The sequence below is a fragment of the Oncorhynchus clarkii genome, chromosome 1 (genome assembly GCF_045791955.1).
Source record: "Oncorhynchus clarkii lewisi isolate Uvic-CL-2024 chromosome 1, UVic_Ocla_1.0, whole genome shotgun sequence".
Lineage (NCBI taxonomy): Eukaryota > Metazoa > Chordata > Actinopteri > Salmoniformes > Salmonidae > Oncorhynchus > Oncorhynchus clarkii.
In genome coordinates, this window is record NC_092147.1 from 18,737,468 (window position 1) to 18,881,646 (window position 144,179).

Genomic DNA, 144,179 nt, shown 5'->3' on the forward strand with positions numbered 1-144,179 from the left:
GGCTTGTGGCAAACTTTAAACTACACTTTTTATGGATATCTTTAAGAAATGGCTTTCTTCTTGCCACTCTTCCATAAAGGCCAGATTTGTGCAATATACGACTGATTGTTGTCCTATGGACAGAGTCTCCCACCTCAGCTGGAGATCTCTGCAGTTCATCCAGAGTGATCATGGGCCTCTTGGCTGCATCTCTGATCAGTCTTCTCCTTGTATGAGCTGAAAGTTTAGAGGGACGGCGAGATCTTGGTAGATTTGCAGTGTTCTGATACTCCTTCCATTTCAATATTATCGCTTGCACAGTGCTCCTTGGGATGTTTAAAGCTTGGGAAATCTTTTTGTACCCAAATCCGGCTTTAAACTTCTTCACAACAGTATCTCGGACCTGCCTGGTGTGTTCCTTGTTCTTCATGATGCTCTCTGCGCTTTTAACGGACCTCTGAGACTATCACACTGCAGGTGCATTTATAAGGAGACTTGATTACACACAGGTGGATTGTATTTATCATCATTAGTCATTTAGGTCAACATTGTATCATTCAGAGATCCTCACTGAACTTCTGGAGAGAGTTTGCTGCACTGAAAGTAAAGGGGCTGAATAATTATGCACGCCCAATTTTTCAGTTTTTGATTTGTTAAAAAAGTTTGAAATATCCAATAAACGTCGTTCCACTTCATGATTGTGTCCCACTTGTTGTTGATTCTTCACAAAAAAATACAGTTTTATATCTTTATGTTTGAAGCCTGAAATGTGGCAAAAGGTCGCAAAGTTCAAGGGGGCCGAATACTTTCGCAAGGCACTGTACATAGCATTGATATGATGCTCTGCCTTCAAATGGAGCTTAAACCCAGAATCTTTAAACAGCACCATTTTCCAGTTACAAAAACCTGACTATGAAGTGAAGACAGATTCAGGTGCATTGGGCAGAGAAACATGCCTACAGGCAAAACAATAAGTCAAATCTTTACTTACAGAAATTTCAAGCCATGAATTGTCCTTATACCAGGAGCTGTTGAAAGCCCTTTTCCTAGTACCATGCTGAGTTCTGGGAAATGTTTTCAAACACGGCTGTACAGGACCCTCTTCTCTGGATCTTGAAATGTCTGAAATACACGTTAAATAATGTGTCATATCTCTATGGAAATGTATAATTAAGGGATCCACAAGATTGGATACTAACAGCTGCTAACTAAAATGTGTAGTTTAAAGTATAGTCCTGGCCTACCATTGGGTGTAGTTTAAAGTATAGTCCTGGCCTACCATTGGGTCCTTCTGGAACAGCATATCTGGTGCTTGATACAGTAGGGAGGGGCTCGATGACATCTCCTGGCAGCTCTGGCTCACTGTCTTGTTCAGAGCCAGAGGTCTCGGTCATCCCTTGATACATCTATTACATTAAAATAACACAAGAAGCATTAGTGTATAATCACAATAAAAATTCCACAGCCATCAAAACAAGAACACACATGAAGACTGGGTCCTTCTGAAGTCTGACCACACTGACTCTGACTAGCCTCTGGTAGGGAGCTGCTCTGACCTGGTGGTAGACTGGGTCCTTCTGAAGTCTGACCACACTGACTCTGACTAGCCTCTGGTAGGGAGCTGCTCTGACCTGGTGGTAGACTGGGTCCTTCTGAAGTCTGACCACACTGACTCTGACTAGCCTCTGGTAGGAAGCTGCTCTGACCTGGTGGTAGACTGGGTCCTTCTGAAGTCTGACCACACTGACTCTGACTAGCCTCTGGTAGGGAGCTGCTCTGACCTGGTGGTAGACTGGGTCCTTCTGAAGTCTGACCACACTGACTCTGACTAGCCTCTGGTAGGGAGCTGCTCTGGGGTCCGGTGGTGATGCAAGTGCTCTCCATTTCTTTTCATGTTTAATTGACCCTATGCAAATAATAAGACAGTCTATGGTTACATCTAAGCATCCAATTACCCACATTTTAGTCCAAACTCAATCTTAATTACAAATCTCCATTATCATAACTGTACCTTAAAATCAACTACCAGCCTTAGTTATTAGTCAGATCATGGCTAGCCCTCTCTGCAGTAAGTAACTTAGCTAGCTAGCTATACTGTCTTACACCTTCACAATAGCAAACAGACTATCTGCAAATTGTGGTAATGTTAACAGATTGACAATAACAATTGTTCGTTTTGAGTTCAAGTACGAAACTCTAACTAAGTTAATGGCTTTCAAATTGCTGAATGTTAACTTGCTGAACACTGACAGCTGTAGCCTACTAGTTACCCAACATTAGCTAAACATTCATATACTGTAACTTAAGACACTGCACTGTTTATGCATGTATTACTAGCACAGATGTAAACAATGTTAGTCTAAACTGGGAACCGATCTCTCTTATCTGATTAACTGTCTGTTAATGGAGCCAAAGGTCTAACAATAACTTACACAGAGACTCAACCTACGTATAAGTTGTTCAGGAAACCTAAACCCGATGCTAAACATTAAAACTTACTTCATATATGATGCTTTCGCCAATCGCGAAAGGAGCTTGTGGAGCTGTGGAAATACTGACTTTTCTTCTTCTCTATATTCTTCTTATTCGTCTTTTTCTGTATCTCGCAACCAACGTTAATATTGTAGAGGAACCGTGTTGGTCTTGACCCCAAGCAGCAGGAACGGTTGTGGCAGTTGCTGTTTGAGTTCAGAGACAGCTTCGCGCTGAGTGAGGAAGAGGTGGGTCAGACTCATCTGGTGCAGCATGAGATCGACACGGGTGAGGCTCGACCCATCAAGATGCATCCTGCCGTATCCCGCTGGCACGCCAGGAGGCGGCAGACAAGGCTGTGTTGGAGATGCAGCGGGCAGACTTCATCGAGCCCTCAGACGGCGCCAGTCGTCATGGTTCCTAAGAAGGGGGGCAAGCTGAGGTTCTGTGCGGACTACAGGCGGCTGAATGAGGTAACCAGGAAGGACTCACCCCATACCACGTATTGATGAGTCGCTGGACCTAGTTAGGGGGTCCTCCTGGTTCTCCTCACTAGACCTCCGCAGTGGCTACTGGCAGGTGTCCCTCTCCCCAGAGGCCAGAGCCAAAACTGCCTTCTCCACTAACAGAGGACACTGGCAGTTCAAGGTCCTGTGCTTCGGCCTGTGCACGGCCTGGAGGACAAGAAGGGGGCTGTCCGAGACTGGCCCACCCCCACGACCAGCATCAGCTGAAGAGCTTTCTGGGCCTGGCCTCGTACTACAGGAGGTTTGTACGGGGCTTCTCACGCATCACTGCTCCCCTGAACCGATTGCTGCCGAAGGCCTTTACTTGGACCGTGGAGTGTGAGGAGGCCTTCAACACCCTCAAACGTGCACTGATCGAGGCCCCCATGCTCACCCTCCCCCTGACTTCACCTTGCCCTGGACACAGACGCGAGCAATGTGGGCATGGGTGGGGTGCTGGCCCAGGTGGGGCCAGAGGGGGAGAGAGTGGTGGCGTACTTCAGCAAAACATTTGACAAACATGAGCGCCGCTACTGTGTCACCTGGCGGGAGCTCTTGGCTGTTGTGGCTTCCACTTTAACAGTGGTGCACAGGGCAGGGGCACACCACTCCAACGCCGATGCCATGTCCCATCGGCCCTGTACTGCAGACGGCTGCCGCCGCTGTGGGAGGAGAGAGGGACGGGAGAGAGAGCTGTGTGCAGAGGAGGGGGTCTGTGCCACAGTGTGTCGGGCGAGCGGGCCTGTCTGCTGTGAGCTGCAGACTGTCGATGTGGCTGAATGGGGGCAGCAGCAGGGACGGGACACAGACCTACAGCCAGTGCTACAGTGGGTAGAGGCGCAGGTGAGGTCACCATGGGAAGAGGTGACAGCGCTCTGATTCGCAACCAAAGTGTTGTGGTCAAAGTTTGAGAGACTGCGGCTGGCTGATGGCGTGCTACAGCGGGCATGGAAGGAGTCAGCTACAGGAGAGGAGAGGTGGCAGGTGATGGTCCCAAAAGCATTGCGGGAGGCTGTGCTCCAGAGTACTCATGGGGGGGTGTGGACTGGACACTTTGAGGTCACAAAAACACTCCGCCGCCTCCGTCAGGGCTTTTACTGGGGGCAGCACAAGAGGGATGTGGAGGACTTTTTCGCTGTGACAACTGCACAGTGAGAAAGGGCCCCCCAGGCCGTTCTCATGCTCATCTCCAACAGTTCCCAGTGGGGGCTCCCATGGAGAGGGTGGGAGTGGATGTAGTTCCCCACCACAGACAGTGGAAACCGCTGGGTGCTCACGGCCATGGACTATTTCACAAAATGGCCCGAGGCCTATGCTCTGCCTGACCAGGAGGCAGAGACCATTGTTGACGCCCTGACAGCGGGGATGTTCAGCAGGTTTGGAGCTGCAGAGTCCATCCACAGCGACCAAGGCAGAAACTTTAAACCCCGTGTGTTCGCCACCATGTGTGAGAGGCTAGATATGCACAAGACCCCCACTACTCCTCTCCATCCTCAAAGTGATTGTGGAGCGCTTCAACAAAATGCTTGGACAGCAGCTGGCCATCATCTCTGCCAAACACCAGCGTGACTGGGACAAGCACCTGCCCATGGTCCTCATGGCATGCCGCTCCGCTGTCCAAGACTCCACCTCCTGCATGCCTGCCCTTTTCATGCTGGAGAGAGCGATCCACACCCCTGCAGAGATGGCGTTTGGTCGGCCCCTGGATAGCCCTCATGTCCATGTAGAGAGTATAGGGATATTGTTATCCACATCGGCACCAACAATGTTGGGATGAAACAGTCAGAAACGTGTAAATCAGCTAGAAAGATGTCGGCATCGAGTAATTGTCTCTGGCCCCCTCCCAGTTAGGGGGAGTGACGAGCTCTACAGCAGTCTCACAACTCAATCGCTGGTTGAAAACAGTTTTCTGCCCCTCCCAAAAGATAGAATTTGTAGATAATTGGCCCTCTTTCTGGGACTCACCCACGAACAGGACCAAGCCTGGCCTGTTGAGGAGTGACAGACTCCATCCTAGCTGGAGGGGTGCTCTCATTTTATCTACAAACATAGACAGGGCTCTAACTCCCCTAGCTCCACAATGAAATAGAGTGCAGGCCAGGCAGCAGGCTGTTAGCCAGCCTGCCAGCTTAGTGGAGTCTGCCACTAGCACAGTCAGTGTAGTCAGCTCAGCTATCCCCATTGAGACCGTGTCTGTGCCTCTACCTAGGTTGGGCAAAACTAAACATGGTGGTGTTCGCTTTAGTAATCTCACTAGAATAAAGACCTCCTCTATTCCTGCCATTATTGAAAGAGATTGTGATACCTCACAGTTATAGTCAATGAACTAATCACTGATCATAATCTTGATGTGATTGGCCTGACTGAAACATGGCTTAAACCTGATGAATTTACTGTGTTAAATGAGGCCTCACCTCCTGGTTACCCTAGTGACCATATCCCCCACTCATCACGCAAAGGCGGAGGTGTTGCTAACATTTACGATAGCAAATTTCAATTTACAGAAAAAAACGACGGTTTCGTCTTTTGAGCTTCTAGAAATCTATGCAGCCTACTCAATCACTTTTTGATTACAGGCCTCCATGGCCATATACAGCGTTCCTCGCTGAGTTCCCTGAATTCCTATCAGATCTTGTAGTCATAGCAGATAATATTCAAATTTTTGGTGTCTTTAATATTCACATGGAAATGTCCACAGACCCACTCCAAAAGGCTTTCGGAGCCATCATCGGCTCAGTGGGTTTTGTCCAACATGTCTCCGGACCTACTCACTGCCACAGTCACACTCTGGACCTAGTGTCACGCCCTGACCATAGTTTACTTTGTATTTTCTATGTTTTGGTTGGTCAGGGTGTGATCTGAGTGGGCATTCTATGTTACATGTCTAGTTTGTCCAGTTCTATGTTCGGCCTGATATGGTTCTCAATCAGAGGCAGGTGTTCGTCATTGTCTCTGATTGGGAACCATATTTAGGTAGCCTGGGTTTCACTGTGTGTTTGTGGGTGATTGTTCCTGTCTATGTGTTTTTCACCAGATAGGCTGTTTTAGGTTTTCGTTACGTTCATCACGTTCTTTATTTTGTAGTGTTTGCATTGATTCGTGTTTTACGTTTGTTCATTAAAACATGGATCGCAATCTACATGCTGCATTTTGGTCCGACTCTCCTTCACATACAGAAAACCGTTACAGAATCACCCACCTCAAAAGGACCAAGCAGCGTGTCAACAGGCAGGAGCAGCGCGAGGAGACGCGCAATAAGGATTTCTGGACATGGGAGGAAATCCTCGACGGGAGAGGACCCTGGGCTAAACCAGGGGAGTGTAGCCGCCCAAAGGTGCAGCAGGAGAAGAGGCAACAGGAGCAGCCCAAAGAGGAGGTATGGACATGGGAGGACGAATTAGAAGGAAGAGGACCCTGGGCTCAGCCAGGAGAATATCGCCGCCCCAAAGAAGAACTGGAGGCGGCGAAAGCTGAGAGGCGCAGATATGAGGAGGCAGCACGGCGACGCGGATGGAAGCCTGAGAGCCAGCCCCAAAAATTTCTTGGGGGGGGGCTAACAGGGAGTATGGCTACGCCAGGTAGGAGACCTGTGCAGACTCCCTGTGCTTACCGGGGGGCTAGAGAGACCGGACAGGCACCGTGTTATGCAGTGGTGCGCACGGTGTCTCCAGTGCGGGTGCATAGCCCGGTGCGGTATATTCCAGCTCCGCGTGTCTGCCGGGCTAGATTGAGCGTCGAGCCTAATGCCATGAAGCCGGCTCTACGCAGCTGGTCCCCAGTGCGTCTCCTTGGGCCGGCTTACATGGCACCAGCCTTGCGCTCGGTGTCTCCGGTTCGCCTGCATAGCCCAGTGCGGGCTATTCCACCTCGCCGCACTGGCAGGGCGACCGTGAGCATTCAACCAGGTAAGGTTGGGCAGGCTCGGTGCTCAAGAGCTCCAGTGCGCCTGCACGGTCCGGTTTTTCCAGTACCACCTCCACACCCCAGCCCTCCGGTAGCAGCTCCCCGCACCAGGCTTCCTGTGCGTGTCCTTGGCCCAGTACCACCAGTGCCAGTACCACGCATCAGGCCTACAGTGCGCCTCGCCTGTCCAGCGCTGTCGGAGCCCTCCTCCTCTCCAGCGCTGTCGGAGTCTCCCGCCTGTTCAGAACTGCCAGTTAGCATAGAGCTGCCAGTTAGCATAGAGCTGCCAGTTAGCTTAGAGCTGCCAGTTAGCAAGGAGCTGCCAGTCTGCAAGGAGCTGCCAGTCTGCAAGGAGCTGCCAGTCTGCATGGAACTGCCAGTCTGCATAGAGCTGCCAGTCTGCATGGAGCTGCCAGTCTGCAAGGAGCCGCCAGAGCTGCCTGTCTGCAGGATGCCGCCAAAGCTGCCAGTCTGCAAGGAGCCGCCAGAGCTGCCAGTCTGCAAGGAGCCGCCAGAGCTGCCAGTCTGCAAGGAGCCGCCAGAGCTGCCAGTCAGCATGGAGCAGCCAGGGCCGCCAGTTAGCATGGAGCAGCCAGGGCCGCCAGTCAGCATGGAGCAGCCAGGGCCGCCAGTCAGCATGGAGCAGCCAGGGCCGCCAGTCAGCATGGAGCAGCCAGGGCCGCCAGTCAGCATGGAGCAGCCAGTCAGCATGGAGCAGCCAGAGCAGCCAGTCAGCATGGAGCAGCCAGAGCAGCCAGTCAGCATGGAGCAGCCAGAGCTGCCAGTCAGCATGGAGCAGCCAGTCAGCATGGAGCAGCCAGAGCTGCCAGTCAGCATGGAGCAGCCAGTCAGCATGGAGCAGACAGAGCTGCCAGTCGACCAGACTCTTCCAGATCTGCCAGTCGACCAGACTCTTCCAGATCTGCCAGTCGTCCAGACTCTTCCAGATCTGCCAGTCGTCTAGACTCTCTCAGATCTGCCAGTCGTCCAGATTCTCCCAGATCTGCCAGTCGACCAGATTCTCCCAGATCTGCCAGTCGACCAGATTCTCCCAGATCTGCCAGTCGACCAGATTCTCCTAGATCCGCCAGTCGACCAGATTCTCCCAGATCCGCCAGTCGACCAGATTCTCACAGATCCGCCAGTCGACCAGATTCTCCCAGATCCGCCAGTCGACCAGATTCTCCCAGATCCGCCAGTCGACCAGATTCTCCCAGATCCGCCAGTCGACCAGATTCTCCCAGATCCGCCAGTCGACCAGATTCTCCCAGATCCGCCAGTCGACCAGATTCTCCCAGATCTGCTAGTCGACCAGGATCTGCTGAAACCGCCAGCCAGCCAGGTTCTGGTAGTTTCTACTACCTGCCTGGGCTTCCTCTCAGTGCTGAGCTTCTTCTCAGTGCTGAGCTTCCTCTCAGTGCTGAGCTACCTATCTGTCCCGAGTTACCTCTGTCCCGAGCTGTCCCTCTGTCCCATGTTATCATTGTGGTGGGTAACCTATTTAGGGACGTTTAGGAGGGGGATTAAAACTGTCATGGAGTGGGGTCCACGTCCAGCGCCAGAGCCGCCACCGCGGACAGATGCCCACCCAGACCCTCCCCTATAGGTTCAGGTTTTGCGGCCGGAGTCCGCACCTTGGGGGGGGGGTACTGTCACGCCCTGACCATAGTTTACTTTGTATTTTCTATGTTTTGGTTGGTCAGGGTGTGATCTGAGTGGGCATTCTATGTTACATGTCTAGTTTGTCCAGTTCTATGTTCGGCCTGATATGGTTCTCAATCAGAGGCAGGTGTTCGTCATTGTCTCTGATTGGGAACCATATTTAGGTAGCCTGGGTTTCACTGTGTGTTTGTGGGTGATTGTTCCTGTCTATGTGTTTTTCACCAGATAGGCTGTTTTAGGTTTTCGTTACGTTCATCACGTTCTTTATTTTGTAGTGTTTGCATTGATTCGTGTTTTACGTTTGTTCATTAAAACATGGATCGCAATCTACATGCTGCATTTTGGTCCGACTCTCCTTCACATACAGAAAACCGTTACACCTAGTTAAATGTTGTGGATCTTAATGTTTTTACTCAAAATCCTGGACTATCGGACCACCATTTTATTATGTTTGCAATCGCAACAAATAATCTGCTCAGACCCCAATCAAGGAGCATCAAAAGTCGTGCTACAAATTCTCAGACAACCCAAAGATTCCTTGATGCCCTTCCAGACTACCTCTGCCTACCCAAGGACGTCAGAGGACAAAAAACAGTTAACCACCTAACTGAGGAACTCAATTTAACCTTGCACAGTACCCTAGATGCAGTTGCACCTCTAAAAACTAAAAACAATTGTCATAAGAAACTAGCACCCTGGTATACAAAAAATACCGGAGCTCTTAAGCAAGCTCTTTGGTCAATGCCATAGTGGAGTTTGGAGTGTGACTGTTTGAGGTTGTGGACAGGTGTCTTTTATACTGATAACAAGTTCAAACAGGTGCCATTAATACAGGTAACGAGTGGAGGACAGAGGAGCCTCTTAAAGAAGAAGTTACAGGTCTGTGAGAGTCAGAAATCACGGTAATCCATTCTGCTTGTTTATGTTTTATCTGTCGGCCCCAGCCGCACTTAGGCTCTGTGTGTAGTTAATCCGACCCTCTCTGCCTAATCAATCGCCATTCTACCTGCTGTTGTTGTGCTAGCTGATTAGCTGTTGTTGTCTCACCTACTGTTTTAGCTAGCTCTCCCAATTCAACACCTGTGATTACTGTATGCCTCGCTGTATGTCTCTCTCAAATGTCAATATGCCTTGTATACTGTTGTGCAGGTTAGTTATCATTGTTTTAGTTTACAATGGAGCCCCTAGTTCCACTCTTTATACCCCTGATACCTCCTTTGTCCCACCCCCCACACATGCGGTGACCTCACCCATTACAACCAGCATGTCCAGAGATACAACCTCTCTCATCATCACCCAGTGTCTGGGCTTACCTCCGCTGTACCCGCACCCCACCATACCCCTGTTTGCGCATTATGCCCTGAATATATTCTACCATGCCGAGAAACCTGCTCCTCTTATTCTCTGTCCCCAACGCCCTAGGCGACCAGTTTTGATAGCCTTCAGCCGCACCCTCATACTACTCCTTCTCTGTTCCGCGGGTGATGTGGAGGTAAACCCAGGCCCTGCATGTCCCCAAGGAACCCTCATTTGTTGACTTCTGTGATCGAAAAAGCCTTGGTTTCATGCATGTCAACATCAGAAGCCTCCTCCCTAAGTTTGTCTTACTCACTGCTCTAGCACACTCTGCTAACCCTGATGTCCTTGCCGTGTCTGAATCCTGGCTCAGGAAGGCCACCAAAAATTCTGAGATTTCCATACCCAACTATAACATCTTCCGTCAAGATAGAACTGCCAAAGGGGGAGGAGTTGCAGTCTACTGCAGAGATAGCCTGCAAAGTAATGTCATACTTTCCAGGTCCATACCCAAACAGTTCGAACTACTAATTTTGAAAATTACTCTCTCCAGAAATAAGTCTCTCACTGTTGCCACCTGCTACCGACCCCCCTCAGCTCCCAGCTGTGCCCTGGACACCATTTGTGAATTGATCGCCCCCCATCTAGCTTCAGAGTTTGTTCTGTTAGGTGACCTAAACTGGGATATGCTTAACACCCCGGCAGTCCTACAATCTAAGCTAGATGCCCTCAATCTCACTCAAATCATCAAGGAACCCACCAGGTACAACCCTAACTCTGTAAACAAGGGCACCCTCATTGACATCATCCTGACCAACTGGCCCTCCAAATACACCTACGCTGTCTTCAACCAGGATCTCAGCGATCACTGCCTCATTGCCTGTATCCGCTACGGAGCCGCAGTCAAACGACCACCCCTCATCACTGTCAAACGCTCCCTAAAACACTTCTGTGAGCAGGCCTTTCTAATCGACCTGGCCCGGGTATCCTGGAAGGACATTGACCTCATCCCGTCAGTTGAGGATGCCTGGTCTTTCTTTAAAAGTAACTTCCTCACCATTTTAGATAAGCATGCTCCGTTCAAAAAATGCAGAACTAAGAACAGATATAGCCCCTGGTTCACTCCAGACCTGACTGCCCTCGACCAGCACAAAAACATCCTGTGGCGGACTGCACTAACATCGAATAGTCCCCGCGATATGCAACTGTTCAGGGAAGTCAGGAACCAATACACACAGTCAGTCAGGAAAGCTAAAGCCAACTTCTTCAGGCAGAAGTTTGCATCCTGTAGCTCCAACTCCAAAAAGTTCTGGGACACTGTGAAGTCCATGGAGAACAAGAGCACCTCCTCCCAGCTGCCCACTGCACTGAGGCTAGGTAACACGGTCACCACCGATAAATCCATGATTATCGAAAACTTCAACAAGCATTTCTCAACGGCTGGCCATGCCTTCCGCCTGGCTACTCCAACCTCGGCCAACAGCTCCCCCCCCCCCCCCCGCAGCTACTCGCCCAAGCCTCTCCAGGTTCTCCTTTACCCAAATCCAGATAGCAGATGTTCTGAAAGAGCTGCAAAACCTGGACCCGTACAAATCAGCTGGGCTTGACAATCTGGACCCTCTATTCCTGAAACTATCCGCCGCCATTGTCGCAACCCCTATTACCAGCCTGTTCAACCTCTCTTTCATATCGTCTGAGATCCCCAAGGATTGGAAAGCTGCCGCAGTCATCCCCCTCTTCAAAGGGGGCGACACCCTGGACCCAAACTGTTACAGACCTATATCCATCCTGCCCTGCCTATCTAAGGTCTTTGAAAGCCAAGTCAACAAACAGGTCACAGACCATCTTGAATCCCACCGTACCTTCTCCGCTGTGCAATCTGGTTTCCGAGCCGGTCACGGGTGTACCTCAGCCACGCTCAAGGTACTAAACGATATCATAACCGCCATCGATAAAAGACAGTACTGTGCAGCCGTCTTCATAGACCTTGCCAAGGCTTTCGACTCTGTCAATCACCGTATTCTTATCGGCAGACTCAGTAGCCTCGGTTTTTCGGATGACTGCCTTGCCTGGTTCACCAATTACTTTGCAGACAGAGTTCAGTGTGTCAAATCGGAGGGCATGCTGTCCGGTCCTCTGGCAGTCTCTATGGGGGTGCCACAGGGTTCAATTCTCGGGCCGACTCTTTTCTCTGTATATATCAATGATGTTTCTCATGCTGCGGGCGATTCCCTGATCCACCTCTACGCAGACGACACCATTCTATATACTTCCGGCCCGTCCTTGGACACTGTGCTATCTAACCTCCAAACGAGCTTCAATGCCATACAGCACTCCTTCCGTGGCCTCCAACTGCTCTTAAACGCTAGTAAAACCAAATGCATGCTTTTCAACCGTTCGCTGCCTGCACCCGCACGCCTGACCAGCATCACCACCCTGGATGGTTCCGACCTTGAATATGTGGACATCTATAAGTACCTAGGTGTCTGGCTAGACTCTAAACTCTCCTTCCAGACCCATATCAAACATCTCCAATCGAAAATCAAATCAAGAGTCGGCTTTCTATTCCGCAACAAAGCCTCCTTCACTCACGCCGCCAAACTTACCCTAGTAAAACTGACTATCCTACCGATCCTCGACTTCGGCGATGTCATCTACAAAATTGCTTCCAACACTCTACTCAGCAAACTGGATGCAGTTTATCACAGTGCCATCCGTTTTGCCACTAAAGCACCTTATACCACCCACCACTGCGACTTGTATGCTCTAGTCGGCTGGCCCTCGCTACATATTCGTCGCCAGACCCACTGGCTCCAGGTCATCTACAAGTCCATGCTAGGTAAAGCTCCGCCTTATCTCAGTTCACTGGTTACGATGGCAACACCCATCCGTAGCACGCGCTCCAGCAGGTGTATCTCACTGATCATCCCTAAAGCCAACACCTCATTTGGCCGCCTTTCGTTCCAGTTCTCTGCTGCCTGTGACTGGAACGAATTGCAAAAATCGCTGAAGTTGGAGACTTTTATCTCCCTCACCAACTTCAAACATCTGCTATCTGAGCAGCTAACCGATCGCTGCAGCTGTACATGGTCTATTGGTAAATAGCCCACCCATTTTCACCTACCTCATCCCCATACTGTTTTTATTTATTTATTTTTCTGCTCTTTTGCACACCAATATCTCTACCTGTACATAACCATCTGATCATTTATCACTCCAGTGTTAATCTGCATAATTGTAATTATTTGCCTACCTTCTCATGCCTTTTGCACACAATGTATATATAGACTCCCCTTTTTTCTACTGTGTTATTGACTTGTTAATTGTTTACTCCATGTGTAACTCTGTGTTGTCTGTTCACACTGCTATGCCTTATCTTGGCCAGGTCGCAGTTGCAAATGAGAACTTGTTCTCAACTAGCCTACCTGGTTAAATAAAGGTGAAATAAAAAAAATAATAAAAAAATAATAAAATTGTTTGTAGGTGACCAAATACTTATTTTCCACCATAATTTGCAAATAAATTCATAAAAAATCCTATAATGTGATTTTCTGGATTTTTTTCTCTAATTTTGTCTGTCATAGTTGAAGTGTACCTATGATGAACATTACAGGCCTCTCTCATATTTTTAAGTGGGAGAACAATTGGTGGCTGACTAAATACTTTTTTGCCCCACTGTATCTCTTGACACAATGATGAAAATAATCATCGACTCTAAACCTTCACGCTGCATTCTGGACCCTATTCCAACTAAACTACTGAAAGAGCTGCTTCCTGTGCTTGGCCCTCCTATGTTGAACATAGTAAATGACTCTCTATCCACCGGATGTGTACCAAACTCACTAAAAGTGGCAGTAATAAAGCCTGTCTTGAAAAAGCCAAACCTTGACCCAGAAAATGTAAAAAAACTATCGGCCAATATCGAATCTCCCATTCCTCTCAATTTTTTTTGAAAAAGCTGTTGCGCAGCATCATAGCACTGAGACTGCACTTGTGAAGGTGGTAAATTACCTTTTAATGGCGTCAGACCGAGGCTCTGCATCTGTTCTCGTGCTCCTAGACCTTAGTGCTGCTTTTGATACCATTTGATACAATCTCTCCATTCTTTTGGAGAGATTTGAAACCCAAATTGGTCTACACGGACAAGTTCTGGCTTGGTTTAGATCTTATCTGTCGGAAAGATATCAGTTTGTCTCTGTGAATGGTTTGTCCTCTGACAAACTGTAAATTTCGGTGTTCCTCAAGGTTCCGTTTTAGGACCACTGTTGTTTTCACTATATATTTTACCTCTTGGGGATGTCATTCGAAAACATAATGTTAACTTTCACTGCTATGCGGATGACACACAGCTGTACATTTCAATGAAACATGGTGAAGCCCCAAAATTGCCCTCGCAGGAAACCTGTGTTTCAGACATAAGGAAGTGGATGGTTGCAAACTTTCTACTTTTAAACTCGGACAAAACAGAGATGCTTGTTCTAGGTCCCAAGAAACAAAAGATATCTTCTGTTGAATCTGACAATTAATCTTGATGGTTGTACATTCTTCTAAAAAAGGACCTCGGTGTTACTCTGGACCCTGATCTCTCTTTTGACAAACATATCAAGACTGTTTCAAGGACAGCTTTTTTCCATTTACGTAACATTGCAAAAAATCAGCCATTTTCTGTCCAAAAATGATGCAGAAAAATTAATCCATGCTTTTGTTACTTCTAGGTTAGACTACTGCAATGCTCTACTTTCCGGCTACCCGGATAAAGCACTAAATAAACTTAGTGCTAAATACAGCTGCTAGAATCCTGACTAGAACAAAACAAATCATATTACTCCAGTGCTAGCCTCCCTACACTGGCGACCTGTCAAGGCAGGGGCTGATTTCAAGGTTTTACTGCTAACCTACAAAAGCATTACATGGGCTTGCTCCTACCTATCTTTCCGATTTGGTCCTGCCGTACATACCTACACGTACGCTATGGTCACAAGACGCAGGCCTCCTAATTGTCCCTTGAATTTCTCTTGATAAGTGTGTGAATTGGACCATTAATCTCCCAAAATGTAACGAGTACTTTAATCAGGAAAAATGTATGGAAAAAGTACATTATTTTATTTTGGAATGTAGTGGAGTAAATGTTGTCAAAACTATAAATTATTAAGTACAGATATATATTTAAAAAACGTAAGTAGTACATTAAAGTATTTTTTACTTAAGTACTTTACACCACTGTTTAAGTTGACACACACACACACAATCTTCAATTGCTGTTGATTGGTGCAAATTGTCTGGGAAGATAGCCAATGTTTCCACCATGTGGCTAAAGCAGGGAGGTGCAGGATACAGACTGTCATAGACACTCTTTTACACAAGTTTATTCAAGGAATATTTAATATACAATATACATGTCAATATATAGTCTCCCCCTTGGGCTGTTTACATCCTGGGTGGTCCAGCTAATCTCCAGCCCTCCATCTTGCCCACCTTAGTGAACATGGCCAGTGTCCCCAGCCCAATACATGCCGTCGTGCCTGTCATTGCACTGTGAGCTGTGTATCATAAAGAAAAAAATACATGTTATTAGTGGAAAAGAAAGAGGATAATCTCTGATGCCCCTCTGTATCTCAAACAAACATCATCTGGCAATGAGAAGATGTTCACTGCCCTACAAAGTTCTTATAGCGCTTGATAGATGACAGCAATATGATGGTAACTATGTGGGATGTTAACAAGGGCAGAAGGGAAAATACCTCTTTTTATAATTAAACCCTGGAAGAAAATGCTTTGAAACGGAGGAGGTTCCACCCAAACTTATCCAATAAGAATGCTCATTTTATTTATCCGTTTCAAAACGTTTGTTCCCATTTGTTCCTACTGCATGTAACCCAAATCTTCAGCATACTATTTAATATAGACTACTCACTACGAGCTCCAAGAAAGACTCCTGATGCACAGCCTCCGAGGAAATAGTTCACCGGATCATCAGGAGCATCCCGGGCCTGTGCAGCTAGACAAGTGGTCATTCCAAAGATCGCCCCCAAGGCAGCTGTCATGAAAGGAAAGATAATTGGTTTTAAGGCCTGGATTCAATCAGATCAAGCATTAGGCCTAACCATCGATAGTTGACACCCGCATAACTGATGTTTTGGCAGTGTAACTGCGTTGGAGCTGTCAAATCGGTGAGCAGCTGCACTTGATCATTTTCACAAAGTCACACCTGTCCCGTTCAGAACAAGAAAGTGTAGGCTATATAAAATGTAATGACTCTCAAATTGAAAATCATTAAATAATGAGGATTTCTATCAGCCTAATCGAGGTGTAAATTACATCTCACATTCCACTGTTCTAATGTGTAAACAAGGCAGCATGGGATCTCTCGCAATGCAACTCCATGCAGCTAATAGCAACGTTCGCTTTAGGTATAATGACAGGTGTCGTTTGTGGATTTGACAGCTCTAACACAATTACACTGCCAAAACAACCGCTATGTTGGCTGAAGTGAATATGATTGAATAGAGCCCTAAATTAACACATACTGGCATAAACCCACCTTAACTGTGTTTGTTTACAACTCCTTATGACAAACATCTGATCACCCCCCCCAAAAAAATCTGATCACCATTGAAACACTAAGATCAAACAGACACTTTCACCATCACTCAAACGAGGCAGCTGTAGAGACTGTGTTTATTAGGTACATTTCAGCATTGTGACCTGGGCCCATATCCACAAAGCTGAATGCTGATCTAGGATCAGTTTTGCATTATACGGACAGACCCTAGATCAGCAGTCCAACAGATGCTTTGTGGATACGGCCCTTGGACTAAATCTTCTTGACAAATGTAGTGTACTGATCTGAGATAACATTCTAGCCTGAACACTGTTGGCTACTGGTCTAGGTGTAGCTAGGTATTTAAGTGTAAGATTGGATACCTTCATGGCAGCAAGCCAGGTGATTATTATCAGTGTATGAGATTAGAGACATGCATACCCATGGTTACTGTGCCATTTGTGGCTCTCTGAACAGCTTGGATTGCGGAATCAGGCTGGAATGCCACAATGTGATAGGCTGAACCCACCAACCCTGTGTGTAAAAAAAAAACATTTAAAAAAATAGGCTGTTAGATTACTGTGCATTGGGTTAACTAGCTAGCTACCTACTTGACAAGTAATTTTGTCTTTCAAAGTCACAAGAATGTTAGCTATGATTAGCTTGCTAGCTAACTGGTAAACATCATTCAAAATCCATAGTTTAATTTACTGCCTTAGCTGTACTGCCTGACAGCAACTGCTGGCTAAACAACTAGCTAACCGAACAACGTTACATTTGTTGAAAACAACACATTGCTTACTAGTACAGTACGCTAGCAGTAGTTAGTTAGAATGACAGTTAACTATGCTATGGCAAGTTAGCTCGGCAGCTAGCTAACGTTAACCGGTTATGGAGTCTAGTGTTACTTTACTGTTCTTTACCTCCAGCTAGCTAATTTCCACAATGTATTTCTTTGTGTTAGATTTAGATACCTAGAGCTGTGCCCAATTTAGTGGTGATCCATGTTTTCTCGATACAATCTTTCCCCTCTTGCAGATCCCAATAACCCATTTTGGATTTCACATGAAGGACACAGACACTGAGGAAATATCGCGAGATGGGGGGGAAAGAAGACGACACTTGAAATATCGGAAAACTTTATTGATAAACATGTATTAGCTAAACAAACAACTTGTGAAAAGTATTCTGTTTACTTTAAAAAAAAGTTTAAAATACAATTACTTTTTAAATGTGTTATTAGCTACATATAAAACAACATAACACACTGACAATTTTTCTACATTGTATGTAAAGCTGTCAACACTACTGTTTCCGGGGCGGAGTTTAATCCACAGGTTACAAAGAGAATCAGTTTCAAAGTTCATTCAAGTTATCCAGCTTTTTTAAAATTTCAAAACAGTGCAGATAACGAACGAGTATATAGCTCGAGGCATGTTGTTCGTAATGAATCAATTAAATTATATATTGATGCATTTCTTATGAGTTTTGGAGCTTAGAATCTCGTAGGATGACGTGTCGGTAGCGGTAGCTGGTTAGCATAACATAATCAATACTTTTTTTCTGGACACGGAACAATATTTTTTGGTTCAGTTGTTTAACGAGGAACAAACACTGAAGAGGGTGCAGGCATGGCAGGAAGAGTAAACACCAGCCCTCCGGTGAAATGCTTGTTCACGAGATTTCAAGTGATCATTCATTGCTCTCTTATTTGATCGTTAATCAATCTTCTACGGTGTGCTATTGTAACTTGACTTTAGGTCGTACCATATTCCTCATGTGACATGTCCTCGCCATCACCAGTCCAAATTCGGGAGGCGAACGCACACCTGGTCGCTGTGCACAGGCGGGTAGCAGAGCTGGAACAGTGGCTCGAGGCAGCAGAGAACACCGTGAGGGAGCAAGCAGAGAGTCTCATCAGGAAGGACGAGCAACTGAGGGCTGCTACCCAGGAGATCGCCGAGGCCAAGGATAAGTAAGTGATTGAGGTCTTGTCTCTTCGGGGCAATACCAAAGCTCCCGTTTAATATCCCCAACCATTGTTATTTAATATGTAAAAGGTTATCAATCATGTCTCATTTCTTTTCTCTAGAGAGATTCACTACCTCCACGAGAAGCTGTGCAAGTCAGAAGAGACCATCCAGAGGTTTCAGAACATGGTCAAGGAGAAGGATGCTATGATAGGACAGTTGCAACATCGCTGCCAGCTCCTGGACAACATCTGCAAGAGCAGGCCTTTACTAGACAGTATGCTGTCCCATATGGCTGAGGCAGAAAGACTTGGGCCGGTTGTGGGGATGGGTGAACCCACTGCCAATACGTCCCTCACAGACGGGGAGTCAAACTGCAGTCCCAACCGCATCTCTAACCACAAAGACTTCTCCCTCAGTGAGGATGACATGGATGACCAGGAGCTGGATGAGATAGTGTTTGGAACAACGGTATAGTAAAAGGCCCCTGAGAAGAGTTACATAGGTTAGAGGTGAAAAGGTTCTAGAAGAGGATAGTACTTGAAGTAGAGGCATGAGTAATTTCAAAACATCATGCATGTCGTTTTTTTTTTAATGTTCAAGTAGTTCTGTATGTTAAGCAGATGACTTACAACTTAACATCTTACATGAATGTGGGGGAACTGCTTGACACGTTATGAAGCCTTTGATGTAACCAAATGGAGAGAAACTAATCTGCCTTGATTCCATGTCTTAACCAGATGTGAAATGTATAGACATCTGGTTATCGTCTGTTACTGTTTGAACTGCTATATTTTTATACTGTAATATCAAATATTTGGAAATAGTGTAAACAGGACCTCTATGGTCAAAGTTCAGAAAGTACATCTGCAGCACCTGCAAGGCTAGGTTCCAATCCATCCCATGCTTTGTATATGTAGTGTATACTTTTTAATCTTTTTTTTGTGACAATTCAGTTGTGTTTTTTCAGGGATTGTAGTTACTCCCTTGTAAACATGACACATTTAATGGTGAATATAAGACATACAGTAGCCTCTTACTGGCATCAATATTTGCTTCAGTGAAGCAAGTCTATGCAACATTAGCTGCTACATAGATGTCACATTCCAGTAGGGTCAGAATCAAAGTGGTTATTTTTTTCATAATGGAAGGAAAGTTCCTATGATGGCCTTCAAGGTTATTATAGGTGGTGGTAGGAAGGTGGATGGTTGTCAAACTGTTGCTGAAAAACAGCAAGTATGAGAGCAAGGGTAAATTGACAAATACATCCCAAGATTTAGACCCATTGGTTGAGAGAAAGGTGGTAAGCGTGAGCCCATAGGTTAAATGGCAAGCGTGAGGAATGTGCATTATTGTGCCACGCTTATAGGCTATAAGGTAAATCGGTGAATGGCATTCCACACTTGGCTAATGGGAAGAGATGAAACAAGATGCTATGCTGTTTTTCTATTCTACGGGCATAGAATACAAAGTGAATTGTTTAAACAAGCATTCAGATCAGCCTTCCTGATTGAACCTTGTATTAAATCTACAAATGTAGTTTGACGTCACAGCCATGCCTTGTACTCTTTATATTGTATGGTTTTGCTTAATCATTATAGAAGCAATATAGTGTTGGCTTAAATCAGGTGTCTAAAAGTTTGTCTGCTTTTTCTTTCAGTACAACTGCATGATTGGGCTGCTTAAATTGTTCCGTTTGTGATCACTGTACCTTTAGCATGGGGACAGTTGCATATTGCCTCTGAACTGTAAAATGTGTGTTGCTCACTCTGTTCATGTTACGGTCATAGTCAATGAAGAAATGAGAATAGGTATTTCTGTTCAATGAGGAATGCTTTTAAAAGGGCAGTCTGCTACATGAATAAATTATTCATACACCATTTATTTGGAAAAATAACTTGGCAGTGTGAGAGAACAAAAAAACAATACTATCTTTGTAGAACATAGCCCACTAGAAGACATGCAGGCACAGGGAATGGTGCCTGACACAGACTATAGTGGCCATTGCCCCTGTGGGACTTGACACATTGAGAACATTATCCTGGTGGAGGCGCATACATTAAGTTATGCTAGGGAAGTTCAGATAACCATATATGCGTGTGTCTTTAGCAGTTGAGGCAGGAATGAAACCATGTTTCACCCCAGAATAGTAATGTACTGAGATATCATTGCATAGTCGGAATAATTTTAGTCCATACTGGGCATAAAGGGAAATAACATAAGAACTGTTGAAAGTACATCGTAATCTTTATTAATCAATACAAAATAACATTTTCATAAGTTTGACCAATGTGACCCCCCCCCCCCCCCCATTTCATTTAGATAAACATTGAGACAATCAAAAGTAATTGTAAACACTATATGGTGGTTACATTAAGATCAAATCATTCCTTGCTTTGGGCAGAGGTAATTTTCGCCAGGCTTTATCATTGCTGCACTACCAGCTTCCCCCTGCCAATGCAGTTGTAGAAGCCTTTAGTGCCATCAGGGCCAAGCGGCTGGCGCAGCACATCCACCACGCCCAGTGGCCTCTTGGGCAGGCCAGGCGAGAGGGGCCCACCTTTGTCAGGAAAAAATGTCTGGGCGGCAGTCTTCCGACGCTGGACCCAGGGGCTCCCCACAAAGCCCAAACTTTCCTGGGAATAGTCCCCGGAGCACTTGCTCCTGCTGCCAAAGCTTCCATTGCCACTGGATACAGGGCTGCTGCTGATCTCTGGAGCGGCCAGCGGGGACGGAGTGTGGCCACTGGGGAACAGCTTACGGGGCAGGAGGGGGCTCCCCACAGGGCTACAAACTGGGTTCTTGTAGGGGTCTGAGCGGAAGGAGGACACCCGGGGGATGGCCAGGGGGCTGCCGTACAGAGCCTGAGGTCGTGTGACCCTGCGGTTGGGCCTGGGCGAGGCGGGGGCGAAGTCTGACTCAGATGAGCTGTAGAGGGCAGAGTCCTCCAGGGAGTAGCCCGGGTAGCGTCTGCCCTTGCGGTTGGGCTTCCTCGAGCACACACTCTCGATGCCGTCCTCAGACTCTTCCTCTGTGCGGTCCTGGCTGCCCCTTGGCTTCCTGGTGCCCCTGCTGCCTAGGAGTACCACACGTACAGCCCTGTTCCCCTGTAGCTGCTCTTCAGCCTGCAGGGCCTCATAGGCCCGCCGTGCCCCCTCCAGGTACTCATACTCCACCACGGCACACACCTTACGCCCCAGCTCCATGTGTTTCTTTGCATACCTCTTGAGCTCGGCAGGGATCTCCTTCCCTGGGCGCAGGATGCGGAGGGACGTGATGGTGCCGTGGCAGCCAAATAGTCTCATAGCTGTCTCCATCAGGCTCTGCTGCTCCACCCCCAGGGCTACACTCTCCTCATCGTTGTCCTCTCCTCCCAGGAGGTTCCAGGCCAGCAGCAGCTTGCTGGTGGGGACACACAGTAGCCAGTCGGGCACTGGGTCCCTCCGTCGCACCTTGGTTCCCTCCTCGTTGACTTCCAGCTGCTGCGTGGTGCGAGCCGCAGCCAGAGTGGTTCGCCAGTCACGTGTGAGCTCCCTGATCTATGACACAGAATGTTTAGGTTAGTAATTTTCAAAGGTTATACTTGTTATCAAAAGACATGTCAGTGCAGGCCAAAGCAGTGAACAGGGTAGTTTTCAATAACAAAGTAATCTATAAATCCTACCTTTTTGAATGAAGTTAGTAACTTCACACTGACGTAGCCCTTCTTGTTCCTCTGAACATGTTTCAGTAAAAAGGCATCTTCAGACAGGCTCTCATTGGTAAGATAGTTTTCTAGCCGAGCTGCAATTTTCTGTTTCAGGTCTACAACAGGGGTACTCCAGCCTTCATCCTGAATACAGTCCTCTTCTTCAAACACATCAGTCAACTCTGTGGAACTTCTGCAGAACCATTGATATCAACATTCAAAAGTTGATAAACATTTAGTGTTTTTTGACATTGAATAAACCTCAATTGAGGTGAATGCACATGTTCCACCTGAACAAGAACATTACAGCCTATATTTCCTGATCATGTTTTTGTAATGACCAATCTGGTCCCTGTAAGTCTGAACAATTAATTTTAAAACATGACATTTAAATGTATTATCAGATATTACAGTAATCATCTGTAACAAGGGCTCTTACCCATCCAAACTATCATATGTTCTGTCCTCTGTGTATGACCCAAGCCGCTTTGAATCTGGGGACAGCTGATACATTTGCAAGCCACATCGGAAGACGTCTGCAGTTGGTGAAGACATGTTGTGAGACTGAAACGAATTTTTATATCGATAAACTCAGATGATTTGTATTCTACATGTATGTGTGTTGAGCATGTTTGTAGTTTACTTTATATTGTAACCATTACCTGAAGTTACAAAGCAAAAGTATTAAATTAGCCTACCTGATATCCTCTTTGCCCGACGTTTCCCCGGTCTCCACCGCACATGTTGACATGGAATATTTTTAGAAATTCTAATTTCTGGTGTCCCTTACGTCACAATTGAGAGAACTTGACCATTGGATAATGACATGTCTGATGTATGCAATCAAGGAAAATCAGGTGTTTACATTTCGCATTCTACACTACCATTGCTTATACCGTTGTGTGAGCAGTTTTCCCTTGTTTTTGAAGGCCACACATTCAGGCCTAAATCGAATCTTCATATAAATGTTGTTCACCGTACTTTATCTGTGTGACTGTTAAGACAGGCAGCCCAATTTTGATATTTTTTCCGCTATTTGGTCTTTTGACCAATCACATCAGTTATTTTTCAAAGCTGATCTAATTGGTATGGAGCCCCTTAGGCGTCATTGTGGAGAGGAAAAAACTGCCATACTAACCCGTTCCTTGGTTGTTGGTTTTTTATCCATTCCCCTTGATTAAAAAAAAATCCATTGCAATTATATATATTTTATATATTTTTTTATCAGTTCCCTCATATTTTGTATTAATTCACTCAGGTTTTTAATCCACTCAATTTTAATAATCCTTGGAATATGCGTGTTTTTCCATTCATTTGTGTCTGCACCCCTTTGCCAGAAATTATGCTGCTGATGGAACCATAGTCTGAGATCAATTAGAACAGGTAAACGATTTATAATTGCTTATGTAGCTAGCTGGCAGTAACGCTTCGATCACACCGACAGTGTTTTGCATTTTGGTACACCACAATTACATTCAATTCCAATGAAACGCAGCGTTTGCCTTACATCATTGCGTTTGATGCGGTGCATCAATTGGATTTATCAAATTTATGCGGCTTGACAGAAATGGTAGCAGGAGGTGACGCTTCGAACACACTGACAGCATATTTGCGCAGCATCATCTGGATATGTGTGCAACAACAGTTCAACATTTACCTTCTGCTACCATTTCTGTCAAGCCGTCTACACATACAGTTTGACGCATACATTCGATAAATCTAATGTATGCACCACACCGACCACACATGCATGACAAACAACGCAAACTCAACCAAACAATGGTGGAATTAGGAAGTAGGCTACAAGAAGTTCTAGCCATGGGGAGTTGAGCCAGCAGCCGACATTCAGTAATGCTGAATGGACAGCGCTTTGCGTGCGCAGTGACTCCGCTAATTGGACAAGTACAAGGCAGGTTTCCCAAACTCGGTCCTGGGTGCACGTTTTAGTTTTTTGCCCTAGCACTACACAGCTGATGAAGATATTAAACTCATCATGCTTTGATTATTTGAATCAGCTGTGAAGTGCTAGGACAAAAAACAAAATGTGCACTCAGGGGGGGGCCCAGGACCGAATTCTGGAAACCCTGGTTATAGCAGAACAACTCAGTGCTGCTGCCTAGCCAGATGTATATCATTCTCCCATTTGTGGGCAGTGGGATAGTTGGGGCACAGTTTGTCTCACACATCGCTGTGTTTGTGACATTCATTTTTGGACTTATAGATTAATGAGAGATATATTGATTCTTCAAGAATATAACTTATAAATGCCTCATGAGCTTAGTTCAACTGTCGCATCCTATCAGAACCCCAAATATAAGCTTGTTTTAATTTTGATATCAGGGATGGTCAGTCCTTGCATCCATAGCTCTGTGTATGAATTTGAGTGGTTACATTTCTCCAGGCCCATTCCTCAGCTTTTTATTACTTCAGTTATGGATTCTTGCTTTAATTGAGCTATATATCTATTACATCTTAATTTATTCATCCATCCACTATAACCATCCATCAAATATAGTTACTTGCTCAAAGCTGTAGGAAATCAGCACAGGGGACATTACCATCCGCCGCAAAGAAAGCCTGGAATCAGAGGAAATTGACACAGGACAATCCCATCGGTCTTCAAGCTTACCACTCCCTCCACTCACCTGGCCAGGAAGAACAAAAACATTTGCATCTGCTATAACAGACAGGAGGCTCTTGATACCCCCTCACAACCAATGGTTGAAATATCAGGTTTGAGTGACAAAATACTGGGTGTATCAATGTCAATGGACAAAGAAATTCAAGTGGGATATGCTTTTCTAACTGATGAGTGCTTTGCTTGATGATGCTCTTCCAATTGACGCTATGTTATTTTCAACGCCGAGGCCCACCCCCACCCCGCAAAGGATACCCAGAATCAACATTTGTAGAGGAAATGTGTTCCAAGACCTGAATGCTGCCATTCAAGATGTAGGTGTTTCTGAAGAAGACACCATTTTAGAGAGAGAAATTATTCTACCCAGTGGCACCACAGAGAAAGGTGAGGCCCATGGTGGAGTGCTGAGGGACGCCTTAAGTGAATACTGGGAAACATTCATGAGGAAGTGCACAAGTGGGACCATGAAAATTCCCATGACATGAAGGACTCGTGGGAAACTGTTGCAAAAGTGATGATCCTTGGATACAACATGGTAGGCTACTTCCCTTTAGCGTTGGCCAAGCCATTTCTGCAACACTGTCTTGGAGAACAGATCAAATCTGAAAACTTCTTGGCAACATTTTTGGAGTCTATACCAAGTGAGGAAAAGGTCATCGTCAAACAGTCAATCCAAGATTGCTCGTCAGTTGCTGGGAGCACATGATGTCAAGATTCTGATCAATGAGATGAACTGGCAGAAGATGCTACTTGAAGTCACCCACAAAGAAATCATATCCTGCCTGCATTGCTGAGTCCTGGAACAGCGTACTGAAAAGGTTGAAACTGCATCTTGGGGATTTTGACTAGGTTCTCGGGAGCCTCACACCAACATTCAAGAGTTGCTGCAGCTGTTAAACATGATACCTTACTCAAGAGGGAACAAACGATCATGGACTTTTTAAAAAAGTACATCCATAACTGCTCAACCAACTGCCTAAGAAATTTCTCAGATTTTGCACAGGTAATTTCAATGTTGAACAATGATAATTAAGTAGCTCACCAGCTAGCGTGTGTTTTGTTTGATATTGCTTCTATGGACGTTAAATGCAAATGTAATTTACTGTTTCTCTGTTCTGTCTTACTTTCTTATACAGGTGCAGATGTACTTGTGTCTTCAGCCATTCACGTCTACTTTGTTGAGCCCAAGAGTGACTTTGTGAGAAGCCCCAATCACACACCCGCAGATGTGTTTTGGAGATCCCCCAATCACACACCCGCAGATGTGTTTTGGAGATCCCCCAACACCTACACATCATACCTTGAGATGCCAGAGGAATTCACCCAGGTCCTGGATTCCAAAGTGTGGGTGATGGACATCATTTAAATGTAAGTGAGACCTTTTCTCACACACACACAATGAACTTTCTCAAATCAATCATGTAGCATTAGTAGATGAATTGTCAAAAGTTACCAGGGAGGATGCTAGTTGCGTTAGAGCGGAGCAGTATAAATGTATCTGTCTTGTTCCACCAGGCTACCTGACCCAATTATGTTGACAACACATTCAACCACTACATTTACAATGTTATGTTTTACCCTGTCTTACTTTCTTCAACTGGCGCACATGTCCTTGTGTTGAAACTAAGAGTAACTTTGGAAGAAGCCCCCAAGACTACTGAAGAACACACACATGTTGTACACAGTGCCATTGTCCCCATCCTTGACTTTTCTTTAAAACACACTGACATTGTTACAATTTCTAAATCACAAAACACAATAATTTGTATTTATTATGGATCCCCAAGACAGCAGCTACTTTTCCTGGTGTCCGGCAAAATTAAGGCAGAATTTGTTATAAGCAGTTTTTGGGAGTATGTTTTCTTCCTCCCTGCCCCTTCATCCAACAAGTTGCTTGTCCATCAAAAGTACACCTAAACAATATCAAAACTATTTTCAATAATAATAATAAATATATTAAATTGAGAATACTTTGATGGGTGACTTATCGATTGTGACTGAAAAGGCTGAAGATCAGCGAGTTATTTCGGTCTACATGGAGCATCTTCTGTTTTAGTTTTCTTTAAAAAAAATGAAACTTATTTCAGATCATAATTTCAAATTGCATACAGCCCAGATGTTTTGATTTTATAGACCGTCTGAAAGAAGAGACTCATCTATGTTTGCCAAACAACTACCAATAATTAGCGTATGGGTTCGGTTTTCACTTTTTTTTTATTTTTTACAGCCGCGGTTCCTCAGTGCGCACTCGCCCCACTCAGGAGTAGCCTACTTTGTAAAAACTTCATGTGTTTGAGTCCAAAGTTTGTTCATGTGTTTACATGTTCATGAAATAAAAGGATCATTGATAACAAAAGTAAACACTGCTTATATTTTGTCTGAAAATAAATGTAAAAGTATACTGTTACTTAAAGGCACAATTCCATCCATTGATTCTCAAATAATATGACTGGTAAATAGCTAGTATATTTTTGTGGAGCGATGGGTAACGAGGCTTCGAGGGGTGACTGTTGTTGATGTGTGCAGAGGGTCCCTGGTTTGCGCCCGGGTATGGGCGAGGGGACGGTCTAAAGTTATACTGTTACATTGATGCTGTTGACCCGAATCACTGGTGGCTGCGGAAAAGGAGGAAGGTCAAAAGGGGGGTGAGTGTAACGGATGTGAAACGGCTAGCTTAGTTAGCGGTGCGCGCTAAATAGCGTTTCAATCGGTGACGTCACTTGCTCTGAGACTTTGAAGTAGTAGTTCCCCTTGCTCTGCAAGGGCCGCGGCTTTTGTGGAGCGATGGGTGACTGTTGTCGATGTGTGCAGAGGGTTCCTGGTTCGCCCCCGGGTATGGGCGAGGGGACGGTCTAAAGTTATACTGTTACATATGCATCTGCAGGAACAGCTAGATTGTTCTCTGCCATGATGCAGGAGCACAAGGTATACACATCCTCACCACAAGCTATGTCAGTCATGACGGTGGACACGATGGTCCTCACAGCTGGTTATGTCCTCTTGTGACACCACACAGTGTGTGTCATACAACTCTGGAACTGTGTACGTGACATCAGGCCGAAAATGGGGGGACATTCTCATTCTTTGACGGGTGGATCAGGTGTTCCAGGTCTCCTTTGTAGTGTCCAATTCATCCTATAGAGGTGGAAATATTGTTGTTGTTGTTATTAAGGTATCATGAACATAACAAGCCCTACAAGTGCCAAAATAAGGGAAAAATATAGGTATTTTACCATAATTTGTGACTACCTATATGTTTTTCAAAGCCCTTGTCGAATTTGGGGCTCAGAAGTTTGTATTAGGCTTAGTGGCCTGCCATGGGAGAAGCCCCATGAACTCCAAGATGTGCCCATTAAAACAGCAGACATGTATTGATTCAGGACCATGAACAGTGGCACAAATCAGCACCAAATAAACATAAGAGCGATACCTCTGAGATTTCAGCACCACCAGTTGCTGGACAGCAACGCTAAAAAATATAATTTTAATGGTTGTGTACACATAATTGCAAATGTTATCGCAGGTGCAGAAAAAAGCATGTTTCTAGCTCCAATGGCGCAGTAATGCATAGCAATACACACATCCTAAAAATAAATAAATTAAAGGGGCACCAGGGGCAACACGGCCGCTCAACTCAGAGCTCATGACAAAATTCAAAACCTGTGGCTCGTTGGGATTGGCATTGCTAGTGTGTTGGTAGGTGAAAGGCCTCATAGGAGAGAGACTGCTATGTTTACAATGACATTGTTCCGATTCCACTGAACTTTAGAATTGTAAAATAGTGAATACACGTAAAGATTATTGCAACTAATGCTCCAGATCTTTTGGTTTCCACTACAGGCCATAGAGAATACACTGATCGTCTGGCCCAGGAGTGTGAAGGTGAACGGAAAGGTTCTGGAGCAACGAACCGCCCTTGCTGTCTCTGCCTGGCCGGTTCCCCTCTCTCCACTGGGATTCTCTGCCTCTAACCCTATTACAGGGGCTGAGTCACTGGCTTACTGGTGCTCTTCCATGCCGTCCCTAGGAGGGGTGCGTCACTTGAGTGGGTTGAGTCACTGATGTGATCTTCCTGTCTGGGTTGGCGCCTCCCCTCCCTTGGGTTGTGCCGTGGCGGAGATCTTTGTGGGCTATACTCGGCCTTGTCTCAGGATGGTAAGTTGGTGGTTGAAGATATCCCTCTAGTGGTGTGGGGGCTGTGCTTTGGCAAAGTGGGTGGGGTTATATCCTGCCTGTTTGGCCATGTCTGGGGTATGATCGGATGGGGCCACAGTGTCTCCTGACCCCTCCTGTCTCAGCCTCCAGTATTTATGCTGCAGTAGTTTATGTGTCGGGGGCTAGGGTCAGTCTGTTATATCTGGAGTACTTCGCCTGTCTTATCCGGTGTCCTGTGTGAATTTAAGTATGCTCTCTCTAATTCTCTCTTTTTCTTTCTTTCTCTCGGAGGACCTGAGCCCTAGGACCATGCCTCAGGACTACCTGGCATGATGACTCCTTGCTGTCCCCAGTCCACCTGGCCGTGCTGCTACTCCAGTTTCAACTGTTCTGCCTGCGGCTATGGAATCCTGACCTGTTCACCGGACGTGCTACCTGTCCCAGACCTTCTGTTTTCAACTCTCTAGAGACAGCAGGAGCAGTAGCGATACTCTTAATGATTGGCTATGAAAAGCCAACTGTCATTTACTCCTGAGGTGCTGACTTGTTGCACCCTCGACAACTACTGTGGTTATTATTATTTGACCATGCTGGTCATTTATGAACATTTGAACATCTTGGCCATGTTCTGTTACAGCTTTCTCCACCCGGGGGACTAGCCACCCCTCATAGCCTGGTTCCTCTCTAGGTTTCTTCCTAGGATTCTAGGGAGTTTTTCCAGGCCACCGTGCTTCTACACCTGCATTGCTTGCTGTTTGAGGTTTTAGGCTGGATTTCTGTACAGCACTTTGAGATATCAGCTGATGTAGGGGGGGGGGGGGGGGTCTATTGATTGAAGTTGGACGCTTGTCTGCTCCTAACAGCATGCAATTCACTTGCAATTAGATATGAAATCATAGGGAAATAAAACATATTAATAGTTTCATTCTGTCCTTGTTTTCGGAAACACTACAAAATATGCTTGTAATTGCATTATTGGCGAGGTACATGGATAAGGAAGAAGAACGTTTATAGGTAAGTGCAGTACAGTGTGGCAGGTAAGCCCATTAAGCAGAACAGCATATTAAGGTTCTTGTCCAAGAAGTCTGTCGAAATCACCTGAATCTTTCAGTCTATGTGGGTGCTCAAGCCAAAAATCAACATACTTTAGGCAGAAACCCCCACCAGCTTTCGATTCTCTGATTGCTGGTGGTTCAACCGTATAAGAAGCTTCTCTCGCCCCCAATGGCATCATCATTCTGTCGTAGGTACCATTGCATGTCCCAGACACGACTGTTCTCCGTCCCCATGTCTGCTTCTACAATGCGGGCACAGCCCCCCACTTCCCCAACCGTATCAAGGAAATGGCCACCAATAACTTTTGGGTCGCTCCTGGTGTTGTATGCATTGAGCCAGAGTATTTTTATTGAACACGTCGATGGCACCATTACTGCAGATCCCAAATGGCTTCAATTAATAATAGGAATCGGGCATTACACAGGAAGTTGGGCCCCTTGGCAACAACGTATGCTTGCCTTGTAAGTCTTCTGCTCCTTCAAATCTCTGTGTTAGTTGGGAGGAGAGAAAGAGTTCAAGGATGAGGAAAGGGGCATAATCAGGAGATGCTTGATCAGGTGCTGTGGCTAGTTCTTCTTGTCACTTGTCCTCGACAGGCAACCAGTTCAATAACATGGGCCTGGGTTAGTTGGAAGCCCTCTAACCATGTCAAGGTACAGGCCGAGAGAAGGATTTTTAACCCCCTACTCTATCTTTGTAGTGCTTGACCTGATGGGGCTTGGATAGGTGTAGCAATATGGTGCTGACTCAACCCTGCTGTGTAATGGACTCCAGGACACTTCTGCCATATTACATACACAAATCTAGAACCTCCAGATATGCAAACACTAACTAGAAACCAATGTCCAATTCCATACCAACCCTGGCCTAAAATTTGATTTGGAATTGGACACACATGACTAATGACTAGGGAGAAAGGGTTAAGGACCAGTAAGTCTGTAACTGGGCAACTGAACAGTCAATTGAAAATTTTACTTGCACTACATTTAATGTGCAAATCTATACATTTACAGCCAATTCGAGCAAGCTTCAAATATTTACCAGAAAACAAATGGAAAAATATACAAATATTTAAATGCTTGTAAACGTTACTTGGAATACAAGACAGATACATATGCTATATACTTACAAAACAACTTAACTTCACAGCCAATGTCTGCTTTTCTTTCAAAAACAAGGACATTTCTAAGTGACCCCAAACTTTTGAAAGATAGTGTATGTGTTGGAATATAGCACACCACACACTCATGTGTCCCAAAAACATTAAAATGGACTAAAACACAATTCAGGCAGATTATGTTAAAGGTTTTTATTTCAATGAATGAATCAAGACAAAATGTTTGCACTTGATATACAACTTTTAGGGCCGGTTTCACAGACAACGCTTAAGCCTACTCCATGAGTAAAATGCCTGTTTTGTGCTATCTTAATTCTAGTCTGTACAAGTCGCTTTATCTTAAAATAGTCTTAGATTTATCCTGTTCTGGATTAAACAAAGCCGATTTCAAGAGAGAGGATTAGAGCTACTCTAGGACTAAATTTAAGCTTAAATTAATCTTTCAAAGAGGCAGGTTTAACCTCTGCTTAGTACTGTTTGTGGGGGAGCATGGACTAGTTGGAATATCTAAATGAAGACCAACATGCACTACAGAGGCCAGCCAGATGAGTACTTGTGGATAGGAGTAATCCATTAAACTACTTTGATAAAAATGGCTTTGAGACCGCTTTCGTATGTACAAAGAAAATGCATTGAAGATAATCTTTGCCTAGACTTTCCTCTCTGTCTCAAAGAGGAAGGCCTTTAACCAATTATCTCCAAGTTCTGATCACTTTGAGGTTTTTGGCATCTGGAAACTTTCATCGTGAAACAGGGCCATTTTTGAACTGAGGTCTTTTACATCAAGTTTCCTGATGCTGCTGGCCAAGCCAACTATAAAGTGCAATTCTATGAATATAGGCACTTCCCAGGAGTGATTGGCTGTTTGGATGGATGTCATATTACCATCAAGTGTACAGGAACCGTAAGAAATGGTTTTCCATCAATGTTCAGGGTGTATGCACTCCTAATTTTGAGTTTTCAAACATTGTTGCCCACTGGAAAGGTGCAACTCACGATTCAAGGATTTTTCAACTCTTCATTGTGTGCTCAGTTTCAGAGAGGACAACAACGTGGACTACTAACTGACAGTGGATATGGTCCGAATAACTTTCTATTCATTCCATACATAAATCCCACAACAGCTGAGCAGCAAAGATACTACAACCAAGCTCATACCCGCACGAGAGGGATGGTCGAGTGTATGTGTGGAGTATGGAAAATCAATTCCAGTGTTTACGCAATACACTTAGTTTCAAGCCAAGAAGATGCAGCAAGGTGATCATTGCTACAGCTGTGCTGCACAACTACCTCCTCCAATGGAAGATCAGGATCAAGATAATATGCCCAAGGCTGAGGCAGGCAATGACCAACGAGGACTTGCATACAGAGAGTTGCTTTCACATTGCAGCACTTCAACTAGATGAGATGCATTTAAATATGGAATGTATTCATTATGGCTTATTTTTGCTTTGATAATGTTTGTTCTGTACAAAATTCAAATAGTGTGCAGCAAAATGAAGTGACTAAACCAAGGCTGGTTTAAAATGTAGTTTGTGGTGATTAAAATACTCATGAATATCCAAATGACAACATTTAAATGTTTTATATATATTGTTCACCATGGCTGGTTATCACAATTGTCTCATCATTATATTTTTTGGATCATACTTCTCTCTTCCAACTCCATATCCAATCCAACCTGTAGAATTGTAATTTCATGTTCTTCATTCAGATATTTCCTTTCATGCTCATGAAATTCTCTGGCTAACTTTTCATGCATGGTCATCTTTTTTGTTCTCTGCTGAAAGGTGGTGGCAGCATCTTCTCTCAGGGATGCTATAGCAGATGTAGAGGGTACACACTCACTGTGCACTGGCTCTTCCAACCTGTTCACATTCCTTTCCTCTGAAAAAAATAACATTGTTAGAAGCACAAATAAACTCATATGGTCCTTAGAATGAAAGAAGAGTAAAGATTGACTCAGAGAGTGGAATATATTTACCAAAGGAAGTAACTAATTAACTTTTTTGGGTATATGTACCATTTGTGCTCAGTTCTTTATCTGAAATGTCCAAATGGTCATCGTCTGGTATACCATCCAGAGGTTGGTCATTGTCTGGTATACCATCCAGAGGTTGCTGGTGCTCTATTATTACAGACTGCAAGTCACTCAATTCATCAATCTTGCCTGTTACTACACCAGTAGTAAATCGCTCTCTTCTGATCTCGGCATTCTCTTTGTAAAGCCAGTTTAAGGTTCTTCCACAGAGTCTATAAAGGCAGATATCATTCAATATAAGTGATGTCACAAATATGAAAGAGAAATGTAAAATACTGATAATATAATAATGAAGATATCTCACTTGAAGTTGTACTCTTCTTGTGGTTACAAATGTATTGATTTCACTTCAAGTTGCAGCCCAACCACTCTTTCTTTTGCTCAGTAGCAGTAGTGTTGTTTTTACTTTCAATAACTGGATGATTTGACTCACAAATGATTTTAGCCTCTGCCATTGTCTTTGTCTCGAGATTCACACCAGTAATGGTGTTTTCTATTCCATTTCGGGTTTTTATGAGCACCATTAGACCAACAGCATGTGCTCATACTTAACCTAATCAGGCATAAAACCTCTTGAGTGTAGGGGTCAGTATTTTGATGTTTGGATGAAAAACGTACCCAAATGAAACTGCCTATTTCTCAGGCCCAGAATCTAGAATATGCATGTAATTGTCCGATTAGGATAGAAAACACTCTAAAGTTTCCAAAACTGTCAAAATATTGTCTGTGAGTATAACAGAACGGATTTTGTAGGCGAAAAACCTGAGGAAAATCCAAAGAGGAAGTGCCTTCTATTTTGAAAGCTCCCTGTTCCATTGCATGCCTTCCCTCCATTTAAAGGGATATCAACCATATTCCTTTCCCTATGGCTTCCACATGGTCTGAACAGTCTTTAGACATAGTTTCAGCCTTTTATTCTGAAAAATGAGCGAGAAAGATCACATTGCGTCAGTGGATGGCTGGGTGCCAGCAGTTTTGCATGTGCGAGCAGCTTGAAGCATACATTTTCTCTCTCTCTCGTATTGAAAAAGCTTCGGTCCTGTTGAAATATTATCGATTATTTATTGAAAAAACAACCTGAGGATTGATTATAAAAAATGCTTGACATGTTTCTATGAACTTTACGGATACTATTCGGAATTTTCGTCTGCCCTGTCGTGACCGCTCGAGCCTGTGGATTTCTGAACATAACACGCCAACCAAATGGAGGTATTTTGGATATAAAAATAATCTTTATGGAACAAAAGGAACATTTATTGTGTAACTGGGAGTCTCGTGAGTGCAAACATCCGAAGATCATCAAAGGTAAGCGATTCATTTTATTGCTTTTCTGACTTTCATGACCAATCTACTTTGCTGCTAGCTGTTTGTAATGTTTTGTCTGCTGAGAGAGATGTCCTTACATAAACACTTGGTTTGCTTTCGCCGAAAAACTTTTTTGAAATCTGACACGCCAGGTGGATTAACAACAAGCTAAGCTGTGTTTAGCTATATTGCACTTGTGCAATATTTTTAGTAATTTAATTTGAATTCGGCGCTCTGCAATTCAGCGGATGTTGACGAAAATGATCCCGCTAAAGGGATCGGTGCGCCAAGAAGTGTTAACACAGGCGTTCTCATTTCGACTTACTTAACTTACTCCAGGACTTGCTGTCCAAAAACTTAGACACACCCTATCCCCTCAGCCCTCAAATTAAGTGGACACTTCTGATGATGTCTGACGAGTATACACTTGCAGGGCGAGGGAGGAAGGAAAGATTTTTAAATTCATAAATTCATCGCCCGTTGATCCCGAGATGATTGTTTTTTCAACTACCGGTATGAGCGACAGTCAATTATGATTGCATGTCTACTTAATATTAAATATATCATTATTAATATTGGCCTACTGTAAGATGGCTAGCAAATTAATTAGCTAACGTTAGCATACCTAGCTGGAACGTATGAAGAAGGAAAATGTTTTATTTCTACAATTCCCAAAAGATAACCAAACAAAAACATATTTACTTTTTACGAAACGTTTGTGCATTAGTAGCACACTTTCTAACTTATTTGCATTCGTTTGTACTGACACTTGAATGTTGACTTCTCCACTGATGTTGTTTTTAAGTTATTGTGGACTTTTCTTAGCGGATGTACTATCGTCGCAAATTGAATTATGGAGAGTTTCAGGCACGGGAGTAAACACAATTGTACACTTGCAAAGCCGACTAAAAACGAGGGCCTTACGTTGCAAACTTCCCTTGCTTAGCTAATCATTTGGACCACCCACCAAGATGGCAGCGGGGATTCCCCCAAGGGCATAAGGCGAGGAGGGTAAGTGGACGAGGGTGTGTTTTTTAAGTGTTTGGACCGAAGCCCAGGACTCCATAGTCTCCGACTAACTAAAGCCACGTTCAAGAAAGCTACTTAAATGTCATAGTTTAACTAGTACAGTCATGGCCAAAAGTTTTGAGAATGACACAAATATTAATTTTCACAAAGTCTGCTGCCTCAGTTTGTATGATGGCAATTTGAATATACTCCGGAATGTTATGAAGAGTGATCAGATGAATTGCAATTAATTGCAAAGTCCCTCTTTGCCATGCAAATGAACTGAATCCCCCAAAAACATTTCCACTGCATTTCAGCCCTGCCACAAAATACCAGCTGACATCATGTCAGTGATTCTCTCGTTAACACAGGTGTGAGTGTTGACGAGGACAAGGCTGGAGATCAATCTGTCATGCTGATTGAGTTTGAATATCAGACTGGAAGCTTCAAAAGGAGGGTGGTGCTTGGAATCATTGTTCTTCCACTGTCAACCATGGTTACCTGCAAGGAAACACTTGCTGTCATCATTGCTTTGCACAAAAAGGGCTTTACAGGCAAGGATATTGCTGCCAGTAAGATTGCACCTAAATCAACCATTTATCGGAACATCAAGAACTTCAAGGAGAGCGGTTCAATTGTTGTGAAGAAGGCTTCAGGGTGCCCAAGAAAGTCCAGCAAGTGCCACGACCGTCTCCTAAAGTTGATTCAGCTGCGGGATCGGGGCACCACCAGTACAGAGCTTGCTCAGGAATGGCAGTAGGCAGGTGTGAGTGCATCTGCACGCACAGTGAGGCAAAGACTTTTGTAGGATGGCCTGGTGTCAAGAAGGGCAGCAAAGAATCCACTTCTCTACAGAAAAAACATCAGGGACAGACTGATATTCTGCAAAAGACTGCCTTAGACTGGGGTAAAGTCATTTTCTCTGATGAATCCCCTTTCCGATTGTTTGGGGCATCCGGAAAAAAGCTTGCCCGGAGAAGACGAGGTGAGCGCTACCATCAGTCCTGTGTCATGTCAACAGTAAAGCATCCTGAGACCATTCATGTGTGGGGTTGCTTCTCAGCCAAAGAAGTGGGCTCACTCACAATTTTGCTAAAGAACACAGCCATGAATAAAGAATGGTACCAACACATCCTCCGAGAGCAACTTCTCCCAACCATCCAGGAACAGTTTGGTGACGAACAATGCCTTCAATGCAGTCAGGATGTGGCCCAGACGTTAATTGACAGCATGCCAGGGCGGATTGCAGAGGTCTTGAAAAAGGATCAACACTGCAAATATTGACTCTTTGCATCAACTTCATGTAATTGTCAATAAAAGCCTTTGACACTTATGAAATGCTTGTAATTATACTCATTATTCCATAGTAACATCTGACAAAAATATCTAAAGACACTGAGGCAGCAGACTTTGTGAAAATTAATGTGTCATTCTCAATTTTTTGCCACGATTGTACACATTAAATCCTACTCCTGGATTAATCTAAACTCTGTCTGTGAAACAGGCCCTTAGTGAACTGAACTGGCTAGGAAACTGAAAACTACATCTCCCATGTTGGAAACACAATTACAGGAAGTCACGTGATCGAATTATCTTGTTTCAAGGGCAACTTGTCGAAGTGGTTGCAAGAGCTACACGTGTCGTTAGGTAGATACAGTTTAATTTCTTAAAGTTTTAATATTAGCTATCACAATTAGTTATGGACGGATTTGGTTCCGACTTTTCATCAGGTGCTGGGTCCGGTAAAATGGACACCGGGACAATCATGGAGCAAGTGAAGGTCCAGATTGCGGTGGCTAATGCGCAAGAGCTCTTGCAGGTAATTTGCTATACTAGGTAACTAGACACCGGACAGCTAGTTGACAGGTTAACTAATTGTTGCGTAGCAAGTTGAAAAAGCTGATGTGAAAGCAATAAGTTACTACCACCTTACAACTATTTAGTAAGCTACGAATACAATAGGCCTACAAGCTGGCTAACGTTAGTTAGCTAACTAGCTACCTTAGCCTGTCGAATGAATGAATGAATGAATGCTTGCTGTTTGTTAGCAAGCCATGTAAATATTTTATTACATGTATATAATTAACTACAAACGGCATATTTGGTCTGTAGGCCAGGCCTACTCTCAATGTAACGTTAGTTAAATTGCCTGTCAGGTCGTGGAGCCTGAGGTGAGTGATGGTGGGTTAAATCTTATCTTTCTCCTTTGTTGTAGAGGATGACAGACAAATGCTTCAAGAAATGCATAGGCAAACCAGGAGGCACGTTGGATAACTATGAACAGGTATGCCAGTGTATTTATTTGCAGATTATTATGAGAGGATATGGATGTGAAGTGGTTGATTTGTGACCCCTAACTTGAGTCAGTGAATTGTCATTTGAGACATGTTGGACATCATAAGATGCAAATATTATGCAGTGGTAATGTTGACTGATATTTTTGTTTATTGCAGAAATGCATCGCTATGTGCATGGATCGATATATGGATGCATGGAATACTGTGTCCCGTGCCTACAATTCCAGACTACAGAGGGAAAGGGCTCGTATATGAACATTATCCAACTCTGTCAGCCCCACCTTAGCAAAGCCTAAACATATGGCAGGGAAGGTGTTAACGGTAGTGGCTGAGGCTGGCACGATGCCACACAAACTTCTGTGACAACACCTCACGGACAGGTTTGGTTTGCCAACTTTGTGAACAGCAGCCATATTTGTGGACATTCTCCTTTCACTAAAGGATAGTTTAACAAATGGATATCTTCTATAATGTTTATTTTTTATTACAAAAGTCATGAATTCATTTTCATGAAAAAAGACTTTCTGTCACTTTTCAATCACTCTCTGAACCAGTCTACTCTCTGTAACCGTCCCCTTAAATTCAGTGCCAGGTACCCAATTCTTCAGTTTGTCACAGGCTATGGCTATGTGTTTGTGTGGGTGAAACAGTTCCCTGAAGAGGTTAGGTAAGGTTTATTTTACCACCACTTTCATCTGTAAACCTAGTTTCTCTCATGGGGAAGAATTGAGGAACAAGTTTTTGTTTTCATAACTGTGAACCCGGCCAAGCCAAAGAATCCTATATCAGAATACGTGTTGAGAACAAAACAGTATTGTCAAGACTTTCGTTCCAGTTGTCACTCTATCTGCCCACCACAGTAGTGGGTCTGTTTTAACAAGGTCTGCTGTGGTGCAGACTTTGTGTTGAACCCAGCTGGCTTTGTGTGCTTGGTTTGTCAGATTTCTGGGAACAGCTCCACTTCATTCAGCCCTTTGACTTGTGTAGAGAAGTAAAAAGAAATGGCCTGTGAATGCTGAACGGTGGGTGCTGCTCAGTTTGTGACTGACTGGAATGGCCTTTTTCACTTGTCAGAAATAAATAAATCCAGATTAAATTGTCAAATTGCTGTTTTTGTCCTTTGAAAATGAATAAATGTTCTGTTGCTTGAGGAACCAGAGTGGCTATCATTTTTCATGTAGTGCCTGAACAGCTTCTAGAAGCTATGTAGATTTAGCCACGTAAAGATGCTTTCATGCAAGACTTCCTGACAAGAATCTGCTATAGCTGTGCACATAATTGTCAAACATTTTAGTTTTGGTTGGTCTATTGAACTTGCATCAAAATGGTGATTGGCTAAATAAGACAAATGACAGTTGGGTAAATGCCAATAAAATGAAATATATTTTTGGACCCACAAAGACTAAAATAAATACACTTCCCCATTTAATAATGTATGTTGTAGTAAAATGTCCATGGACCAGTTATCCACATCTATTGTCCAAGATTAAACTTTCAGCTGGACTCTCCAGGCAGTTTACTGGTGGCATATCTTCCTTTACCAGTAACACACATGCCAGTGGTGGCTGCAATGTAGAAAACCAATTTTGTGTCCTCAAGTATTGTATGATGTCTCTGTCAGTCTCAATTCCTTCTCTCTTCCATAGCCTCAGAAGTTTAGATAGTTGGATATCCATTCCCTGATGGCAGTGACCCGCATATAGACTCCTGGGAAAGCAGTCCGTCCGCAGCCATGTCCCCAGCTAGTTACCCCGGCAACAAACCACTGGCCAGAGAATTCACGACATGTCAAGGGGCCACCAGAATCTCCCTGCGTTTCAGAAACGGAGACCTCGGTTGACAACTTTGTTAGAGAATTGAAAATACAAGGCCATAAGTACATCCCAAATGTGCATTGGTCCTGGGAAGATGGCTTTAGAGCATAAGAACAAAAATAAGTCACCTGATTTAAATGTTTGTCACCATAAATGTACTTTTGAGAACTGACTGCGTGTGGCATTATTTTTGTTCTTTTGCTGAGTAGAGTGCTATTTGGCTAGCTAGCCTGAACCCAGGAATGCAAATCGGCTGACTTGGTTACATAAGCAGCTTAAGAGGAGACTGACTGCAGTTTTAAGGAGAAAAAATGTAAAGATAAGCATCACTTAAGTACAGCAGTGTCTTAGGATAAACAACCACTCGAAAGAGTACAGAAACATTTTAACTTGAGTTTAAATGTTTTAAAAGACTTCAGTTGCATCTAACACGGAGATAGTGTGCACTGCATTTCATGTCATTTGAGCTCTTACCAGGCATGTGTCTTTGCCCCCCTCCATGTAGCCGGCACACATCATGTTTGGGGTGAGGCTGTTGCCGTATGCCTGCTGGCAGTCTGACTGCTCAATGATGTTCACATCAGCTTTCTGGAGCAGGTTGGTCAGAGAACCTGAGACAAATGTTAACATGAGTCACATTGTCAAAGAATGACATTTCAATATTTATACACACATCACTTATTTGAACATATGAAACATTTTATCACAACAGAATGTCTTGATATCTGATATTACTCTCACCTCCCTCCCTCATGGAGCCCCAGCCAGTAATGTAGCACTCAGTGTTCTTCAGAAAGCTGTGTACAGGAGAGGGGAGGCAAACCAACTGGATTGTGTAGGACCTGGGTGCTGGGACAGCCATCTCCAGCAGGGCCACATCATAATCCATGTTGGTGCTGTTGAAGCCCGGGTGCAGTATGATCCTCTGGATGGGGATAACCAGAGCTCCCACCCCGGACCTCAGCACTGAACCCAGACTCACTGACCAGGCGACAGGGTTGGAGTTACTACGGTGATGGGATGAGGACAATGAGCTGATGATTTAACTGGCTGTTTCGGCAGGGAATAGATTTTGGAGTATGTGTAGAAGTGAATGTTCTATATACAGTTATTTATGAGGGGCACTGGAGACAGACAGACATGCACACCTTTACCCTATTCTTACAAATTGAAGGATATGTTATGGGGAATCTTATGTCCCTCCCTGTGTAAGTAAACAATTTATGAACGATTCCTCATGAAACCGAGACAAAAAAAATCCATGATTTTGAGGATTATCATGAAATGTAATCCATAGAATAGTACTTTAGAGGAATGATTGTTGACTCATATTTGACATTTGTATCTAAAACATAATTGAGAAATCATTTATAAAAGTTGATATATTTATGACATTTTAGCCTTACTCATGTCTTACCCAGACTCATTAGTGTATCATCTGTAGGTGCTACAAAGCAAACATTGGTGTCATGTGCTTGCTCTGTAATATGAGTCGTATTTTGATTTCAATAACTTTTTAAAACATTAATTTATGAATATTGAAAAATATAAAGCTGAATATTGAAAAGACAATTTATTTGGCCATTTTTTATATTGTTGAAAGTAATATACTCTTCGGCAGAGTCAATCAACTAGATTCAGACAGTTTTTTTCTTGAGCGGATGGTCGGGGGCCGGAAACATAATTACAAATAATTTGTAGACTGCAAATTGACTGCAAGAATCCCAAACAGATATAATATTTGGCTAAAACAATAATTTCAAACCTTGCTTACATGTGTATACGATCACGTATCTCTATTATGCGTGGGAATACTTGGGAACAGATTTCCAAAATTAAAATAAATTGGAGTTGATTTCCTTGTGTTTTTAGTATTTTATGTCCAACAATGAAAAATCTAAAATGTCTTGTTTTTGCTTAGAAAACTAGGGGGGCCAAATTCGGTCCATGGGCTGCCATTTGGGGAACCCTGCTCTACGGGCATTTCAAAATTTCAAAAGTGGGATCCCTGCTACTTTTAGAGTTATGATTGAATTTGTAAGTGTTACCAAAAGAGTGAATGTGCAAATGGATTCAAAATGGTCACCCTCTGCTGGTGATTTGCTGGATGTGCAATGGATAAAGTAAAATAAAGTGCTGTGATTGGATACATTGCCGACTATGCCAATTTCTCTATATACTAAAATAGGCCATAACTTTAAAACTAGCAGAGATCCCGCTCTGGAACTTTGATATGCTTGTAGAGTATATTATTTTCAACAATGTATAGAAAAATGTATCTTTATATTTGTCAATATTCATAAATGAATGGAAAGAAAAAACATTTTTGGAAATCTAAATACGACTCATATTACAGAGCAAGTGGGAAAGCTTCATATGACACCAATGTTTGCTTTGTAGCATCTATAGATTAAACATTAGGGAGTCTTAAAGGAGGCCTGGGTAAGGCCAAAATGTCATAAATATGCCAACTTTGATAAATAATTGATATATTATGCTTTTAGATACAAATGTCAAATATATGTCAATTTTTCCTCCAAAGGACTAATCCTTGGATTACATTTCATGAAAATCCCCCAAATCATGGTATTTTTTTGTCTGTGTTTCATGAGGAATCACTCTTCTACAGTATGTGACATTGTGAATGGTCTACAATATATGTTAGGCCCTGACAGAGAGTGATGTATTCTGTACCCTTTGAAGCAGTGGGCAGCAGTCAGGAGCCACTTAGAGTGTATGAGAGTGGCTCCACAGCGGTGTAAGCGTTGATACTGTAGGCTGCCAATCCATGGCCACTCCCCCCTCCGTGCTGTCAAGCCACCCACAATCCTCTGGGAGCCCACTGCCGGACGCATGCCACAGTCTAAGGAGAGAGAGAGAGTACAGGATGGTAACTTAGAACTTTAAAAGTCATCAATGTTTTGAAGAGGGATTGTAAAATTGGGTCCATCTACATCTGCTACATACAGTGCCTTCAGAGAGTATACCCTTGACGTATTCCACATTTTGTCTTTACAGCCTGAATTCAAAATTGAATAAATTTGTTTTTTTTCTCACCCATCTACACACAATACCCCATAAAGACAAAGTGAAAACATGTTTTTTGAAATTTTTGCAAATTTATTGAAAATGAAATACAGAAATATCTAATTTACACAAGTATTCACACCCCTGAGTCAATATATGTTAGAATCACCTTTGGCAGCAATTACAGCTGTAAGTCTAAGAGTTTTGCACACCTGGATTGTACAATATTTGCACATTATTCTTCAAACAATTCTTCAAGCTCTGTCAAGTTGGTTGTTGAGTATTGCTAGACAGCCATTTTCAAGTCTTGTCATAGATTTTTCAAGCTGATTTAACTCATAACTGTAACTAGGTCACTCAGGAGCATTGTCGATTTGGTAAGCAACTCCAGTGTATATTTGTCCTTGTGTTTTAGGTTATTGTCCTGCTGAAAGGTGAATGTGTCTCCCAATGTCTGTTGGAAAGCAGACTGAGACAGGTTTTCCTCTAGGATTTTGCCTGTGCTTAGCTCTATTCCATTTATTTTTATCTTAAAAAAACTCCCTAGTCCTTGCCGATGACAAGCATACCCATAACATGATGAAGCCAACAATATGCTTGAAAATATGAAGAGTGGTACTCAATGATGTGTTGTGTTGGATTTGCCTCAAGCATAACGCTTTGTATTCAGGACATGAAGTTAATTTATTTGCCACATTTTCTGCAGTTTCACTTTAGTGCGTTATTTACATTTTAGTCATTTAGCAGATGCTCTTATCCAGAGTGACTTACAGTTAGTGCATTCTTCTTAAGATAGCAAGGTGAGACAACCACATATCAGACATAGAAAGTACAACATTTTTAACTCAAAAGTAGCTACAGTATCAGCAAAGTCAGAGCTAAGGAAGGTGTCAGGTGAGGCGGGGATGCTGTGGGATTATTTAAAATACTCTTTGAAGCGGTAGGTTTAAGAGGTTTTTCGGATGATGGGCAGGAACGCTGGTGTCTTAGCTTCAGGGGAAAGCTGTAGGAGTGGGAGGGCCAAGAGACCAGAGGTGGCAGAATAGAGTGCTCAGGTTGGAGTGTAGGGTTTGAGCATAGCCTGAAGGTAAGGAAGGGCAGTTTGTCTTGTTGCTTCGTAGGCAAGTACCATGGTCTTGTAGTGGATACAAGTTTCGGCTGGAAGACAGTGGAGTGGGCGGAGGAGTGGTGAGACAAGGGAGAACTTGGGAAGGTTGAACACCAGTCGTGCTGCAGCATTCTCGAAAAGTTGCAGGGGTTTGATGGCACAAACGAGAACCCAGCCAACAGCGAGTTGCAGTAGTCCAGATGGGTGATTACAAGTGCCTGGATTAGGACCTGCGCTGCTTCCTGTGTGTGGTAGGGTCATACTCCATGGATGTTGTAGAACATGAACCTGCAGGGGCGAGTCACTGCTTTGATGTTTGCAGAGAATGACAGGGTGTTGTCTAGGTTCACGTCAAGGTTCTTTGCACTCTGGGAGGAGGACACTGGGGAGTTGTCAACTGTGCTGGAGAGGCCTTTGAGTGGGCAGGCCTCCCCCGAGAGGAAGAGCAGCTCCAATTCATCCCAAAAGTGTTCAATGGAGTTGAGGTCAGGGTTCTGTGCAGGCCAGTCAAGCTCTTCCACACCGATCTCGACAAACCATTTCTGTATAGACCTCACTTTGTACACAGAGGCATTGTCATGCTGAAACAGGTAAGGGCCTCCCCAAACTGTTGCCACAAAGTTGGAAGCACAGAATCGTCTAGAATATCATTATATGCTGTAGCGTTAAGATTTCCCTTCAATGAAACAAGGGGCCTAGGCCGAACCATGAAAAACAGCCCCAGATTATTATTCCTCCTCCACCAAACTTTACAGTTGGCACTATGCATTCGGGCAAGTAGCGTTCTCCTGGCATCCGCCAAACCCAGAATTGTCCATTGGACTGCCAGATAGTTAAGTGTAATTCATCACTCCAGAGTGTTTCCACTGCTCCAGAGTCCATTTGCGGCGTGAATTACACCACTCCAGCCAATGCTTGGCATTACGCATGGTGAACTTAGGCTTGTGTGCAGCTGCTCAGCCATGATAACCCATTTCAAGAAGCTCCCGACAAACATTTACTGGGCTGAGGCTGCTTCCAGAAGCAGTTTGGAACTCGGTAGTGAGTGTTGCAAGCGAGGAGAGACAATTATTACGCAATACGCGCTTCAACACTTGGTGGTCCCATTTTGTGAGATTGTGTGTCTTACCACTTCACGGCTGAGCCGTTGTTGCTCTTAGATGTTGCCACTTCATAATAACAGCACTTACAGTTGACCAGGGCAGCTTTAGCAGGGCAGTCCACATAGTTTTGTATATATAGTGTATTAAGTTACTCCGCGACCACCATGGCATTTCTCTTAAAAAATGATTTCACTGTGACCTGCTGCTGACTGTCAGACAGTGAGGCAGTCTGTTGCTGAGTGAGTGAGTGGTGGGAAGGGCTGGAGGGGTGTGTGTGTTGAGAGAGCACTGCAGCAGGCAGCTTAGTCCACTATTGGCTGAGCCACTTGAGTGAGAGGAGCAAGAGCAGCACTCGCGCATGTCATGACAACTTTTTACTAGTGTTAGGCAGGCTATGCACACTGAACAAAAATATAAACGCAACATGTAAAGTGCTGGTTCCATGTTTCATGAGCTGAAATAAATTATACCAGAAATGTTTCATCCGCACAAAAAGTGTATTTCTCTCAAATTATGTGCACATATTTGTTTACATCCTTGTTAGTGAGCATTTCTCCTTTGCCAAGATAATCCATCTACCTGAGGTGTGGCATATCAAGAAGCTGATTAAACAGCATGATCATTACACAGGTGCACCTTGTGCTAGGGACAATAAAATACCACTTTAAAATGTGCAGCTTTGTCACACAACACAATGCCACAGATGTCTCAAGTTTTGAGGGAGCGTGCAATTGGCATGCTGACTGCAGGAATGTCCACCAGAACTGTTGCGAGAAAATGTAATGTTAATTTCTCTACCATAAGCCGACTACAACATAGTTTTAGAGAATTTGGTAGTACATCCAGCCGGGTTCACCAACGCAGACCACGTGTATGGCGTTGTTTGGGCAAGCGGTTTGCTGATGTAAATGTTGTGAACTTAGTGCCCCATGGTGGCGGTGGTGTTATGGACAAGCATAAGCTACAAACAATTTTAGAGATCCTGTGGCCCATTGTGAGGCACATTTCTTTAAAGGTATCTGTGACCAACAGATGCGCATCTCTATTCCCAGTCATGTTTTATTCATAGATTAGGGCCTAATGAATTTATTTCAATTGACTGATTTCCTCATCTGAACTGTAACTCAGTAAAATCTTTGAAATTGTTGCATGTTGCATTAACATTTTATATTTTTTTGTTCACTATATTTTTGTTCAGTATAGATTGTCATTATGCGGACGCCTATTTTTTCCAACCCTTTCCCATAAAACATATTAACACGCTAGAACTGATGCACATCAAATAAATAAATGAGCCAAAGCACTGGAAAACGACTTTGTGGGCACTAGAGCGCATTACATAACTTGACGCCGAGGTGGTTTAAACTCCATTCTAATGTCGACTTCTCTTAAAGAAAACGGTATCAAGCGAAGTGTTTTACGCATGCTCATCAGTTCTTGGGTATCGGGGGCTGCGCGATTGGAAATCTGAAATGGGAGTTATGGAAATCCCTCGCCTGGTTCTTTTAATGGGGAAAAGTCCTCAATGCAACTGACATTTGCTTCTGTTCGCCATCAATTAGCCTATTAATGTATATACCAGGCTAACATTTGATAAAATAAATATGTGGAAATAACGATATCACTGGAGTCATTGCAAATCAATTTGTGCCAATTTGTAGCCTTTTGTTATTATGCAATTATTAATGGCCATGTTTAATTAATTCAATCGGAAGTTATCAAAGCTCTATCGCAATTGCCGATCAGTTGTGAGAACGCATTACATTGACCGTAACGGTACACAGATTAGGCTACAAGTAAAACATATATAAAATAAAAACACTAGCTGTTGTTGACAAGCATATTCAGTTCATATACATATTATTCATATTTAATTCAGTGACTGAAATTATGACCCCATCCTCAGTAGCCTATTCCAGCAGGCTATTGGGAAACGCAAGCACTTCTTACCTCGAAATCGCTTCCCTATTCATGTTGATTGAATTAGTCTCAAAATTATAATAAAAATAATGAATCTTTAGTCTTTCTGTTTTTCATAAATGACATTCAATTCCCAAAAGGCTGGGAACGGAACAGTGCCCCTCTGTCTCAGTATGTGTAGCATATTTATCTGTTGCTGTTTGGTCAGAAAGAGTGTGACATTGCTTCCACCATTAGCATTGAATACAAGGGAAGTCATTTGGCCTACTTTGATTAAAAAAAAGTATATATACATAAAATAATAGCCAATCAGCGTTGAGCTAAATTGAGCGAGCTGAACTGTGAATGGTCCTGGTGCACCCCAAAAAAAGTGTAAAGGGAAGCCAGTTTGGATTTGGCTTCAGACCAATCACATTACAGGTCAAATGTCATTATTGACAGAAAAAAAACTTGTATTGTTGGATCTCGTTGTGTTGTCATCCTCCGGTGGCTATCTAGCTAAAATGGCCCCTTTCCTAAATTAGCCATGGATGGAGATAGTGATTTGGACTTGTGGTTTTACTTAATTCTCCGTGCTGGCCCCTAACCTGAGAGGGTGGGAGTTCGACATCTAACTAGATGTAGTATGCTAATGTTAACTAGATGGCCTGGCGTATAGTTGCCCATAAAAGGATGTTAGGCTAGCGAGCAAGTATTTAAGCCAGGTAGCCTAGGACAACAAAAACTAAAAGTATGTACTGTATGACAGAGTCATAGACTGTTTAGGCAACATGAAAGGGGGGGATGGCATTGGGTTTCACTACTAGTACTGTAGGGTGAGTCACACACACACACACACACACACACACACACACACACACACACACACACACACACACCGAGAGAGAGACATCAGTACCATGGACAGCCACATCATATTTAGCTTACGTTGATTGGACTAAATCATTTTTGGTATCTAAGTATCACTACGCATAGGTGATTAGATGATGTTGAAATGGTTCTGGAACAGTGGAGACAGCTCTAGTTTTCTTTGCGTAACTCTCCATGGTTCTATATCAATAGTTGTTTTGTAGTACAAAAAATGTTGGAAACATTACCTTGCTTGACATTGCTATAGGTCCTGTAACTGTTTCTTACATCCAATATGTTTTGTGGACTTCACCGGACAGATGCTGCTCTCCGGTTTTGTAATGAAATAAATATATGGTTGAATTTATTCTGCCACTGGGTCTTCATATTGTCTCGGCCTTAGGCCTATATATCACGGTGTCAAGGAATATGAACTAACAGGTTATAGAGAAAACAATGTAGTTATCATAACACATAGGTTGTAATATGACATTTTTCTCTCGATTGGCTTCCCCGGTGATTTTACCCATGCACCGCTACTGTGAACTATGCCTATTGAAATTACAATTCAATCTCTCAAATGGGCCATTTATAACGGTTTGTAGTCTTAACGTCTGGCACATAATAATGGCACAATTGCTATAAAATAGCCCAACATTCAGTTTTTAAGTGTTTCTTGCTCAGAGAATTTGAGATCATCTGTCCAACTTTTATCACTCAAACTCTCCTGTCAGATTTATTTATAGATATGCACATGCGCAAAGGGGATTTATTTAACATTTTAAACCGGGTTAGAGCCCTGATTGCTGACTGGCTGAAAGCCGTGGTATATCGGACCATATACCATGGGTATGACAAAAAAATCTATTTTTTATTATGTTGGTAGCCAGTATATAATAACAATAAGACACCCCGGGGGTTTGTGGTATATGGCCAATATACCACGGCTAATGGCTGTATCCAGGCATTCCGCATTACGTCATGCTTAAGAACAGCCCTCAGCCATGGTATATTGGCCATATACAGTCCATACCCTCCTCATGCCTTATTGCTTAATCATAGCAGTCAAATGAGTTAAATCGACATCCATTGATGGAAAATTATCAGGCGAGTTTAATAGGGGCAAATTATATTTTCTCTTGCGACATATTTAATTATTTTATTACGTCATAGCTCGCAATAATTATTATTTTGATCAACCGAATTTTGCTTCTAACGTTGTTACAAGTTACATAGATATTCCTTCTTCTTGTCTCGATAACGTTATGGAAAAAGGGTTTATTGTATAAATGTGGAAGGTTTTCAGGCCTTTTGGGCAGGTTTTGAGTGGTCATTGGGCCCGGAATTGTATCTAGACCTGGAAACCCTGCCTGGTTGGAGCAGCCTGCCAGGTAGGATGCAATCCAAGAGTGTGCAGAGCCTGAGACACCTAGCCCTGAGAGGGTGGAGAGGAGGATCTGATGGTCCATGGTGTCAAAGGCAGCGGTTAGATCTAGGAGGATGAGAACAGAGGATAGACATTTAGCTTTGGCAGTGACACAGAGAAGAGCAGAAGCCTGACTGGTTAGGGTAAAGAAGATTGTTATGGGAGAGATAGCGAGAGAGTTGGTCAGAGACAGCACACTCAAGTGTTTTGGAAAGCAAATAAAGGGATACCGGTCTGTAGTTTTTGATGTCAGAGGAGTCAAGTGTTGGTATCTTGAAGAGGGTAGCGAGTCAGGCTATTTTAAGTCAGAGCGGACGCAGCCAGTGGTCAGGGATGAGTTTATGAGGGAGGTCTCCAGAGATGGTCTAGAGAAGGGAGGAGAGGATGGGGTTGAGAGGGCAGGTTGTCGCGCGGCTGGACCTCACCAGTCACAGGATTTCATCTAGAGAGAGGGGAGAAAGAGGTCAAGGCGTAGGGTAGTTCGGTGTGAGTGGGACCAGTGGCTGAGTGAATGAAAGTGGTTGACAAAGTCGTCCACAGAGAAGGAGGAGGGAGGGGAGGGCGTGATAGATTAAGGAGTTTCAGTAGCTTGACATATAGAGTGATATAATGTGGCTTTAGCAGCAGATACAGAGGAAGAGAAGGTTGAGTGAGGGAGTGGAAGGATGATAGGTCCTCCAGAAGTTTAGTTTTCCTCAATTTTCACTGTTCTGTAAGCTCGCAATTAGTCACTCTGCCATGGAGCAGGAAGGGATGGCTGAGCCGGTCTGGAGGAAAGAGGGATAGTGCGAGTCATGGGATGCGGAAAGAGAGGAGAGTAGGGTTGAAGAGGCAGAATCAGGAGACAGGAGGGAAAAGGATTCAGCAGAACGGAGAGATGATAGGATAGAAGGGGGGAGAGTAGTGGGAGAGAGAGCGAAGATTGCGACTGCACATTACCATCTGGGTAGGGGCTGAGTGACTAGGATTGGAGGACAGGAAGACAGAAAAGGAAATAAAGTAGTGATCAGAGACCTGGGGGCGAACGGCATGAAGATGAGGTTTAGCATATTGCCTGCCTTGTGATTGCGAGGAGACTAGGAAAAGGTGAAGTCAAAAGAGGCAAGGAGGGTAAAGAGAGAGCTGGAGAGAAATTAATCGAAGACAGACATCAGAAGGTTGAAGTACTAAGAGCGGTGAGCCATCGCCAGGAAATTATCTTATCAAGGTGTCAAGCTCATTGAGGGAACCTCAAAGAGAACTTTCTAAGGGCACCTGGTGGGCGATAGATGACAACAATGTTAAGCTTTAGTGGACAAGTGACAGTGACAGCATTGAATTCAAATGAGGAGATGGACAGATGAGAGGCAGAAAAGAGAATATCTCCACTTAGGAGAAATTAGTAGCCCTGTGCCACCACCGCGACGACCAAATGCTCTCGGACTTTGAGAGAAAACGTTGTCAGATGAAGCCAGAGCAGCTGGAGTAACAGTGTTCTCTGGGGTGATCCATGTCTCATCGGGGCCAAAAAGTCAAGGGACTGAAGGGCAGCATAGGCTGAGATTAACTCAACGTTCTTGACCGCAGATTGGCAGTTCCAAACGCTGCCAGAGACCAGGAATTCCACATGGGTTGTACGCGCCGGGTACACTAAATTAGAAAGGTTGCAGCCAAGGGGTGGGGAGCGTCTGTAAAGCCTACAGGAAGAGAAGCGAACTGGGATAGAAAACACACACATAGTTGCCAAAGCTACAAAAGAGCAAAATTAGATAATTTGAAAATAACTAGGTAAGATACTCAAGTGAGAGAGTGGTGTGGAGCCTTCCTTTCTTTCCTTCCTCAAATAACACTGCAGAACTCGGCTGAACTGTCTTTGACTCGGCAATGGTCTTAGTTTGTGATGAGGCTGCCGCTGAAAAGACCACCGCTGAGAAAACAGGGGAGACTGAAGTACTATTATGAATTGCTAATTGCCTTGCAAAGGTGAAGAGCACACCTCCTGGTACTAATTGCTGATTGCCTAGGAAAGGAGAAACCGATGCTTCGGATGTCGAAGTGGTGGCTTTCCTGTCCCAATGTTCTGCCCTGGAGCTTAAGCAGCATCCTTGTGTCTTCTTCTCCTACCGCCTCAATGCCACGGAGAGGAACTACAATGTGCTGAATCGGGAGCTTCTCGCTGTGAAGATGACATTGGAGCAATGGAAGCACTGGCTGGAAGGGGCGGAACATCCGTTCATTGTGTGGACCGACCACAAAAACCTGGAGTATCTCTGCACTGCCAAGCACCTCAACTCCAGGCAAGCGAGATGGGCCCTGCTGTTTACCCGGTTCAACATTTCCCTCTCTTACCGGCCGGGGTCTAAGAACGTCAAGCCGGATGCCCTGTCTCGCCTCTATGGCCCCACAGTTACCGCCCCAGAGCCCAAGACCATCCTTCCCACCTCATGCCTGCTGACGGCACTCAGCTGGGGTATAGGGAAACAGATCCGGGAGGCGCAGTGGTCCTAGCCCTGGATGGGGGCCCAGATAACCGGATGTTTGTGCCTGACGCTGTCCGCTCTACATTCCTGGAGTGGGCCCATTCCTCCAAGCTTGCCTGCCACCCGGGCTCCCGTCAGACCCTGGCCTTCCTGTGACAATGCTTTTGGTGGCCTACTATGGTTCCTGATGAAGACTCCTCGGCAAGCTCCAGCTGGTCTTCTGCAACCACTGCCCGTCCCTCACCGTCCCTGGTCCCACATATCCCTGGATTTTGTCATGGGTCCCCCCCCCCCGTCTAAGGGGAACACTGCCATCCTGACTGTGGTCTCCCGGGTTTCCCAAAGCCGCCCACTTCATTCATCCCCTCAAACTACCCTTGGCCAAGGAGATGGCCTAGCTCATGTTGCAGCATGTCTTCCTGATCCATGCAATGCCGGTGGACATGGTTTCCGACCGGGGGCCTCAGTTCTCATCCCGGTTCTGGAAGGCGTTCTGCACCCTCATTGGGTCGTCGGCCAGCCTGTCCTCTGGGTTCCACCCCAGTCCAATGGTCAGTCGGAGCGAGCCAACCAGGACTGCGCTGCCTGGTATCCGCCAACCCCACCACCTGGAGCTAGCAGCTTGTGTGGGTGGAATATGACCGCAACACTCTTCCTTGCTCTTCCACGAGGCTATCGCCATTTGAGTGTTCCCTGGAGTATCAGTCCCCGCTCTTCCCCAAGCAGGGAAGAGGTCGGCATACCTTCTGCTCAGATGTTTGTCCGCCGCTGTCGTCGTACCTGGAGGAGAGCCCGGTCGGCCCTCCTCAAGACCACCTCCAGGTATCGACGACAAGCGGATCGCCATCGGACCCTGGCTCCCCGGTATCGTCTCGGCAGAAGATATGGCTAAATCCAGGCTATCCACTTGGGATCTGCCCCACCGCGTGGAATTCCGCAAATTCTCCCCCCGGTTTATCGGCACGTTTCCCATCTCTAAAATGATTAACCCCTCTGCTGTTCTTCTTCTGTTGCCCCGTACCCTTCGTATACACCCCACGTTTCATGTGTCCCGAGTTAAACCCATGTCACACAGCCCTTTGTCTCCTGTTTCCAGGCCCACCCCTCTCCCTCGTCTCATCAACGGCCAACCGGCATACACGGTGAGGTGTCTCCTGAAGGTTCGACCTCGGAGCAGGGGTTTCCAGTACCTGGTTGACAGGGAAGGTTATGGCCCGGAGGAGAAGTCCTGGCTCCCCTCCAGGGCCTCATCGCGGATTTCCAATGCCGACACCCCGGTCAACCAGGTATGCACCCAGGAAGGAAACCAGGTGGAGCCCCGGGGGGGGGGCTCCTGTCTTTGTGATTATCTCCACCCCCATCCAGGTGTTTCCCATCTCCCCCATTATCCCCTGTGTATTTATACCGGTGTTCTCTGTTTATCTGTTGACAGTTTGTTTTGTTTCGTCGCGCCTACCAGCGGTTTTCCCTCTGTTCCTGTCTCTTGATTGTTCCTGTTTTCTAGTTTTTACCTTTTCTGTCTGCCCTGAGCCTGCCTGCTGTCCTGTACCTTTGTCCCACCTATCTGGATTATTGACCCCTGCCTGCCCTTGAACTGTCTTTGCCTGCCCCTGTTGGATTATTAAGCTGTTGTTAATTCAATGTTGTCTGCATCTGGGTCTTACGTTGAAACGTGATACTAAATATAGAATGAAGCACACTGAGATAGCGCCTGAGAAGCTGGTTATATACTCAGAAAAGAGGTGATGCATGTTTGGAATATTGTTTTTCTATACAGGCTTACTACTTTTCACTCTGTCATTTAGGTTAGTATTGTTGAGTAACTACAATGTTGTTGATCCATCCTCAGTTTTCTCTTATGACAGCCATTGAACTTTGTAACGGTTTTAAAGTCACCATTGGCCTCACGGTGAAATCCAATAGGTGCCCTTTGCGAGGCTTTAGAAAACCTTTCAAATCTGTGTTTGAAATTCACTGCTCGACAGATAATTGTATGTGTGGGGTCATTCAAAATCATGTTAAACACTATTATTGCACATTTTTACTCCTAAACTAATATTTAATTCATTTGTAAACATTTCTTAAAACATAATTCCACTTTGACATTATCGGGTATTGTGTGTAGGTCAGTGCCCCAAAGATTAAATTGAATCAATTTTAAATTCAGGCTGTAACACAACAAAACGTGGAAAAAGTCAAAGGGTGTGAATAGTTTCTGAAGGTATTGTATGTTGACAACTGAGACAGTTGTACAGTTTGTGAGACAGGCCAGCGATGAACTCACCACAGTTCTTCTCATCAGCCTCGTTAGAGCAGTCAATGACACCATCACACTCAGGGTTCATTTTGTTGACACACTCCCCAGCCCTGCACTTGAAGTTCTCACTACAGTTCACACCTGCCAAAAAAACACAATGATTAGTTACAGTGCATTCGGAAAGTACTCAGACCCCTTCGCTTTTTCCACATTTTGTTACGTTACAGCCTTATTCTAAAAATCTCATCAATCTACACACAATATCCCATTATGACAAAGCGAAAACTGAGTTTTAGATATTTTTCCACATTTATTAAAATAAAAAAACATACCTTATTTACATAAGTATTCAGAAACCTTTGCTATGAGACTCAAAATTGAGCTCAGGTGCATCCTGTTTCCATTGATCATCCTTGAGATGTTTCTACAACTTAATTGGAGTCCACCTGTGGTAAATTCAAATGATTGGACATGATTTGGAAAGGCACACATCTGTCTATATAAGGTCCCACAGTTGACACGTCAGTTGCACGTCAGAGCAAAAACCAAGCCATGAGGTCGAAGGAATTCCAAGACAGTATTGTGTCTAGGCACAGATCTGGGGAAGGGTACCAAAACATTTCTGCAGTATTGATGGTCCACAAGAACACAGTGGCCTCCATCATTCTTAAATGGAAGAAGTTTGGAACCACCAAGACTCTTCCTAGAGCTGGCCACCTGGCCAAACTGAGCAATCGGGAGAGAAGGGTCTTGGTCAGGAAGGTGATGGTCATCTGACAGTGCTCCAGGGTTCCTCTGTAGACATGGGAGAATCTTCCAGAAGGACAACCATCTCTGCAGCACTCCACCAATCAGGCCTTCATGGTAGAATGTCCAGACGGAAACCACTTTTCAGTAAAAGGCACATGACAGCCCGCTTGGAGTTTGCCAAAAGGCACCCAAAGGACTCTCAGATCATGAGAAACAAGATTTTCTGGTCTGATGAAACAAAGATTGAACTCTTGTCCTGAATGCCAAGCGTCACATCTGGAGGAAATCTGGCACCATCCCTACGGTGAAGCATGGTGATGGCAGCATCATGCTGTGGGGATGTTTTTCAGCAGAAGGAACTGGGAGACTAGTCAGGATCAAGGGAATGATGAACGGAGCAAAGTACTGAGAGATGCTTGATGAAAACTTGCTCCAGAGCGCTCAGGACCTCTGACTGGGACGAAGGTTCACCTACCAACAGGATAACCTCCCTAAGCACACAGCAAGGACAACGCAGGATTGGCTTCGGGACAAGTCTCTGAATGTCCTTGAGTGGCCCAGCCAGAGCTCGGACTTGAACCCGTTCGAACATCTCTGGGCAGACCTGATAATAGCTGTGCAGCGACGCTCCCCATCCAACCTGACAATGCTTGAGAGGATCTGCAGAGAAGAATGGGAGAAACTCCCCAAATACAGGTGTGCCAAGCTTATAGCGTCATACCCAAGAAGACTCAAGGATGTAATCGCTGCCAAAGCTGCCTGAACAAAATACTGTTTAAAGGGTCTGAATACTTATGTAAATTTGATATTTCAATTGTTGTTGTTGTTTTTTAGCAGAAATTGTCAAAAAAACTTTTTTTGCTTTGTCATTATGGGGTATTGTGTGAAAATTGATGAGGGGGAACAGAACAATTTAATTCATTTTAGAATAAGTTCGTAACTTTACAAAATGTTTTAAAAGTCAAGGGGTCTGAAAATGTTTCCGAATAATCAAACATCAACTACCTAAAATGTCTCTATAACCTTGCTTCCAAAATTACCATGCAGGAGTGGGGCTGCTACCATTGTCTTGGAAATAGGACTGACTGTTGGTGTCGTAACTGGCACCATTGGCGGGGTGTGGGCAGGGTAGTGGACCATGCCAGGGTTGGTATGGCTGAGGATCCAGTTGCGTAGCCTGGTGACGCGGGAATAGACCCCTGGCCTGTTGATCTGAGCACAGCCCACGCCCCAGCTCACCACCCCAGCGAGGAAGAACCGCCCTGGGGCCTCCTCACACACCAATGGCCCTCCAGAGTCACCCTGATAGTGATTTAATATAAAATCAGGGAATTTAATAAGCATGTCAACATGCCATAATCCCAGCCCACTATTTGTAGGACAGCCCTAAGGGTCAATGTGTTATTTGAACTCTAAGTACACATTCCACACAACAATAATAGAAAAAAAGGACATGTATTTTGTATGTATTATAGTATTATAAACTGGGTGGGTCGAGCCCTGAATTCTAATTGGCTGAAAGCCGTGAGTATACCACGGTTATGTAAAAAAAAATGTTTTTACTGTTCTAATTACGTTGGTAACTAGTTTATAATAGCAATAAGGCATCTTGGGGGTTTGTGGTATATGGCCAATGTACCACGGCTAAGGGCTGTGTCCAGGCACTCCACGTTGCGTCGTGCATAACAACAGCCCTTAGCCGTGGTGTATATATATTGGCCTTTTTACTTAAATAGAGCCACCCTGTAGGGGAACCAAAAATGTCAAAGTCTCCAAGCGGATAGCTTTTCAGGCTCATCGCTCTCTGTTTCTCACCTGACAGGAGTCGACCTTCCCTTGTAGGAAGCCAGCACACATCATGTTGTCGGTCACAGAGCCTCTGTAAACGGACGACTTGTTGCAGACATTTGAATCAATGATATTAACCACTGCCTTCTGTAGAGATGGTGGCGTATCAACTACACAGCACAACGGAGAGCAGGGTCAGTGAGCACCACAATACAAAGGGTAACTTGCAAAGGTGTGACTTTAGTTATGCTGTGGTTGTAAAAACAAATTCAAAGTTAACTCACAGGAATGCTGGTTGAGAGCCCCCCAGCCTGACACCACACAGTTCCGGCCTGGGCTGAAGACATGGGAGGAGGAGGGCAGACAGACAGGCTGAATGTAGGGGCTGAAGGTGAGGGGGGTCTCTAGCTCCAGCATGGTCACATCGTTGTCAGTGGTCATAGGGTTGTAGTCTGGGGACACAAACACAGACTTGATGTTCACAGAGATGGCTTCTGACTCTTCTCCACTCACCAGGCTGGCTCCTACCAGGGCTGTCCATTCTTTTGGGTCATTGTCCCTGTAGGGAGTTGGAAAAGAGAGGTCAATTCACTCAACTTCAAACTGACCCAATCACTCCTCACTTCTCAACGTTGATAGCCTATGTGTGGCAAGTCTATTGACAGATGCAAGGGGTTGTCACTAGTTACCACAGCCACAAAGAAACCCCACGTATTTCTACAATGTCTCTTCTTAAAATGAGATTTTGAACATAGCCTTAACCCTAACCACACTGCTAACTTTATGCCTTACCCTAACCTTAAATTAAGACCACATTTTTACGCTAAATCCAATTTTGACTTTGTGGCTGTGCTATCTAGTGAAAACCGGTGCATGGTGTAGTAACCTACTTCTCGAAGCAGTGAGCAGCAGTGACAAGCCAATGGCTGTTGATGATGGAGGCTCCACAGTTGTGTCTGCCATGCAGCCTCAGACTGACCTGCCAGGGCAGCTCCCCAGGACGGGCATCCACTCCACCCACTATTCTACTGCCCATGGCCGGGCGTGTCCCACAGGCTGGGGACAACAGCAGTCAGTTACTATATTGTGAAAATTGTATGTTTTAGTGTTTCTGTCTGTCCTGACTATCTGTCTCTGTCTATCAGTCATAGGTTAGAGCACTTACAGCAGTATGCTTCATCAGAGCCGTCGGCACAGTCCGGGATGAAATCACACTCGGCATTGACCTTGGTGACACACTCCCCATTGTCACAGGTAAAAGTGTTGTCAGGACAGCTGGCTGAGGAGAGACAGTATCATATGGTCAGACGGAAAAACCTGACCTGCGGTGCCCTGACTTTTCTAGAGCAATCAATATCAGAGTAGAATAGAAACTCACCCATATCGTCTCCAATGTTATAGAATGACTTCCCACTGGCCCCTGGGGAGTGAACACGAAAATAAAAGACTGGATGAGGAAGAAAGCATGACATAATATGTAACTATACACTTAAATGATAGTTGTGAACTATGCATTATCTATACCCCCTCTTTTTCAACAACTCTTGATCTGTTTTGGTCAAAACATTGTAACTACAATCAGGATATATGTTAGTCAGGGTGTTTGAGTGTGAGTGGGATTTTCTATCATACATCATAACTATCGGACAAAAAAAGATGACATAGTACCCAGTAAAACAATAGTGTTGATCTCTCCAAACTCAGGCACTTTTATGGACTTCCCATGAAACAGGGCGTTCAGTCCTACCCTCAAAAGGTCCTGAATAAAGTTATCAGAGTACTGCTGGACCTTGGCCACGCTGAAGACCAGTCGATATGTGGCCATCACATTGCCATTGATGTTACTGGAATAAATGGAAACATCAAAGTAAACAAACATAAAAGGTTATAAAACACTTGTTTACTATCATTTCATATAAGTATGTGCGGTCCTCTGTAGCTCAGTTGGTAGAGCATAGCGCTTACAATGCCAGGATAGTAGGCTTGATTCCCGGGACTGCCCATACGTAAAATGTATGCATGCACGTAAGTTTCTTTCGATAAAAGCATCTGCTAAATGGCATATGTTATTATTCAGTGTAACATTCATTATCTTTGAACTTACCCATAGGTAACAATATTACAGTCGATATAGTGATGTGCTATTGATGAGGCAATGAAAATATTCTTGATCTGCAAGTGGATTGAAAGATTGGAACTATTTATTCATAAAATCATTGAAATGTGAACGTGTGACATGAAATCAGGCCCCAGGATCTCAGTGCAGTCAGCTCTTACCTTAGTCTTTAGAGTAGAAGTGAGCACTATAGAGAATGCAGAGCTTTCATCTTGCAGGTCAGGACCATACTTGAGACCCTTCAACTCTACCGTCTCCATGAAGTAATGCTCCTCTTCCACCAAGTATGCTGTTGATGTCAGAGAGGATCAAACATCTGTATGCAATTGATTATTACTACTCAAATAGCCGATACATTATCTGTAATAAGCATTATGTAAGTTACATGACTCACCAACCAACAAGCCCACAAAGACGCTGATGAATAAGACTAGGATAAAAGCCAGGGTGATGTTCCTACAGCAGACAGAGTTGGGGGGAGTAGGAGCGGGCTCCCCTGGGGGCCACTCATGATCCTTCTTTAACTCCATGTTGGCTTCAAAGCAACCTTACCTCATACAGAGCATTCCAGTATCTGCACATAGAATGGAATACTCAGTCAGTCAAAGATTGGGAAATGCATTGTAAGCTTTCCTTTTTTTGGCACACCTTGTAATAGTCGCTTGTACACCTTAAATGTAACCCTGTAATAGTAGCCTACTCTACGTAAAGCATATCAAACCCCGTTTAACAGAAAGTTATAAAGAATAATGGCAAGATGGGTATGAAATTTAAGGGCAATTTTCTTTTCACCTTTATTTAACCAGGTAGGCCAGTTGAGAACAAGTTCTCAATTACAACTGCAACCTGGCCAAGATAAAGCAAAGCAGTGTGACAAATAAACAACACAGAGTTACACTTGGGATAAACAAAAGTACAGTCAATAACACAATAGAAAAATATATATACAGTGTGTGCAAATGGAGTAAGGAGGTAAGGCAATAAATAGGCCATAGTGGCAAAGTAATTACAATTTAGCAAATTAACTCTGAAGTTATAGATGATGATGTGCAAGTAGAAATACTGGTGTGCAAAAGAGCAAAAAAGTAAATAAAAACAATATGGCGATGAGGTAGGTAGTTGGGTGTGCTATTTACAGATGGGCTGTGTACAGCTGCAACAATCGGTAAGCTGCTCAGATAGCTGATGCTTAAAGTTAGTGAGGGAGATATGTCTCCAACTTCAGCGATTTTTGCAATTCGTTCCAGTCATTGGCAGCAGAGAACTGAAAGGAAAGGCGGCCAAAGGAGGTGTTGGCTTTGGGGATGACCAGTGAAATATACCTAATGGAGCGCGTGCTACGGGTGGGTGTTGCTATGGTGACCAGTGAGCTGAGATAAGGCAGAGCTTTAGCTAGCAAAGATTTAGGGTAATGGAATATACTGTAGGGCTACTGGTCGAAATTCTTTATCCCGCAATGATACTACAACTTGTGGTGATATTTAGTTACATGAGATATCTATTTTTGACCAGATGATATTTACATTGCATAACTCTGTTAATTATGGCTCTCATGGGGAGAAAGGGCTGGTCTCCGATCCAATGTTATTCCATTAGTTGAAATACACCACCCTGGAGCAATGGAACTAAATATTCAATTTAACTAGGCCATTGAAATTTTTAAACCAGGTTTCCATCCATCCTTTGTATGCGAGTAAAGTGCACAGTAAGATAAAACAAATGTAATGACAGGCCTGACGGTAAACGTTACAAATGTCCACAAAACCAAAAACGCTAGACAAGGTGGGTGGGATCTTTTTGTGTCTGTAAAATGAATTATACTAGAAATTTCGGCGGAACCATTTTATGCACAAAAATTGATATAATAACCATAATATTGAAGAGAACTTGTAGTTAAACGCTGGCTGGCTGGTTGACCAGGCTGTGCGATGAGATGTTGTGTGGAGCTCCCACTACGACTCGGGAAAGCATGCAGTTTTTTAGGCTACAAATTAAATACATTATGAACTCCACAGGGTGGTGTAGGTGCAAGGTGATGAGCTTGATGCGCCGTTCCAATAAATATCGAGGGTCTTATTCTGGTGACATGATTTTCGGACACAGCCCATTTGACAAATAAAAATAATCTCGCTCTTTTGTTCATAATAGCCCCCATAATCTCATCATGTAGGCTATGCGTGCACTCTAGCCAACAGCGCACAGATAGCACTTTTGTGTGCGAAAACGTTCAGTTGAGTTGAAAATGCGATGGAAACCCATGTAACTTTTGTATTTTTTTAATTCGGTACATGGGAATTTAACCGCAAAGGTATTTTTATGTGCACTACATCCTCACGCACAGATTTATCTGCAACATTTGAACCCATTTGATGGAAGCACATTTCTCGTGGGAAAATGCGCATATTGTTTTCTTGCGGATGTTAGAATAGTCTCATGAAAATCTGTTGCAAATTGGATGGAAACCTAGCTACTAACCACGTTTACATCCACAGTTTTTATGCGAGTAAAGTTATACCTTATTTTAAACAATCAAAACAGCTGTGATGGAAACAGGAAGTTTGGGTATAATTTTGTAAATGCCAACAGATCATTTGTTAGTTCGACATGGTGGGATATTTTGTGTTGGTAAAATTAATAATGCGATAAATGACGGTGGAAAAGTCTTTATGCGCACATATTGATATAATAACCATCAAATCTAAGTAAACTTCACGCGATGACATGATGTGTGGCCCTCCCACTATGACTGGAAACTATGCATTTTATTAGGCTACAGATGTATTCAATTATGATGAACTTCCCAGGGTGGTGAAAACTGCAAGGTGATTTTGATGCTCCTTTCCAATAAATATCGAGGGTCTTATTCTGGTGACATGGTCAATGCTTGACTGCCATTTGACAAATACAAATAGTCTCGCTGTTATCCATAATCTCATCATGTCTAGCCTACTACATGCATTGTATCTGCAGGCCTGCACACCCCAAAACCAGAGTAAGCACATTTGCTATTAAACTCAACCGTTTTTGTGACAAAACTATCGGTAAAGTTGAAAATGCGATAGAAACACATTGAACTTTAGGTTTTTATTGGGTACATGAAAATGTTAACAAAAAAGTAAATGTTGTGTGCTAAATCACCACGCACTGATTTTTATCCTCAACAAGTCCATTTGGTGGAAACACCAATGGTGAGAAATTCACATAGGATATTTTCTTTATGCGGATTTTAGAATAATCGCATGAAAATCTGTCAGCAATTGGATGAAAACCTAGCTACTAATGCAAAGAAAGCTAGCAATTTACTATAAGTAAACAAGCACAATATCACTAGACATTGGTATTATTAATAAAAGTGGAGGTGAAATAAAACTATACATATTTAGTAGGCTATACTTAGGTGTTTATGATTTTCATCTAAGTTTCTTATTTGATGGCTTCAATTTGGCCGATTTCGAAACTTACGCTCATCCGTCAAAAGCGCATCGGAGTAATGGATCGCCCTAAGGAATGGATAGGCCAAATAAAAAGCATGATAAATAGGGAAGTAGTCTGTTGTTTGAAGTCCATGTAAGAAAAACAAATGCTGAGTCTACACGCCACCAATGGCATTGTGAGATGAGCAGCCTAAACTAGTTGAATGTAATTTTAGAAACCCTAAGCGCCACTTTTACGCATAAAGTTATGTCGAGCAATTCGACACGACAGGTGCTAGCACTCATTAGTAACTGCTTACAGTAAAAAGTAAAACGATTTAAAGTATGCCAACTCACCTGTCCCGTCTCCAATGTCCGACACTGACGATCACAGTATCCTTTTCAGAGGATGAGTCGGGACAGACAAAAGATCCATGGAGACTAAATACATCGGAAACAGGTCCAGTATTTGTTCAACCTGCCAGTGGGCGTGAAGGCGCTAGAATCACCTTGTGTTCATGTACTTCCCTTCACAAATCCTCTGAGTCCCCCCTCCCACCAACCCTGATCCCACCTAGAGCCTTAAAAAAGGTTTTGGCTACATCCCGGTTTACATAGGCTTCATTGTACAAATGATGTGACCTAACAGTATTATAAGGTGTGTAAAAATCTACAGGTAAATCAAAACAAAGGGTGCTCCCTAGTATTCATCATGGAATTACTTGAAATGTTGTGACATTTATTTTGAGCTAAAAAGGGTGAATTTCATAGGAGTTGAATGTCAAATCAAAAAAAGTTTTGATTGGATATACACTATATATACAAAAGTATGTGGACACCCCTTCAAATGATTTGATTCGGCTATTAAAGCCACACCCATTGATGAAAGGTGTATAAAATCGAGCACACAGCCATGCAATCTCCATAGACAAACATTGGCAGTAGAATGGCCTTACTGAAGAGCTCAGTGACTTTCAACGTGGCAACGTCATAGGATGCCACCTTTCCAACAAGTCAATTCATACAATGTCTGCCCTGCTAGAGCTTCCCCGTTCAACTGTAAGTGCTGTTATTTTAAAGTGGAAACGTCTAGGAGCAACAACGGCTCAGCCGCAAAGTGGTAGGCCACACAAGCTCACAGACCGCCAAGTGCAGAAGCACATAATGTGTAAAAATCATCTGTTTTCGGTTGCAACACTCACTACCGAGTTTCAAACTGCCTCTGGAAGCAACATCAGCACAATAACTGTTTTTCGGGAGCTTCATGAAATTGGTTTCCATGGCCGAGCATCCGCACACAAGTCTAAGACCACCATGCGCAATGCCAAGCGTCGGCTGGAGTGGTGTAAAGCTCGCCGCCATTGGACTCTGAATCACGCTTCACCATCTATCTGGCAGTCGATGGACGAATTTGGGTTTGGCGGATGCTAAGAGAACACTACCTCCCTGAATGCATAGTGCCAACTGTAAAGTTTGGTGGAGGAGGAATAATGGTCTGGGGCAGCAATGTTCCAACATCTAGTGGAAAACCTTCCCAGAAGAGTGGAGGCTGTTATAGCAGCCACGGGGGGGAAGAACTCAATATTAATGCCCATGATTTTTAAATGAGATGTTTTTGACGAGCAGGTGTTCACTTACTTTTTGTCATGTAGTGTCTAAATATTTGTGGTCATGTAGGCTATTATACTGAACAAAAATATAAACGCAACATGCAACAATTTCAAAGAATTTACTGAGTTACAGTTCATATAATAAATCCATCAATTGAAATATATTCATTAGGCCCTAATCTATGGATTTCACATGATTGGGCAGGGGTTGCAGCCATGGGTGGACGTGGGAGGGCATAGGCCCACGCACTTGGGAGCCATGTCCAGCCAATCAGAATGAGTTTTCCCCCACAAAAGGGCTTTATTACAGGCAGAAATACCAACACTTTACATGTTGCGTTTATATTTTTTGTTCAGTATACATCATTACCTTATCTCCTGACATAGTAAAACACTTCAAGATGGAGGGGAGAGTCTTAGAATTCTTTTAACTTTTGGCTCGATGCCTTGGGCTCACTGCTCTTGGCAGATCTTTACTTATCTTACCAGGACTGCAGTCTCTCTAGCCAACTTCGCTTATCAGTTCTAGTTACATGGTGCATTTAGACCACATCCACTGTGCCACTCACGCAGTACACTATTTAGGATGAAAATAAAGTGGCATTACATTTTGATCTATCTACAGATAAATAATTGCCAGTAGCTGGTTTAAATGTAAATGCTTTCAAGAGTCAACAGTGTTTCCCCTATATTCATTTCGCAGCCATGCACCGCTTAAGACCCCAGGAAGACCCGAGCCGCCCACAAGCGTCTCTTTGTTTGTGCCCGCAAGCTTGAGTAGCCCCCTACAGCAGCTAAGAATTACAGCCTGCTGATCACAATCAACAAGCCTCCCTTCCTGTAGGATGAAAAGAGCCGTTCAGCCCCTCTAACTTAGCTATAAATGTGACACTATAGCCAGCAAGCTACCAACCCTCCACAATGTTCTTTTTACAGTGGTTGCGGTTCCGGATTTTCTGGAACCCAGATTTTTTTTACTAAACATTTCTACATATGTGCAGGATCATCTGCGCACTTCCCCCTCCAAGTTTCAGCTGCTGCTCAGTGTTCACTCACTCTGTGACACCGCTGCTGCTTGTACATGAAGAACTACACTACCGGTCAAAAGTTTTAGAACACCTACTCATTCAAGGGTTTTTCTTTATTTTTACTATTTTATACATTGTAGAATAATAGTGAAGACATCAAAACTATGAAATAACATATATGGAATCATGTAGTAACCAAAAATGTGTTAAACAAATCAAAATATATTCTTCAAATAGCCACCCTTTGCCATGATGGCAGCTTTGCTCACTCGTTAAAGATTTTTTCTTTAACGAGTCAGATGCAAAGGATTTACTTCAGACACCCAACAAGGCCCTCATCCCAATTATTCGCAGGAGAAAGAGACAGAGATATTGGGGACGTAGGTCTGGGTGCCTTGTAAGGATCCGATGGCGAGTGTGTAATCTGCCTTTACCATCGGTCCTATTAGACAACATGCAATCATTGGATAATAAAATAGACGAACTACGAGCACATATATCCTACATTAAAAACTGTAATATTTTATGTTTCACCGAGTCATGGCTGAACGCCGACATGAATAACATACAGCTTGCGGGTTTCACGCTTTTTTCGGCAGGATAGAACAGCTGCCTCCGGTAAGACAAGGGGTGGGGGTCTGTGTATATTTGTAAACAACAGCTGGTGCACGAAATCTAAGGAAGTCTCGAGGTTTTGCTCACCTGAGGGAGAGTATCTCATGATAAGCGGTGGACCACACTATTTACCTAGAGAGTTTTCATCTATATTCTTCGTAACTGTCTATTTACCACCACAAACCGATGCTGGCACTAGGACCGCACTCAATGAACTGTATACGGCCATAAGCAAACAGGAAAACGCTCATCCAGAGGTGCCACTCCTAGTGGCTGGGGACTTTAATGCAGGAAAACTTAAATCAGTTTAACCTAATTTCTACCAGAATGTTAAATGTGCAACCAGAGGGAAAAAACTCTAGACCACCTTTACTCCACACACAGAGACACGTACAAAGCTTTCCCTCGCCCTCCATTTGGTGGCAAATCTGACCATAACTCTATCCTCCAAATTCCTGCTTACAAGAAAAAAACTAAAGCAGGAAGCACAAGTGACTCGGTCAATAAAAAAGGGGTCAAATGAAGCAGATGCTAAGTTACAGGACTGTTTTGCTAGCACAGACTAGAATATGTTCCAGGATTCTTCCGATGGCATTGAGGAGTACAGCACATCAGTCACTGGCTTAATCAATAAGTGGATCGATAACGTCGTCCCCACAGTGAATGTACGTACATACACCAACCAGAAGCCATGGATTACAGGCAACATCCGCACTGAGCTAAAGGGTAGAGCTGCCGCTTCCAAGGAGCGGGACTCTAACACGGAAGCTTATAAGAAATCCCGCTATGCCCTCTGACGAACCAGGCAAAGCGTCAATACAGGACTAAGAATGAATCATACTACACCAGCGCCGATGCTCGTCGGATGTGGCAGGGCTTGAAAACTATTACAGACTACAAAGGGAAGCACAGCCGCGAGCTGCCCAGTGACACGAGCCTACCAGACAAGCTAAATTACTTCAATGCTCGCTTCAAGGACTGTAACGCTGAAACATGCATGAGAGCATCAGCTGTTCCTGACAACTGTGTGATCACGCTCTCCATAGCCGATGTGAGTAAGGCCGCTGGGCCAGATCGATTACCAGGACGTGTACTCTGAGCATGCGCTGACCAACTGGCAAGTGTCTTCACTGACATTTTTCACCAGGCTGAGTCTATAATACCAACATGTTTCAAGCAGACCACGATAGTCTCTGTGCCCATGAACACTAAGGTAACCTGCCTAAATGACTACCGACCCGTAGCACTCACGTCTGTAGCCATGAAGTATTTTGAAAGGCTGGTCATAGCTCACATCAACACCATTATCCCAGAAACCCTAGACCCACTCCAATTTGCATACCGCCCCAACAGATCCACAGATGATGCAATCTCTATTGCACTCCACACTGCCCTTTCACACCTGGACAAAATGAACACCAAAGTAAGAATTCTATTCATTGACTACAACTCGGTGTTCAAGACCATAGTGCCCTCAAAGCTCATCACTAAACTCAGGACCCTAGGACTAAACACCTCCTTCTGCAACTGATCCTGGACTTCCTGACGGGCCGCCCCCAGGTGGTAAGGGTAAGTAACAACAAAATCCACCACGCTGATCCTCAACCCGGGGGCCCCTCAGGGGTGCTTGCTCAGTCCCCTTCTGTACTCCCTGTTCACTCATGACTGCATGGTCAGGCACGACTCCAACACTATCATTACGTTTTCAGATGATACAACAGTGGTAGGCCTGATCACCGACAATGATGAGACAGCCTATTGGGAGGAAGTCAGAGACCTTGTGGTGTGGTGCCAGGACAACAACATCTCTCTCAGCGTGATCAAGACAAAGGAGATGATTATGGACTACAGGAAAAAGAGGACCAAGCACGCCCCCATTCTCATCGACGGGGCTGAAGTGGAGCAGGTTGAGAGCTCCTTGGTGTCCACAGCAACAACAAAGTATCATGATCCAAAACACACCAAGACAGTCGTGAAGAGGGCACGACAAAGCCTATTCCCTCTCAGGAGACGATTTGGCATTGGTCCTCAGATCCTCAAAAGATTCTACAGCTGCACCATCGAGAGCACTGGATGCATCACTACCTGGTATGGCAACTGCTTGGCCTCCAACCATAAGGCACTACAGAGGGTAGGTAGTGTGTACGGCCCAGTACATCACTGGGGCTAAGTTTCCTGCCATCCAGGACCTCTATACCAGGCGGTGTCAGAGGAAAGCCCTAAAAATGGTCAAAGACTACAGCCACCCTAGTCATAGACTGTTTTCTCTACTAGATCCAAAAGACTTCTTAACAGCTTCTACCCCCATGGTGTTTATATTTGCGTACTGTTGTTGGTACAGATGAATGAACGTGGTACCTTCAGGCGTTTGGAAATTGCTCCCAAGGATGAGCCAGAATTGTGGAGGTCTACAATTTTTTTTTCTGAGGGCTTGGCTGATTTCTTTTGATTTTCCCATGATGTCAAGCAAAAAGGCACAGGTACACCTCCAATTGACTCAAATGATGTCAATTAGCCTATCAGAAGCTTATAAAGCCATGACATAATTTTCTGGAATTTTCCAAGCTGTTTAAGGGCACAGTCAACTTAGTGTATGTAAACTTCTGACCAACTGGAATTGTGATACAGTGAATTATAAGTGAAATAATCTGTCTGTAAACAATTGTTGGAAAAATTACTTGTGTCATGCACACAGTAGGTTTCTTAACAGACTGGCCAAAACTATAGTTTGTTAACAAGACATTTGTGGAGTGGTTGAAAAACAAGTTTTAATGATCCAACCTAAGTGTATGTAAACTTCCGACTTCAACTGTATATCTCCCTCTCTAACTTTAAGCATCAGCTGTCAGAGCAGCTTACCGATCACTGTACCTGTACACAGTCAATCTGTAAATAGCACACCCAACTACCTCATCTCCATATTGATTTGTATCTTCTTGCTCTTTCGTACCCCAGTATCTCCACTTGCACATGCACATCTATCACTCCAGTGTTCATGCTAAATTGTAATTATTTCACCTTTATGGCCTATTTATTGCCTTACCTCCCTAATCTTCTACATTAGCACACACTGTACAATTATTTTTCTATTGTGTTATTGACTGTACGTTTGTTTATGTGTAACTCTGTGTTGTTGTATGTGTCGAACTGCTTTGCTTTATCTTGGCCAGGTCGCAGTTTTAAAATAGAACTTGTTCTCAACTGCCCTACCTGGTTAAATAAAGGTGAATTAAAAATATATTAAAAAGTGATGTGGTTTTTTTTTTATCCCAGCAGCCGTCCCTTTTGGTAGGCTGTCATTGTAAATAAGAATTCGTTAACTGACTTTCCTTGTTAAATAAAGGTTAAATTAAAAATAAATAAATTAACTAAATTGCCTAGTTAAATAAAGGTTCAATTAAAATAAAAAGAATAGCTGGACAAATGCTAGAAACATTTCTAGTAGTCCTACTGCTTTCACCGATCTTGTCTTTTCGGGAACAGATAAAGGGGAGAATACAAGGAGAGGAAGCCAATGTAGACTATTGACATGCATCCCCTGAGAGTAATAGGAGAGAGGTGGTGGAGGTGCTGCTACTGGCTAGCCCTCCTGCTGCTGTAAAAAGGTGTTAGGAATGGATGAGAAAGACAGAGGTTCCTTCTTTCTGACCTTCTCCTCCAATGGGTTTTGAGAAAGGAGGCAAGGAGAGAGGACATGAGTATGCAATTCAATTTGTCAGAGGAGTTTGTATCCCTTTCCGCGCATGTATTGAACTGTTTCATCCAACAGTAGGTTCAACAGAGGATCAAAACCCTTCAGGACACCACTGGCTGTGAACGATTGTCAGTGAATACAATTACTGTTTGGAATTGAGGTGCATTGACTTTCAAAACATGAATGACCAGTCCTAGGTCAAAATAGCTGCGACAATTACCTTCTCATCCTCCCTGAAATTTCACTCGGATTGGTATGTCAATATATTTTGAAAGGTCAAATATACAGTGCCTTGCGAAAGTATTCGGCCCCCTTGAACTTTGCGACCTTTTGCCACATTTCAGGCTTCAAACATAAAGATATAAAACTGTATTTTTTTGTGAAGAATCAACAACAAGTGGGACACAATCATGAAGTGGAACGACATTTATTGGATATTTCAAACTTTTTTAACAAATCAAAAACTGAAAAATTGGGCGTGCAAAATTATTCAGCCCCTTTACTTTCAGTGCAGCAAACTCTCTCCAGAAGTTCAGTGAGGATCTCTGAATGATCCAATGTTGACCTAAATGACTAATGATGATAAATACAATCCACCTGTGTGTAATCAAGTCTCCGTATAAATGCACCTGCACTGTGATAGTCTCAGAGGTCTGTTAAAAGCGCAGAGAGCATCATGAAGAACAAGGAACACACCAGGCAGGTCTGAGATACTGTTGTGAAGAAGTTTAAAGCCGGATTTGGATACAAAAAGATTTCCCAAGCTTTAAACATCCCAAGGAGCACTGTGCAAGCGATAATATTGAAATGGAATTAGTATCAGACCACTGCAAATCTACCAAGACCTGACCGTCCCTCTAAACTTTCAGCTCATACAAGAAGAAGACTGATCAGAGATGCAGCCAAGAAGCCCATGATCACTCTGGATGAACTGCAGAGATCTACAGCTGAGGTGGGAGACTCTGTCCATAGGACAACAATCAGTCGTATATTGCACAAATCTGGCCTTTATGGAAGAGTGGCAAGAAGAAAGCCATTTCTTAAAGATATCCATAAAAAGTGTTGTTTAAAGTTTGCCACAAGCCACCTGGGAGACACACCAAACATGTGGAAGAAGGTGCTCTGGTCAGATGAAACCAAAATTTAACTTTTTGGCAACAATGCAAAACGTTATGTTTGGCGTAAAAGCAACACAGCTTATCACCCTGAACACACCATCCCCACTGTCAAACATGGTGGTGGCAGCATCATGGTTTGGGCCTGCTTTTCTTCAGCAGGGACAGGGAAGATGGTTAAAATTGATGGGAAGATGGATGGAGCCAAATACAGGACCATTCTGGAAGAAAACCTGATGGAGTCTGCAAAAGACCTGAGACTGGGACGGAGATTTGTCTTCCAACAAGACAATGATCCAAAACATAAAGCAAAATCTACAATGGAATGGTTCAAAAATAAACATATCCAGGTGTTAGAATGGCCAAGTCAAAGTCCAGACCTGAATCCAATCGTGAATCTGTGGAAAGAACTGAAAACTGCTGTTCACAAATGCTCTCCATCCAACCTCACTGAGCTCGAGCTGTTTTGCAAGGAGGAATGGGAAAAAATGTCAGTCTCTCGATGTGCAAAACTGATAGAGACATACCCCAAGCGACTTACAGCTGTAATCGCAGCAAAAGGTGGCGCTACAAAGTATTAACTTAAGGGGGCTGAATAATTTTTTATGCCCAATTTTTCAGTTTTTGATTTGTTCAAAAAGTTTGAAATATCCAATAAATGTCGTTCCACTTCATGATTGTGTCCCACTTGTTGTTGATTCTTCACAAAAAAATACAGTTTTATATTTTATATATATAACTTATGAATTGACAATGTGTCATGTGTGGATTGGAAACATGCTAGCTCTGGTCCAGGGTGTTATGTGTGGCTTGAGCCTCGACTTCAACGGCCTGCATATTTCGATTAATATAACTGATATCAAATCAAACGACAATCATCAATTTAACGTATGCGTATTAATTTAATTTACTTGTGATAGCCGTCGCTACTATGCTCCTATTTAGCCGTAGTCATCAAATTTCTGACCACCTTTTGCTTGGCGATACTCCTCATTGTTGATTAGGAAGGCACGGGTGTCTTATAAACCTCTGTGGCCAGTTGCAGGTGGTACTCCAAAAAACGGAATATTCTGAAAAATATTTAATCTAATTTTTGCACCACATGAGGAGGTTCCTCGCCACTTTAGCTGCTGGAGATCTGGCGTTTGGCATCTTTGCAGGAACTAGTCATTTGTAACACCTCGATCACACAGACAGTGTTATTGCGCAAAATGGTAGAGCCTCATCGGGATATGTATGCAACATAATTTCAACATTCGCCTTCCGCTACCATTTCTGTCAAGCCGTCTACGCATACGTCCAATTTATCCTTTCGTATGCAGCACACAGAACGTGGTTTATATATCTTTCTGAATATATCCTCCTTATTGGAGTTCCACCTGCAACTGGACACAGAGGTTTATAAGACACCGGCCCCTTCCAAATCGAGAACAAAGAAAGTATCACCAAGTAAAGCTTAGTCGAAAATATATTTACAGCTAATAAACAGCATATTAGATATGCAGCTGAGGTTCGAGTTTACATGGCTACCCTCCATAGAGGATTTTTTTCTAATTATGTTTACTGACTGGCTTTAATATACTTTCGTTACTCGCAAACATGTGTGTTGCAGGAGTGCTGACCAACTTATTTAAGTATGCGCAAGTTGTCATTTGTCCAAAATACGAAATAAACTACTTTCGAGCACTCTGGTTGTCGTCAGACTAGCTCTTGTCCATGCGCACACAGCTCGTAATGCAGATCCGACGCATGCCCATGGGCCTGCTCGCACATTGCGTCAAATTTCGTCAGAACTTTAACATATTTTACTTTGGTGAGTAAAGATAGAGGGCATTGAAGCAGACTCAAGCCACATGTAATGCCATGGAGCAGAGCTAGAAATACAATAATTGGTGGTTAGGTGTCTCTATCTAGTCGGAATGATAAGTAAAGACTACAAAAATATTTAAAAGTTGAACCCTTTACAAAATGTATGGAAATTAGCTAAATTATTTTTGTTTATTCATTCAAACAAGACGAACAAAACACGAACTCCCAGCCATTTTCGCTGTTCCGTAAATTCAGTGACAGTTTGACCTGATTAGTCCCCCAATCTGACGTTTTTTGTGTGTAGTTGAGACCATAACAATAGAATATTCTATTAATTTTATTTTACCTTTATTTAACTAGGCAAGTCAGTTAAGAACAAATTCTTATTTTCAATGACGGCCTAGGAACAGTGAGTTAACTGCCTGTTCAGGGGCAGAACGACAGATTTGTACCTTGTCAGCTCGGGGATATGAACTTGCAACCTTTCGGTTACTAGGCCAACGCTCTAACCACTAGGCTACCCTTTATTAATAATAAAGAGGTGTTTTTTCCATAGTCTAAATATGTTTCATAGAAAAAAATGGACCCGATATTTATTAATTTCCCTCGGTGCAGAAATCTCTCATGTTCGGCAAAGAGCAGGGGTCACACGCAGGGGCTACAAAAATACATGTAAATTGATCATTCTCTGTTTAACACATAAAGCTGCGATTTATAAAGGAGCCAACGTTATAATTCAATGTTATTACATGGGTCTTTACAAACCCCTTTCACCCACAACAAATAGTTTGGTATGCCTGCTGTCTGGTTGGCACATAGGCCACAGTTATATTTAGCTTGTGTTTTGCAAACTGACCTGACCTATATTCCCCATTGGTAGCCAACAGAGAACCAGAGAAAGGTCGCACCAGAGAAAGTAAGACGAGGGGAGGACCGTGGCTGTTGTGACATGGCCTGCAGAAATCCAGAGCTGGTGCCGTATACTGTAAGAGCAACACCTCCTGTGTTATGCCCTGATAACGATAGTTCCAACGAGGAGGCTGAGATAAATGTGATGATACCTGACACAGTTCTTCACATAGAGACAGAATCCTTCTTTGTGAACCGTCAACAGCTGGCTCTTCAGAGCCCCTATTTCCGTGCACTTTTCTATGGCGGCGGCAGAGAGAGTGGCAAGCGCCACGTTGAGATCAAAGGTGTGGGTGCGGACCAGTTTCGTGTTCTGATGGAATACACCCAGACATCCAAGCTATCTCTCAGCAGAGAAAATGTCCTGAGGATCCTAGAGACAGCAGACTTCCTACAGCTGGAGAGACCCAGGCTCCTATGCTGCAAGTTCCTGGAGAGAGAGCTGCATCTAAGCAACTGCTTGGGTATGATGTCCTACGCTTGGCAGCTGGGATGCCGGGAGCTCTACACAGCAGCACGTGAGGTGGCTCTAACCCACCTACCTGCTATCGCCACAGAGGAGGACTTCATGTATCTGTCTAAGGAGAGTGTGGCGGACCTTCTTGCCAGTGATAAACTATTTGTACCCAGGGAGGATCAAGCCTTGGAGATGACCTTACGCTGGGCAACCTTTGACCCCAGTCGGGAGGAGGACTTCATGGAGTTGGTGGAGCTGGTGCGACTAGAGAGCCTGTCTCTGCCCTACATCACTGATCTGCTTACCAGGCTCAAAGGGTCTGACCCACAAGCCAAACTCATCTGTAAACTGAATGACAATTTTCCTACTAGCTGGTCTATGGGCAGGTCCATACCTCGGGCCAGCGAGACACTGTACATACTCGGAGGGCCCCATGACCAGGACAAACAGTCTCTCTACCAGTTTTACCCCCACAGTGGGAGATGGCAGTCCCATGCACCACTTCAGAGGAAGAATCTCACACAGTACTCTGTGGCAGCAGTAGGTAATGATTTGACAATTTGACTCCCTTTCTGAAGTTAAACACCCTTTCTTATTCTGAATAAATTAAGTCAGCTGAAGTGATCTATGAACTTACTATCAGTATGCTATCGGGAGTATGTATACTTGAATAAGCCATAGGAGTCATAATTCAAGTAATTTATGCCAGGCTCTTGTTTCTTCCTCTCCCAGGAGAAAACATTGTAGTCACCGGAGGAAACTTCCGTGATGAGATCTTTTGGTACAGCGTGGACTGGGTGCGGATATTCCAGTGTGGGAACCAGCGCTGGGTGGATGGCCCTCCGCTGCAGAAGTCCAGGCACAGCCACTGCTCTGTGGGCCTGGGGCAGGAGCTGTACGTCCTGGGGGGCACCATGGACGAGGGGCCTGTGGCCCACGTGGAGAAGCTGCCGCTGGGAGCACAGGTCTGGGAGGATGTCAGCCCCATGGTGCGGGCTGTGGATAGGGCTGCCACCGTTGCTCGCGATTTGTGTATCTATGTCGCCTGTGGACTGGATGAGAATGGGGAGGTGTACAGTGGCATTCAGAGATACCTGGTGAAGGAGGACCAATGGGACGTGGTCACCTACTCCCCTCTGCCCAGGTAAGTGAAATCAGAGCTTGCACTAGTTCTGCTAGGTTGAAAGTCATGGAACTAGCTAGGTTGCATCAGACTTTTGTCTGGGGCAGGTTCCTTATAAAAATAGATTTATGTCCCGTAGGTATGACCTTCTTGCAACAGTGCTCAACGGGGCCCTCTATCTCCTGGGAGGTCAGGCATTGCGGCTAGATGTGGAGACAGACGAATGGACAGTTCTAGAAGAAGAATGTCTGGACAGAAAGTTCTTTGGTGGCTGCACCACAGTCAATGGGCAGATCTACCTGCTGAGCGAGCGAAAGATGAACAAAGCATTCCCCAACATGGTACTGATGGATCCTTACATCGACACCTGCATGGAAATAGACAATGCCATACCCTGTCCTGTGCCTCTCCGTGGCTGTGTTACCATGCGCTTGGCCACATGACACTGGTGAGTTGCCAGTAATCATTTAGCAGTTCACATCCTTCTCACCAAATCCCTCTCCCCAATATAAGAGATATTCTATTGAAATGGTCAGACACTTATCAGCTATTGATTTTGCTTTTGAATGGAAAGGTACAAACACATTTATCAATAGTTTGATAAAGGTTATTTATTGATTTTGTTGAACTGGCCAGAGTGAACAAACTTATGTGTGCATTCAGAACAAGACTAGTTATGTGTTATTGCCATTTGTATCATTGCACTAATAGAACTTGTAATAAAATAAACATCCAATAATCATGATGGAAGGCCCAGTGCAGTCAAAAATGTGATTTCCCCGTGTTTTATATATGCAGTACATTTCCACACTATGAGGTTGTGAACATTTGAAAATGCTGATAATGCCCTTCATCCCACCAAAATAGTCAAACATTTCAGGCGGTCTTTTCAAACAGTTCTTACACTAAAAAGGGAATTATCATAATTTTCACAATTTCACAGTTAATAGACCAATAAGAAAGAGAGTTCCAAACCTCTCTGCCAATAACAGCTAGTTTTCAGTTTTCCCCTTCCCACTCAGACCACTCCCAGACAGTTCTAGCTAAATTCTTGATTTGAGAAATTGCTCTTTGCTAAGAAGATATATTTTTTTATGTTTTTGAGCATAACAACTAACTGTGAACTTTAATACCTTCAAAACAAAGCAACTGTTTTGGTTATGCAGAGGTTGTTGATTCTGCTCTTCACAAGTCCTCACTGTCAGCCCTAGCTATGGAAACAACATGTCCCTAGTATAACATAAGGGTGTAACACTGGTGTTACAGTACAAAAGCAGCATTAAGAGAGTGAGGCACACCTAGACCCTGGTAACAACATAGTCAGTCTCAAAGAAGTGTGTTCCTAACCTGGTCCCAGATCGGTATGTGCTTTAGTCATCCCATGTGATTATCGCTGTCATTGCATGACAAGCTCATACAGATCTCTTATTCCAGTGTGAGATAGAGATGATTGACACGTCTCTGGGCAAAAGAGTAATTCCAAACCCCCATCTTTTCACAGCACAGTAGTATCATGTCTTTAGTGCTTGAACATTTTGTCAATCTAATGACATCACATTTTTGCAAAAGCTCCTATAACCAATATGAGTAGTAAAATTGTATCGATTGAGATATTCCAGTTATAGATTCAGACAGAATCTAAAACATTGTCATATTTTCTAACAAGTGCTTGTGACAAAAAGTATTAAAGTTCAGTAGCACAGAGTAAAACAACCTGTTGGTGAAACATGCTGCAAACTCCTCTCTGTTGTCACAGGGATATTCATATAAAACAATTATAGAAAAACCTTATAAAATGTTAAATGCCTGGTCATGACGCTGCTCCATAAGGCAGAATTTCCTGCCCCCCCCCCCCCCCCCCCCCCCCCCGCCCCAACGAATAGGCATGTTCTCATTTTCTTCACTAGAGGGCGATATCACAATTCTAACAAGGAATATGGCCAGTATGACAAATTGATGACAAAAATGAGAATGCTTGGGAAGTTTGTATAAATTGTCAGCTAAAACCACAAAGCCCCATAATGAAACAAAAGGGTTTTAGACATTTTAGCAAATGTATTAAAAATAAAAAAAACGGATCACATTTACTTAACTATTCAGCCCCTTTACTCAGTACTTTGTGGAAGCACCTTTGGCAGCGATTACAGCATTGAGTCTTCTTGGGTATGACGCTACAAGCTTGGCACACCTGTATTTGGGGAGTTTCTTCCATTCTTCTCTGCAGATCCTCTCAAGCCCTTAGGTTGGATGGGGAGTGTCACTGCACACATCCAGAGATGTTTGATCGAGGCTCTGAATGGGCCACTCAAGGACATTCAGAGACTTGTCCCGAAGCCAATCCTGCGTTGTCTTGGCTGTGTGACTGAGTATTATAGTAAAGCGTCTGAAAACTTAAGGTATTTCTGTTTTTGCAAACATTTCTAAAAAACGGTTTTCACTTTGTCATTACGGGGTTGTGTGTAGATTGATGAGGATTTTTATGTATTTATTCCATTTTAGAATAAGGCTGTAACAAAATGTGGAAAAAGGGAAGGGGTCTGAATACTTTCCGAATGCATTGTATATTACCAGCATATACTGTGGACGGAGAGGAAAACGCTTTGGGCAGTCTGCTGTTCATATTTCCATGATTGGTTAGGTTGTTCAGGACACAGTTGTTGGCAAGCAAAGCCAGTTTGGAATTAAGAGTGCCCTTTCTCAGTTCCCAGCTAGTCTCTCTGCCTACTCCTCAGGCTCGCTTTCCTCATCGCTACGCTCATCTTTCTCCATCTAATATATATATATATATACACACACACACACACACACACACACACACACACACACACACACACACACACACACACAGTGGGGCAAAAAAGTATTTAGTCAGCCACCAATTGTGCAAGTTCTCCCACTTAAAAAGATGAGAGAGGCCTGTAATTTTTATCATAGGCACACTTCAACTATGACAGACAGAATGAGGGAAACAAATCCAGAAAATCACATTGTAGGATTTTTTATGAATTTATTTGCAAATTATGGTGGAAAATAAGTATTTGGTCACCTACAAACAAGCAAGATTTCTGTCTCTCACAGACCTGTAACTTCTTCTTTAAGAGGCTCCTCTGTCCTCCACTCGTTACCTGGATTAATGGCACCTGTTTGAACTTGTTATCAGTATAAAAGACACCTGTCCACAACCTCAAACAGTCACACTCCAAACTCCACTATGGCCAAGACCAAAGAGCTGTCAAAGGACACCAGAAACAAAATTGTAGACCTGCACCAGGCTGCGAAGACTGAATCTGTAATAGGTAAGCAGCTTGGTTTGAAGAAATCAACTGTGAGAGCAATTATTAGGAAATGGAAGACATACAAGACCACTGATAATCTCCCTCGATCTGGGGCTCCACGCAAGATCTCACCCAGCAAAAATCCCAGAACCACACGGGGGGACCTAGTGAATGACCTGCAGAGAGCTGGGACCAAAGCAACAAAGCCTACCATCAGTAACACACTACGCCGCCAGGGACTCAAATCCTGCAGTGCCAGACGTGTCCCCCTGCTTAAGCCAGTACATGTCCAGGCCCGTCTGAAGTTTGCTAGAGAGCATTTGGATGATCCAGAAAAAGATTGGGAGAATGTCATATGGTCAGATGAAACCAAAATATAACTTTTTGGTAAAAACTCAACTTGTCGTGTTTGGAGGACAAAGAATGCTGAGTTGCATCCAAAGAACACCATACCTACTGTGAAGCATGGGGGTGGAAACATCATGCTTTGGGGCTGTTTTTCTGCAAAGGGACCAGGACAACTGATCCGTGTAAAGGAAAGAATGAATGGGGCCATGTATCGTGATATTTTAAGTGAAAACCTCCTTCCATCAGCAAGGGCATTGAAGATGAAACGTGTCTGGGTCTTTCAGCATGACAATGATCCCAAACACACCGCCTGGGCAACGAAGGAGTGGCTTCGTAAGAAGCATTTCAAGGTCCTGGAGTGGCCTAGCCAGTCTCCAGATCTCAACCCCATAGAAAATCTTTGGAGGGAGTTGAAAGTCAGTGTTCCCCAACAACAGCCCCAAAACATCACTGCTCTAGAGGAGATCTGCATGGAGGAATGGGCCAAAATACCAGCAACAGTGTGTGAAAACCTTGTGAAGACTTACAGAAAACGTTTGACCTCTGTCATTGCCAACAAAGGGTATATAACAAAGTATTGAGATAAATAAGTATTTGGTCAATAACAAACGTTTTCCACCATAATTTGCAAATCAATTCATTAAAATCCTACAATATGATTTTCTGATTTTTTTTCTTCTCATTTTGTCTGTCATAGTTGAAGTGTACCTATGATGAAAATTACAGGCCTCTCTCATCTTTTTAAGTGGGAGAACTTGCACAATTGGTGGCTGACTAAATACTTTTTTCCCCCACTGTTTAAGTGACAGGCCAAGGTTTTAAATCTCTCCCGAGAGGCGCAGTGGTATAAGGCAGGCTCCGTCGCAGCCGGCCGCGACCGGGAGCCGGACAATTATCCCAGCGTCGTCCGGGTTAGGGCGGGTTTGGCCGGCAGGGATGTCCTTGTCCCATCGCGCACTAGCGACTCCTGTAGCAAGCCGGGCGCAGTGCATGCTGACACAGTCGCCAGGTGTACAGTGTTTCCTCCAACATATTGGTGCGGCTGGCTTCCAGGTTAAGTGGGCGTTGTGTCAAGAAGCAGTGCGGCTTGGTTGGGTTGTGTTTCAGAGGACGCACGGCTCATCTACCTTCGCCTCTCCCGAGTCCGTACAGGAGTTGAAGCGATGAGACAAGACTGTAACTACCAATTGGATACCACGAAATTGGGGAGAAAAAGGGTCTTAAAAAATAACGGACAATTACCAGATGGTACAGAAGAGAAATTATTGATAATGCCAATAAATCTTACAAACACTATGCTCTAAAGGTAGTACTCTGGGACACTTATATGTACTGTATATTGAAAGAAAAGGACTGTACACCATAATAATCTTCAATGATTCATGTATTCTCTGTTTGGACACGTTTCGTCTGCTGTGTGTTGAACGTTTAGGATGAAACACGTCCATACAGAGAATAAATAAATCAATGAAGATAATGTATAGTGTAACTGTCAATTTCTATCATTATGGGCTTTACTACAAGGATTCAGCACTAAGCTACTTCTGACAAATAATCTATTATTGTACTGTATCATGGTACCAATGAAATCCCTACTAGGCAATAAGGTAAATGATGATGACTTTAGTCTACTTACCTTGCCCATGAAGACAAACTTGTAGACCATGCGTAGGATCAGCCAGGCCCAGAAGATGTGCAGAGCTTGCAGCACAAGTAGCAGGGCATTGAAGAAGTATTAGGAAAGGAAAGGCTAGAAGAAATCTAAAGTAACAAACAGGGTATTGTGGACTATTCTGAAAATCAGGAAGTAGTGTCATAGAAAACAGTAAATTAACCCTTCCTCAAGCCTTGCATTTTGAACATTTCCTACATGATGTTTTATTGTCACAGACCAGATAGGTGTAGTGAAATGTGTTGTTTTATAGGTTCAGCCATAGTAGTATGGCACCACTGGAGCAAATTAGGGTTAAGAGCCTTGCTCAAGGATACATCAGATTTTTTACCCCCAGATGGCTCAGGTATTCAAACCAGTGACCTTTCGGTTACTAGCCCAATGTTATACCTGCTAGGCTACCTGCCACCCTACTTCTGAACACATCCATCTGATTTACAGTAGACACTATGTGCTCTATTCTGACTTTAGTTTAGTTAATTAATTAGACCATTTAAAAAAAAGAAGAAAAAAAGCATACATGCACATTAATAAAATCATGGAGGATAACACAATAAAGTCTGGGACCTATTTCCATTGTGGTCCTCTTGAGACAGATGGCTAGGCAGGATCCAACACTGTTGAACACAGTTGAGATGCGCATACATCAGAAGCAATGGGATATTTGCATTGAGGTCTACATTTGATTTACACATGTACAGTCAAAGTCTAAAGTTGACATACACCTTAGCCAATGTCACGATCGTCGTAATGAGCGGACCAATGCGCAGCGTGATTGAAGTTCCACATCTTTATTACGGTGAAACTTTAAACCAATAACTAAACGTGAACAGTAGTGATGCACAAACACAAAACAATATCCCACAAAACACAGGTGGGGAAATGGCTACCTAAATATGATCCCCAATCAGAGGCAACGATAAACAGCTGCCTCTAATTGGGAACCATATTAGCACCAACATAGAAATAGACATACTAGAACACCCCCTGACCTATTACACCATAGAGAAAGAACCAAGGGCTCTCTATGGTCAGGGCGTGACAGCCAAATACATCTAAACTCAGTTTTTCACAATTCCTGATATTTAATCCTAGTAAAAATTCCCTGTCTTAGGTCAGTTAGGATCACCACTTTATTTTGAGAATGTGAAATGTCAGAATAATAGTAGAGAGAATGATTTATTTCAGCTTTTATTTCTTTCATCACATTTCCAGTGAGTCAGAAGATTACATACACTCAATTAGTATTTGGTAGCATTGCCTTTAAATTGTTTAACTGCTAACCTACTGCTAACCTACAAAGCATTACATGGGCTTGCTCCTACCTATCTCTCTGATTTGGTCCTGCCGTACATAGCTACACGTACGCTACGTTTACAAGACGCAGGCCTCCTAATTGTCCCTAGAATTTCTAAGCAAACAGCTGGAGGCAGGGCTTTCTCCTATAGAGCTCCATTTTTATGGAATGGTCTGCCTACCCATGTGAGAGACGCAGACTCGGTCTCAACCTTTAAGTCTTTACTGAAGACTCATCTCTTCAGTGGGTCATATGATTGAGTGTAGTCTGGCCCAGGAGTGTGAAGGTGAACGGAAAGGCGCTGGAGCAACGAACCGCCCTTGCTGTCTCTGCCTGGCTGGTTCCCCTCTTTCCACTGGAATTCTCTGCCTCTAACCCTATTACAGGGTCTGAGTCACTGGCTTACTGGTGCTCTTTCATGCCGTCCCTAGGAGGGGTGCGTCACTTGAGTGGGTTGAGTCACTGATGTGATCTTCCTGTCTGGGTTGGCGCCCCCCCCCCTTGGGTTGTGCCGTGGCGGAGATCTTTGTGGGCTATACTCGGCCTTGTCTCAGGATGGTAAGTTGGTGGTTGAAGATATCCCTCTAGTGGTGTGGGGGCTGTGCTTTGTCAAAGTGAGTGGGGTTATATCCTTCCTGTTTGGCCCTGTCTGGGGGTATCATCGGATGGGGCAACAGTGTCTCCTGACCCCTCCCATCTCAGCCTCCAGTATTTACGCTGCAGTAGTTTGTGTCGGGGGGCTAGGATCAGTTTGTTATATCTGGAGTACTTCTCCTGTCTTATCCGGTGTCCTGTGTGAATTTAAGTATGCTCTCTCTAATGCTCTTTTTCTTTCTCTCTCTCTGAGGACCTGAGCCCTAGGACCATGCCTCAGGACTACCTGGCATGATGACTCCTTGCTGTCCCCAGTCCACCTGACCGTGCTGCTGCTCCAGTTTCAACTGTTCTGCCTGCGGCTATGGAATCCATAGCAGTGACCTGTTCACTGGAAGTGCTACCTGTCCCAGACATGCTGTTTTCAACTCTCTAGAGACAGCAGGAGTGGTAGAGATACTCTTAATGATCGGCTATGAAAAGCCAACTGACATTTATTCCTGAGGTGCTGACTTGCGGCACCCTCGACAACGCTGTGATTATTATTATTTGACCATGCTGGTCATTTATGAACATTTGAGCATCTTGGCCATGTTCTGTTATAATGTCCACCCGGCACAACCAGAAGAGGACTGGCCACCCCTCATAGCCTGGTTTCTTCCTAGGTTTTGGCCTTTTCCTAGCCACCGTGCTTCTACACCTGCATTGCTTGCTGTTTGGGGTTTTAGGCTGGGTTTCTGTATAGCACTTTGAGATATCAGCTGATGTACGAAGGGCTATATAAATTGATTTGATTTGACTTGGGTCAAACGTTTCGGGTAGCCTTCCACAAGCTTCCACAATAAGTTGGGTGAATTTTGGCCCATTCCTCCTGACAGAGCTGGTGTAACTGAGTCCGGTTAGTAGGCATCCTTGCTCGCACACGCTTTCTCCGTTCTGCCCACAAATTTTCTATAGGATTGAGGTCAGGGCTCTGTGATGACCACTCCAATACCTTGACTTTGTTGTCCTTAAGCCATTTTGTAACAACTTTGGAAGTATGCTTGGGGTCCTGACTGATGTCTTGAGATGTTGCTTCAACATATCCACAATTTTCCTCCCTCATAATACCATCTATTTTGTGAAGTGCACCAGTCCCTCATGCAGCAAAGCACCCCCACAATATGATGCTGCCACCCCAATGCTTCACGGTTGGGATGGTGTTCTTCGGGCTTGCAAGCCTCCCCCTTTTTCCTCCAAACATGATGATGGTTATTATGGCCAAACAGTTCTATTTTTGTTTCATCAGACCAGAGGACATTTCTCCAAAAGTACGATCTTTGTCCCCATGTGCAGTTACAAACCGTAGTCTGGCTTTTTAATGGCGGTTTTGGAGCAGTGGCTTCTTCCTTGCTGAGCGGCTTTTCAGGTTATGTCGATATAGGACTCGTTTTACTGTGGATATAGATACTTTGTACCTGTTTCCTCCAGCATCTTCACAAGGTACTTTGCTGTGGGATTGATTTGCCCTTTTCGCACCAAAGTACGTTCATCTCTAGGAGACAGAACGCGTCTCCTTCTTGTGCGGTATGACGGCTGCGAGGTCCCATGGTGTTTATACTTGTGTACTATTGTTTGTCCAGATGAACGTAGTACCTTCAGGCATTTGGAAATTGCTCCCAAGGATGAACCAGACTTGTTGAGCCTTATAAAAAATTCTGAGGTCTTGGCTGATTTCTTTTGATTTTCCCATGATGTCAAGCAAAGAGGCTCTGAGTTTGAAGGTATTCTTTGAAATAAATCCACAGGTACACCTCCAATTGACTCAAATGATGTCAATTAGCCTATCAGAAGCTTATAAAGCCATGACATAATTTTCTGGAATTTTCCAAGCTGTTTAAAGGCACAGTCAACTTAGTGTATGTAAACTTCTGACCCACAGGAATTGTGATATAGTGAGTTATGAGTAAAATAATCTGTCTAAACAATTGTTGGAAAAATTACTTGTGTTTTGCACAAAGTAGATGTCCTAACCGACTTGCCAAAACTATAGTTTGTTAACAAGACATTTGTGGAGTGGTTGAAAAACATGTTTTAATGACTCCAACCTAAGTGTATGTAAACTTTCGACTTCAACTGTAAACAATCTATAAAATGACAATATAATGGACCATAAGTAATCTTATTAATACTTTTATTAGACTTGACCTTCGTAATACACTCCTAATAGATTGTTGCGCCAATTTGTGAAAAAGCCTCCAGTCTCACCGGCCAGGGAAGACCACTAGTCAGTGGTGTATATAGCCAATATACCACGGCTTAGGGCTGCAACACGGATTGCCTGGACACAGCCCTTAGCCATGGTATATTGGCCATATACAACAAATCCTCGAGGTGCCTTATTGCTTAATTATCATCTGGGTTTACTAATATAGCACAGTGGTTGAGCAAATAGTAATGTACAGTACAGGGATGATATTGTCTAACATATTGTATGAGCTCCCAGTTCCTACTCTGATGGACAAGTGTTGTGGTTCTCTAACATACATTACACATTTACATTTGAGCTATTTACGCTTTTATCCAGAGCGACTTACAGGAGTAATTAGGGTTAAGTACCTTGCTCAAGGGCACATTGGAATATTTTTTACCTAGTCGGCTTGGGGATTCAAACCAGCAACCTTACTGGCCCAACACTCTTAACCGCTAGGCTACCTGACACCTTGTCCCCTTCTGTTCCAATTTCTCCCATTGACTGCTTCTAAAGGAGGTATTCTTCATGCCTGGATCCTCACCACAAGCCACACATATTTCATCAGGCTCAGATGATAGAGACAATGTTTATTATGAGATAACATCAAGGCAATACTAGACTTTACTGAGTTCGTTTAAAAACACTTTTAGGAATAAATGTGACAATAAGAGTCGTATTTCAGAGCTGAAAGTCTCTTGAGAGAGGTAAGAAGTTTACTCCCAAGACGAGTTTTGCTTTCCACAAAAAAATTGGTACTTAAAACCAAATGTGTTTGATTGCTATGAAAATAGAGAAATTCTTGGTCAAAATAAGATGAGGATGTTATGTGAATAAACAATCCCTTTATTCAAATCAAGTTTACAGTGACCTCCATGTCAGCCAAGAAACTTGCTTAAATGAATCCTACAGACGAAGAACCATATATGTGACAATTTTTCCATTTTAAGATAATCAGTTATTTTTATATTATTAATTGTGTGTACCACATTAGGTGTTTTATGGTTGACAAATAATTCACCATACCCATATCTTCCAACAACAATTTATATTTTTTTGTTATTTCAAAAAATACTTTTTTTATTGCCGTTTTCATTTTAAGAATGTGGAAGAACAGTATATCTCCAGTGATGATTTCAGTTTGTGGAAGAACAGTATATGTGACATTTTGCATGACTCTTGTAAGATGTCCTTTTTTAACACCTGATATGATGTTTTAAGTACTTTCAAGTACAGATGCCCTTCATGTAAATAACTTAAATGCAATATGTAGTTAATTCATTTGTATGGAGGTTCATTTAAAGGTGGTCTATCAACTTCAGCACTGATTACTTTTCTTAAAAGTTGAGTCATGAAATCTTAGTCTCATTTAAAATGAAGCCCTCAATGTGAACATACCATAGAACTACAAAACACTCCCAATCTATACACAGAATGAGTTTGTATTGCACCATTGTGTAACACAGCACTTTTAGAGTTAACGTCAATGTACGTATCATTACTGTCAAAGTTAAACTATGCAAGTGTTCAATATAGCTATTATAATAATAGGCGTTTTGTCTTATTTCTAACCTGTTCTAAGCCGGAGAGAATCAACGCTTGTTGTTTCTCGTATGGGACAGTGTAGAAACTGTTGAACAGATGCAGCTTGCGCTCATCAGTCACTTTCCACACTCCTTTCTGCACGTCGTGGAACACGCTCTTCCCTGCAGGATACAGTATAACTAGCTAGCTACTGTAGCCATGTCGAATCATCCGGTGGATCGAGAAAAAGTAGCTACCTATGTTTCTTCTATAATCTAGCAATAACATTTGTAACGATAATGTATGAGTTATTAGCCAACGAACTTTAACTAATATGTTTTCTCTATAGTTACAAATTAGACAACCCACAACATACATGTTAGTTACTGTGCTCTATAGCTAGCTATCTTGATTGTTTGATATACGGTTCTTCCACATACCTCTTTTGGACAGCTTTTCCCAGTTTTTTCTTGACCCTTACGATTTGTATAGGGTTTTCCCGCATCCCGTAAGATCTTCCTTTGCCTGTCTTTCCATTCTTTTAGTTTTGTTTTACGTTTCTTTCCCACATTTCTGCGATTTTCATCAGCAACAGAAAGGTTGTGCGCTTGTCCGTCCATTCTGAGTGGTGCACATAAACGGTTATTCCACGAGAGCCTATCTTTAAATTTAAAATTATTGTTAATTAGCGCGTGGAAAGCTTGTGAAACCGGTTCACTATAGAAAAAGGGTGTCCAATAATGATTGTTCATGTAAATCTCTTTTTTTTTGTAAATGTCACATATATGGTTCTTCGTCTGTAGGATTCAAATAACCACACAACCCATCAAAACAGTCTGTGGGAAAATGGTAATGCCAAATTAGCTTGAGCATGTATGATAAGAATAATTATTGTATTCCTATTTTACTTGACTTTAGTTTACTGTGTGTATGATTTGTGTGAGACTTGTAAGCTGAGACTGATCTCCTACCTCTAGGAGGAAGTCTGAGGAATAGTGAACTAGCGTCACCTGAGTGCCAACGTGCACATAGTTGGCACAGTACGAGAACCCGATGAGGAAAACGGTAGCAATGTGGTGGATAATCTGTTCTTTGAAATCCTGGAAACAAACACAAACCACACAACTGTAGAGGATACTATAACCTCGGCTTCAGCAGTCCTTCACCCCTGGTGCTGTAAATCAGTCAGCTGTGTACAGTACTGGTTGATTTATCAATGGTACAGAATGTTGAAAAAGCTGTTTAAAAAAACAGTACAAATAAGATCTACATTGTATTCCAAAAGTATTCAGACCCATTCCCTTTTTCCACATTTACTGTAGTTATGTTACAGCCTTATTCTAAAATGGATTAAATAAAACGTTTTCCTCATCATTAAACACACAATACCCCATAATGACAACGCAAAAACAGGTTGACATTTTTCAAATGTACTAATAATAAAAAACAGATGCCTTATTTACATAATTATTCAGACCCATTATTTTGATACTCGAAATTGACCTCTGTTGCATCTTGTTTCCATCAATCATCCTTAATTAGAGCCCACCTTGGAGTCCACCTGTGGTAAATCAAATTGATTGGACATGATTTGGAAAGGCACACACCTGTTCTCCCAGTTCACAGTGCATGTCAGAGCAAAAAGGAATTGTCGTAGAGCTCCGAGACAGGATTGTGTCGAGGCACAGATCTGAGGAAGGCTACAAAAACGTCTGCAGCATTGAAGGTCCCAAGAACACAGTGACCTCATCATTCTATGTAAGAAGATTGGAACCACCAAAACTCTTTCTAGAGCTGGCCGCCCAGCCAAACTGAGCAATCTGGGGAGAAGGGCCTTGGTCAGGGAGGTGACCAACACGATGGTCACTCTGATAGGGCTCCTGAGTTCCTCTGTGGAGATGGGAGACAACTATCTCTGCATTACTCCACCAATCAGCTCTTTATGGTAGAGTGGCCAGACGGAAGCCACTCCTCTGTAAAAGACACATGACAGCCCGCTTGGAATTTGCCAAAAGACACCTAAAGGACTGTCAGACCATGAGAAACAAGATACACTTTGGCCTGAATGCCAAGCGTCACGTCAAGAGGAAACCTGGCACCCTCCCTACGGTGAAGCAGACATGGCAGCTCTGCTTCTAGCTCCTAAGCAACTTTGCAGTATTCTTTTTTTGTGTGTTATTTCTCACACTATTAGCCCATAACGTTTTTTTACATACAGCCGGAAATAACTTTTGGATATCAGAGCGGCGGTAACTCACCAGCATTACGACCAGGAATACAATTTTCCCGAATTGGATCCTTTGTTCGTACCCCCCAGGGCAATTGAACTTATCCCAGAGGTTGCTCCAAGTCGCTGCCGGCAGAGAAGAGGTATTCGTAGTGGACTTCTAGTCCGACTTAGGAAGCAGGCACACCCTCCACTACTTACGAGTATATTACTTGCTAATGTGCAGTCTCTGGACAATAAAGTAGACAAGCTCAGGGCGAGGATCTCCTTCCAGAGAGCCATTAGGGACTGTAACATACTGTTTCACGGAATCATGGCTCTCTCAGGATATACTGTCCCTGTCCATACAGCCAGCTGGGTTCACAGTTCATCACGCAGACAGGAATAAATAACTCTCCGGGAAGAAGAAAGGCGGGGGTGTATACTTCATAATTAACTATTCATGGTGTGATTGTGATAACGTACATGAACTCAAGTCCTTTTGTTCACCCGACCTAAAATACCTCAATCAAATGCTGACCGTATTACCTCCCAGGAGAATTTTCTTTGGTTATAGTCACAGCCGTGTATATTCCCCCACAAGCCGATACATCGACGGCCCTCAAGGAACTACACTGGACTTTATGCAAACTGGAAACCACATATCCTGAGGCCACATGTAACGGTTTTCTTTAGGTGAAGGAGAGTCGGACCAAAATGCAGCGTGGTGGTTATTCATGGTTTTTAATGAAGAAAACTATACATGAATAAACTAACAAAACAACAAACGTGAGAAAACCTAAACAGCCTATCTGGTGAACAAAAAAACACTGAGACAGGAACAATCACCCACAAACACACAGTGAAACCCAGGCTACCTAAGTATGATTCTCAATCAGAGATAACTAATGACACCTGCCTCTGATTGAGAACCATACTAGGCCGAAACATAGAAATATCCCAAAACATAGAAAATCAAACAGACTGCCCACCCAACTCACGCCCTGAACATACTAAATAAATACAAAACAAAGAAAATACAGGTCAGAACGTGACAGTACCCCCCCCCCCCCCCCCCCCAAGGTGCGGACTCCGGCCGCAAAACCTTAACCTATAGGGGAGGGTCTGGGTGGGCGTCTGTCCGTGGTGGCGGCTCTGGTGCTGGACGTGGCCCCCACTTCACCATAGTCTTAGTCTGACTTATTGTCCGCCTCCGTGGCCTCCTAACCATGGCGACCCTTCTCAATGGACAGAGGGGCGGCAGCTCGGGACAGAGGGGCGGCAGCTCGGGACAGACGAGGGGCTCTGGCGCCTCTGGGCTGACGAGGGGCTCTGGCGCCTCTGGGCTGACGAGGGGCTCTGGCGGCCCCTTGGCTGACTGGCAGCACTGGCGGCCCCTTGGCTGACTGGCGGCCCCTTGGCTGACTGGCGGCCCCTTGGCTGACTGGCGGCACTGGCGGCCCCTTGGCTGACTGGCGGCACTGGCGGCCCCTTGGCTGACTGGCGGCACTGGCGGCCCCTTGGCTGACTGGCGGCACTGGCGGCCCCTTGGCTGACTGGCGGCACTGGCGGCCCCTTGGCTGACTGGCGGCACTGGCGGCCCCTTGGCTGACTGGCGGCACTGGCGGCCCCTGGCTGACTGGCGGCCCCTGGCTGACTGGCGGCCCCTGGCGGCCCCTGGCTGACTGGCGGCCCCTGGCGGCCCCTGGCTGACTGGCGGCCCCTGGCGGCCCCTGGCTGACTGGCGGCCCCTGGCTGACTGGCGGCCCCTGGCGGCCCCTGGCTGACTGGCGGCCCCTGGCGGCACTGGCGGCCCCTGGCTGACTGGCGGCACTGGCGGCCCCTGGCTGACTGGCGGCCCCTGGCTGACTGGTGGCCCCTGGCGGCCCCTGGCTGACTGGCGGCCCCTGGCTGACTGGCGGCCCTGGCGGCCCCTGGCTGACTGGCGGCCCCTGGCTGACTGGCGCCCCTGGCGGCCCCTGGCTGACTGGCGGCCCCTGGCGGCCCCTGGCTGACTGGCGGCCCCTGGCGGCCCCTGGCTGACTGGCGGCCCCTGGCGTCCCCTGGCTGACTGGCGGCCCCTGGCTGACTGGCGGCCCCTGGCGGCCCCTGTTGGCCCCTGGCTGACTGGCGGCCCCTGGCTGACTGGCGGCCCCTGGCTGATTGGCGGCCCCTGGCTGACTGGCGGCCCCTGGCGGCCCCTGGCTGACCCTAGCGGCCCCTGGCTGACTGGCGGCCCCTGGCGTCCCCTGGCTGACTGGCGGCCCCTGGCGTCCCATGGCTGACTGGCGGCCCCTGGCGTCCCATGGCTGACTGGCGGCCCCTGGCTGACTGGCGGCCCCTGGCTGACTGGCGGTACTGGCTGCCCCTGGCTGACTGGCGGCACTGGCGGCTCCTTGCAGACTGGCGGCACTGGTGGCGCTGGGCAGACGGGCGGCTCAGGCGGCGCTGGGCAGACTGGCGGCTCAGGCGGCGCTGGGCAGACGGGCGGCTCAGGCGGCGCTGGGCAGACGGGTGGCTCAGGCGGCGCTGGGCAGACGGGTGGCTCAGGCGGCGCTGGGCAGACGGGTGGCTCAGGCGGTGCTGGGCAGACGGGAGGCTCCGGCAACGCTGGAGAGGAAGGCTCTGGCAGCGCTGGACTGAGTAGCTCTGGCGCCTCTGGAATGAGGGGCGGGAGCTCTGGTAGTGCCGAACAGGCGGGAGACTCCGGCTGCGCTGGAGAGGAGGAAGGCTCTGGCAGCGCTGGAGAGGCGGGAGACTCCGACAGCGCTGTAGAGGAGGAAGGCTCTGACTGCGCTGAACAGGCGGGAGACTCCGACAGCGCTGTAGAGGAGGAAGGCTCTGGCAGCGCTAGATAGGCGGGAGACTCCGGCAGCGCTGGAGAGGAGGAAGGCTCTGGCAGCGCTGAACAGGCGAGGCGCACTGATGGCCTGATGCGTGGTGCTGGCACTGGTGGTACTGGGCCGAGAACACGCACAGGAAGCCTGGTGCGGGGAGCTGCCACCGGAGGGCTGGTGTGTGGAGGTGGTACTGGGTAGACCGGACCGTGCAGGCGCACTGGAGCTCTTGAGCACCGAGCCTGCCCAAACTTACCTGGTTGAATGCTCCCGGTCGCCCTGCCAGTGCGGCGAGGTGGAATAGCCCGCACTGGGCTATGCAGGCTAACCGGGGACACCATGCGCAAGGCTGGTGCCATGTAAGCCGGCCCAAGGAGACGCACTGGAGACCAGCTTCATGGCATTTGGCTCAATGCTCACTCTAGCCCAGCCGATACGCAGAGCTGGAATGTACCACACCGGGCTATGCACCCGCACTGGAGACACCGTGCGCTCCACAGCATAGCACGGTGCCTGCCCGGTCTCTCTAGCCCCCCGGTAAGCACAGGAAGTTGGCGTAGGTCTCCTACCTGGCCTCACCATACTCCCTGCGAGCCCCCCCCCCAATACATTTTTGGGGCTGACTCTCGGGCTTCCATCCGCGTCGCCGTGCTGCCTCCTCATACCAGCGCCTCTCCGCTTTCGCCGCCTCCAGTTCTTCTTTGGGGCGGCGATATTCTCCAGGCTGAGCCCAGGGTCCTTCTCCGTCCAATTCGTCCTCCCATGTCCATTCCTCTCGCTGCTCCTGCTGCCGTTTCTCCTGCTGCACCTTGGGGCGGCGACACTCCCCTGGCTTTGCCCAGGGTCCTCTCTCGTATGATTCTCAATCAGAGACAACTAATGACACTTGCCTCTGATTGAGAACCATACTAGGCCGAAACATAGAAATACCCCAAAACATAGAAAATCAAAACAGACTGCCCACCCAACTCACGCCCTGACCATACTAAATAAATACAAAACAAAGGAAATACAGATCAGAACGTGACACCACATTTATTGTAGGTGGGGATTTTAACAAAGCAAATTTGAGGAAAACACTACCGAAGTTCTATCAACACATTGACTGTAGTACTCATTTAGGGACAACACTAGATCATTGCTACTCGCCTTTTCGAGATGCCTACAAGGCCATCCCCCACCCTCCCTTAGGCAAATCGGCTCACGACTCAATTTTGCTCCTTCCTTCCTATAGGCAGAAACTCAAACAGGAAGTACCCGTGCTAAGTTCTACTCAACACTGGTCTGACTAATCGGAATACATACTTCAAGATTGTTTTGATCACGTGAACTTCGATATGTTCTGGATAGCCTCTGAGAATAACATTTGACGCTTACACGGACACAGTGACTGAGTTCATCAGGAAGTGTATAGGAGATGTTGTTCCAACGGTGACTAAAACCTACCCAAACCAGAAACCGTGGATAGATGGCAGCATTCACGCAAAATTGAAAGTGTGAACCATTGCATTTAACCATGTCAAGGTGACTGGGAATATGGTCGCATACAAACAGTGTAGTTATTCCCTCCGTAAGGCAATCAAACAAGCCAAACGTCAGTACAGAGACAAAGTGGAGTTGCAATTCAACAGCTCAGACAAAAGACATTTGTCAGGGTCTACAGACAATCACAGATTACAAAGGGAAAACCAACCACCTCGCGGACACCGACGTCTTGCTCCCAGACAAGCTAAACACAATCTTTGCCCGCTTTGAGGATAACACAGTGCCATCGATGCAGCTAGCTCCCAGAGACTATACCAGTCTGCTGTCCTCACTTGCTTCAACATGTCCACCATTGTTCCTGTACCCAAGAAAGCCAAGGTAACTGAACTAAATGACTATTGCCCCATAGCACTCACTTTTGTCATCATGAAGTGCTTTGATAGGCTAGTTAAGGATCATATCACAGCTACATTATCTGACACCCTAGACCCACTTCAATTTGCTTATTAACGCCACAATAGATCAACAGATGATGCAATCGCCATTGCACTGCACACTGCCCTATCCCATCTGGACAAGAGGAATACCTATGTCAGAATGATGTTCATTGACTATAGCTCAGCCTTTAACACCATAGTATCCTTCAAGCTTATCATTAAGCTTGGGGCCTTGGGTCTGAACCCCGCCCTGTGCAACTGGGTCCTGGACTTCCTGACGGGCTGCACCCTAGTGGTGAAGGTAGGAAACACCTCTACATCGCTGATCCTCAACACAGGGGCTCCACAAGGGTGAGGCCCCAACTCAATCATCAAGTTTGCAGACGACACCACAGTAGTAGGCCTGATTACCAACAATGACGAAACAGCGTACGAGGAGGTGAGGGCCCTGGCAGAGTGGGGCCAGGAAAATGACATCTCTCTCAATGTCAACAAAACGAAGGGGCTCATCGTTGGGACCATCATTCCAAAGCTTGGACAGAGTAACTGAAAAACAGTGTCTATCTCAAGGTCATCAGACTGTTAAATAGCCATCACTAGCCGGATACCACCCGGCTACTCAACCTTGCCCCTCAGAGGCTGCTGCCCTATATTGACATGGAATCACTGGCCACTTTTTAAATAATGGAACACTAGTCACTTTAATGTTTACATACTGCTTTACTAATCTCATATGTATATACTGCATTCTATTCAACTGTATTAGTCAATGCCACTGACATTGCACGTCCTAATATTTCTATATTTCTTAATTCCATTCTTTTACTTTTAGATTTGTGTATTGTTGTGAATTGTGTGAATTGTTAGATACTGCTGGAGCTAGAAACACAAGCATTTCGCTACACCCACAATAACACCTGCTAAATATGTGTATTTGACCAATAAAATTTGATTTTATTTGGTGGCAGCATCATGCTGTGGGGATGTTTTTCAGAGGCAGGGACTGGGAGACTAGTCAGGATCGAGGGAAAGATGAACGGAGGAAAGTACAGAGAGATCCTTGATGAAAACCTGCTCCAGAGCGCTCAAGACCTCAGACTGGGACGAAGGTTCACCTTCCAACAGGACAATGACCCTAAGCAGACAGCCAAGACAACGCAGGAGTGGCTTCGGGACAAGTCTCTGAATGTCCTTGTGTGGACCAGCCAGAGCCTGGACTTGAACCCGATCTAACATCTCTGGAGAGACCTGAAAATAGCTGTGCAGCGACTCTCCGCATCCAACCTGACAGAGCTTGAGAGGATCTGCTGAGAAGAATGGGAGAAACTCCCCAAATACAGGTGTCCCTAGCTTGTAGTGTCATACCAAAGAAGACTCGAGGCTGTAATCGCTGCCAAATGTGCTTCAACAAAGTACTGAGTAAAGGGTCTGAATACTTACGTAAATGTGATATCTGTTTTTTATTTTTAATACATTTGCTAAAATGTCAAAACTTTTTTTTGCTTTGTCATTATGGGGTATTGTGTGTAGATTGAAAAAAATGTTTTCCCTCAATTTTAGAATACGGCTGTAATGTAACAAAATGTGGAAAAAAATAAAGGGGTCTGAATAGTTTCCGAATGCACCGTACGTGACACAATCTGTGGAAAGATTACAGGTAGATATTTTATCAGTACAGCAGAGGGAATAGCAGGAGAGAATAACCATAATAATTAGGTGGGTGCTTATAATTGTCCTATTTTCACACATGTACAAGTGTGTATTAATACTAATGTGTGAATTGAAAATGTGTTTTTTGCAGATCCCAAACTCTCCCTTTTCACCTTGTCGGCTTGGGGATTCAAATAAGTGACCTTTCAGTTGCCCATTTGAATGAGGAGAGGAAGGGAAGGCTTGGCAGGGAGCAGGTAACCTGGGTCCTGAGGGGCAGGACTAGTGTATAATTACTAAACCTCAGTGGACAACGTCCAGATACATACTCTAGTTATCGTTGAAAACATCAACCACCTCTGCAAGCAGTTCCTTTGAGGAAACACGACTCTACAAAAATGAAAAGGAAGTTTCAGTAAAACAAGCTGGAAATCTGCTGTGAACACTAACTATAATCTGGAATGGAAAGTAATGGTTTTCCTATGAAAGCTGAGGCCGTCCTGCGGTTTAGAGTCACTATGTGTGTGTGTGTGGAGAAAGTTTCTTTGTTGCCATGCCATTAGCTAAAATCATATTATTTATTTGTTATAGAGCTTTTTGAACATTTTGAACCATAATCCAGGATTCTCTAAATAGACTGAACACTGACGAATGGTAGAATGTCCAGCCTAATTTATACTGAAACAAACATCCTCTTAGATAACAATTAATCATTAGGTCATAAAAATGTGTTCACATCTTTGATGTTGTCTCACCTAGTTATTTTAAGATTAATGCTCTGATTGTAAATCGAGCATCTACTAAATGACAGTAGTTTGTGTGAGGGGACAGGAGAGTTTGTGTGAGTTAACAGGAGAGTTTGTGTGAGATGACAGGAGAGTGTGTGAGGTGACAGAAGTGACACATACCTTCCGCTTTACATCCACAGACACAGAACAGCAGGGACCAATAGAAACTAAGCTCTGTGATGTAATACCAATAGTGAGCCTCAGCGACAGGCTGCAGGGAAAGAAAGAAACAAAACAAACACCAGGGGGGTTAAAGGTTACTGACCATGACCCTGGGTGCATCCCAATCGTCTAAAGTGGCTTCCTTTTAATTTCCTCTTCACTTTATCTGCACTGATCTGACAGAACAGGAAAGTTGAAGCCTAAATGGACGTATTTGCTTTCCCCCGTCCGGTTCTCACACTTAAGCGTGGATGATGAAAAAATGGAAACCAGGGAGAGTAAGGAGACCTTTTGAGACCCAGCCCAAGTAGGGAGGACTATTAATCAATCACATGTATTTATAAAGCCCTTTTTAAATCAGCAGATGTCACCAAGTACTCATACAGAAACCCAGTCTAAAACCCCAAAGAGACAGTAATGCACATGTAGAAGCTCGGTGGCTAGGAAAAACTCCCTAGAAAGGCATGAACCTACAAAGAAACCTAGAGAGGAACCAGTCTCCGAGAGGTGGCCAATCCTCTTCTGGCTGTGCCGGTGGAGACTATAATAGTACATGGCCTTTAAGGCTAGATCGTTCTTCAAGATTTAAAAACTTTCATAGTTGACCAACTGGGTCAAATAATAATCACAGTGGTTGTAGAGGGTGCAACAGGTCAGCGCCTCAGGAGTAAATGTCAGTTGGATTTTCATAGCCAAGCATTCAGAAATCGAGGCAGCAGGTGAGAGAGAGAGAGAGAGAGACTCCCTCCTCCAGTAGTGCACTGGGAGAGATCAGTCAGAAGGTTACCAAGAAGGCCCAGCAGCAGCAGTTTGACAGACACTCAGCCCATGCCAGGCCAGAGTCCACACAGCTGAGTATTTACAACATGGAGCTCTGTGTTTGGAGGTCCTCCCTTGACTGAAATAGAAAAAAAGTGCAACTTTGCTCAATACACCCCCTCCAATTCACAAGCCAAGCTTTGAAGCTGAAGCTTTGAAAACCCTGTCCTTTAGCAAGCGTTCCAATGCCTCCGCAGTCTAGGGCTTGACATAAAAAACCAGAGGAGATATGTACACGCATAGAAAGTGGTGATAAATCAAAATGGCTGTGACTCTTTAACTGGAACAGAATATGGAAAAGTATGACCTTGGCATCCCCTAATCTGAACCATCAATTTATACACTAAGTTAGTTCACAGACTATATTTAACACCAAGTAAATGTTTTATGATGAAATTGGCCCCAACTCCCAACTGTTTACTGTGTCCCCTAAATCAGGTAGGCACATTCCTTAATATGATGTGACAGTGCCCTGCAGTCAAAGTTGCAAAATTAATATAAATATTCAATGCTTTCCATCCATTATCTAATTTAACAATGATAGCCCCTAGAATCTCTCAATCAATCAGAGAAGATCACTGCTAGCAGGCACTACTGATGCAAAAAAAATGTTGACTCTAAGATGGCAACCACCTCACTCTCTCCCATTTAACCAGTGGATACAGTTACTATTAGAAGTTATACCACTGCAATTATCGACAGCAACAGCTAGTCTTTGATTGGGTAAAATGCAGAAGACACATTTCAGTTGAATGCATTCACTTATGCAACTGACTAGGTATCCCCCTTTCCAATTGAGGCATGGACAAATATATTTTACTCTGTAAAGAACAATCTCAGCTAAAGCCCCACACATACAAACCAGTTATATGAATTGATTTAGACTTTTGGTGCTTTTTGTCCCACTGGGAAGGAGTGGTACAAGGGGGAGGGGGGTGCATCTGATCATTGGTGGGAATCTAAGGGGAGACTTGGGATGGATGGGTGGCAGTGGGACAGATAAACAGCTTTGGTTACAGGGTGGGATGGGAATACCTGTAACCCCCCTCTGAAAAAGAAAAATAACAAAACTAAATAAAAAGTTGGTCACAAAAAAAAAAAAGTCTGACGTGAACCAAACACCCACCACCAAACAGTACTCTCCAAGGCTCTAGAGAGACAGAGGGAAGCTTATTGGGCCATTTAACACCTAGAAATCACATCCTCCCTCCCTGCAAGGCACAGAAAACAGCCAGGCTTCAACAAAGAAAAGGTCAACAGCATTAGGGGGTTACAGTGCCATAATCAGTTTAAGTTTAGATAGAGATGTCATGATATTTGTCCTTGTCGTGTTTTCTCCGTTTCAGGTCATGACCTCCAAAGGTAAAGAGGGAGGAGGGGTTAAGTCCCCTTGAGGAATGTCATTACTGTTATCAATTCCTCCAGACAGACATAATTGCCAATGGTGAAAGAGTGAGTTTCCTGAGATTATCCAATGCAGTGTTGTTCTCAAATCTTGTTTTGGGACTCGACTCTCAATGGTGTGGGATGCGGCTTATTCCTCTTAGAATGGGTTGTCATTGGAAACATTGGATGTATTTACTTAGTGGGTGACAGGAAAATTCCATAGGATTTTGATGAGTGACAGGACAAATATGTTTGGGAACCACTGGTTAGAGTGAATTGTTCTACTCACTTGTTTTGGGTAGCCTCGCCAGCACTCGCTGTGGTCCCAGAACTAGGGGGTCTGAGGGGGTAGAACAAATGGTCACAGAGAGGGCCTGTTAGAAGTAGTAGGCCTGCATGGAGCAGTAGCACTGTACAGGATAAAGGTTGAAACAGTGAATGTGCTTAATATATTACATCGAATCAGATACGTAAGTGCTGCCACAAAAATGCAATGATGTAGAAAACAAACCTCCTACTGCAAAAAACAACTAAACAAAATATTTGTCATGAGACAATAACTTAGTATTCTTTCTATAATAAACTATACCTTGACCTGTTATGAATCACATGAATAGGCCTACATAGAACTCTGAATGAGAAAACGTATTGGTGTTGCTCGGTCTGTGTTGGTTTCGGCGATGGTGAAACCCCGGTTCCATCTGTCGCTGACTGAGACTGCTTCCCCAGGCCCAGGACCTCACTATGAACAGACGGGACAAATGCTCAGAGAGAGCAGCTCCACTGTCCCTTTTCCCAAGAAGACAATCAATATAATATCTTTCATATACAGATTTTTCAGAGCGATAAGCCATTACCTACTTCAGTGCCTTAAAATGATCTCAACAGGTGTTTTATCACAAGTTCATTAGAACAGAATGTTAATATTTACTGTATGTAAAAGAAATAAGGAAGTTTCTTAAAATGACAAATGTCTTTAATCCCACCATTTGTCTTCCCCTTATCCCTGCTCTGTGTAAACTATACCCCTTCCCCTCCGCTCCTCCCTGACACTTTACACTACCCAGGTTTATGTTTCTACTGCACTGTAGAATGGCTGTGTGGGGAGGTACTTCATTTCCCTAGGAGGCTCCTAGTAGTAATAGTAAGACAGTAGCCTGTCACTTTTAGTAAATGCCGAGCACAGAGACAGACAAACCACTCACCTAAACCTCCAAATCATCTGTAACAAACTGTACCAATAAGCAGGGCTCTACAGTGCGACCATTTTACTTGTATATGCGCCTAAATATTTTGCTGCAATCTGGATTTTTTTTATTTTTAGGAGCACCAATAATGCTAATTTAACCATTATCCTATTTGTTTAAATGTAGTGGTAAATATGAAAATAAGAACTTACAAATTAAACGAACACCCTCACCCCTCTGTCATGGTTTAAACCATTTCTGTGCCACGGAGCTGTCCACTCAGTAGCGCTGAATTTCGGGCTACAGCTGAACTCCTTTGTACTTCCTCATTTTCACAATTTGATTACCATGCATCCTTGATGAAAAATAAATTTTACTCCAATGGATTAGATGTATTCGTTGATTTATCATTGTTTGCTTTTGTCAGTCAGCTTTTTAGAGCGCTCATTGCTTTGTTTTCCGGGTGCGCGCGGATACTGGTGTTCTCCGTGTAGTCCGTGACCAGAAGTACCAGACCATTTAGCTTTATCATTTTCTATCAATATTGGTTTTCTTTCCTGGATCAGCTGATGGTGGTCAACAATATCACTAGACATCTAGCCTACAGCTAGACACCAATGTGCATCCAATCCATCCAACAAGTAGACTATACACTTTAAAAGTATGTAACAGATGTCTATTTCCATTCATCAAATGGCTCGAGTAGCCTCTGCTGGAATTATTTTGGAGTGGACGACCATTGCACAGGTAGCCTAGTTTTTTAAGTGATTTGTTTGACAATTAGATGAAAATATCATGACTGGTTGTGTTCATGCCACATTAAATGGTCATTCATTTTTACAATTTAAATTACTTCTTTAATATTAGTCCCATAAAAAAATACAAATCTCAATTGTACACTCAATAGAGACCTCCTCCAAATGTCATGGTGTAATTTGCACTCTGGCCAGAAGACAATATACTGTAGTGTTTCTACCATCAGATTTCAACATATAAACGAGGAGACCCATGCCCAGACAGGGGTACAGTCCCACATGTCACTCTAAGCTCCTAACCAGTAGAAGGGATGGAACATTAATAAAAAGGTTAAATAAACATTTCCATGTGAACCAAGCCAAAGCATTAAATATTATCTACACCTGTACTTACATGCAAGGAAGGGAAAGGCTACTAGAAAAATGCACACCAAAGCATTTAGTCAAGTCATCTGAGTAATAAGGGTTTTACCCAAGGAAGTACTCTATTATTTATCCTATGCCACCAAATATATCTGACAAATAAACAACTATCATTTCCTGCTGTACTACAACCCAGAACAGTAGACAATAAGCCCAACCCAATACCACTGAATGAGTTCCATCTAATCGTTCCCTTTTATCTAAAGTTTGACTTCTTCCATTCAGAAAGAGATAGCAGAAACTACTTCAACTCCAACCTGATCCCTATTCACCCAGTGAAGACCATAAAATGACAACTCAACCTTTATGTGCCAATGCTCTAATTCTACTTGAGGACTAGACTCATTTCATTAATACTATCATGTATATGCAATATCTGCTATGCCTTTTGTAGTGTCTTGTAGAAGATTCTAGTAATCTGTACTGAATCAGTAACAGATGTTTCTACAGTTCTATAACGGGATATTCCATATCAAACTAAGATTGATATACAGTACAATAGGTTTAGTTGAGTGTATCATTACTGACCTGTGAGGGTTGATGTTTGTTCCGTTTGTAAAAGGTCTCCAGCTTTGGGACAGATGGGGCTCGAATCCACACCCTGTCTCTCAACCCCAGCTGTCTGCTCAGTGGGATGGCTATGGCCCTGTAGGAAGGACAGGCAGACCGACAATGGAGTTCAGCATTAGTTAAATTAGACAAATCTCAAATCACACTATTTTCGATATGGTGCACTGCATTTAGCCACAGTGCACTATATGGGGGCTTTGGTAAAAATCTGTGCACAATGGGGAATACTTAACATGGCACCAGAGTTTCTTGTTCAACGCTGGTCCGACCAATCTAATTCCACGCTCCAAGACTGCTTCCATCACGTGGACTGGGATATGAACATTGACGAATACGCTGATTCGGTGTGCGAGTTCATTAGAACGTGCATTGAAGATGTAATTCCCATAGCAACGATTAAAACATTCCCAAACCAGAAACCGTGGATTGATGGCAGCATTCGCGTGAAACTGAAAGCACGAACCACTGCTTTTAATCAGGGCAAGGTGACCGGAAACATGACCGAATACAAACAGTGTAACTATTCCCTCCGCAAGGCAATCAAACAAGCTAAGCGTCAGTAGAGACACAAAGTAGAGTCGCAATACAACGGCTCAGACACAAGAGGTATGTGGCAGGGTCTACAGTCAATCACGGATTACAAAAAGAAAACCAGCCCAGTCACGGACCAGGATGTCTTGCTCCCAGGCAGACTAAATAACTTTTTTGCCCGCTTTGAAAACAATACAGTCCCACTGACACGGCCCGCTACCAAAACATGCAGACTCTCCTTCACTGCAGCCGACATGAGACCCTGGGTCTCGACCCCGCCCTGTGCAACTGGGTACTAGACTTCCTGACGGGCCGCCCCCAGGTGGTGAGGGTAGGTAACAACATCTCCACCCCGCTGATCCTCAACACTGGGACCCCACAAGGGTGCGTTCTGAGCCCTCTCCTGTAATCCCTGTTCACCCACGACTGCGTGGCCACGCACGCCTCCAACTCAATCATCAAGTTTGCGGACGACACAACAGTGGTAGGCTTGATTACCAACAATGACGAGACGGCCTACAGGGAGGAGGTGAGGGCCCTCGGAGTGTGGTGTCAGGAAAATAACCTCACACTCAATGTCAACAAAACAAAGGAGATGATCGTGGACTTCAGGAAACAGCAGAGGGAGCACCCCCCTATCCACATCGATGGGACAGTAGTGGAGAGTGTAGTAAGTTTTAAGTTCCTCGGCGTACACATCACAGACAAACTGAATTGGTCCACCCACACAGACAGCATCGTGAAGAAGGCGCAGCAGCGCCTCTTCAACCTCAGGAGGCTGAAGAAATTCGGCTTTTCACCAAAAGCACACAAACTTCTACAGATGCACAATCGAGAGCATCCTGTCGGGCTGTATCACCGCCTGGTATGGCAACTGCTCCGCCCACAACCGTAAGGCTCTCCAGAGGGTAGTGAGGTCTGCACAACGCATCACCGGGGGCAAACTACCTGCCCTCCAGGACACCTACACCACCCGATGTCACAGGAAGGCCATAAAGATCATCAAGGACAACAACCACCCGAGCCACTGCCTGTTCACCCCGCTATCATCCAGAAGGCGAGGTCAGTACAGGTGCATCAAAGCTGGGACCGAGAGCCTGAAAAACAGCTTCTATCTCAAGGCCATCAGACTGTTAAACAGCCACCACTAACATTGAGTGGCTGCTGCCAACACACTGACTCATCTCCAGCCACTTTAATAATGGGAATTGATGGAAATTGATGTAAAATATATCACTAGCCACTTTAAACAATGCTACTTAATATAATGTTTAAATACCCTACATTATTCATCTCATATGTATATACTGTACTCTATCTACTGTATCTTTATGTAATACATGTATCACTAGCCACTTTAAACTATGCTACTTAATATAATGTTTACATACCCTACATTACTCATCTCATATGTATTGTACTCAATGCCATCTACTGCATCTTGCCTATGCTGTTCTGTACCATCACTCATTCATATATCTTTATGTACATATTCTTTATCCCTTTACACTTGTGTGTATAAGGTAGTAGTTTTGGAATTGTTAGGTTAGATTACTCGTTGGTTATTACTGCATTGTCGGAACTAGAAGCACAAGCATTTCGCTACACTCGCATTAACATCTGCTAACCATGTGTATGTGACAAATACATTTGATCAGGTGGTCAGGAAAAACTCTTGGTTCTACACTCTTAGAAAAAAAGATGCCATCTAAAACCTAAGGGTTCTTCGGCTGTCCCAAAAGGAGAACCCTTTTGGGCTCTATGTAGAACTCTTTCCACAGAGGTTCTACATGGAACCTGTTCTACATAGAACCCAAAATGGTGCTACCTGGAACTAAAAAGGGTTCTACGTGGAATCAAAAAGGGTTATCCTATGGGGACAGCCGAAGAACCAGCATGGAACTCTTTTTTTCTAACACGGAACCCAAACCGGCTGCGCGCGTGCGCGTGCATAAATGGATTTTGTCCCCCCACACCAAACACGATCACGACACGCAGGTTAAAACATCAAAACAAACTCTGAACCAATTACATTAATTGGGGACAGGTCGAAAAGCATTAAACATGTATGGCAATTTAGCTAGCACTTGCTAGCTAATTTGTCCTATTTAGCTAGCTTGCTGTTGCTAGCTAATTTGTCCTGGGATATAAACATTGAGTTGTTATTTTACTTGAAATGCACAAGGTACTCTACTCCGACAATTAATCCACACATAAAACGGTCAACCGAATCGTTTCTAGTCATCTCTCCTCCTTCCAGGCTTTTTCTTCTCTGGACTTTATATTGCGATGGGCAACTTTAATAAATTAGGTGCTTTACCGCCACCGACCTCGTTCATCTTTCAGTCACCCACGTGTGTATAACCAATGAGGAGATGGCACGTGGGTACCTGCTTCTATAAACCAATGAGGAGATGGGAGAGGCAGGACTTGCAGCGTGATCTGCGTCACAAATAGAACTGACTTCTATTTTAGCCCTTGGTAATGCAGACGCTCGTTGGCGCGCGTGAGCAGTGTGGATGCAATAATTTCTAAATTTATTTTTCAGTGCACGCGACGCGAGCGGTGTAGTCAGGGTATAAGACTACACTATTCCCCATAAAAGTGCACTATTTTTGACAAAAGCCCTCATAGTGCCTTGTGGGGAAAAACTCCTGGCCCTAAGTATAATTTGAGATGCAATCGTTATATCCTAAACAACAAAGAGTAGAGAAGGAAAATGAGAGCTCATCATGTCAATATTCATCAAGGAGCATGACAAATGCACAGACAACCACTGGAGCCTCTTCCATTCCCATGCGCTTAGAGTCAGGCCAGACAACCTTTGTGCTTAACTGGTACTACTCCTTCAGGGACACTTGATCTGTGTTTGTGCATCTGACTGAGAGGGTGCGTGCATGCACTTGGGTGTATGTGCGTATATCAAATCAAAGTTTATTTGTCACGTGCACTGAATATAACAGGTGTATGTAGACCTTACAGTGAAAAGCTTACTTACAGGCTCTAACCAATAGTGCAAAAAAGGTGTTAGGTAAGTAAAGAAATAAAAACAGTAAAAAGACAGGCTATATACAGTAGTGAGGCTATAAAAGTAGCGAGGCTACAAACAGACACCGGTTAGTCAGGCTGATTGAGGTAGTATGTACATGCAGATATGGTTAAAGTGATTATGCATATATGATGAACAGAGAGTAGCAGTAGTGTAAAAGAGGGGTTGGCGAGTGGTGGGTGTAGGGACACAATGCAGATAGCCTGGTTAGCCAATGTGCCGGAGCACTGGTTGGTCGGCACAATTGAGGTAGTATGTACATGAATGTATAGTTAAAGTGACTATGCATATATGATACACAGAGAGTAGCAGCAGCGTAAAAAGAGGGGTTGGGGGGGGCGCACAATGCAAATAGTCCGTGTAACCATTTGATTACCTGTTCAGGAGTCTTATGGCTTGGGGGTAAAAACTGTTGAGAAGCCTTTATGTCCTAGACTTGGCACTCTGGTACCGCTCGCCATGCGGTAGTAGGTAGAGAGAACAGTCTATGACTGGGGTGGCTGGGGTCTTTGACAATTTTTAGGGCCTTCCTCTGACACTGCCTGGTGTAGAGGTCCTGGATGGCAGGCAGCTTAGCCCCAGTGATGTACTGGGTCGTACGCACTACCCTCTGTAGTGCCTTGCGGTCAGAGGCCGAGCAATTGCCGTACCAGGCAGTGATGCAACCATGCTCTCGATGTTGCAGCTGTAGAACCTTTTGAGTATCTCAGGACCCATGCCAAATCTTTTTAGTTTCCTGAGGGGGAATAGGCTTTGTCGTGCCCTCTTCACGACTGTCTTGGTGTGTTTGGACCATTCTAGTTTGTTTTTGATGTGGATACCGAGGAACTTGAAGCTCTCAACCTGCTCCACTACAGCCCCGTCGATGAGAATGGGGGCGTGCTCGGTCCTCCTTTTCCTGTAGTCCACAATCATCTCCTTAGTCTTGGCTACGTTGAGGGATAGGTTGTTATTCTGGCACCACACGGCCAGGTCTCTGACCTCCTCCCTATAGGCGGTCTCGTCGTTGTCTGTGATCAGGCCTACCACTGTTGTATCATCGGAAAACGTAATGATTGTGTTGGAGTCGTGCCTGGCCATGCAGTCGTGGGTGAACAGGGAGTACAGGAGGGGACTGAGCATGCACCTCTGTGGAGCTCCAGTGTTAAGGATCAGCGTGGCAGATGTGTTGCTACCTACCCTCACCACCTGGGGGCGGCCCGTCAGGAAGTCCAGGATCCAGTTGTAGAGGGGGGTGTTTAGTCCCAGGTTCCTTAGCTTAGTGATGAGATTTGAGGGTACTATGGTGTTGAATGCTGAGCTGTAGTCAATGAATAGCATTCTCACATAAGTGTTAATTTTGTCCAGGTGGGAAAGTACAGTGTGGAGTGCAATAGAGATTGCATCATCTGTGGATCTGTTGGGACGGTACGCAAAGTGGAGTGGGTCTAGGGTTTCTGGGATAATAGTGTTGATGTGAGCCATTACCAACCTTTCAAAGCACTTCATGGTTACGGACGTGAGTGCTACGGGTCTGTAGTCATTTAGGCAGGTTGCCCTTGTGTTCTTGGGCACAGGGACTATGGTGGTCTGCTTGAAACATGTTGGTATTACAGACTCAATCAGGTTCGAGATGGTCAGTGATCTGTTTGTTGACTTGGCTTTCGAAGACCTTAGGCAGGCAGGGCAGGATGTATATAGGTCTGTAACAGTTTGGGTCCAGCGTGTCTCCCCCTTTGAAGAGGGGATGACCGCGGCAGCTTTCCAGTCCTTGGGGATCTCAGACGATATGAAAGAGAGGTTGAACAGGCTGGTAATAGGGGTTGCGACAATGGCGGCGGATAGTTTCAGAAATAGAGGGTCCAGATTGTCAAGCCCAGCTGATTTGTACGGGTCCAGGTTTTGCAGCTCTTTCAGAACATCTGCTATCTGGATTTGGGTAAAGGAGAAGCTGGGGAGGCTTGGGCAGCTGAGTATCCATGTCGTCATTCAGCCACGATTCTGTGAAACATTAATTTATTGTTCAATGATTGCACGTTGGGGAGTAGTATTGACGGTAACGGCAGCTTTCCCAGTCGCCTTCGCCGGGTCCTGACCAGGCATCCCGTTCTTTGTCCTCTGTACCTGCGTCGCTTCCTCTTGCAAATAACAGGGATGTCGGTCCTGTGGGGTGTTTGGAGAATGTCCTGTGTGCCCTCCTTGTTATAGAAAAATCTTTGTCTAATCCGAGGTGAGTGATCGCTGTCCTGATATCCAGAAGCTATTTTTTGCCGTAAGATACGATTGCAGAAACATTATGTACAAAATAAGTTACAAATAACGCAAAAAAACCACATAGTAGCACAATTGGTTGGGCGCCCGTGAAACTGCTGCCATTTCTTCCACCGCCATTTTAATCCCCATGCACAGGCTGGTAAGAGTGTGTGTTTGTACAGTATGTAACTAATAATCATAGAATTAGTCAGAGGTAAGTGCGCAGGCAGGGAGAGCAGAGTGAAAGTAAGGTCAGGGTAGCTTAGCGCGGAGGAATGATTTGACTGAACATTCCAAAATGTTACGGTGAAACATCAAAGAGCTACTTTGTTAGGATTACTGAGGCTTTTTAGTGATAATATTCAAAATAAAAACGACTTATCTATTCCTACTAAATACATGGCCACTTGATTATTTTTAGCGGCATTCTAGACCCGAAACATACACTTAGTGTGCGTCGAACATATTTTCTCACACTGTTAGCTAATGTTCGAGGCTAACGCAAAACACATGGATATGTTAGCTAATGTTACCACAGGGCTTTTCTGGTTACAGGAACCTCACAGGAAACATCTGCTGCTAATGAAGTCCCCACAGACACACTGACTCCATACTGACTACTACTACTACTACTACTACTAATAATAATAATAATAATAATAATAAGTAAACAAACCCCTCCCTGCCCCGTCCTATGGGTCTCCCAATCAGGGCCGGATGTGATGCAGCCTGACTACAACGGGCTGCGAACACACTTCCACAGGTGTAAATAAATCCCATGCTGAGAGGAATAAAAACACCTGCACAAGGAATTCTCCAGTAGGTTTATTAGCAAATTTGACTGCAAAGGGTCCTTGTCAGGCTTATAGCTATTGGGTCCAGAGCTTTTCTAGGTCAGGAGAAACTCATTGCCCAATCTTGCCCATTAGAAAAGATGGATATATGCTCCAAAGTGCATTTACTATAGCAATGTTTCGACCCTCGGTCTTCATTAGGTCTCAGAGACCGTTTTCTAAATAAACTCAGCAAAAAAGGAAACGTCCTTTCACTGTCAACTGCGTTTATTTTCAACAAACTTAACATGTGTGAATATTTGTATTAGCATAAGACTCAACAACTGATACATAAACTGAAGAAGTTCCACAGATATGTGACTAACAGACATGGAATAGTGTGTCCCTGAACAAAGGAGGGGGTCAAAATCAAAAGTAACAGTCAGTATCTGGTGTGGCCACCAACTGCATTAAATACTGCAGTGCATCGCCTCCTCATGGACTGCACCAGATTTACCAGTTCTTGCTGTGAGATGCTACCCCACTCTTTCACCAAGGCACCTGCAAGTCCCCGGACATTTCTAGAGGGAATGGCCCTAGGCCTCACAGGTCCCAGACGTGCTGCAATGACAACAAGCTCAGTCCAATGATGCTGTGACACACCGCCCCAGATCATGACGGACCCTCCACCTCCAAATCGATCCCGCTCCAGAGTACAGGCCTCAGTGTAACGCTCATTCCTTCGACGATAAACGCGAATCCAACCATCACCCCTGGTGAGACAAAACCGTGACTCGTAAGTGAAGAGCACTTTTTGCCAGTCCTGTCTGGCCCAGTGACGGTGGGTTTGTGCCTATAGGCAAATTTGTTTCCGGTGATGTCTGGTGAGGACCTGCCTTACAACAGGCCTACAAGCCCTCAGTCCAGCCTCTCTCAGCCTATTGTGGAAAGTCTGAGCACTGATGGAGGCATTGTGCGTTCCTGGTGTAACTCGGGCAGTTGTTGTTGCCATCCTGTATCGGTCCCGGAGGTATGATGTTCGGATGTACCGATTCTGTGCAGGTGTTGTTACACCTTGTCTGCCACTGCGAGGACGATCTGTCCATCCTGTCTCCCTGTAGCGCTGTCTTAGGCATCTCCCAGTACAGACATTGCAATTTATTGCCCTGGCCACATCTGCAGTCCCCATGCCTCCTTGCAGCATGCCTAAGGCATGTTCACACAGATGAGCAGGGACCCTGGACATCTTTCTTTTGGTGTTTTTCAGAGTCAGTAGAAAGGCCTCTTTAGTGTCCTACGTTTTCATAACTGTCACCTTAATTGCCTACCATCTGTAAGGTGTTAGTGTCTTAATGACTGTTCCACAGGTGCATGTTCATTAATTGTTTATGGTTCATTGAACAAGCATGGGAAACAGTGTTTAAACCCTTTACAATGAAGATCTGTGAAGTTATTTGGATTTTTACAAATGATCCTTGAAAGACAGGGTCCTGAAAAAAGGAAGTGTATTTTTTCACAGAGTTTAGTTGAAATGTAGTTATAACAATGTTCTCATAACACATCTGTGAGAACATAGATCTCAGTGTGAAGCATTTCCTTTTTTGTTGATAAAGACTCATAAAATCGGTATCCAGTGCCTGCTGAGAAACCATTGTGTGTGCATATATTCTACCCTTTCTCAGACACTACAAACACACCTAGTCGTCAGCATCTGCTGTATCCCAACCCATGTCTAACTACTGCACATCAGCCTGATAGAGAAACACACCATCACCATCCTGCCACAGCCTGAAGCAATGTGAACCCAATCCCCTGAGAAGAACACCTAACAGCAAGGCATTTCACAGCCCCAGCAAAAACAGACAACTCATCAGGCATGTAGCTACTGTCTACTGGGAATACTTCCAAAGGGCACAAGCATAACCTCCACAGACAGAGTCATATTCACTAAACACGAAATGGAAGTTAATGGGACGAAACAGGGATATACTATCCAATAAGAAATGCCTGTTTTCATTTCCATTGCAAAACGTTTTACTACAGCGTGCCCAAATGAATGTGACCCAGCTCACCTCTCAAATGCATAGTGCAGGGCAATGAAGCCCAGTGCTAGAGGCAGGGTGTAGAGCAGGTCCTGGGGTAGAGGGTACCGGTCCCCCTCCTCCATCTCTATGTCCTTCCAGGTAAACCCTGGAGGCAGCCAGTACACCTCTTTCCATAGCCACTGGTCAAGCAATCCCTCCATCCTGCCAAGAGGAGAGGTGAGGGAGGGAAAGAGAGGTATTGTTTGAGAGCTCCATCCTCACAAGTGGCGGTCCCTGGTGAATCTGCTGGGAGCCTGCAAATTAAAATATGGCAAGCTAAATGGGGTGAACAAGACGCTGTGTCCATGATTCAAACTTCCCAGACAAAAAAAAATGTTCTAAGTGAGAGCCAACATGAAATCTGTGTGAGCCTTAAAATACCATACATTCCTCATTAGTGTAGCAACTCCTCCAATCACAATACAGTAGCCTACATAAAAAGCTAATAACCCAGAGCATGTTATTAGGATTGTCTGTATGTCTGTAAATCCCCAATGTTGTATTATTATCTCGTCAAGTTGATAGAATTGTTGTTGAGTGGATGGATGGACCTCGCCTCCCTGAACAGCAATGTAAATAGTCCCTCCCATTCATGATCGCGCACCTCACTCCATCAACCTTGCGCGATTTAATTGCATGCCTTCTTCAGCAAATAGAATTTCTCTGCATTTATCAGCCTGGTGAAATGTCCCAATGAATTCTCGCACCATAACGACGAGATGAGAACATTACGGGTTTGGCATAGCACTTTGATTAATAGATAAATAGCTCATAATGTAGCCAATGTCAGAGATAGAGACTCCAAACAGCCCAAAAAAAACAACGGTTTTAGTCAAATTAAGAGTTGCGCTGGCTATGCCTCGAATGACTACAGAAAATACGAGGTATATCCTATACATTACGAGTTCATTATAGCTCCGCAATCTTCAACAAACATGCCTCAATACGACACCAAAACAAGTGAGAAAAAAGATCAACAATAGCCAACTATTATGTAGCCTAAAAAAATACAACATCAATTCGCCAAAAGGCATTATGGAAGACGGTAAGTGTAACTTGCTATTTATTTAAATTGAAAACAACATTGGGATTACCTGTCCTTGCTGGAATAATGGGACGGAAAGCACAGTGTTGTCACAGCGGTAAACGGGCAGGGGGAGCCAGCGGTAAACGGGCAGTGGGGGGCGAACATCGCAAAAATGAACACGGAAATATAGAACTGCAATTGAGAGTCTCAATTGTATGAATTTTGTAGCATAGTCTAATCATAATGCTTGCAAGTACCGTACCAACTTTAGTCAAAAGTGTTTTGTTGGTTTATTTATTGCACCTGGCCCCTTGGCGATCATTCAGTGTTAAAATTTAAATATGTTTACTGGTAGGCATACATCATTTTCCAATCTGAATAAACAGATGGGCATACAGATGTGGCATGCAGATGTGAATAGTTTCTTTGGAATGGATTAGTGTTTTTCACTTTGTTTTATTTTCAGAGGGCCCATGCCATACACATCACTCACCTAATGACCTTAACCCTACAGGTTTGCTTGAGCATATGCACCAATGAAACAGCATGTGGTTGTGTAACTATAGTATATAAACTATCATTTCAGATTATGACTGCATGAAATGAGTTGGCACTTGCACTACAGCAAACCCTGGGACTTCCAAGGAGATCCACTAGAATCAATGAAAGAGATGCCTCAAGTCATACTCATCCAGGAAAGAGTGAGTAATATTACACAATTCCCATTGAATGGTTGGAGAACTAGATACGTTTAGTCAAACAAATAAAACAGGAGGAAAGGGGCATTTAAAGAGATTTAGAAACAGGTATTTAGAAAACACACACACACACACACATATAGTGAATGTAGAAAACATTATAAACACCTTCCTAATATCCTGAAGGAGTTCCCACATATGCTGAGCACTTGTTGGCTGCTTTTCGTCCACTCTGCGGTCCAACTTATCTCGAACCATCTCAATTGGGTTGAGGTCGGTTGATTGTGGAGGCCAGGTCATCTGATGCAACACTCCATCACTCTCCATCTTGGTCAAATAGCCCTTACACAGCCTGGAGGTGAAAAACAAACGATAGTCCCACTAAGGGCAAACCAGATGTGATGGTGTATCGCTGCAGAATGCTGTTGTAGCCATGGTGGTTAAGTGTGCCTTGAATTTTAAATAATCACAGACACCAGCAAAGCACCATCACACCTCCTCCTCCATGCTTCACGGCAGGAACCACACATCCGGAGATCATCCATTCACTTACTCTGCGTCTCACAAAGACACAGCAGTAGGAACCAAAAATCTCAAATTTACACTCAGACCAAGGACAGATTTCCACCAGTCTGTCCATTGGTCGTGTGTCTTGGCCCAAGCAAGTCTCTTCTTATTATTGGTGTCCTTTAGGATTGGTTTCTTTGCAGCAATTCGACCATGAAGGCCTGATTCACGTAGTCTCCTCTGAAAGTTGATGTTGAGATGTGTCTGTTACTTAAACTCTGTGAAGCATTTACTTGAGATGCAATCTGAGTTGCAGTTAACTCTAATAAACGTATCCTCTGCAGCAGAGGTTACTCTGGGTCTTCCTTTCCTGTGGCGGTCCTCATGAGAGCCAGTTTCATCATAGCGCTTGATGTTTTTTGCGACTGCACTTGAAGAAACATTCAAAGTTCTTTAAATTTTCCGTATTGACTGACCTTCATGTCTTTAACCTGTTGAATCTATGGCGGTGCTATTTCATTTTTGGATAAAAAAACGTGCCCGTTTTAAGCGCAATATTTTGTCACGAAAAGATGCTTGATCATGCATATAATTGACAGCTTTGGAAAGAAAACAGTCTGACGTTTCCAAAACTGCAAAGATATTGTCTGTGAGTCACCCAGAACTCATGCTACAGGCGAAACCAAGATGAAACTTCAAACAGGAAATTAGCAGAATTTTTGAGGCTCTGTTTTCCATTGTCTCCTTATATGGCTGTGAATGCGCCAGGAATGAGCCTGCCCTTTCTGTCGTTTCTTCAAGGTGTCTGCAGCATTGTGACGTATTTGTAGGCATATCATTGGAAGATTGGCCATAAGAGACTACATTTTCCAGGGGTCCGCCCGGTGTCCTTTGTCTAAATTGGTGCGTAATCTTCAGCTGCGGGCATTTTCTCCTGGGATTCAGAAGAGAAAGCACACTTCCACTAACGATATATCATCAAAGAGATATGTGAAAAACACCTTGAGGATTGATTCTAAACAACAATTTGCCATGTTTCAGTCGATATTATGGAGTTAATTTGGAAAAAAGTTCGGCGTTTTGACGACTGGATTTTCGGGTTTTTTTGGTAGCCAAACGTGACGCACCAAATGGAGCGATTTCTCCTAAACAAATAATCTTTCAGGAAAAACTGAACATTTGCTATCTAACAGAGTCTCCTCATTGAAAACATCTGAAGTTCTTCAAAGGTAAATGATTTTATTTTAATGCTTTTCTGGTTTTTGTGAAAATGTTGCCTGCTGAATGCTAACGCTAAATGCTACGCTAGCTATGAATACTGTTACACAAATGCTTGTTTTCCTATGGTTGAGAAGCATATTTTGAAAATCTGAGATGACAGTGTTGTTAACAAAAGGCTAAGCTTGAGAGCTAGCATATTTATTTCATTTCATTTGCGATTTTCATGAATAGTTAACGTTGCGTTATGGTAATGAGCTTGAGGCTGTATTCACGATCCCGGATCCGGGATGGCTAAGTGCAAGAGGTTTTAAGTAATGGACTGTCGTTTCTCTTTGCATATTTGAGCGGTTCTTGTCGTAATATGGACTTGGTCTTTACCAAATAGGGCTATCTTTTGTATACCACCTCTACCTTGTCACAACACAACTGATTGGCTCAAACGCATTAAGAAGGAAATAAATTCCACAAATTAACAAGGCAGAACTGTTCATTGAAATGCATTCCAAGTGAATATCTCATGGAGCTGGATGAGAGAATGCCAAGTGTGTGCAAAGCTGTCATCAAGGCAAAGGGTGGCTAGGTTGTAAAATCTCAATTATAAAATATATGTAGATTTGTTTGACACTTTTTTGGTTACTACATGATTCCATGTGTCATTTGCTAGTTTTTCTACAATGAAAATACATAAAGAAAATAGTAAAAATAAAGAAAAACCCTTGAATGAGTAGTTGTCCAAACTTTTGACTGGTACTGTATATATAAACACTTTATACATATACCCTACTGTACTGCATATGTACTGTATAGTAAGGAGCTTCCCTTTGCTAACAGTGAATAATATCTAGATTTATTGTCCTAGGATTAACCTTCATTTACGCCCTGCCTTCATAATATCTAGTACTACCTACTCTAGTGAGATCAGTCTTTCATATCTGAGTATCTTGCTGGTTAACACATTTTATGAGCTTAATTAGGCCTACATTTGTCAGAGACACTGAATAGTTATTCATAAACTGTTATTAGCTGACTCAGGTAGGCTAATGAGAGTGCCTTAGTATTAGACACTGACGGAAGAGGAATCCAGCATGGGGAGGATGAAACATGTTTCCCTGTCAGATCGACAGTATTGCTACCATTTATAGTACCACTCACATGACAGACTACTGCATACCGTTCATACCCGATGGTACTCCTAACAGAATGGAACCCATGTAACAGGAAATGAGCAGGGGAATTACACTTGCTGTTAGGCTGAGAGCATCTAGGGACATAGACAGATGGCTTCTTTACAACCAAATGAGGGTTTTGTTGGCACTATTACATTTCCTGCGCTCCTTTTTGTGTCTTACTCACCAGCAATGTATCACAGTTCTTCCTGGAAAAACTCCCAACACTAGGTCCTATTTATAAGCTATTACTGGGGTTTGTCCTAATCAGGTAATGTGGTCAGAAAAACTCCTTGTAACGTTCGTCGTCCTCGTCTGAGGAGTAGGAGAGATCGGACCAATATGCAGCGTGGTACGTGTCCATGTTCATATTATTAAACAGAGAACTTTAAACAAAATAACAACGGCGAATGAACCGACATACACTAAATAGAAAACAACTACCCACAAATCAAGTGGGAAAAACAGGCTACCTAAATATGGTTCTCAAACAGAGACAACGATTGATAGCTGCCTCTGATTGAGAACCATACCAGGCCAAACACATAGAAAACCAAAACTAGAACAACACATAGAATGCCCACCCCAACTCACGCCCTGACCAACCGAAACAAGAAACATAACAAAGGAACTAAGGTCAGGACGTGACACTCCTGGCACTTGCATGACTTCCCTTCACCAATCATTCTAAACCACATGCATCCCCTCTTCCCTAACTCATTAAGAATTTAGGAACATTTGGATAGCCAAATCCAGACTTAATCATTGAACCCAAAAATAATCCCACCACCCTAGAGATGCAGCGTCTCCTTGAGGGCGCTGTACTGTTCATAACCTGGCCAATCTGGCAACCATCTCCTTTTTCCATGCTGCTAGGCTATACGTGTCTTTCGGCCAAAACCAACAGTCTTCTGAAGGGAAGGGGCTCTCCAGAGTTTCCCTAGAGGACCACCATGGCTCTACAATGCATGGCTCTGTCTGTTTCTAACCTGCTGTTTAAGGTATCTCCCCCTGTAAAAATGCTACACTGTCTTTCCTCAGGAATTCAGGGTGTGTATAGAGTCGAGGCACCTGAGATGGGGATACAGCATGTGTCTAATGTCTGCTCTCTGATCATCTGACTGTCAAGGCATATTTATACTCCTATCAGATTCCAAATAATAGCCTGGAAACTGGAATACATTATATTAGGGTGTGGACTTGAGGCGCTAGTGAAATATTCTTAAATTCATTCTGATTAACTAAATTAGCTTAACATTTCTGGAAAAGCTCTCTGTTAAAAAGTTAACACTGTCATTTCAACGACTGACTAACCAAACACAAGTGTACCACAGGAGGTTGGTGGCACCTTAATAAGGATCGGCCCCTTTTTTTAAATTTTCACCTAAAATGACACATCTAACTGCCTGTAGCTCAGGCCCTGAAGCAAGGATATGCATTTTCTTGGTACCATTTGAAAGGAAACACTTTGAAGTTTGTGGAAATGTAAAAGGAATGTAGGAGAATATAACACATTAGATCTGGTAAAAGATAATACAAAGAAAAAAACAACGTTTTTTTGTATCATCATCTTTGAAATGCAAGAGAAAGGCCATAATGTATTATTCCAACCCAGGCGCAATTTAGATATTGGACACTAGATGACAGCAGTGTATGTGCAATGTTTTAGTCTGATCCAATGAATCATTGCATTTCTGTTAAAAATGTTGTCTCAAGACTGCCCAAATGTGCCGAATTTGTTTATTAATACCTTTTCATGTTCAAAACTGTGCACTCTCCTCAAACAATAGCATGGTATTATTTCACTGTAATAGCTACTGTAAATTGAACAATGCAGTTAGATTACAAGAATTTAAGCTTTCTGACGATATCAGAATGTCCTGGGAAATGTTATGTTCTTGTAACTTATCCATTAGCCTACGTTAGCTTAATCGTCCCGCAGGGGACCCACCAATCCTGAAGAAGTTTTATTTGGGGAGGATGGGCTCATGGTAATGACTGGAGCGGATTGAGTAGAATGGTATCAAAAACATCAAACACATGGCTTACAGGTATTTAATGACATTCCATTTGCTCCAATCCAGTCATTATTATGAGCCGTTTTCCCCTCAGCAGCCTCCAGTATTAGTGTACTGAGTGAGCAATTCAACAAAATGTACATCAGATTCTACTGTAAGTTTAACTTGACACTCATCTAATTTAACCTACGAATGTCAGTCTTTGTTATCACAACCACTCTAAATGTGATTAACAGTGATGTGTCTGCAGCGGTAGGACTTATGTTTCCTTTACTATTGTCCCCAAAGGCACCAGCTACACAGGTCACCATGGAGATACTGTGACCATGGCAACCATGATGTTGCTGCTTGTTCTTGTGACAGGTTTACATTAGTATGTAGGGCTGAGACCTCGATAGCATCTCCACAGGGAGAGAAATGACCTGGTCCTATAGGTTGTCGTCATCTGTTAGCATTTAATGTTTGTCACCAGAACTACAAGCAGCACTGCTTTCAACATGCACATATGGCTTTTTAATTCCCCCATGCTGGGTAGCCTACTCAAACACACATGCATACACACACACCTATGCACACAGGCATAAAGTTGACACACGCAAACACCCATGCACGTCGGGCATAAAGTTGACCCCCCCTCCCCTCCCCTCCCTGTGTTTTCACTTTTCACACTGCTATCACTCTGGGCCATCAGTCCAATGGTTAAGCTGTCACAGGGCATGTTTGCCATAGAGCCCTGGCTGCAGCGATGTGATTTATACCCTCAAAGCAATCACTGAATCTGTGAGAAGAAATGTGGTTATTAGACCCACGCTGGAATGTAGTCTGACAGACTGGGGTGTTCAGGCAGCCTCCCTCGACAGACAGCCAACCTGCAGACAGCATCAGGGAAAACATGATCAAAGTGCCCTCTGAAGGCCTGAGTCATTACACACAGAGGGGGAAATAAACAACCTGAAAAGAACAGATGGACATTTCTCCCCCACCAAGCCTGGAGGTTGTAACTTCTTGAAACATTGTAGGGAGAAGAGAAACTCTGCTCGGTTTTGGTCTTGACCTGAAGCCAGAGAGCATTTTATAGTGCAGATTTCTCATGATCAACAGGGCCAATGACCTTTGTGAAAACAGTGTATCATTTGGAGGGTTGTGTGTGTGTGTGTGCATGTACCTGTTAGATGTGTGTTACCACCGAAAGGGACCAGTGACGGTTGTCCAAACATATGAGTCCTGAGCTTATGAACTCATATCCTGTTAAAATTAACCAAGGTGATCAAAATGACAGCGATGACTAATGTAAGTGGACAAAGTTAACAGTTTCAGACAGACTGAGAGTCACCCAATCTGCACAGCAACAAAGTGCGCTGAGAGTCAGAAAGCAAGTCAAGGGAGTGCGTGTTTAATAAATTTGAACGACACACAGACACGACACCGGAACAATAACACCTGGGGAAGGAACCAAAGGGAGTGACATATATAGGGAAGGTAATCAGGGTCCAGTTGTGTCTGATGATGCGCAGGTGTGTGCCATAACGAGCAGCCTGGTGACCTATAGGTCGGAGAGGGAGCACAGGTGAGAGCAACACATTGACATGAATAATTAATTCTTCATGCTTCAAGGTTGAAAGTAAAAGCCATCAATACCAGCCATTACAAAGCTGAGCTGAAATACAATACAGAAACGATCCAGAGCATTTCAACACAGTTTGCTGTTTTCCCTAACTTCAGTGTGTTGTCCCTTCCTATTGATATCTACTGTAGTTCATTCAGGGACAAGAGTTTTCACAGGAATGTTGTTTGTAAATTATGTGGTAATGAAGGGTTGGTGGATGGTATAAACAACCCTCCTGAACCCCTCAATTACTGTAAAAAAAAATAATACTGTACTTTATTTTGTAATAAGAGGTTTCTGAATAATGTTTTCCGACTGTTAAAAATGATGGTGTGATGCTGGCTGAAAAATGGAAGGTTAAACTGACCATAGCTCTTGTCCTCTCTTAGCCTTGGTTAATGGAGTAGACATCTCTAGTCTGCCAGTGATCAAAGCTGTTCTTCTCTGGCTGGACTTCACATAGATCCAGCTTAGACACAGCCCGAGCCTCAGCCACAGAGAGGAAACAACATTTAAACAGACAGAGAGGGTGTGAAACACGGCAAAAGGGGGAAGATAAAATAAAGTGGACCTAACTGGCTGCCAAGATTCTGTGGGTTAAGCAATACCACAGACATGCAGTCCCAAGGGGCAGAGGGGTGGTTGGGGAGGCCCCGCTCGGCTGCAGACTCCCAGCCTCCAGCCTGATACCTCTCTCAGGGCCAACAACAACACAGCCAGGGAGGTAGGGAATGTGGACAGGAAACCAATATTTTACATCTCCGCTAAGCTGCTGAAGACCTGGCCGGAGTGGAGTCACATTTTGCCCAGAGAGAGAGGTCCTCCAGCAGGAAACACACTCTGCTTTCCCACGGGATCCTCCTGACCCAAGTTCACACGCATGCAAATGTAAAGGACGTCACACTGCTTGCTTAGCAAGTACCACTTCCTCCTGATTTGGCACATACCTAGCTCAAACCCGGGACCTCTGCTTCACAAACACACGTGACCGTCCTCCCTCAAGCGCCTCGACCGGTCGGGCCACTCAAAGGCTAGCTATTGACCGGCGCAAACATGGACACCTAAGGCTGAGGAGTACGTTTCACACATCTCCATGTGCTACACAAGAACACACACGCAAGTATGCACACATGCAAGCACACACACACGCAAGAGCACACATTCACACAAGCGCACACAGACACAGACACACACACAGGAAAGCTGGGCAATGTCTCCATGTGTGCCAGGTGTCTGGACTGTTCCCTGCGGTTGCCTACACAACAGGACCACTGTTTCAGCCTGCATATAAAACACTGATGGGTACTTTTCTCACTCAGAGAGAAAAATCTCATAAATTCTACCCACCACTGTCCCTGACCTGCCTCCTCCCCTCCTCAATCCTTCCACCCTGTGTTGTTTTTCATCCTGTTGTTTTTGGCGTGGTCCCTCTCAGACCCCCAGAGCAACACTGAGCTCTAAAGATAACAGAACAGACCCTCTCTTAAGACACACCCACTCCCAAGGCATTGGACAACACAACATCTTGGAGACATGAATGTTGCTCTGGGGCCAGCTAATTGAAAATCTTGCCCACTGACAGTTCTCGGAGCCTGACCTCATTCCATTGTGAATTCCACTAGTCTTGCTATACCTAAAATTGTTCAACAAAACTTATGAGTTTTGGCCCATGCATTGGGGCTCCCGACAGCTCTGTGGGATAAATTACATACAAAACCAAATCAACACATTATTTAAAACCCCTTGGCTGCTGAAATGTATCATTGTTGTATTGTGTTACATAGGAAATTAACCCATTTGGCTTGTCTATGTATAACTTTGTGAATGGACTTTGTTGAAATAGCTGTTTCGGATTGCTTTTACAATGTAGTAAGTGGGATCAAAATAATTTAATGTGTCCAAATATATCCTGTACTGCCATATAGTATGTCAGAAACATTTTATGAACTTGACTCTGTGCAGTTGTTATATATCTTAAGGAATTTCTGGTATAGGTAAAAAGGTCAAAATAAAACATTGTAGCATGACTTAACCTGAGCTTGAGTTGATACTGGTGTAATACTATAATGAACACTACTAGATGAATGCCAAAACAGTTCCCATCATGCAATGATGACTTCCACCCTGGTTTCATGTTTTTTCCACCTGAAACTGTAATGTGTACTCTAATCATTTGGAAGCAGGTACAGGGAGTGAATTTAATAAACAAACCAACATGGAACAAAACAAGAACCATAGGTAGCATACCGACAAGAAACACAGGAACAGAAACAACAACGCCGGGGGAAAGAACCAACGGGAGTGACAGACATAGGGGCAGTAATCATGAAGGTGTTGGAGTCCAGGTAAGTGTCATGAGGCGCAGGTGCGCATAACAATGGTGACAGGTGTGCGTAACAACGAATAAACTGGCGACATCGAGCACCAGAGAGGGAGCGGGAGTAGACGTGACAGACACAATGCAGAACCTTTCCCCTGGTTGTCCTTATTGGTTTTATTGGAGGGGTGGGTTCGAGGCTGAAGAGATGACTGTGATCCCTGCCTCCCAGCAGGTCTTAATCAACCACCGTCTGTCTGTATGTCCATCTGTCTGCTACCTCTCTGAGCATAAGTGGTCAGATCATCTTATCAGTTTGTAAGCGCGTGGGCCTGGTTGAAACTTTATCTGGGCCCAGGAGATGATGAGATCTCTTCTCTGACCAGAAAGCTACCATTCAAGCTACCAGTAATCAGCTCTGCAAGCTTTATTATGTCAAAATATGTTTGTTACTTACCAAATACGCCTGCCCTTCCTGCAACTATCGTCATTTACAGCCGTTACACCCGGTATGTACTTCCAAAAAAGGTCTAAATAAACATTTACAAGCAACCGGAAACCAGGTGCCTCTTCCAGTCAAATGCATTGAAATGGTGTTAGTTACTAGTACATTTTTATTTAGACCTTTGTGCTTGCTATTTTTGCAACCAAACCCATTTAGCAATTTGATTTTGACAAGAGACAAAAATGTGTTTACTCATTACTGTGTAAACAGTGCATTGTGGGTTTGATTGAATTAAGCCCAAGAGGTCTGTCTGTCCTATTATCTCTCTCTGTGTCTCCATAGTGGAATTCAGTGGAGATCATAGAAACCCTCACTGACGCAGCAAGCACAATGGAGACATTGTATGTCATCTGTTTGGAATGTAAATGTCAATTCTGCATTCTTATACATTTTCTATAACATTGTGTCAACAGTTAAATGGTGATATGCATTGCAAACTAAAAAGACACCACAACCAAAAGTTAGGTATTATTATATGTATTTGTACTATTTTCACAAATGTACTCTATACGGTGAAAGCATGAGATATGCTATGTTTTGTCACATCATGTACAAAATCAAATTCGTTGCACATATTGTGTCAATGTTCTGCAAAGCCAAAGCCAAGTTATGCAAAGTAGTGCAGTTGGCTGACTGGCCAGTAGGTGGCTCTGCTTCTCCAAAACCTTATCTAAATGCCAGGGGCCTCACCTCAGACATGTGTAGGCACAAATCTGTGCGTAAATTGTGCGTGGCATAATGTCCACACAAAGTGTGACCATGGGTATGTACTGCCATGTGGTGGAATAAGGATACTGCTTGTCAAGTGTGGAATGGGGAAAATATACACTACCGGTCAAAGGTTTTAGGGTTTTTCTTTATTTTTACTATTTTCTACATTGTAGAATAACAGTGAAGACATCAAAATGTCCATGAAATAACACATATGGAAGGAATCATGTAATCAAAAAAGTGTTAAACAAATCAATATATATTTTATATTTGAGATTCTTCAAATAGCCACCAAAGAATCTCAAATATAAAATATATATTGATTTGTTTAACACTTTTTTGATTACATGATTCTCTCAACCAGTTTCACCTGGAATGCTTTTCCAACAGTCTTGAAGGAGTTCCCACAAATGCTGAGCATTTGTTGGCTGCTTTTCCTTCACTCTGCGGTCTGATTCATCCCAAACCATCTCAATTTCGTTCCGTTCACCCACACCGCGTCTCACAAATCCACAACGGTTGGAACCAAAAATCTCAAATTTGGACACGAACATTGGTTCTAATGTCCGTTGGTCGTGTTTCTTGGTCCAAGCAAGTCTCTTCTTATTGGAGTCCTTTAGTAGTGGTTTCTTTGCAGCAATTTGGCCACGAAGGCCTAATTCACACTGTCTGAACAGTTACTTGAACTCTGAAGCATTAATTTGGGCTGCAATGTCTGAGGCTGGTAACTCTAATGTACTTATCCCCTGCAGCTGAGGTAACTCTGGGGTCTTCCATTCCTGTGGCGGTCCTCATGAGAGACAGTTTCATCATAGCGCTTGATGGTTTTTGCGACTGCACTTGAAGAAACTTTCGAAGTTCTTGACATTTTCTGTATTGACTGACCTTCATGTCTTAAAGTAATGAGGGACTGTCGTTTCTCTTTGCTTATGTGAGCTGTTCTTGCCATAATATGGACTTGGTATTTTACCAAATAGGGCTATCTTCTGTATATCTTCTTCTACCTTGTCACGACACAACTGATTGGCTGAAACGCATCAAGAAGGAAAGAAATTCCACAAACTTTTAACAAGGCACAGCTGTTCATTGAAATGCATACCAGGGGACTACCTCATGAAGCTGTTTGAGAGAATGCCAAGAGTGTGCAAAGCTGTCATCTAGGCATTATTCTACAATGTAGAAAATAGTAAAAATAAAGAAAAACCCTTGAATGAGTAGGTGTTCTAAAACCTTTTACTGGTAGTGTATGTTGAAATTGTGGGAGTAATACATAAATACTTTTTAGATTTCATTGATTTTCCATTGTGAATTCATGCAACATCTTGATAGGCTATATATAATTTGACTACATCAGTGCGTTAGTTATGATAATAATCCATATAAAATCAAAAGGTGGAAAAAGTACCCATTTGTCATACTTGAGTAAAAGTAAAGATACCGTAAAAGAAAATGATTCAAGTAAAAGTGAACACCATAGTACCCTCCAAGCTTATCATTAAGCTCGGAGCCCTGGGTCTGAGCCCCGCACTGTGCAACTGGGTCCTGGACTTCCTGACAGGCCGCACCCAGGTGGTGATGGTAGGAAAACACCTCTACTTCGCTGATCCTCAACACTCCTGTACTCCCTGTTCACGCATGACTGCGTGGCAACGCACGCCTCCAACTCAATCATCAAGTTTGCAGATGAGGGCCTCCCGGGTGGCGCAGTGGTTAAGGGACTCTGGGTTCCAGAGACTCTGGGTTCGCGCCCAGGCTCTGTCGTAACCGGGGCGACGCACAATTGGCCTAGCGTTGTCCGGGTTAGGGAGGGTTTGGCCGGTAGGGAAATCCTTGTCTCATCGCGCACCAGCGACTCCTGTGGCAGGCCGGGCGCAGTGCGCGCTAACCAAGGTTGCCAGGTGCACAGTGTTTCCTCCGACACATTGGCTTCCTGGTTGGATGGCGCTGTGTTAAGAAGCAGTGCGGCTTGGTTGGGTTGTGTATCGGAGGACGCATGACCTTCGTCTCTCCCGAGCCCGTACGGGAGTTGTAGCGATGAGACAAGATAGTAGCTACTAAACAATTGGATACTATGAAATTGGGGAGAAAAAGGGGTAAAATTCAAAAAAATAAAATGTAAAAAAGTTTGCAGCTGACACTGATTACCAACAATGACGAGACAGCCTACATACAGGGAGGAAGTGAGGGCCCTGGCGGATTGGTGCCGGGAAAATAACCTCTCCCTCAACATCAACAATATGAAGCAGCGCTCTCCAGAGGGTGGTATCGTCTGCCCAACGCATCACCGGGGGCCTGCCCTCCAGGACACCTACAGCAACCAATGTCACAGGAAGGCCAAAAAGATCATCAAGGACATCAACTGCCTGATCCACGGCCTGTTGACCCCGCTATCATCCAGAAGGCAAGGTCAGTACAGGTTTAACAAAGCAGGGACCGAGAGACTCAAAAACATTTTCTATCTCAAGGCCATCGGAATGTTAAATAGCCTTTTATAAATTCACTAGCCAGCCTCCACCCAGTATCCTACCCTGAACCTAGTCACTGTCACCGGGCTAACACCCGGTTACTCAACCCTGCACCTTAGAGACTACTGCCCTGTGTTTATAGACATGGAATCACTGGTCACTTGAATAATGTTTAGATACTGTTTTACTCATTTCATATGTGTATACTGTATTCTAATTTATTCTAGTCGATGCCTCTCCGACATCGCTCATCCTAATATTTACAGTATATATTTCTTAATTCCATTCTTTTACTTTGAGATATGTGTGTATTGTTGTGAATTGTTAGATCCTACTGCACTGTTGGAGCTAGGAACACAAGCATTTCGCAACACCCTCAATAACATCTAAATATGTGTATGTGACCAATAAAATTTGATTTGATATCATACCAAGTGGAATGTCTTGGATTTACTTACAGAACAATGCGAAATACTCTGAGACCAGGTTGCATTTCATGGTACAGTGTTGTACACTGAGTATACAAAACATTAAGAACACCTGCTCTTTCCGTTACATTGACTGAACAGGTGAATCCAGGTGAAAGCTATGATTCTTTATTGATGTCACTTGTTAAATACACTTCAATCAGTGTAGATGAAGGGAGGAGAGGTTAAAGAAGGTTTTTAACCCTTGAGACAATTGAGACATGGATCGTGTGTGTGTGCCATTCAGAGTGTGACTGGGCAAGACAAAAGATTTAAACCGCACCGGTTTGTGTCAAGAACTGTAACGCTGCTGGGTTTTTCACGCTCAACTGTTCCCCGTGTTTATCAAGAATTGTCCACCACCCAAAGGACATCCAACCAACTTGATACAACTGTGGGAAGTACTGGAATCAACATGGGCCAGCATCCCTGTGGAATGCTTTTGACACCTTTTAGAGTCCATTATGAACTTGAAAATGTATGAATAAACCAATCAGGTACATTTTGGGCAGTCTTGATACAACATTTGAACAGAAATGCAATGGGTCATTGGATCAGACAAAAAATTGCACATACACTGCTGCCATCTAGAGGCCAAAATCTAAATTGCACCTGGGCTGGAATAATACAATATGACCTTTCTCTTGCATTTCAGAGCTGATGATACAAAAACAAAATGTATTTTTATAATCTTTTACCAGATCTAATGTGTTATATTATCCTACATTAATTTCACAAACTTCAAAGTGTTTCCTTTCAAATGTGCATATCCTTGCTTCAGGTCCTGAGCTCCAGGCTCAGATTTGGTCATGTTATTTTAGGCAACATTTGAAGAAAAGGGTCAGATCCTAAAGAGGTAATGAAGGTCTAATGGTAATCACATTTTTTTTAAATTAAGTGGTTTGGGAAGGAATCCCAAATCAACAACATCCTTTTCACAAAGGAATACTAAATGGTGAATAGGTCCAATTGATGGACATCTTTAGGTAATGTAATCATATCCCATTCTCTGACTGTTTTTGGTTTCTTTATCTCTCCTTTCACTCCTCAGATGGTTTTCCCAGAGAGCTAGTCATCTTTTCCTCTCCTCTGTCTGGCTCCTTGAATCCCCTCTCTCTCTCCCGCTTTCCCTCTCTCTGCTCTCTCTCTTACTCTCTTTGCACTCTCTCGCACTCTCTCACCCATCTCTCACTCTCACCCATCTCTCTTCCCCCTCTCTCAGCTTTCTACTTTCTACAGATATGGATGGGTTTACAGGAATTAAAGTACAGTAGTTGTAATCTAAATTGTAATGTCAGTAAACATTCCAACTGATTGTCTGTATGAACTTTTAAGAGGGAGTAACGTGCAGAAACAGTTAGATGAACTCCTAGTTGTCATCTTCAACACAAGTGGGCATTTTGTCACAGAGATTTAACCCTTTGCCAGGATGATATGAGGAAAATAGGTCTGACTCTCCTCCCTCTGTCACTGAAACTTCAGTATGTCTTCCATCCAGCTGTTTATCCCTCTGATTTGGTGTGTGTGTGTGTGTGTGTGTGTGTGTGTGTGTGTGTGTGTGTGTGTGTGTGTGTGTGTGTGTGTGTGTGTGTGTGTGTGTGTGTGTGTGTGTGTGCGTGTGTGCGTGCAGGCAGACCTGCCTGTGTGTTGAGCGATTTTATGTAAGCACTTGAGCACTTTCCCATCTCGAGAGGAGGTGGAAAGGTAAACTCAGAGCTTGTCTTGACTATCAAGTATAAAGTCATGGTCAAATCAAATCAAATCAAATCAAATTTTATTTGTCACATACACATGGTTAGCAGATGTTAATGCGAGTGTAGCGAAATGCTTGTGCTTCTAGTTCCGACAATGCAGTAATAACAAGTAATCTAACTAACAATTCCAAAACTACTGTCTTGTACACAGTGTGAGGGGATAAAGAATATGTACATAAGGATATATGAATGAGTGATGGTACAGAGCAGCATAGGCAAGATACAGTAGATGGTATCGGGTACAGTATGTACAAATGAGATGAGTATGTAAACAAAGTGGCATAGTATAGTATAAAGTGGCTAGTGATACATGTATTACATAAGGATACCGTCGATGATATAGAGTACAGTATATACGTATGCGTATGAGATGAATAATGTAGGGTAAGTAACATTTATATAAGGTAGCATTGTTTAAAGTGGCTAGTGATATATTTACATCATTTCCCATCAATTCCCATTATTAAAGTGGCTGGAGTTGAGTCAGTGTCAGTGTGTTGGCAGCAGCCACTCAGTGTTAGTGGTGGCTGTTTAACAGTCTGATGGCCTTGAGATAGAAGCTGTTTTTCAGGCTCTCGGTCCCAGCTTTGATGCACCTGTACTGACCTCGCCTTCTGGATGATAGCGGGGTGAACAGGCAGTGGCTCGGGTGGTTGATGTCCTTGATGATCTTTATGGCCTTCCTGTGACATCGGGTGGTGTAGGTGTCCTGGAGGGCAGGTAGTTTGCCCCCGGTGATGCGTTGTGCAGACCTCACTACCCTCTGGAGAGCCTTACGGTTGAGGGCGGTGCAGTTGCCATACCAGGCGGTGATACAGCCCGCCAGGATGCTCTCGATTGTGCATCTGTAGAAGTTTGTGAGTGCTTTTGGTGACAAGCCGAATTTCTTCAGCCTCCTGAGGTTGAAGAGGCGCTGCTGCGCCTTCTTCACGATGCTGTCTGTGTGAGTGGACCAATTCAGTTTGTCTGTGATGTGTATGCCGAGGAACTTAAAACTTGCTACCCTCTCCACTACTGTTCCATCGATGTGGATAGGGGGGTGTTCCCTCTGCTGTTTCCTGAAGTCCACAATCATCTCCTTAGTTTTGTTGACGTTGAGTGTGAGGTTGTTTTCCTGACACCACACTCCGAGGGCCCTCACCTCCTCCCTGTAGGCCGTCTCATCGTTGTTGGTAATCAAGCCTGGCTGTATTTATCAAGCAAGGCAAAGCTACAAAGCCTGTCTCACCCACCTGTTTATAGCCTTAATTAGCAGCCATAGGCTAGGTCAAATGAAGGGTACTTCAAAGACCAGGGGTCAGTGTTTACTGTCCATCTCACTCAGTAAGGGCCTGATTCCAACCTGAGTTAAGCACCTGTAAATGGAACATAATTATATTTTTATGAACTTTTCTCTGTATGCGTATTCTGACCTTGAACTTAAGCATGTGAATAGCATGCTATTCACACACATTACCCCATAATGACAAAACAAAAACAGTTTACATTTTTTTTTAAATATCACATTTACATAAGTATTTAGACCCTTTACTCAGTACTTTGTTGTGGCACCTTTGGCAGCAACTGAAGCCTCAAGTCTTCTTGGGTATGACATTACATCTGTATTTGGGGAGTTTCTTCCATTCTTCTCTCCAGATCCTCTCAAGCTCTATCAAGTTGGATGGGGAGCATCGCTGCACAGCTATTGATGTTCGATCAGGTCAGTGGTGGAAAAAGTACCCAATTGTCATATTTGAGTAAAAGTAAAGATACCTTAATAGAAAAACATTAATGTAAAAGTGAAAGACAACCAATAAAATACTACTTGAGTAAAAGTCTAAAACTATTTGGTTTTAAATATGCTTGAGTATCAAAAGTAAATGTAATTGCTAAAATATACATAAGTATTGAAAGTAAAAGTATAAATCATTTCAAATTCCTTATATTGAGCAAACAAGACGGCACCATTTTATTTTACATTTTTAAATTACGGATAGCCATGGGCACGCTCCAACACTCAGACATCATTTACAAGCAAAGCATGTGTTTAGTGAGTCCGCCAGATCCGAGGAAGTAGGGATGACTGACCTTAGAGCTTTTTATGTCTCTATTTTGGTTTGGTCAGGGTGTGATTTGGGTGGGCATTCTATGTTCTTTTTTCAATTTTTTTGTATTTCTTTGTTTTGGCCGGGTATGGTTCTCAATCAGGGACAGCTGTCTATCTTTGTCTCTGATTGGGAACCATACTTAGGTAGCTTTTCCCCAGATGGTTTTTGTGGGTAGTTATTTTCTCTTTAGTGTTTTCTGCACCTGACAGGACTGTTTTGGTTTCGTTTATTCTCTTTGTTATTTTGTTCCAGTGTTCAGTTCAATAAACGTCATGAACACATACCACGCTGCACTTTGGTCCGATTCTTCCTCTTCAGACGACGACACCCGTTACAGAACTATCCACCACAAGCGGACCAAGCAGCGTGGTATGGAGGAGCAGAGGGTTCAGGACTCCTGGACATGGGAGGAGATATTGGACGGACAGGGACCCTGGAGACAGGCTGGGGAATATCGTCACCCGAAAAAGGAACTGGAGGCAGTTAAAGCTGAGAGGCGGCGATATGAGGCGAGTCAGCGAAGCAGGCACGAGAGGCAGCCCCAAAAACATTTTTTGGGGGGAGGCACACGGGGAGATTGGCGGAGTCAGGCGATAGACCTGAGCCAACTCCCGTGCTTACCGGAAGCAGCAGCATGGTACTGGTCAGGCACCGTGTTATGTGGTAAAGTGCACGGTGTCTCCAGTGCACGCTCATAGCCAGGGGCTCTATGCGCCAGCCCTCCGCAAGTGCTATGCGAGAGTGAGCATCCAGCCAGGGTGGATTGTGGCAGCTCATCACGCTTGGTCTCCGGTGGCGTTTCAGGCCCAGAGAATCCTGCGCCGGTTCTGCGCACTGTGTTTCCGGTGCGCTGGGACTGTTCAGTTCATCCTATGCCTGCGCTCAGTCCCCGGGCTAAAGTGGGCATTGAGCCAAGTGGAGTGGTGCAAGTGGTATGGTTCTCAATCAGGGCCAGCTGTCTATTGTTGTCTCTGATTGGGAAACATACTTAGGTAGCTTTTCCCCACATGGTTTTTGTGGGTAGTTATTTTCTGTTTAGTGTTTTCTTCACCTGACAGGACTGTTTCGGTTTCGTTTATTTCTTTGTTGTTTTGTTCCAGTGTGTCAATAAAAGTCATGAACACTTACCACGCTGCGCTTTGGTCCGATTCTTCCTCTTCAGACGACGACACCCATTACAATAAGTCTGAATAAGACCATTTTACTGTCCTGCTAAGCATTCAAAATATAACCTGTACTTTTGGTGTAAGAGAAAATGTATGGAGTAAAAAGTATATAAATCCATTTCGAAATGTAGTGAAGTAGAAGTTGTCAAAAATATAAATAGTAAACTACAGATACCCAAAAAAACTACTTAAGAAGTACTTTAAAGTAATTTTACTTATGTACTGTACACCACTGGATCAGGTTCAAGTCCGGGCTCTGGCTGGGCCACTCAAAGGACATCCAGAGACTTGTTCCGAAGCTACTCCTGAGTTGTCTTGTCTGTGTGCTTAGGGTTGTTGTCCTGTTGAAAGGATGAACCTTCGCCCCAGTCAGGTCCTTAGCACTCTGGAGCAGGTTTTCATCAAGGATCTCTCTGTACTTTCCTCCGTTCATCTTTCCCTCGATCCTGACTAGTCTCACAGTCCCTGCCACTGAAAAATATCCCACAGCATTATGCTGCCACCACCATGCTTCACCGTAGGGATGGTGCCAGGTTTCCTCCAGATGTGACGCTTCGCATTCAGGCCAAAGAGTTCAATCTTGGTTTCATCAGACCAGAGAATCTTGTTTCTCATGGTCCGAGAGTCCTTTAGGTGCCTTTTGGCAAACTCAAAGTGGGCTGTCATGTGCCTTTTACTGAGGAGGTTCTTCCGTCTGGCCACTCTACCATAAATGCCTGACTGGTGGAGTGCTGCAGAGATGGTTGTCCTTCAGGAAGCTTCTCCCATCTCCACAGAGGAACTCTGGAGCTCTGTCAGAGTGGCCTTTTGAGTTCTTAGTCACCTCCCTGATGAATGCCCTTCTCCCCCAATTGCTCAGTTTGGCCGGGTGGCCAGCTCTAGGAAGAGTCTTGGTGTTTCCAAACTTCTTCCATTTAAGAATTATGGAGGCCACTGGGACCTTTAATGCTACACACATTTTTTGGTACCCTTCCACAGATCTGTGCCTCGACACAATCCTGTCTCGGAACTCTACGGACAGTTCCTTCGCCCTCATGGCTTGGTTTTTGCTCTGACATGCACTGTCAACTGTGGGACCTTATATAGACAGGTGTGTGCCTTTCCAAACCATGTCTAATCAATTGAATTTACCAATAATGTTGTAGACAAATATCTCAAGGATGATCAATTGAAACAGGATGCACCTGAGTTCAATTTCGATTCTCATAGCAAAGGTTCTGAATTCTTAGGTAAATAAGGTATTTCAGTTTTACATTTTTAATACATTTCTAAACATTTCTAAAAATCTGTTTTCTATTTGTCGTTATGGGCTATTGTGTGTAGATTGATGAGGAAAAAAATACATTTAGTCAATTTTAGTATAAGACTGTAGTGTAACAAAATGTGGAAAAAATGAAGGGGTCTGAATACTTTCCGAAGGCACTGTGTTCTATTGAGTCTGTCGACAAAATTCTAACTAAGAGGTACATCGTATTCAAAACTCCACAAGTAAATCTGTTGGCTAGCAAGTGGGAGGGTTTTCAGCAGTTGAATTGCATTTATTCAGCGCGCAAGGGAACCATGCCTGCAAAGCCTGTAACGCACCTTAAATCTGAATACAAACTACTGAGAAGTGCGTAGGAAAGGCATAAGTAAGAAATGCGTAATTTGCTACATCGGAATCGGGCCCTAAGTATTTGAGCCTACTCGCCCATAGCCATAACCGTAACCCATAACCCCTAAACCATGGTCCGGACTGTGTCGGCATACCCACGTGTGTTCTAGTTCCTCTATTGTATCTGCTGTGATATCAAAGAACAGGGAGTGCTTGGCCAATTACAAAAAAAGATTCAGAGAATGAAGTCTTCTGAGTAATCAAACAACAACGGCGAACTCCAGTCCATGTTCATTTAAGATATTTGTATATTGGTTACGGCATCTTTGATCTTTTTGCTATGAAACGTCATTGCACTCATTGTGAACTACAATAGCACGTTTGCGCATGGAAAGGATGTGGTGCAGATTATATCTATCATCCAAACCAAGTCAGTAAAACAGAACATCATCATTAGTCACACATTACATCATTACATCATTGCATCAAAAATGCATGAAGAACTGCCCAGACATAAAAGCAGCAGATCCTTTGCCAACCAAACCATCCAATTCAAAGCATTTCGATTTATGATCATAAGATGGACCCTATGTATCATACAATGTATGCATCCTGCAAGAAGTTCTCTCCTGCAAAGTTATTCTATCTGGCTCCCGAGAGGCGCAGCAGTCTATGGCACTGCATCTCAGTGCTAGAGGCGTCACTACCGACCTTGGTTCAATTCCAGGCTGTATCACAACCGGCTGTGATTGCGAGTCCCATAGGGTGGCGCATAATTGGCCCAGCGTCGTCTGGGTTAGGGTTTGTCCGGGGTAGGCCGTCATTGTAAATAAGAATTTGTTCTCAACTGACTTGCCTAGTTAAATAAAGGTTAAATAAAAATAGCTCTATTCACCAATTGTGAACCTATAATTCTAAAGCTTCTTAAGTGTATGACCATACAAGCCTCTATGATGGACCACTGAGAGCAAATGGCTAATGGACAGATTTCTCGGAAAGAGCCTGAGGCAGAAGAGCCATGGTAAATACCTACCTGGCCTCTAAGCCACCACCTGGCCCCTGTATGGCCCCTACTCTGCTTTACAGCAAAAACAGGTGAGGCCAGCAATAAAATGCCCTTTTCATCCAGTTTCCTCTTACCACCTAACGGTATACATCAAATCAAATCATCAAATCAAATGTATTTATATAGCCCTTCGTACATCAGCTGATATCTCAAAGTGCTGTACAGAAACCCAGCCTAAAACGCCAAACAGCAAGCAATGCAGGTGTAGAAGCACGGTGGCTAGGAAAAACTCCCTAGAATGGCCAAAGAAGTTTAACATCCACTTATTGCTTACAACTATGTCACAGCTGTTGCAGGTACATAGATTAGGTTTAGAGGTTAAACTTAGACTTAGAAGTAGCTCTGAGGGATTCTTAAACTGAAGGCATAGAAGCTTACTGTATGTGTCAGATATATTAGCCCATGGAAAGATGGAGCTACAATGGAAAGTAAGTTGACAGATTCAGGACGTCTAAAGCAATGGGGTCTTCAGTTTGCTGATTTACTGATGAGCGTGTTCACACACGCACACACACTTAGCCCAGCTCTGTTCTTCTGATCTGGGCTGCTGGTTGGAACATGCTGAGCTGCCTTTCCTGCCTGGACCTCTCATTGTCTCTGCATGACATCATAGAATTTCTTGGTGATGGCATCTTTCTTGATCATTTCTGTAATGACTATCATTATCAGCCACTATTAAAAGTCTGCACTGGCTTTTTTGACGAGGTTCCTTTGGCCGTGAAAACAGGTTGCGAGACGGAGGTGGAAAGAACAACAGGGAGGTAAGTGGAACCACATTATTTGGGTGATTAGCATCTAGCTGTGTGTTGGATCATGCGCTGGCCAAGAAGTTCTATCTGACGCTAAATTCTATCTGACGCAAAATCTGTTTTCTTATCGTCAACACCATCATCATCAGCACTGATTTCATCCCCGTCATATTCATCATCATCTTCATGATGTAGGTCATCTCAAAACCCCTTTTCATACATTTCTATGAACATTTACTACAGTATTTAACATTTACTCCAATATTTTGTCTACATGTAATTGCATGTTATTTTACGCAAAGCTCTTTGTTTGAGTAGATAATGGCCCCACCCACTTACAATAGGCCAGATAACAGGTAGTAAACCCCAAACACAAAGGTTAGAATAGCTTCTAGTAAATCCACTCTTATCTAGCGTCACTAATGACAGCTAAGAATGTGAGGTATCTGGAGGGTTGTCACCCAGACCAGGCAGGGCTTATTGTTTCCTCACCGGCCTGTGATCTCCTGTGAGGATTAACTGTGATCTCCTGTGAGGATTAACTGTGATCTCCTGTGAGGATTAACTGTGATCTCCTGTGAGGATTAACTGTGATCTCCTGTGAGGATTAACTGTGATCTCCTGTGAGGATTAACTGTGATCTCCTGTGAGGATTAACTGTGATCTCCTGTGAGGATTAACTGTGATCTCCTGTGAGAATTAAACGGTAAAGGGCCCAACACACGTCACGCAAACTATGCAAACACAGCGACAGAGCACCATTTTCCCACGTAGTTCTACGTACTTTTGTGTGGCTCAAATTTATAAACTAACCGTATATGATGCTCCCTTGCTCTGTTTGCTTGAAGTGTGTATCGGCCTTAACATCTCACACCTGAGAGAGTGAGAGAGAAGGCCCCTGGTCATTATTATTTAAATAAGGATCCATCCCACCTGTTCCCAGAGGTGTAAAATCAGATCTTCATTAGGCATGTAGAGCGACACCAGGCCACACCAGACCCTCCAGGACTGAACTGAGCCACCCCTGCAGCAGGGCAACAAATGGATGTTTTAAACCTCCCTGATCCCTTGTACCACAGGCACAGGGTGCGTCTCATCTCAATAGTCTAAAGAGACTTCCTCTCCTCAGCTCCTCTTCAATTCAATTACATGAAACATGCTTGTCTGGGTCTACAACAAAAATGTGGGCTGTTGGGGGTACTGGAGAACACTGCTCTACTGCTTGGCCCAATAGTGGGGCCTTGCTCCCGCTGTGTGTGGAACTTGACTGATCAAGGTGAGGAATTTGCCCTACATCTCTGTCGAGAGCAGGAGCTGTAAATCAGATGACCAGTATGTGCTAACAGCTGTTAATGAAGATGGATGGGCTGAGGAGGAGAAGGGTGGCAGTGGAGGCTGCATTCCTCTAGTCTAACGTGTTTACAACTCACTTACACACACACACACACAAACACGTCAGTGTATAAAACAATGTTTGCGTGTGTGTGCATGTATAGCATTGTATGTATATATAAACTGTTTGTGTGTGTGTGTGTGTGTGTGTGTGTGTGTGTGTGTGTGTGTGTGTGTGTGTGTGTGTGTGTGTGTGTGTGTGTGTGTGTGTGTGTGTGTGTGTGTGTGTGTGTCTGTAGATGAGTAGGTGTGTGCGGCATAGTGGTTGAATGTCACCTGGTGTATAAAAGATACTCAGGGCCTCAGTCTTGAAAGGATGGCACTGGCGGCTAGAATGTGTTGGTGGAGTGGAAGGAGGGAGCCATGGCAACAGGAATCTAAGTAAAGGGTTGTTGTTTTCTTGTAGGGCTCCAAAAGGGCAAAAATCTTGCAGGGACTATTTTAAAAATGAAGTCAAGTTGCTAGGTAGCAGAAGCCACGTAGCCATTTTGGAATGGCACGTAGAACGTTGCGTGGAATAACAAAGGATAGTCAGCCAATCAGGCTCCTTTACTGTTCAACACAATGTTCTACATGCCATTCCAAAATGGCTGCTCCCAGCTGTGGCTTCCGACACTTAGCATGAGGACGAAAAAGACAGTTGTATTCAAAACTATCAGTTTTCAATCTTCTCAATTTGTCAGTGGGGATAATGGGATAATTACAAGTCCAGCAACATCTTTCATCCCTGTATTGAGGTACGTTTTCATGCCAAAACTCGGTGACGGCTCCCCGTTCAGACTTGTAGGGAGACACGACCCACATGTCGAAACTATTCTGGCTAACAAGATTGTAAGGGCGGACATAGGGAAGCAATGCTGTTTACAACTGTATAGAGATGGCCACAACTTTTTGTACAGATGTTCTATCGTAAGTCACTGTTGTAACAGAGAATTTTCCTGTGCAAAAGAAATGCAAATTACTACAATTACCTCAATATTTGAGGATTACAAAGAATTCTAAAGTTTGTAATTTCCACTTTAAAATGCCAGACTTGATTTATTCTAACAAAAATTTTATAAACCCCTACAAAGATGTCCATTAATTATGATCCACATAATAATTAACTTGTCCTGTAGCTGCAGGATTATTTTCCTGCTGTGAGAAACTGGTCAAATTAAGATATGACATCTGTAGCTGTTCAGAGGTAACATACCACATGTGGAGAGCTTGGCTATATCCAGTTTTCCTTGCTAATCAAGTCACATGCAGCATTGACATTGCTGTGGCTCACAGACTACAGAGCAAAATCAAACAGCCAAGCCTCAACAAGTAACAGATGCTATAAACCATGTTCAAGAGAGGCTTATAATCTTCATTTCCTTACCGAGACCACACACATTTAAAATCACTTTTTTGCTCTTTTACTCTCTTTAACTATTTGACAAACAGTTACCATAAATGTGCCAACAGGGGTCAATTTTGACTCCATGGGGTAAAGAATGTCAATTTCAGAACCCTTTTTAAAAACATCTTTCTGAAATGTTAGGACTTTGTCAAGCAGCTAGTTACAGACCCAAAAACACAATTTACCATGATTTCTGTGTTAGTATGGAGGAATTTAAAATATGCCCTCTTTTCTATACTAAGATGAAAATGTCGACTCAATAGAAAACGTTGTGAATAAAGCACCAGATTTGCCACAGAGGTAGATAAATGTATGTACCCTGAAAATATATAGATATGGAGCCACCTCATATTTGCCCCCTGGGGGGCGTGGCAGCCAAAATAAAAATTAAATCAGTTGATGTCTCTGTACCGAATCAAGAGTCTCATCTTTCAGATGCAGTTGGATCTGAGTTGATAGCCCATAGGTTCCAAAGTTAGAGCTAAATGTCTGATACCACCGGCACCCATATCACCTATATTGCCATTTCAGTGGCCATCTTAGGTTTGTCAGATTAGCTCAATCGCCAATTTCTCAGCCTCTGAATATCACAGAAACACAACAAATCGAATGAATAACAAACATATGTTCATAACAAGTTGCTATGGATGAAATATATTAAAATATCTGTTCAAAACATGAAAAATACATTTTGAAACATCAAATTTGACTATGCAATATATGCTAATTTTGAAGAATTTAAACAATTGACTTGTTTTACAAAAGGTTAATCAAATAAAAATAATTACTGCTTCACATACATTGTTTCGCAGTCATTACCAATTTGGGGTCAAAAATGACCCATATTGGCGCTTTTAAGTAAATAAATATGTTCACGCTTTTAGGGTTTAACTGCCACCTCAAACAGTACCTCAAAGTTGATATTGACTCCGAATCTTTCTTAACACTTGTGTATTGACAAATGTGTCCACCTCGCCACTTCGCTTGCTGGGCTAACAGCTGGGCCGCTCCTGTCCCACCTTCCATGGAGGCCCACCCCACTCCAACCCCCTACTCCACCCCACACAGCTCCCTCCAGTCTGCGGGGCAGCGGGACACTTCAAAGCCTCCGTCTGTGAGTTCCAGTGGGGTGACCAGCCACAGCACAGGCTAACAGGATAACACTAGTTAATGCCGAGTAAACAGACGTTTGAGTTGGGGTGTGAGGAATAGCTTCTTACTGGACCCACTGAAAAACAGTGGTGTCCCACACCAACTGTTACGGAGGGCTTTCCAACCCCACTCCACAGACTCCATGGGGGCACAAAATAACTGAATGTGTACAAAACAGTAGCAACAATAATGCTGTGCTTGTCATCTTTGTTTTAGGATGTGTACTGATTTAACATTGCTGTGACCTAGTAAAGAGGATGAATGGGATGTGTGTGTGTTAATTGGCTCCTCAGTCCCACTATCAGCAGACAGCAAATACAGCTGGCCACCTGATGCCCTCAACCTAAACTGGTACCGTGGGGGTGTCTGTATGTTAGCAGTTCTAAGTGTGAAAATTGACTGATTGTCTTTTCAGATCTTCCCCGGTGTCACTACGTGCAGTCCTGTGTTGCTAGACTTCCCCGGTGTCACTACGTGCAGTCCTGTGTTGCTAGACTTCCCCGGTGTCACTACGTGCAGTCCTGTGTTGCTAGACTTCCCCGGTGTCACTACGTGCAGTCCTGTGTTGCTAGACTTCCCCGGTGTCACTACGTGCAGTCCTGTGTTGCTAGACTAACCGCCCTTTTGGGTTGTGTAAAACTCTGGGTGGTCCATTGATACAGTTTACCAGGCACAGACCATGTGTTACAGGAATAAAACTCCTGGGTGGTCCATTGATACAGTTTACCAGGCACAGACCAAGTGTTACAGGAATAAAACTCCTGGGTGGTCCATTGATACAGTTTAACAGGCACAGAGCATGTGTTACAGGAATAAAACTGCTGGGTGGTCCATTGATACAGTTTAACAGGCACAGAGCATGTGTTACAGGAATAAAACTCCTGGGTGGTCCATTGATACAGTTTACCAGGCACAGACCAAGTGTTACAGGAATAAAACTCCTGGGTGGTCCATTGATACAGTTTAACAGGCACAGAGCATGTGTTACAGGAATAAAACTCCTGGGTGGTCCATTGATACAGTTTAACAGGCACAGAGCATGTGTTACAGGAATAAAACTCCTGGGTGGTCCATTGATACAGTTTAACAGGCACAGAGCATGTGTTACAGGAATAAAACTTGACAATAGAAAAAGTGTCACAGTCTCAGGGAATGTGGCAGGATTCGCAACAACATTCAAGTATTCTATTCATCTTAAGTAATCTTTCCATAAAGTTGTTTTTTTGGACAAACAAATTGTCATCACCCACTTAAATGAAATACTGAAAACACGAAGACATACTGACAAAAGCAAAACACACACACTCCCACAAAGTGCTGACAGAGCCTCTCCTTCATATCCATCTGTCTTGGGAGGCACTGTGAAAACAGCTGCATGAAGTGTGTGAGACGTGGGATGCAGGTAGGTAGGGCACTCTGCAATGAAGAATGTTAGCATCTGTTGTTTAAACCCCTAATGATCATGCAGGCTGTCCATCCATTTATTGAGGGTACACTTTCTTTACTGGAGTTTCACACTCATAAAAGGCTTTTTGTGGCTTTTCCACTGCTCATACAGGCAGGCCAGACTGATGAGGTGTTGTTGTGGTCAAGCAGATTTTGAGCTTGCAGGGCACAGGGTCATTTCAACCTCTCCATCACGGTTAACAACACCACAGTGTCACCCTCCCAGAGTACAAAGAACCTTGGCGTGACCCTGGACAACACCCTATAGTTCTCTGCAAACATCAAAGCAGTGACTCGTTCCTGTATGTTCATGCTCTACAACATGCGTAGAGTACAACCTTATCTCACAGAGGAAGTGGCCTAATCCAGGTACTTGTCATCGCCCGTCTAGACTACTGTAACTCTCTGTTGGCTGGGCCATCTAACCTCTGAAACTTATTCAGAATGCCACAGCCTTCCTGGTTTTCAACCTCCCCACGTTCTCCCATGTCACCCCACTCCTCCGCACACTCCACTGGCTTCAAGTTGAAACTGGCCTCTGCTTCAAGACCTTGGTGCTTGAACTGCCCCCTGTAAGGGGAACTGCCCCCTGTAAGGGGAACTGCCCCTCCTTACCTTCAGGCTATGCTCAAACCCTACACCCCAACCCAAGCACTCCATTCTGCCACCTCTGGTCTCTTGGAACCTTCAACCCCTACTGGGGGTCAGCTCCCGCTCAGCCCAGTCAAGGCACTTCTCTGTCCTGGCATCCTAATGGTGGAATAAGCTTCCCCCTAACGTTAGGAGAGCGGAGTCCCTGCCCATCTTCCGAAAACATCTGTAACCCTACCTCTTAAAAGAGTATCTTAAATAAATCCCACAGCTACAGTATATGTGAGAGAGAGGCTTATTCATCAAAAAAATTGTTCTTCTTTATCCAGGTCTGTATGATGATACTTTGCCATGCTGCATCCAGCCAGGGAGCTAGGGAGGTGGATCTGGTTTCAGTGGACTGAGTGACCCAGCTCAGCCGGTCGAGTTTCAGTGTAAATAATTGGAGGAAGAATGAGTGAGATGAGGCCCTGCTGTTCAAACAAGCACATATCATACTGAGGGCTAGACAAGGCACCAAGATTTATTATCATGGTGGGAGATGGTGTTTCTCTAAGATACATTCAGTGAGAAGCAGCTTCCTGTTCACCACTTCACGAATCTAACTCTCACAGCATCTTGATCAGAGAGGCGCAGATAGAGGTACACATTTATAAAGTAGGCTACATACACAGACAGACAGACAGACAGACCGGCAGGTTTTGAGGGGATAGATTTGATGTTTACAGAAATGCTCCACTTAGTTCTGAGGCCTGGGTGTCTGGCGTGGTCCCTGAAGAGCTGTGTGAATCTGATCTGGAGGTCCACTGTGTGGAAAGGGGAAATGGATGGGGATGAAAAGGCATTGACTGTGTTTGCATGGTCAATGTCACTGTGTGGAAAGGGGAAATGGATGGGGATGAAAAGGCATTGACTGTGTTTGCATGGTCAATATCACTGTGTGGGCTAGATCCCTGGCGTTCACCGAGACAAAACAAAAGCAGACTCTTGCTTTCTCTCCTTCCCTCAAAAAAGAGAAAACGATCTCATCCCACCAGACCACGAAGCGCTGGTGAAACTTGAGCTTTGCTTTTGCAATTTCCCTCTGCCCAGGCTGCCTTTGCTTAAGCCCTTACCCTGCGCTGAGCGTCAAATACCCCCACAAGGAGGAAGAGGGATAGCTATAAACACTAAGGCACTATAAGACAATCGAATATAAGGTCAGGGCTCTAAAATCATTAGCAATGGCAGCCAGTTAAAACCTGAGGGTGGAATTCAATATGTACTGTATGTATTCCAGCCAGGCCATGAGTTAGTGCCTCGCCAAACGGACACGACATGTTTATGATATGCTTAAGTGCAAACATCTCGGTGGGGGGAGCCGTGTGTGAGAGAGAGAGTTATCGAAGTTGTTACAGTTGGAGCTCTGCATGTTTCCTTAATGAGGCATCAGTCACCTCAATCAGACTTGGAGAACTACAGTCATAATGTCGAGGATAAATGTTTAGTTGGAGTCCAGTTGTAACTTTCATGCAGTAAATTCCTGCCATTATTTTGGATCCCCATGAGATGAAATGTGCTTTTGAAAATTAAAGATGTTCTTCTCACATCTGAGAACCATTAGTCCAGGGAACTGTTAGCAAGCAAAGGATTATTACTGCTATCTTGGAATCTTGTTACATTTATTTCTCTCCCTTTCTTTGAATTTCTTTTCTTTTTTCACTTCTGTCTTTTCACAGTCACAAGGATCATGGAATTTCTGAGTCCTTTTCCAGGAAGTCTTATTGCATGGCCCACTGATTCCAAAGCTCTCCAAACATCACCCATATAACAGACCCTGTCTCCATCCCCCTCTCCCTCGCTCTGTCTCCCCTCCACAGTATGTTTTAAAGAGGCAATAAAGCATGGCTAAGGTGCTATGTTCACTGCGTCCTATCAGTGAGGGAGCCTCACTCACATGTACGCTTCCTCTGGTTCTCACGGACCTCACTGAAGACATGTGAGGTCAGTCCGCCCCAGCATAAGTGGATCAGTGTGTTTGTATGCTTTTTATGAGATGACACAGTCTCATCCCTAAACACTGTTCCCCTTTGTCTCTAGTCATCCTCTTTGAAGTGCTGCATTCTTCAGACACTGCATCACTGGGGCTGTGCAGCTGGCTGCTGGGGGCAGAGGAAAGGAGATCTCGAGGTGAGGTGAGCCTAGCTAGGTTAGTCTCTTTCTGAACGAGGATGGGTGGAGAAGTGGGGAGTTGGAGCAGCATCACACATGAAGAGCCGGTGAAGACTTTTAATTTGCTCAAAGCTCAAAGAACTTTGAAACAGACAGAGCTAGGTAAAGGCTGTAGTTAGGATTATGTAAAGTGGCGGGGGTACCAAATAGAGCCCCAGCCCAAAGCTCACTCATATGGCCGTCACTCTGATGTTTTAAAGAACACGCTGAAACAAATCACAATAAAAAGACGGAGTGTTGTTGGTCAAAGGGATTTATGGGAAAGTTTGGTGTAGCCAACTTCCGCCTCTCGCCACAAAATGGCCCCCTTTTCCTCACCACATGGTACCCAGCAACCCTCTTTAATGATCTCCGTGAATCTCCTGTGCTGACCCCAATGGCGACTACCCTCCTTCTCTCCGACCACAGTCTCACTGACGGCCTCAGAGGGCCTCAATTAAAGATGTCCGCTGTTTTTCCAGGGTGGTTTTCCTTCCATTTTTTTCCTGTGAGGAGGGAAGACCTTATTTTAATCCTCCCGGGCCCTTAACCACCAGACCACAGGATTCCTAGCTGGGAGCATCTCCACGCTCAGCCACGCTCCACCCAGACCCCTCGGGCGTTACCACAAACCCCAGGATGATGACATTTCCAAACCTCCGTTCAGCCCCACCTCACCACCTCCCTGACCTTAACACCACCCCTTAACATGAGTGTTATATTATAAACGGGGTGTAATGATGGAGTGCAAAGTGGAAACTTGAATCTGTGTCATTCAATGGAGGATGGAGAAATTGTGCTCTTTAGTTTAGTTTTTGAAGCTTTTGGGGTCATCAATGAAGCATATCTTGACTTATTTGTCCAGTTAGGGAGAAAATAATTAATTGTCCTCAAAGACTTCCATATGTCGTTCTCTCTCACACACAGGCGCAAACACACAGAAGGGGAGAAATATCCAGAGCTTTGCATGTGTCTGCCATCTACAGACTGGAGGATAATACATGACAGAGTAGTAACCTTAGAGTCTGTTATACTCCACCATGGCCTATTTATTGCCTTAACTCCCTTATCTTACCTCATTTGCACTCACTGTATATAGACTTTTTGTTTTCTTTTGTTCTACTGTATTATTGACTGTATGTTTGTTTATTCAATGTGTAACTCTGTGTTGTTGTATGTGTCGAATTGCTATGCTTTAACTTGGCCAGGTCGCAGTTGCAAATGAGAACCTGTTCTCAACTTGCCTACCTGGTTAAATTAAATAAAGGTAAAATGAATAAAATAAAATACTGAAAGACCCACTCCCAGAAAGATTTTATCCAACATACATCCAACACTTGCTCTGCTGAAACATCAGAGCATACACAGCTATCACATGTCAAAGGAAATCTTCACCAATCCTTTCTGACATTTATGCAGTGCCCATCAGAACTTTGATAGCCTTTGATAGTGTTGAAAAGTTGTTTGCATAGTCAACTTACACACAGTACTGACACACACACAGACACACACATACCCCACCAGATATGCCACCAGGGGTCTTTTCACAGTCCCCAGGTCCAGAACAAACTCAAGGAAACGTACAGTACTACACAGAGCAATGATTGCATGGAACTCCTTCCATCTCATATTGCTCGAATGAACAGCAAACCTGGTTTCAAAAAACAAATAAAGCAACCCCTCACGGCACAACACTTCTCCCCCATGTGACCTACCTGTGTGTATGTACTGATATGTATGTGTAACTGATATATGCACGCACGCACACACACACACACACACACACACACACACACACACACTCTAACACACACTCTACACACACCCATCATACGTTATTATTATTTAGTATAATTGTTCCTTTTGTTAAATGTGTGTAAATGTGTGTGTATTTAGTTGTAGTTTTTTAATGTATGTAAATTGTAAAGACTTTTTTTCTCAAATTTCTTTTTCACTGTGTTGGACCCCAGTAAGGTTAGCTGTCGCCATTGGCATCGGCTAAAGGGGATCCTAATAAAATCAGAAATCAGGGCTTCTACTGTTCCGCTTTTCCCCCCCGAACCAAACTATAGATTTTTCCAGACATTTCTTTCCAAAGTTGTCTGGCCCATATAGGATGTGGCATTTTGATTCATTACTATGAGCAGGATGAGTAATGTATGCTATTTATCCCTGCTGTGGGCCTGTCAGTGAGCTGGTTTGTCTGAGTGATGTAGCTCCCTGTTCCAGGGCCGTCCTCTAAGATCCAGGCCCCTGGTGTTTTCACAAGGTTCAGACAGCACCAGGAAGGAACAACCTGGGCATGGGACCAAGAATCTGTCCACTATATTTATTCCTCCAACCCATCTACCACCGTCCCTCTCCTCTCCGACAAACAAGGACAGACTGGGACCAAAAAGCTGCCTTGGCATTTCTAACACAACGGACCATTTACCTTCCTTGCGGCCCTCACAATGGACCGTTTTTTTTCCTTCAGGCCCCAATTATTAGCCAGATAATTATCATTTTGCACAAAAAAACCCAAGTTAGACAGGCCCACTGTGCTAAAAATGGGACGGCCCATCTGACATTTGCCCGAAATGCCAGATGGCCAGTCCGCCCCTGCTGACACACAACACAGAAAATGAAAAGTGACATCCCTAGAAGTCTTCTCATGAGGAACTGGATGGGAGTGCCGAAAGGGGACTGGCTGGGCCTATATGGGCACCAAAGGGGTCCTCGTCTGGGTTCTGTAACACATCTGTCATATACAGAGATCTCTGGGAAGGACACTAGCCCCAATGCTCACTGTACTACACCACCGGCTGTATTCCTGCTCATTGCAAGTCTGGAAGATGTTAGAACAAATAGATTTTTCTTTTTTTATGGGGCATGGCATCTCACAAGAGTCCTTTTAAAACTGACGTGCAGGGCTTCTAATACCATACTTAAACATGCAATAACAATATTTAATGCTGACCATGCACAATCTATAAAAATGTGCCCTGTGGCAAGATAATAATGCATCTATCACACCTCAGTCCAGATGACCATACTGTATCTAAAGCACTACTATGTATGTAGAATACACCAGATGACCATACTGTATCTAAAGCACTACTATGTATGTAAAACACACCAGATATTGTATCTAAAGCACTACTATGTATGTAGAACAGATGAAGATGAAGATATTGTATCTAAAGCATAAAGCACTACTGTGTAAAGAGAACACCAGATGACCATACTGTATCTAAAGCACTACTATGTATGTAAAACACACCAGATGACCATATTGTATCTAAAGCACTACTATGTATGTAGAACAGATGAAGATGAAGATATTGTATCTAAAGCATAAAGCACTACTGTGTAAAGAGAACACCAGATGAACATACTGTATCTAAAGCACTACTGTGTAAAGAGAACACCAGATGAACATACTGTATCTAAAGCATAAAGCACTACTGTGTAAAGAGAACACCAGATGAACATACTGTATCTAAAGCATAAAGCACTACTGTGTAAAGAGAACACCAGATGAACATACTGTATCTAAAGCATAAAGCACTACTGTGTAAAGAGAACACCAGATGAACATACTGTATCTAAAGCACAACTGTGTAAAGAGAACACCAGATGAACATACTGTATCTAAAGCATAAAGCACTACTGTGTAAAGAGAACACCAGATGAACATACTGTATCTAAAGCATAAAGCACTACTGTGTAAAGAGAACACCAGATGAACATACTGTATCTAAAGCACTACTGTGTAAAGAGAACACCAGATGAACATACTGTATCTAAAGCACTACTGTGTAAAGAGAACACCAGATGAACATACTGTATCTAAAGCATAAAGCACTACTGTGTAAAGAGAACACCAGATGAACATACTGTATCTAAAGCATAAAGCACAACTGTGTAAAGAGAACACCAGATGAACATACTGTATCTAAAGCACTACTGTGTAAAGAGAACACCAGATGAACATACTGTATCTAAAGCATAAAGCACTACTGTGTAAAGAGAACACCAGATGAACATACTGTATCTAAAGCACTACTGTGTAAAGAGAACACCAGATAAACATACTGTATCTAAAGCATAAAGCACTACTGTGTAAAGAGAACACCAGATGAACATACTGTATCTAAAGCACTACTGTGTAAAGAGAACACCAGATGAACATACTGTATCTAAAGCATAAAGCACTACTGTGTAAAGAGAACACCAGATGAACATACTGTATCTAAAGCATAAAGCACTACTGTGTAAAGAGAACACCAGATGAACATACTGTATCTAAAGCACTACTGTGTAAAGAGAACACCAGATGAACATACTGTATCTAAAGCATAAAGCACTACTGTGTAAAGAGAACACCAAATGAACATACTGTATCTAAAGCACTACTGTGTAAAGAGAACACCAGATGAACATACTGTATCTAAAGCACTACTGTGTAAAGAGAACACCAGATGAACATACTGTATCTAAAGCACTACTGTGTAAAGAGAACACCAGATGAACATACTGTATCTAAAGCATAAAGCACAACTGTGTAAAGAGAACAC

General features: G+C 43.9%; 6 protein-coding genes across 11 annotated transcripts; 3 read left to right on the forward strand and 3 right to left on the reverse strand.

Annotated features, from left to right (window-relative positions):
* Nucleotides 1-15,168: 15,168 nt before the first annotated feature.
* LOC139415513 (NADH dehydrogenase [ubiquinone] 1 alpha subcomplex subunit 11-like) lies at nt 15,169-17,457 on the reverse strand. The gene is made up of 4 exons (XM_071163622.1): nt 17,334-17,457; nt 16,801-16,893; nt 15,733-15,855; nt 15,169-15,358 (listed from the first exon to the last, which is right to left on the reverse strand). The coding sequence occupies exons 1-4, from the start codon at nt 17,410-17,412 to the stop codon at nt 15,246-15,248; spliced, it is 408 nt and encodes a 135-aa protein (XP_071019723.1). The 5' UTR covers nt 17,413-17,457; the 3' UTR covers nt 15,169-15,245.
* A 212-nt stretch (nt 17,458-17,669) lies between these two features.
* On the forward strand, nt 17,670-20,209 carry LOC139415523 (vimentin-type intermediate filament-associated coiled-coil protein-like). The gene is made up of 3 exons (XM_071163633.1): nt 17,670-18,020; nt 18,120-18,334; nt 18,452-20,209. The coding sequence occupies exons 1-3, from the start codon at nt 17,991-17,993 to the stop codon at nt 18,804-18,806; spliced, it is 600 nt and encodes a 199-aa protein (XP_071019734.1). The 5' UTR covers nt 17,670-17,990; the 3' UTR covers nt 18,807-20,209.
* A 546-nt stretch (nt 20,210-20,755) lies between these two features.
* LOC139415534 (La ribonucleoprotein 6, translational regulator b) lies at nt 20,756-22,760 on the reverse strand. Its single transcript, XM_071163644.1, has 4 exons — nt 22,716-22,760; nt 22,457-22,581; nt 21,994-22,210; nt 20,756-21,868 (listed from the first exon to the last, which is right to left on the reverse strand). Exons 1-4 carry the CDS (start codon nt 22,758-22,760, stop codon nt 20,756-20,758), a joined length of 1,500 nt encoding a protein of 499 aa, XP_071019745.1.
* A 14,141-nt stretch (nt 22,761-36,901) lies between these two features.
* On the forward strand, nt 36,902-38,788 carry LOC139379380 (mitochondrial import inner membrane translocase subunit Tim13-like). Its single transcript, XM_071122222.1, has 3 exons — nt 36,902-37,156; nt 37,553-37,621; nt 37,791-38,788. Exons 1-3 carry the CDS (start codon nt 37,037-37,039, stop codon nt 37,887-37,889), a joined length of 288 nt encoding a protein of 95 aa, XP_070978323.1. The 5' UTR covers nt 36,902-37,036; the 3' UTR covers nt 37,890-38,788.
* Nucleotides 38,789-38,888: 100 nt separating this feature from the next.
* Nucleotides 38,889-98,233, reverse strand: LOC139378964 (transmembrane serine protease 9). 5 transcript variants are annotated; one of them, XM_071121822.1, is made up of 19 exons: nt 97,358-97,467; nt 97,024-97,074; nt 94,488-94,578; nt 59,044-59,097; nt 58,646-58,825; nt 58,413-58,540; nt 58,240-58,307; nt 57,804-57,979; nt 57,514-57,555; nt 57,301-57,414; nt 57,026-57,191; nt 56,420-56,694; nt 56,163-56,305; nt 55,388-55,649; nt 53,625-53,738; nt 42,143-42,311; nt 40,190-40,455; nt 39,923-40,059; nt 38,889-39,444 (listed from the first exon to the last, which is right to left on the reverse strand). In XM_071121822.1, exons 5-19 carry the CDS (start codon nt 58,779-58,781, stop codon nt 39,283-39,285), a joined length of 2,358 nt encoding a protein of 785 aa, XP_070977923.1. In that variant the 5' UTR covers nt 58,782-58,825; nt 59,044-59,097; nt 94,488-94,578; nt 97,024-97,074; nt 97,358-97,467; the 3' UTR covers nt 38,889-39,282. The 5 variants fall into 5 exon arrangements, with proteins under 5 accessions (XP_070977923.1, XP_070977843.1, XP_070978092.1 ...); XM_071121742.1 differs by lacking the exons at nt 59,044-59,097; nt 97,358-97,467 and adding an exon at nt 98,134-98,233; XM_071121991.1 differs by lacking the exons at nt 59,044-59,097; nt 94,488-94,578; nt 97,024-97,074; nt 97,358-97,467 and adding an exon at nt 79,284-79,305.
* Nucleotides 72,437-83,355, forward strand: LOC139379216 (kelch-like protein 23). Of its 2 annotated transcripts, XM_071122118.1 has the most exons (4): nt 72,485-73,445; nt 73,634-74,045; nt 74,164-74,472; nt 81,464-83,355. In XM_071122118.1, the coding sequence occupies exons 1-3, from the start codon at nt 72,485-72,487 to the stop codon at nt 74,465-74,467; spliced, it is 1,677 nt and encodes a 558-aa protein (XP_070978219.1). In that variant the 3' UTR covers nt 74,468-74,472; nt 81,464-83,355. The 2 variants fall into 2 exon arrangements, with proteins under 2 accessions (XP_070978150.1, XP_070978219.1); XM_071122049.1 differs by lacking the exon at nt 81,464-83,355 and having other exon boundaries at nt 72,437-73,445; nt 74,164-74,793.
* Nucleotides 98,234-144,179: the final 45,946 nt, after the last annotated feature.

Excerpts from the sequence above, each read along its gene's own strand:
- LOC139415513 (XM_071163622.1), bottom strand. The coding sequence starts at position 17,412 with ATGGGTTATTGGGATCTGCAAGAGGGGAAAGATTGTATCGAGAAAACA. Across the intron at positions 15,856-16,800 it reads AAATGGCACAGTAACCATGG|CTGCCTTGGGGGCGATCTTT; the intron begins GTATGCATGTCT and ends CTTTCATGACAG. Across the intron at positions 15,359-15,732 it reads AGTCTTTCTTGGAGCTCGTA|CTCACAGTGCAATGACAGGC; the intron begins GTGAGTAGTCTA and ends TATGATACACAG.
- LOC139415523 (XM_071163633.1), top strand. The coding sequence starts at position 17,991 with ATGGCAGGAAGAGTAAACACCAGCCCTCCG. Across the intron at positions 18,021-18,119 it reads GAGTAAACACCAGCCCTCCG|GTCGTACCATATTCCTCATG; the intron begins GTGAAATGCTTG and ends ACTTGACTTTAG. Across the intron at positions 18,335-18,451 it reads ATCGCCGAGGCCAAGGATAA|AGAGATTCACTACCTCCACG; the intron begins GTAAGTGATTGA and ends TCTTTTCTCTAG.
- LOC139415534 (XM_071163644.1), bottom strand. The coding sequence starts at position 22,760 with ATGTGCGGTGGAGACCGGGGAAACGTCGGGCAAAGAGGATATCAG. Across the intron at positions 22,582-22,715 it reads TCGGGCAAAGAGGATATCAG|TCTCACAACATGTCTTCACC; the intron begins GTAGGCTAATTT and ends AATTCGTTTCAG. Across the intron at positions 21,869-21,993 it reads TACTAACTTCATTCAAAAAG|ATCAGGGAGCTCACACGTGA; the intron begins GTAGGATTTATA and ends TCTGTGTCATAG.
- LOC139379380 (XM_071122222.1), top strand. The coding sequence starts at position 37,037 with ATGGACGGATTTGGTTCCGACTTTTCATCAGGTGCTGGGTCCGGTAAA. Across the intron at positions 37,157-37,552 it reads ATGCGCAAGAGCTCTTGCAG|AGGATGACAGACAAATGCTT; the intron begins GTAATTTGCTAT and ends CCTTTGTTGTAG. Across the intron at positions 37,622-37,790 it reads CGTTGGATAACTATGAACAG|AAATGCATCGCTATGTGCAT; the intron begins GTATGCCAGTGT and ends TGTTTATTGCAG.
- LOC139378964 (XM_071121742.1), bottom strand. The coding sequence starts at position 58,781 with ATGGAGTTAAAGAAGGATCATGAGTGGCCCCCAGGGGAGCCCGCTCCT. Across the intron at positions 57,556-57,803 it reads CAACACTATTGTTTTACTGG|GGGCCAGTGGGAAGTCATTC; the intron begins GTACTATGTCAT and ends TTCACTCCCCAG. Across the intron at positions 40,060-40,189 it reads GGGCTCCATGAGGGAGGGAG|GTTCTCTGACCAACCTGCTC; the intron begins GTGAGAGTAATA and ends CATTTGTCTCAG.
- LOC139379216 (XM_071122049.1), top strand. The coding sequence starts at position 72,485 with ATGGCCTGCAGAAATCCAGAGCTGGTGCCGTATACTGTAAGAGCAACA. Across the intron at positions 73,446-73,633 it reads GTACTCTGTGGCAGCAGTAG|GAGAAAACATTGTAGTCACC; the intron begins GTAATGATTTGA and ends TTCCTCTCCCAG. Across the intron at positions 74,046-74,163 it reads ACCTACTCCCCTCTGCCCAG|GTATGACCTTCTTGCAACAG; the intron begins GTAAGTGAAATC and ends TATGTCCCGTAG.